Below are 104,274 nucleotides of genomic sequence, written 5' to 3' on the forward strand. Positions count from 1 at the left end.
CTTCCTTGTAAGGTGACACTTCCCTTACCTTTAGGTAAGACAGTGCTTTTCTGCTCCCCTGTTTCTCCTTTCTCACCTGCTCCCAGGATTTTCACTTACAAATGCAGAACAGTTGCAATACTCCCCGGGGCATCAGAGAGGACAGTTGGTTTGGTCCACATCTTAAGAGGAGAGTTTTCTTTGCAGCGTGAGCTGTGAATTAGACAAAGGTAAACTCCAGGTAGGGTAAAAGGCTGCGGCAGTTTACAGTCACTGTCCAAGGCATGATTTGGGGTGTGGAGGTACCCTACAGTCTTGTTTAGGCTAATGGGAAAGAAGTGAGGTCTCAGTGTAACTGCACAAAAACTGTGGGGAGTGAGAAGTGATAAAGATTTAACCTAATTTCTGGAATAAAAAACTGAGGTAGCTATGATAATCAAGATAACTAAAGGGCCAGGTGTGGGACGGGTTGAGACAAAGCATGAACCACAGAAGTTATTTAGGAAATGTTGGAGGCAAAATAGCTGGGGAAGACTCATTGTGGGGGAAGAAATTCCCTGGATAACTCAAATGATACACTACCTGACCCTTTGACAACTTCTGCTTCATACAGTCCCCAAGCATGAATAGACACTTGGGCTCCCAGGTAGATAGAGTGAAAATGCCTCTTGGAAAGTTCTCATGAGCAGCTGGATGGGATGCTGGTCAGACACTACATATAATAAAAGCAGCAGAGCTTTTGAACCTGTTACAGAAGCTGGACGTACCTCCTCTTTCTTAGTACTCTGAATTGCCTTTTGTATTTAGCTTTCCGTCTGTAAGGACTGGGGGCATCCTTCTCTCTGCATACTTATTGTAGGGTAGATTGCAGGTACACATCAGTGACCTCTGATTATCAACCCAAATTCCTGTCTACCTAGTGTCACCTGTTTGCACCCAGGGGTTTATTAACATGTTTAGATTATGTTCTAACCGCTCTGGTTATAATACTGGACATATTAATATTGAATATAATATTGTTATGATATTGTCATAATTATCTTGACTAATGTTTGAGACTTGCTACTCTAACAGAGTTTATGAAACTTAAGTTTGATCAAATAGGGAGGAAAACCATTGAAAACGGGAAGAGGGAAAAGTCTAACATAAAACCAAGAAGAAAATAATTGAAAATATGTGCACGACTGAGGTGTACAAGACAAGTACTAACAAGTGAGGGAGTTGAAGGAGAACAAGTCAAGAGGATGAGGAAAAATCACTTTGTGAATTTGATGTGAATAGGTGTTATTTTGCGGCCTTTCAGTTTGGACGGGATGCTTACAACTACAGCTTATAGCCTGCAAGTGGCTTTTATATGTTAGAAAGTTTAAAGTCAGCAAAGCAAAACAAACAAACCAACCAAACAGATGAACAACCTGAGGTTTTCAAAGAGCTTTTCCTGGAAATGCGTCTTGAGATTGAGGACTTCTGTGGGTTCTTTGATACGTAATATCAACTCAGTACTTACTGTAACTTGGGAACAGGAAGCAGAATTAAGCAAAGGAGGTTGGTTTGATTCAGTTTGCTTTTTCCCCTTGAAGCTGGCCACCTACTTTATAACAGCATTTATGGGAATTTGATATTTGTTACGCTCTTGTTCTTCTTTTGTTCTACAAGTTTCTTGGCGGTCAAAACATTATTTTGCACAAGATGGAAGTAAAAATAGAAAAAATATGATGCTGATGTAGCCATTTCTTTTTGGAGCTGGTTTCTTTCTGAAAGAAGATTAAAAACTAGAACAAATCATAGAATGTAGCTATAAAATAAAACAGAAGGTATTGTGGATTTATACTTCTGGATCTTCAAATTAAAATAAATACCGCCATTATAATTGTTTCATTTGAGCTGCTAAGTGGTGATCGAAGTCTTACTCTTTCTTTCTGTCCTCTGCCCTTGATACTCTGTACTGAAGTAGAGAAAACAGTGCTGTTGTACCTTATCCAACTTTTTATGAATGTCTGCTGTCACCATTGTATCGATGCTTAATAAATAAGAACTCATTTTCATTTTGCCAAAAGAAAACAGTTCAGCAACAACCCAACATTTATTTCGTGGCCAGCCTTCTCTGGCCTTGCCTGATCTTCTCCTCTGAGATGCTGCTATATCTTTGATAAGGTTAAACTCTTAGGTCTTGCAAGATTCTGCCTTTTGAGATCTCAAAGGCAATCATTGTAATTATATTACTGTCTGTCCAGCTTTCACTCTAGAAATAAATCACTCATGAGATGAATGCTGTTATATAAGCTCAACTTCAGAGTTAAGTTTAAGAGAATTAAGACTTCAATTTTCGTTGCATGATATCCACTTCAGCCAAAAGAATGTGCTGGAAATGGAACCATTAGCTTCCAAGTAGGAAGCTTGTATTTAAACTGTCACAAAATACAGAGCGTGAGAAAATAGACATGTAAATCTGACAGAATTAAGAAAGAAAAACCCTAGTTAGTGAACAGTTAATTAACACAATACAACCTCTTTGGTGAAATGTGGACAGATACAGCACAGGATTAATTCACGTTATACCAGGTAGGCACAGCCCATATATTCCTGTAAACCCGAAAATAACTCTACATCAGAGTGATCTTTTTTTTTCACAAAGAAATAGAAGCTCTGTGTGGGTTCTACCAGGAACTCCACTGTCAAGTGCTTTTAAATGCAGCAGACCTCTTGGTTTGCTCTTTTCTCCTTCACTGGTGTCGCTGATGTTATAAGGTGGGCCACAGACTGTGGCTCTCCTGAAAAATAAAAGTCAGATCCATTCTATACTACTGCTATAGTTAAGACCAGGATTGATTTTTTTTTTCTATCCAACTGCTTTAGTTTAGTTTAGTTTAGTCTACTAGACTAATATTGCTGCTTCTTCTTCCTCCTAATAAATAACCAGAATAAATCTATGCCAGTTATCACAGCTAATTGCATTTGCTTCTTAACTAAACAGGGTGGACTACAGCATAAGATCTAAATTATAAATGTCTATTTATTAACACCTTGCAATTTTTGCATGAAGGAACGTAGATAAATTCCAAATGCTAGGTGCAAATTCAACTTACTAAGGTATAATGGAATGTGAGAGAGAAATGCTTTTGCTTTCTTTTGCAAGCGAAGAAGTAATATATAATTGCATACCTTAGTAACAGGGTATGCTTTGACAATGAAGAGATTTTTGGCAACTGAATAAAGTGACAGTGACAAATAGACTCAACTGCTCAGGCTAAAATAAATGTCTGGACTTCCATATGTCTGCACCTCACTGCAGGATCATGTACTTGTTACCAGCCACTTTTTGTTCCCCCACTTATTTTAATCCTCTTGGTTACTGACTGTGGTACTGATTGGAGGTGTTTATAGGCTGGGATAGATATACTACACTGTTTCTAACAGATTCTTTATTCCTTGCTGAGAATGTCTGATGTGTCAGGTTTGCTAAGTATGCATAGATCACAGGTAAACTCAACGCTGAACTTGCTACCGTGTATGATCTATGTGAGTAATACCTGCCTTATCAGAAGTGTGATAGCTCATGCTATTGGATGCCTGAAAAAAAATGCAAGCACACAAAAACACGCAAGGGAAGTTATACCCCAGTGTTTTGCTTTACTTGAGCTGGAACATCGGATTTTGATGTCTTTGTAGGTCAGCTGATGGTAATGCCTATGACTGGTGGACTTTGGCAAAGAGAGGAAGGAAAGTCAAACCAAAGAGAAAGAGGCTTTTCCAAATACCTTATCACGAAAATGTGGTTTTGTTTCCTAAACTGAAAGAAGAATGGAAGGAAAGAGTGACAAATACAGCTTTCAAATTCAGGTCTTTGTAGCATACATTTCAAAACTGTAAAAGAAGATTTCACATCATTTATACAGAAAACTCCTACTTTTTGCATACAGTTAAAAAGACTCTTCATGGATATCCTGCCTTTGCAGGACAACTGTCAGAACTACGGTTTAGGTAATATTGTCTAATTTAAATGAATTTCTTAGGCTTTTTTTCATAATTGGAAATGGTCAGCATTGACATTCCAGTTGAAACAATTTTCTTTCAGAAGACATGTGGAGGTTTCTTCAGTCTTTTGGGGGAGAGGGGAGGTCTGGGGTTTCAGTTTTATTTTGGTTTTTTTTACAGTTGAACTTAATCCGCTAGAGTATTACTAATTTGCTCCCATAAAATGGTACTTTAGAAACCTTTAATGTGTTTTTTATAAGATTCAAAAAATCAGGTTATTTTCTAACAGCAACTGCAAGCTCACTTGCTTTGAAGTGTTATTAATACCTGAACTGTTTATCATTGATACAGTGATTTTTCTATGGGTCTAGTTCTGGATCATTAAAGTTGTGAAAAGCTTTGCTGGTAACTCCAGTGAGCATCAGAAAATCCATGCTACTTCATACTTACAGTATTTGTCTCATTTGTAACAAGACAGTATAGGATCAAAACATATTTGATTCGTATTCTATAAATTTTAAAGCTCTCAGCTTCTTACTGTGTTTCCACCTCCCACAGCATTTGAAGTCTTTACAGCTTGTGCTAATCTGGATTTGTAAAGTAATTATTAAAAGACTTTGATATTTATAAAAACACAAGAAAACAACCCCATCCCCAAACCCCAAAACTTACAGTTTCTGTGTTCTACATTTAGAAGTTGAAATATTCAGCAGCCTAGCATATGCGGAGAAATAAGGGATATGTATTTTTTAAATATTTATCACTCTGCAAGGAGAATATATGCCTTGGGAAAAGGGAGATTTACTTATGCTTTAAAATGTAGTTATTCCTGTCACTTTCATCCAGCAGAAGTTTATTTTCCTTCAGACAGTATTAGCATTCAAGCAGTTGCATGGTCTGTTGGATGAGGGAACTGCTGTACAAGAAAGCTAAAAAATAAAGTAGTACTTTGATTTATTTTGCCGATGTTTCAGTCTAGTTCATAAAGCACAGCAGATTTCGAGACTAACTGCAGCTTTCTTGAGTAACACAGAAAATGAAGGAATTGCTGTCTTGACTTTGAGGAGCTAAGTATGCAAGAAACTTCAGGGCTCAACTCACACCAAAATATAACTTTTTTTAATAAACAGACATTGCAGCGGGGAAATAAGTGATAAAATAACATTTGGAGTATCTCAGAATGTTAAGATGAACTGTTAACTTCCTTTGACTTTTTTTCTTTCCTCTCTATAGGCTGGTAGAAGCGGAAAGACAGTTGCAGAATTGGAAAAAACAATTGGTTTGATGAAAAAGGTTGTAGAGAGAGTCCAAAGAGAAAATGAGGATCTGAAAAAAACTCCAGCTGTGGTTTCTAATGAGAAATTACTTGGTCTTGAACAGGAAAATGAGAAGCTAAAGGTACCGATATCTTTCCAGCAACTATATTCAGATAGCCGGTTAGCGTGCAAGTTAGTAGGAAAATGAAACGGCAAGCCTGTTATTGGTATCGACTGGCAGAAAAGTGGTTTAAGAATACCAAATATGAAGGCTGTAGAATAGAAAAGCAGAACTTCATTGTACTGCATGTTTTATGTAATGGCACTCTGTGCCTTAAGGATATATTTAAATACATGATTAAATGTTATGTTCATTGTGCTAGGTAGCTGTCACTATGCCATGCTTTAAAAATGGAGATCTGATATTTTCTACTAAGCAATGCATATGTATTTTAAGAAACTGTTTGATATTTAGTCTGAAATGGAAAAGATGAAACTTCAGGTGGGGGACCAGCTGAGTATGCGTCATGACTCTAAAACCAAAGGAATGGAAAAAGTCATTACTGAAAACGAGAGGCTGCGTAAAGAACTGAAAAAGGTATGGTCATTGTAATGCATCCCTTGATTTCCATTAGTTACTGGTCGTGGTAAGTGTATTTATATATATTTTTAATGGTTGATATGGATTGGACACTTTTTCTAAGAACTGCTATTGCTATGATAGAATTTTGAATTATACGTGGAGGGGAGACATCCAGGGAGCAGCCAAAGACAGAATTTGGAAGTTATAGCAGTAGTGATCTTGTAGGTAGTTTTCCTCTAAATCAGCACTGACCCTATCCCACCCTCACTTCAGATAATCCTGAGCTTCGTTAGGTTAAGTATTCCGTAAACTTTTGTTTTTATTGAACAATAGGAAGCTGACAATGGAGAGAAGCTACGAATAGCAAAGAATAACTTGGAGGTATTAAATGAGAAGTTAACAGGGCAGCTGGAGGAAACCATTAAGAGGCTAAATCTGGCTGAGAGCCAAATTGATGGAGCTGACAGCAAAACCTGGAAGCCCATTGTAACAAGGTAGGAATTGAGAATGAAGTAAGGAAGATAATTTCTCTTTAAATATTAGCAAACAAATTAGGCTTGAATTTTCATAATTTCTTTCTTCTTTTGAAGATAGTTTAGTATCATCAGTATTTTATTTTCTGATTATATATCAATATGTAGAATCAGTATAAAGGTCCAGCAGAGATCTGGTGTCCTTAAATACTGGCCTGTCAGCTGCTTCTACAGAGTAGCCAGTGACTTATCTCCCTTCTTCAGATTAGCTGTAGGCTTGTGGATAGTTTTGGTAAAGGAAGTATTTTGTGTTCCTTGCTGGTTAAATGTATTGTATTTGTGCTTTGTGGAATGTCAGCGTTTTTGCTGAGCTTAGAAATTTTCCAGTACCTTACCGCATGGATCAGAATCTAAAACAAAAACTGTAAGTCAGGAACCTGCTTTTCCCAGCTTGGCTGGATTTGAATCTAGGTTTTAACCATGTCAATGTGCAGAGGTTGTGTTAGGAAACACACTGGATTTCTATATTCCTTGGGGCATATAGTCATAGCTGATGCTCCCTGGTGTGTGTGTTCTGAAGGCTAATTGCAGTCAGCCAGCTGGTTCTGTTATCTGTAGAAGAAGGGAGAAAAACTGACAGACTGGCACTGGATTGTCTTTTTCAATATATTATTTGAAGCGTGTAAACCACCATTTCCAGATTTTTAGATAAAACTCAGACTTTGAGATCAGAACCAAAAATCATGTTCTGTTTGGTAGTAAATGTCTGTAACTCTTTACCAGTAAGTTATCTGCACATTACCTATCAGTTGTTTTAAAGTAATGATTTTGGCAAACAGTCACCCCCAGACCATTCCTGTTAACACCCCTTTCAGTCATGAGCTGCAAAGAAAGATGCTGGTTACATGTCACGCTAGAGTGATATAAAGACTGACAGAAGATACATTCACATGAAATACACGTGTGTGGATTCATCAAAGTAGAAGAGGAATGAGAATTTTACTCCTCTTGAGGCAAGAATTTTTAACTGGATATTATCTCATTTACTGATGTAACTCAGAAAAGGACACGAAAACAAAACAATGCATGTGCCATTAAAATAAATAAATAGCCTGTGTCCTGCCTAAGGATGGAAGGGAGCAAATCCGGGGAAGAAGTACTTAGTCATGGATGATCTCAGGATGACATTAAGATGACATGTTGCAAAAAGTACTATTTAATAGTTGTAAACAGAAGTGGAAGATATCTACAAAACCAGAACCTCTGACAGCCACATTATTAGGGCAGAAAATCAGCTGGACAGGAGAAGCCTGTCTGATTTCATCCTAGGTCGCAACAGTGTTGAACAATCTTTCTGCTGATGCCCAGCCTTGTACTCCCACAAGATCCCTTTCAGATTTAGTGTGTCTCTGCCATACTGCTGAGCCATTTTACTTCACTGAGACTTCAGAAAGCTGTCCTTTTTTTTTTCTTCCTTCCTAACCTTCCCCCTAACCATGTAGTGAGGTAAAATGTCCCTACGCAAGGTCAGTGACAGCCATATTTAGCATACGGAAGGAAAGCAAAACCGGCTGCCAGCCACTGGAGGAGGAAGACAGGAACATGCAGTGAAGATGGTAGGCCCTTAGTAACTAGTGTGTCAGCTCAGTGGTTTGAACATAGTTTTTCTTCTAGCTCTCCACCTGTTCAAAAACATTTCTACTTAGTTCTGTTAAGCTGACATAGATACACAGTTGTAGACAGGTAGGTAGGTATAAAATATATGGTTATGCTTAATTGTGCTTGTCTATTTCAAGTGGTGTGAATAAACTTTTATTTGCGTTTACTTTAAGATGATTTTAAAGTAAGTGACTGAGGTTAAGACATTACTAACCTAAAGGAGCTCACCAGGTCACTTCAACATGCAGTCCACCCCACCAGCAAATCTTCCAAAGTATGGATGTCATAGTAGAAGGTGTCTGAAGGGCAGACAGGGGGATCATCCAAGTGATCCTTTGGAAGGCTCTTCAGCTGGTAGCAAGACGTAGATCACAGTGGTATCTGAAAGCCCGCTTCAGACAGGAGATTGGACCTTGTGATCTCCAGAGGTACCTTCCAGCCAACATTTCAATGATTCTACAAAAAACCTTTTTGTAGCCTTCTATGGCTCAAATCGAAACAGAATCCTCTTCCAACTACTGTTACTCCAGGGTAAACAGAAGTTCTTGCAGAATGTTTTTGTCTTTGGAAACTTCATCTTCTGTATCTATATTAGCCCTTTCTCAGTACATTAATTTATTTCAATCAATCAAAGATATGACACTGAAGTAAGACCCAACCCATGTGCATGCTGTATCAATAACAGATGTGCATGTTTTTAGCAGGAGGTAGTTTAGGGTTCACGTGTAATAGAGTAAAAAGATCTCAGTCCCCCTTTAATAAAGTACAGACACTAAGTAAGATCCACAAAGGTGTAACGCTTGCAAAAGCCTTTACTCTAAGATTAAAAATGCATTTTTCTTTCAGCTCACTTATTTTTAAGACCAATGCCCCAAACGTAGAGTGTATTTTATGGCATTTAATCTCCCACAGATATTTTAGTCTCTATTTCTACAAAAGTATTAGCTTCTGCTCTTATCTTTCTCTAAATAAAAATACTACCAGGATGCACAAAACGAAGATAAAGGAAATGGAAATGCATATTGCTAAAAAAACCCAAAGCATTACTGACCTTAAACAGCTGCTGCAGGAAGCAACAGAACGTGAACAGAATGCTGATAAAAACTTACAAGATCTAAAAGAACAAGTGAGTAAAATTTAGCCAGATGACTCTGAGAATAAATTGCTTAATATTTATTTCTTTCTAATATCTATATGGGCAGAGTTTGGTTTGTTATTTTTCTCTGATCCATGCTTTTATGGGTTTTTTCAGCCCTGGTTGCTGTACCTGTACATTTACATGTTTTAGCCATTAATGAGGTTTACTACAGATTATCAACATATACTTCTGACTTGCAGTCTTAGGGGAATTTTTTTTTTCTGTAGTATTCTTCCATGTGTTTGTTGTTGGTTTGTTTGGTTTTTTTTTTTAATGATAGCTTTCATTGATCACATGTAGGTACAGATGCTTCAAATAAAATCTTTCTAGCTTGTTCCACTGCAGGAGTGAGTTTGCTGGAGGAACTTACCTCTTCCAGGTCTTTTTTGGGGGACTGATTAACTCTGCCACCATAAAGGGCATGGATCTTCATGCCTATTACCAATATGGCCTCTGAATATGCAGTCCCTAATAAGTCATACAAACATTATTTCACACATGGAAGAGTTGATAAATTTTAAACTCCGGCACCTTTGAAAAGATGTATCAAATTTTGGCTTTTAAGTACTTTGCAGATGCAGCCCTAGGACTACCCACCTAGGTTAGCTTCCATCCCCTCATTTATTAATACGTGCAGGGTTTTGCTCCCCAGGCATCTTGTACTGGCCATTCTTGTTGTACTGAATCAAACACACAACTTCCACTATAGGAAGTCATATATTTCCTGTAGGCAACGAAAGCATTCAATAAATAGAACTTGGAATTGAGTGCTATAAAAAAAAAATTTTGTTAATTTGTGTTTGGTTTTCCTTTTCTAAAGTCAGATTATTAACAGGAAGTGTACAACAGCAGCAAAATTAACACAGAGAGAAAATTATTTCATTATGTGATGCTACTGTGGAGCAACACACTTCCCAGTTTGTTTTGTGTCTCAAATACTGATGAAGAGATGTGTCAAGGGTAGCTACATTAAAAAGAAACAAGAGATTGATGGTTGTTAAAAAAAAATAAACACAACCAAACAAATCCTTATCATTTTAGTTAATAATAGAACGAACGGCTATCACTGACCATAGCCTTAGGAGAGTTCATAAATTGTCACTTCATTCAAATATATAGTCTTGTATTTTTTGCTCGTATAGCCTCTGATTTTTTGCTCCTGCATCCTCTACTGAAAAGCACTTGAAGAGGCTACACCCCTCTGTAGGTAATTAGCTTTGTGAAAACTGTCAGTAGATGAACACTCTGATGATCTAGTACCTGGTTATGTCCTTAGTATTATTTTCATTCATTTTTCTAATTCGGTATCAAAGAGAACTCCATCTGAACTGTATTACCTCTGGATACTGTTTCAAGAGTAAAACTTTCTTAATTTTTCTTTTAAGATTGAGCTTCTCAAACAGTTTCCTGAAGGTACAAGGACAGAGCAAAGCCTTTTCAGGGAGCTTCAGCTTTTAAGGTAATGTACTCTTTAAATACCTAAATAAATAATTCAGCCAATATACATGAGAATAATCAGGAAACGGCCACCGCGATTTTTACTTATATATTTTATATTCTAAAATAGTTTAACAGTTTTTAAAAATTATTCTAAAAATGTTTTATATTCCAGATTAACTAATAACCGATTAGAGAAAGACAAAGCAGAACTAGCTCAGCAGGTGGAAGATTATAAGCACCACATGCACACATGTACAAGCGAAGTTTCTGCAGCTGGTAATCGTTTTCAATACTAAAATGATGATCCTCCTGTATTTGGGGCCTTAAGTAAAAATAGGTTAAAATGTATGTGCAAAATGGTAATAAACCTACAGAATTATGTGAATTATGTTAATTACAGAGTAGCGTAAACTGGAGCAAATTAAGGTCCTGGATTTTGGAGTTACTTTCACAAGGGGTTTATAGAGAAGTGTTAACTAATTGCGGAGATTTTTAAGATCTTACGAACAAGAGCTCGTAATATTTGTCAGATTTCCCTTTCCAAGAGGATGTATAGTTCATCGCTTTGCTTTATAAACCTCAAAAGACTTCTTGTGTCAGTCATTCACTGAAATCCTCCTGCTTATTACCCCTTCTGCCTTGGGTTGGAAGCTGCCATAGAATTCTATTCATCTCTTCCCAGATACCAGCTCTGCAAATAGTTTAAGACTCCCAAGGGAAAAGCAGAGCACTATAGAGCAGCACGTTGCCGTATGACTGGGAAAAGAAAAACTAACCCTTTCTGAAATTATGATTATAGTTAACAAGATCCTTACACTACGTTATTGCCAAATTTCCTGCATTTAACTCAGAGAAACTGAATGCAGGACTGGCAATGGGAGCACTGCATTCAGTTACAGGAGCCAGACACACCCACTTAATTTGTGTAAGAACTAAAGCCCAAGTGACTTGAATTTTTGGTGGTTGTTGATCCCCATTGGGTTTACACACTGTTACAAATTGTTCAGCTTTCAGGGGATGCAGAATTACTGTGACAAGATAACTCGTATCATTGTTTTTCATTACCTTAAATTTTGTAACAAATTACCATGACTTTTGCAGGACAGAATGAAATTTTACAGAAGGATAAAAGTGACAGGTTAATGGAAGCAGCTGACCTCCAGACACAGTTGAAAGCCTCTGAGCTGGAGAAACAGCAATTAAGGGTGAGTTGCAAAGATCATCCTGGGCAAGACAATGAGACAGTGGTTATCTAGGAGGAGTTGGTTAATATCTAAACTAATATCTAGTGTCTCTAGAGAACATGCTTATTATTATCTCATCATTTACCACTTAAGTTGTTGACATGTATTTCCCAAGTTCCGGATAAAGGTAGTGTATTCCTTCATTCTTTTTAACAGGAAGAAACAAAAGCGCTGAGAAGAGAACTAGAAAACTATGGCCCTTCCTTTTTTGAAGAAATTGAAGATCTGAAATATAACTACAGTGAAGAAGTTAAAAAAAATATTATCTTAGAAGAGAAACTAAAGCAGCTTTCTGAAGAGTTTGGCATTCAAGGGGATAGTCCAGGCAATGTTTCTGTTGATTAGGCTAGTGTTTAGTGTCCTCAGTATTAATACAGTAAATAAATTCGGGGGCAATTTCATAATATTTATTTTATCTGTTTTTTATCTCGGAATAATACAAGTCTATTGAAGTTACAATAGTTTGGCACATACCTAAGAGCACAGAATTGGATTAGTCGACAGATTATGGTCAGTATTTATATACACCAGTCAAAAATGAGTTTTACTTCTCCCAGCCCCTTTGCAATACTGTATCTTAATTTAGAACAGTAATTTGAGTTATACACAGGTGTTAAGCGAAGTTGAAACCTTGGACTTACCCTGTAAGTCAAGAAACTCTTAAAATGTACCAAGTCTGCCAAGTTCCAGACCAGTAAAAACGTGCAATTCGTTCTGCTGTCTCGCGCTATCATCCTTAACTGTGGACTCAGGGTCAGTGTGCTGACTACCTGCGCTTACATCCCTGACTGTTTTTACCTCAAATTTTAGAAAATCCAAGAACAAAGAATTGAAAATAAAGTTATAGTAGTATTTCAACCAATCTAATGGTGTTTTGGTATTTAAATAATTTTTCATTTTGTATATTTTATATAGCTGGATGTATACTTTTACAGCACAAATAAAGCCAACTCCAAACAATCGGGCGGTCTCACCTTTATTACTTATAGGTCATCTTCCTTAATATGCCCTTGATGAAGTTTCCTAATTGAGATGCAGTCTGGGTGTTATTGAGCCAAGTCATGTCTCAAATCACTGAGGACCTCTAAAATAGAAGTTTACTTTCTTTCACGCTTTTTGTCTCAAAATAGCAGACGGACTTAAGTAGCGTATAGCTTGAGTGGGCTTTTGAGTAACAGTATAATGCTGCAGTTTACCAGTTAAGTAATACCAATGAAAAGTTTTCCACCAAAAGAAACTGCTACAACTTAGAAAAAATAAAAAATGCAATTTTATGGGCCCACCTGAAATACATCCTTTACAGTATGCTTCTGACACTTAACTTATAACAGTTTCCAGAAATGGATTCAAAAGTTAAGAATTTTTCCGAACTGAAAAGAAACATGCTAAAAGCTAGATCTCTGCTCTGGATGTTGGATCTCTCGCTACATCAAATCAGTCATTTAGGAAAAACTTAACATTGCACACAGTACCTAGGCCGTTGCCCGAGATAGGAGATTATTTGTAAAGAGTTCTGTGGTAGACGCAGGAGGAATGTAGCTCATAAAACCCATATCAAGCATCAAACTTGATATCTTGGAGTCTGTCAAATCTTTGACCATTCAAGTTTGAAAAATGGTGAAACAAACTCTTTGGTTCAAAGTCACAGTCATATTTAGCTCTATTAAAAGAAATTACAACCGGCTGAGAATTGAGGTGCGTCTCTGCAAGTGGCCAGCGTAAGCCAAGATGATGGCGATGGAGCTAAAATAGAAAGAAGTAAAATCAGCTTAGAGGTTCTGGTATAGTAGCCCAACAGTTCCAACTTGCAGGGAGGTGTGGGTGTGCATGTGCTTTCATTCGAAAATCCTCTGCACTGGGGCACTTAGAATCATTAAGCAGTTATCTGAGTAACACGAGTAACAGCAAAGCACAAGACAAACCAGAACCAAGGTGTCACCCAGAGCTTCAGGAAAAAATACGAACCTGCCAGTTAATCAAAACCCACATTCTTATTAGCGATACTTGTTCTGTAAGTCAACATTACAAGAAAGGAATTTTTAAGACAAAGAAACGAAGCTTTAAAATGTTGAGTATTCCTATACTGAGAGGCAAGAAAATACTATGTTCTCAATTACCTTATTAGCATAATGTAGATAATGAAAAAGTTTAGTATGTTGTCACTGTAGTGATTCACTGTCTTGACTAATTCTACTGTCATCTCACTTGCTCGGAGAACATTACTACTAAAGAATTTGGAAAGCGAGACAAGAAGTGAATACCTCACTTGAAGTCGTATGAATTACTCTACTGCTTCCCCCATGCCCACATATATATTTACCTTGATTAAACACCCATCATTGCAGTGCCACACAATTCCTTCCACTTTACCCTCACTGCAGCCTTCAAACCAAGATAGTATGTCATTTTGTTTCAGAGGGGCGGATTCTTTATTTCAAATGCTCCATGTGGCACAAGAAGATGTACAGGCTGCTTCTTGCTTCCTAATCCTACGTTAAGAGAAAAAAAAACAAACAACTGCTGCTAGTTACGTGCGTTAAGATTTTCCTCACTTTTGTTACTATGGCTATCTAAAGCACTATTAAAGGTAGACTTTTATTAGATTCTGTAACAGTTAAGAGAACTGTTTAAGGGAACAGTTAAATACGTACTTTTAAGTACCAAATGTAGCTGTTTCTTCCTCACGTAACCTTTTATTTATATATTTTCTTATAAATATAGATTAATACTTAAGCCAGGCTGTTAACAACTGCATTGCTGCTTCGCTGACCGTTCAGTGTAAGTCTCCATTTAAGAATACAGCCATTAAACTTTTGTGTTGCATTTCCTTTACATTCTGAGAAAATGCTTAGACCAGATACTATTTTTCCTATCTGTCCTTGCAAGTTACCCTAACAGCAACGCTCAGAAATCAGTTGTGCTCATATCTATTTTTGTTGTTGTAAGGATTTTACAGAGAAGCCACAACCAAAATTTAGCTTAAATTACATTTCCCTAAAAAAGTATTCATAAGATTTTATAATTAAAAAATTACAATTTCTGACTTTACAGGAAAAAAAAAACAAGCAATCATTTTCTGCTTTAAGGGAATAAAGAACATCAAAAGAGCAAGGAAAAAAAAAAGTCAAGAAAAGACACTAACAAACAATCTTAAATATTTTAGTATTTTAATAGTAACATTTTAAACAACTAAAGAGTAATGCAAAGCATTCTTCTAGTAACTCCTGAAGAACACGCAGGTGAAAACAGGTTTACTAAACATAGTTTCGTAAAAACTCAGCTTTCTGAGGCGAGCATTTCTGGGTGGGTGTTTTTTGAGCCAGCCCTTTCTCTCCTTTCTAAAAAAGTTACACTGCTAACTTGGAACTTTTAAAAAAACTTATTAAAAAAAAAAAGCAAATAAAAAAAAAAGCATTGACTTAACTCAAAAATATCACCAAATAGGAAAGTATTTAAGAAAAGACCATAGAAACTTACCATACGGATTTGCATTAATATTAGTCCCAATAAGCTCCAGTGTTTGCTCTAAAATTTCTGATAATGGCACCGGGCTGATTTCCAGAAGCCCTGGATCAGCATGGTGTTTCAATACCAGTGCTATTTCAGCCTCATAATTTACAACGGATGAGTGCCAGCAATACTGCTTACTATTTTTCTCCACAGGCACCCAACCTAGGAGAAAACATTTCATTTTACCAAAGTAAATACCTGAAGTTATCAAACATGTAGTAGAACTGTACATGCATTAAAACCCAAAACAACAATACACACCATTAACTCCGAACAGAAAGAGTAACAAGAGAAACTCTGTTGTGTCTCAGAGAAATGTCAGAGGAATGCAAACAGGACAACTATGCCTTCAGCTGAAGCCCTGTAAGACTGTACAGCAAACTGCAATTATTTTCATTGTGTCAGAAGAACAAAGCCTTTCTAGACACTGAATGAATGACATGCAATTCTTTTCTGAACAGGTTAACTACTACTTTTTACTCTACAACTAATTCTAATTAACTTCAAAAATGGATTTCCCCCCACCCACTTTACCCATTCTGCATCTTAAGTACCTGGCATATGTCCGTTCTCATCAGGCAAGGGATTGCCATTAGAAAACTCTATGTCCTTTGCTGGAATCCAGGTATCTGGAACAGGCTTGAAATCCTCTTCAATGTTCCAAGCAAATTCTAGATGTGTAAGTACGACATTTAGTTCCTGGCAAACTCTTAGCCAATTTTACGTTTTGATCGTCTTTCAATGCAACTATTAAAATACCACTGATCTAAACTTTGTTTTACAGGCAGTAGTCCCAATTAGTACAAGCACTAAAATCTGGCACACTCAGGCAAGCTACAATTAGGATGGTGTAGTTTAAAAGTTCAAAACTAAGAAGCGGAAATAGGCATCTAAATAGCCAACATTGTATTTAAAGTGGAACAAGATAAATAAGAACAAAACAGAACGGAATTTTGGTTGGAAGGGACCCACAACAATCATCCAGTCCAACTGCATGACCAATTCAGGGCTGACCAAAACTTAAAGCACGCTGTTGTTGTTAAGGGCATCGTCAAAATGCCTTTTGAACAGTGACAGGCCTGGGACATTGACCACCTCTCTAGGAAGCCTCTTCCAGTGTCTGACCACCCTCTTAGTAAAGAAAAGCTTCCTAATGTCTAAACCCTCTCCACTTCCCCTCCTCAGGAAGCTGTAGAGAGGAAAACATATCACCACTCAGCCTCCTTTTCTGCAAACTCAACAAGCCCGAAGCACTCAGAGTACCTTCTTTCCAGCCCCATTACCACCATTGTTGCCCTCCTCTGAACGCATGCAAGGACCTTAATGTCCTTCAAGCTCTAGGGCCCAGAACTGCACACCGGATTCAGGGTGAGGCTCCACCAACACTGAATACAGCAGGATAATCACCTCTTTTGACCAGCTGGTTATGCTGGTTTGATGCACCCCAGAATGCAGTTTGCCCTCTGGGCTGCCAGGGAATGCTGCTGTCAACCAGAACTGTAGAACTGAGCCAGGAGGAACACCACTGGTGACCAGTCCCCAGCCAAATGCAGTCCCATTCACTACAACCTTGGGAGCTCTGCCCTTCAGCTACTTCTTCACCAAGCACACTGTGAACCTTCTTAGTCCCCACAGTTGGCCAACCTCTCCAGAAGGATGCTGTCAGGGACAGTATCAAAAGCCTTACTAAAGTCCAGAAAAACTACCCCCACCACCTTCCCTTCATCCAGTAGGCAGGTGACCTAATCATAGAAGGATACCAAATTAGTTAAACAGGACTTTGCCTTTGTAAATCCATGTGACTGTGCCAGACGACTATTTCTTTATTCTTTAAATGACTTTCAACAGAACCAAGCAGAATCTTCCCCATAATTTTTTCTGCAACCAACATTAGACTAACAGGTCTGTAGGTTCCCTGGTCTTCCCTCATGCCCTTTTTGAGGACTGGAGTAACACTGGCTAGATTCCAGTCAGTGCAGACTTCCCAACTCCCAAGACCTTTTTGGTAGATGATCAGGAGGGGTCCTGCCCTAACAGGACTAGCTCCCTCACCTGAGGCCCTTCGTGTCTTTTTCCTGCATGATTTTTTTTTCTGGAGAAGAGGAGGCTGCGTGGAGACCCCATAGCAACCTGCCAGTATCTGCAGGGGGCCTATAATGATGCTGGGGAGGGACTCTTCATTAGGGACTGTAGTGCCAGGACAAGGGGTAACGGGTTAAAGCTTAAACAGGGGAAGTTTAGATTGGATATGAGGAAGAAGTTCTTTACTGTAAGGGTGATAAGGCACCGGAATGTGTTGCCCAGGGAAGCTGTGAACGCTCCATCGCTGGCAGTGTTCAAGGCCTTGGGTGACACGGTTTAGTGTGAGGTGTCACTGCTCATGGCAGGGTGGTTTGAACTAGATGATCTTAAGGTCCTTTCCAACCCTAACTACCCTACAGTTCTATGATATACAAACCATGTCTCTCTAATACTCCAGCAAAGCCCGACCTTGCTTCCGGAGATCATAGGATTTCCTTTCCAAGACCTGCTCATCACAGCAGTATGATATTCCCAGCTGATGTCTGGGAAATCGCAATCTCCCACAAGGACATGGGCTACCGATCCGGAAACATCTCCTAATTGCCTATGAAATAACTTACTGCTGCTTGCATCCTGGTTGGGCTATTGGAAGTAGACACCCCTCTACAACGACTCCTTTGTTTTCCATTTCCCCTACTTCACAACTGCATCACCTACTAACCATACAGACTGTAGAGTCAAACCTTTCCCTCATGCACAGTGCAACACCTCCACCTCACCTGCCCTCTCTATCCCTCCTAAACAGCCTGTAGGCCTCCCTCCCAGCACTCCAATCGCGCCACTCATTCCGTCAAGTATCAATAATACCGATGATAGTGTAATTCTGGGAGCTAACCAATGCTTCCATTTCATGCTGTTTGCTTCTCACACTGCATGCACTGGTGGACAAGAATTTCAGACACACTCCTGAGCTCTCCATGCTCCCAGGAGACCTGTAAACGTTCCCACAGGCATTGCCACCCACTGGCCATACCATGCCAGCCCTTATCTCACCCACTGCACTGCTTTTGGTATCTCCTTCCCCAGTCGACTCTAAAGTTCTCTTCAAGAGTGACATTAAAATAATTTGAGTATGATCACTGACATTTCCTGCATTACATGAGAGCCGCTTTGCAAACTAGATTAACTTCTATCGGAAAAGAAAAAGTAAGAAATCTTCACCAACCTTTGCAATCTTCCAATGAATACAAGAATTGTTTAAACTTTTTTTCAGCTTGCTTGTTAGGTTTACAATCCAGCCTAGCCCACAGATAGGGTTGCCCTAGAGTTTCCAGAGAAAGAAAACCAGCAGTTTACCGAGGTGACCATACCCGCTGAAATCAAGTACATAAAAGACAAGGTATGAATTCTCATTTGCAACAAGAGAAATTATTTTACGGCCAAAGACACTACATAAATTCATACATTCATTAGACTACATGGACCTATGGTTACGGTAACTATTACTGCGTGGTCAAGATCTTCAATGGCAGCTGCATTCACAAAAGCTGTAATCCAGTAAACCTCACAACAAAAGCAAAAGCTACATAAAACAAGGCTTCTACTCAGCATGAGAAAACTCACAAAACCGTTGCATTACCTTTGTAGGTAGTTACGTAACAGCAGGTTCCATCCACCTTTTCAGTAGGAATTGCACTGTATATATCTGCCTCTATCGCCTTTGCAGTTATAGTTTCAGTAGCCAAAACTTTAAACGGCTGAAAAAAAGACAGGTATTTTAAACCCTCATCATGGCTAGATTACTGTCTTTTTTCTCATGTGGATTCTTGCTCCTGACAACTGGACTCTAGAAGCCAAGTCTTACTCATCCTATTCCTGATTTCTAACCCTATCAAAATACACCAGTTTCCTCAAGACATGGCAGCCTGGAAAATGCTCTAATACAGAAGACCAAAGGCAATCTCTTTGCAAACTCTCTCCCCCTTTTCCACACTTGTTTATTATTTAGAGATAATTTTGCCATTTTATGCACTTCAAGTAGTGCATATAAACTAGAAGGGCTCCAGGCTAATGCTGCAGTATTTGGATGTGCCTTCCTGTATGACAATGGCAACAGAAATTCATCCCCATGAGCTGCTCCAAGCTCTCAGTTCGGAACTGGAAGCCAACAGCACCATTTTATGCCATGAAATACAAGGGCCAGTGCAACACAAGGTAGCAAAAGCATCCTGATGTTACACACTTGGTATCAGAGCTGCCAACTAAACAGTCTTCCACTTCCAAGAGCAAAGACACAAGTGATCCAGGCATCTGAAATAAACAGCCACCCACAACTATTCCAAATTTCTAAGCGGGGTTCTGTAACAGCATCACTGTAAACATATCACCAGTCGTGTTTGGATTCAAATGTTCCTGCAAAATCATCTCCCCTTCCTCCTCTCTCCCAGGACACCTATGAGTTGTGAATCTCAAAACAGAACTCTGAATTCATAAAATGAGAACCTTCTACAGGCTTTCTTTGTATCAATGGGCTGTTTTCTATTTTAGAAAACAGATTTGCAATCATCTATGACAATTTTATGAAGATTACATGAAAATCGTTCAGGGTAAGAAGGTAAAATTCCCGTTGGTTTTCTGACCACCACCACCCTTCTTCCCCAGCAAACAGAACCCCCTCTGGAATTCTTGCCTGCAGTTTGAAAAAAGGGAAAACACAGCGTATGCCAGTTCTAGACCTAATCCCCTAATGGTTTCTTCTGCATGAATTAAGAAAATACATAGGGAGACCCTTACATGACCATTACCACGATGGTGTTGCTACTCAGAGTTGAACAACTTAGTTACTGAAGTCTTGGCAATCATTTCAGCTCTTCCGTCCAGAAGTGAAATACTAAAGGGTGAAAGTCACCCACACGGATAAAAGTTCACCATGCAGCTGACAGAAAACAGTAGGTACTGCTCCTAAAACCAGGTAAGAAAGATTGAAGGTCTATGGCTAGAGAGGCGAATCACACCCCAGTCTGTCTTGACACTGCCATTTCCATCTCAGGAAGTCGTAACGTTGACTCGGATCCACTACTTTCCCCTTATTAGATATCCCACGTTTTACAGCCTCAAAGGAATTCTTCCCGCATAACCCTGTTACTGCCCGGATCACAACAAAACAGAAGAGAAAAAAGCGCGTTTATTCCCCACAAGGCTCACAGGCGGGCATGGCGCGACAGTTTTACACAACTCCCAGTCTGTCCACGGTGGAGCAGGCTCGTTCCTTGCCGTGACCATTTCCGACTCTTGCGTGAGCACCTGGATACGCCACCGTCCATTTCGCCAGAGACCTGCAGCCAAACCTCTCACCACTCGGCTGACTCACCCCGTCGGGTGCGCTCCGGTCAGCTCGACCCGGCACCGGACTCGGCCCCGCCGCGGAGACTGGGGCCCCCACCTCCTACCGCCCTCCCAGCCCCGTGCCGCCCCGACCACCTGCCGCTCCCGCTTGGCCGACGGCTCCTCCTTCACCTCCGTCACGAACAAACACGGCACCTTCCGCTGCACCGCACCCCGACGCCTCATGATCCCGGCCCCAACCCACCGCCAGCGCCGAGCCGAGCCGAGCCGAGCCGAGCCGAACCCAGCCCACACTGCGCCTGCGCCGCGCCCGCGGGGCGCCACGGGAAGTGGAGCCCGTTACTGCCCCCCCCGCCAAGCTCTGCGGCACGGCCGTGGGCGCGGTGGGTGAGCTGGGCTGCCCGTGTCCAGCAGCCCGCAGCCTCGGGTCGGTTCCGCCGCCCCGCCCCGCCCCGCCCGGCCCGGCCGCGGGCCTGGGGCAGCTCCGCTCTCCCCAGCGGCAGTTGCCGCCGGGCCAGGGCCGGCCCGGGAGCCACAGTTGTGCTCGGAGATGGGTCCCGGCGGCCGCGAGGCCGAGGCCGGCCTGAGGCCCCAAGCTGTGGGGACCTCTCCCTCAGGACAGCCGCCTGCTGTCCTTACCCAGGCTCTGCCTCGGCGTACAACCCTTGAGTCTCTGCCGCTTGACTGTGCCTGGACGCCAGGCACTCGCTCACCAAAGCTGCTTTGCCGCTGTGCTCTTCAGCTGCACAGAGGGGAGAACATAAAACGAAAGGCTCGTCGGTCGACACAAGGACACGGACAGAGATCGCTCACTCTTTTCTCTCAGTTTATTGCCAATCGCAGCCGAGCAGGGGCATGAAAAAATAAAAGTCAAATTTCTCAACACCACCTCCTCACCAGTCCCTTCTCCCCTGTTGTCATTGGCCCTGTTGGACACATGGGAAGCTTCCAGCAGCTGCTCCCTGTAGCCCCCAGCTACCACATCTTTGCCACACAAACCCAGGGCAGAATCGGTTCTTCCTGACCAGCCCTGCTTCTGTGCCTCATGTAGGCCCAGCTGCGCAACTACAGAGCCTCTGTGGATAGCCCCTGGGCTATCCAGCCCCTGGGCTGCTTCTGCCCACTGATGGCTCCTTACTCATGGCCCTCATCTGCTTTCCTGAATTCTCCTTCCCCTGTGTGCCCCAGTCAGTCCTGCCTTGGCACACTAATGTCATACAGCACCGCTGTGCTCTGCTGACCTGTCCTGTGAGTCTAGTCACCATGCACTGCTGGGTTGGGTTCTTGTGGAGTTTGTTGGGTTTTTTTACTTTGTGATTTTCTATTTGTTTGTTTTCCCTAAATTCCCCGTTTTAATAAAAAAGTGCTCATAGGTGTTCATTTCCAAGTCACAGATGTCTCTCACTGCTGTGGATTTGACCCCACGAACTGGAGATAACAGCATGCCTTCACTGATTTCCAGGACCAAAATTTAATTTCCGCCCCCCCCCCCCCAAATATTTTGTTTGTTCAGAGGCAGCCTGGGACCTGAATGGGAACAGCAGTTTTTGTTAGGGATCCATGTGTCCGTTGCTCTTTCTGCTGTGGCAGATGTGGACATCGTAGAAACAAGAAAAAACAAGGAACGCCAGCAATGTAAGCAGTTAACACCTAGCACCCTACTACATTTTACAGTAAAGAAACACCAGAATGGGAGACTCTGAGAGACGGTCCCGTTTTCCATACTTTACTCTGAAGCAACAAGAGAAAGGAAGATGTTCAAGCTGGACAGGCCACATGGAACCATCGTGCTGATGTCACCAGCAGGAGGAGCCGTTGGCAACCGTGGAAACGGAACACTCTACACCGGACAGCAGCTGCCTCCTTCAGCTCAGGATGCCTGAAGGTACCACATCCTTCCTCGAAGCCTATTGCTTTGTGGAGTTTTGTTTCAAAAAAACCCCAGCAGAGCTAATATTCTCAAGGTCCAGATTTTGAAACAAAGCTACTGATTTTAGGATAAGATTACGGTTTGCCAGAATGTAAAAGCTTTCATGTTTTCATGTCTGTTCAGAGAGTATTGAGAGAAAAGGACAGGTAGAAGAGGTGAAGATAGCAGCAGCAGAGAATGAACTCAATTTCCATTTTCATTCCCCCTATGCACAGGTAAATACTTTAGATTTTAGAGTGGTTTGTATCCTTGATTTTCTTGATATCTCCATGTTGAAAGGGAGGACCATTATGTAAACTTTCAAGTTGCTATGGCATCTTCTCTGTGTCACAGCAGCACCTGTAAATCAAAATACATAATTTTCAGAGGTGTCGAGAAGAGCTAAAGGTAATCTAAACTATATACAATTTCAACAGCGCACAGGCAATCAAAGAACATAGAAGTTGGAAATCACACCTATAGACCACTCATCACTTTCTTACTGAGTCAACATAATACTAATTCTGAACAAATAGACCACGTTTATAATTTCTTTTTGGAGCAACTTCCTGAATTACTGTAAAATCTCTTGTTTAAAACAAAGCTCTTCAGAAAGGGATTGTCCTCAAAAAAATTACTTAAATTCCACTGAGTGAAAATCAGGGTGGCCATATGGACACTTGGTTATTGTCCACATTTCATCACTGGGGGATGATTAATTGTCACTAATGGCTGGGAAATTGGCTTTGGCTCCTGACCCCAGAGATTCTCCAGGTATAGGCCAGTTCTCCTGACTACAGTCCAGACGTGGCCTCTTTTCTTTCTAAATGTCTGGCACTGGGTGAAACCGACCTTCAAATACTCTAATATTTTAAAGCGTGTCTTTGTTGCCTTTAAAAACTCACACACAAACTCACTGAGAAACAACAGGTCACCTGGCGTGTATAGCTCTCAGCCTGGATGCGGTTTGTATCCAGGATAGAAACATGAGTTTGCATTTGTCACTGTGACACTGTTATACATGGACTACTGCATCATCTTCCCCATTTATTAAAACCAAAATCTTTTAAAAGAGCAGAGTCACCTTTATGACAGCCACGGGGGTATGGGAAACCAGTGTGAATCTCCAGAAATTTGTTTTCTTCGGGTGCAGATTCTGTCAGTGTGGAAAACCTCTTGGATGCGGTACTGTGCGCCCACTATGAAAATGGAGATAGTTGCATCTGTTCAGTGGATTTAGAGATACGGAAATGCAGGTGGAAAGGAGCAAGTCCCTTCAAAACACATGTTTAAGTCTGAAAACAAAAGTGACTTTCTGCAGCCGAGCTGATGTTTCCAATGGGAACTGGAAAAAAAAAAAAAAAGATTTTTTTCCAGATTTTTAAGTCCAAGTGTGACAGGTCTGTGCAAGGATTACAAGTTCCCAAATGTCTAGGCTTTTGTTTCTTGTCAGGAATCTTTGTGGGGTTTGTTTTTTACTTCTCATTTTCCCACAGACCCATGTACTCGTAATAGTAAGAGAGTAATTGTGTGAGATTTGCCACATGTACGGCAGATTTTATTCAAGATCTCTTTAAATGTTCTGAAATATCAGAATACACTCCCACCAAGTCTTACTTGTATGTGCACAGTAGTTACATCATGTACTGATCCATTAAGTCCATTTTTACTAGTTCATTTACAGTATCTGAAAACTGTTCCCTCCTGCAGCAGAAGTTAAAGAACATTGCCTGCTTGTGGGAAAGACAACCCTCAGGCTGTGTGAGGATCAACTGTGCCTTCCATCACAGCAAACCTCGTTATATCAATGGACTTTTTCTGCCACCTACTAACAGTGAGTAAAAATATTTTCTCAACAGATTTTTCATTAGAATTCAGAAAATATCCTTCTACTCTTGTTCTATTGTATAATAAGGGCAAGAAACGTACCATGCCAAGACAGTCAGGCATGATCTGCTATAGCGAGATACTGAAGTCATGGAATGCTTTGGCATTGGAATGCTTTGGCATTGGAATGTTGTTGCAGGAATTTTGCCTATCATGTTACAAATTGTCATAGCTACCAGTGGTATGAAAGATGAAGTCATGAACGGTAGCTTAGATTGCTGAGATCCACAGAGCAGGAATGATTTTTCCTTGGGTATTTGGTAGATTATATCTCTCTAGTACCGATCCTGCTCTTTTCTGCAGATGCGCTATTGCCACAGGCTGACCAAGAAGTGATTCTGCCTCCAGCCCAGTGTCAAGGCTCACACACACGTCCAGGGAATATTGTAATACCAATTCACTCTCCACTGATTATAAACCTCAACGATGAAGAGGATGATGAAGAAGATGATGAAGAGGACAATGAAGAGAACTGTAAGCAAGTTTTTTCTATCCTTTACAAGCAAGTAGAAGGTATTTTGTAAAACATTATAGTGTACTTCTCACTCAACTGATTCATTAGAATGAGCATTATTTGCATAAAAGAGTGGTTGACAAGTTGCTAAAAGAGTTTCCAGCAAATCTCCAAATTATCAGACCTGACAGTCACCAGCTGCGAGTGAGGCATCATTTTCTAATTCCTGTGAAATGCCCAGCTGTATGTTTCAACAGTGGTATAACTCACATTCCTCTTTCTCATTAACTAGACTTTAAAAAGTGATCCCCAATTCAGATAATTTGTGAATTCAACTTAAATAATCTCCTCAACTGATTTCCTCAACTCCATAGGCAGTCTCATTACAAAACATTATTCTGACGTCTAGCAAACACAATGCATACCAAGCTCTTTCCTAGCTTACCTGAATGTGTATGTTTATATACTTAGGTCCTTAGGTTTTAAAACTTATTAAATGCGGTTGAACCATTCAGTGAATCTCATTTAGAGATGGCAGATCCATAGGGAAGAGATGAACTGCACATTCCCGGTGAGTGAAAGGAGAGAACAACCTGCTCTAAGACACACACTGCAGAAGTTAAAGTACTAATAATTTTAAGTCAACACATGTTATCTTCTTACAAGGCTTGTAACTGCAATTCCCTTGCCCTTGGAAGTACCTAATGTGAAGGAATGATTTCCCTGTCCGGAAGCAGAGGTTGTAATTGGGATGGAAATAAAAAGGAAAACTAAAAGCCAAAAACCATAACCAAGTGAAATTCATTATGTATTTGACTGTTAAGAATTGTTGAAGGTCTTTGTCTAGCTATCCCCTGATCTTTTAAAAATATTTCCCACAGATGTTACTGACTGTGTGCCTAAGACTGCTGAGGATATCGAAGAGGAAAGAGCAATAAAGGAAATATGCTATAAATCTGGTAAGTACGAAAGGAGTTGTCACGCTTTTCTGAGCAGCCATGCTGCACACACAGTAATCTTTGGGGTATTTTTCCCTCTTGATAATGTTCAGGAGAGTTTTACGGGATTCAGCAGCCTGGCCAACGGCAGTCACCTAACCCTGTGTCACCGTCCCAGGAAACTGAGCTACGGCCCTCGGAAGCTACCCAGTGGGACTTGCAGAAAGCCAAGTACTTTTCATCGCCTCGGACAATGGGTACCACTTTTGGAATTACTCTTACAAGGAGAAACTAGGACACAGTTTGCCCCTCCTCTCCACTTTTTGAACTCAGGACAGTCCTAAGGCGTTTGCAAATATCATAAAAATACTTAGTTTTTCTTCTTATTTGTGTGTATGGGTATCACACAGGTGGTGACTACCTGCATCAATTGTCACTGGAAAAGGTGAAAATGGACTGCATATTAACCCCAGGAGTACTTTCCTCGGGTACACAACATCAGTTTTTTGTGTAATTCTTCTTCAAAATCACAATTTATGTACTCTAACCATTCTAATGTTAAGAACTGGTTTCAATTTCTCTAGCAGGCTCTCTCTTGTAAACAGGGACAAGATTCCCTATTTACACTCTGATAGGGCTATTTATTGCACCGTGAGGATGCCAAAGAACGGTAAAAAACAGCTTTCTCAGAGGCATTTTGAACTCTCTGCTGAACCTCTCTGGTGTCTAGAGGATGAGATGTAGTGGTATATTTCAAGAAAAGGACAGATATGTTTCCCCAAAGCTTTTTTTCAGCCAAGTTCTCTGAGGCTTTAGGTTCTGTGATAACAGGCACCTTGAAAATGCCATCAATTTAATGAGGCAGAATTCATACGTATCATACATGAAGAGTGAATCTAAAGGAATGATTTCCCTGTCCAGAAGCAGAGGTTGTAATTGGGAAGGAAATAAAAAGGAAAACTAAGAGCCAAAAAGCGTAACCAAGTGTAATTCATTATGTATTTGACTGTTAAGAATTGTTGAAGGTCTTTGTCTATCTATCTCCTAATCTTTTAAAACTATTTCCCACAGGTGTTTCTCACTGGGTGGATAAGACTGCTGAGGATATCAAAGAGGAAAGAGCAATAAAGGAAATATGCTATAAATCTGGTAAGTACGAAAGGAGTTCTCACGCTTTTCTGAGCAGCCATGCTGCACACACAGTAAACTTAGGGGTATTTTTCCCTCCTGATAATGTTCAGGAGAGTTTTACGGGATTCAGCAGCCTGACCAACAGCAGTCACCTAACCCTGTGTCACCGTCTCAGGAAAATGAGCTACGGCTCTTTTGATTTTTCTTCACAATCTAGATTTATGTAGTGTAGTTTGAAGCATCCTAAGATTCTTTTCACTGTATAGTATTGACTGACCAATTTTGCAGTCCTAAATTATTCCACAGAATTTGGCAGATTCTTGGTTTTCTCCTTTCTACATTTAAAATGCATCTTGTTAGAATAGTTTCGATGATTTTTTTCCGGCACATGTTTATATATGTTTAGAGTACAGATGAGAGAAACAGTAAGAAATATCTGGGTTTAAGGCACATCCTTATTTTTCATAAGATACATTCTGAGGAAAGCATAGACAGATTTACCCAAAGCATTTCTTTGAGTTCTCCGAGGCATTAAGTTCTGTGATGACAGGCAGCTTGAAAATACCATCAATTTGGTCAGGTAGGATTCATAACTACCATTCATGGGAAGTGGGAAGCTGAAGAACAAGCAGGTAACTTGGAGCTGGTTCTTTCCTTTGGAGCCAGTGCCTTCTTTACTCTGTGTACAACGGTATTTTCTTGGAGGGCATGAGTGTTATAGCTCAGGTAGTGGAGTTACTCCAGGCAGGATCCAAAGAACAGCCGAAAGAGAGAGAAGAATATAAAAAGGGAGTTGGAAGGCAACTGCACTGAACTCATGACAAGCTCCCAGAGGTGGGAGGAAGCGAATGGCAGTGCCCTTCCCAGTGCTTAAACACCAGCAGCTGAAACATTGTTTCTGATGCTTTCACAGGTGAAAGCAATACAATTCCTGCAGAATTGAGCAACACAAGTAGAGGAGGAGGAGGGAGTACGGGAAGGAGAGTACCAAAAGCGAGTATTTCCAGAACTGGTTGCAGATCCTTTGAAAATGGAGGTAAGATACTTGAGCGTGGAGTCCTTACAGCTAAACATTACCTCATGAATGACATAACTGTCTATATTTGGATTGGGCTATCCACAATGAATACTTTCTTAATCTTGTCTTCCAGCCTTCAGTCTCCTGCAGTATGTCAAATTTTCAGTAATAGCACAACAGTATGGTTTGTTTTTTCACTTTTAGAAAGCCACACTGCAGAACCTAATGCACAACCCAGTTACCAACCAAAGGGTCACTGTAAGGATGGTGAAAACGATTCTCTTCCTAATGTGAGAGAACCTGGAAGAAAGCCTCATTCCCATTCTTCAGAGCCACGAAGATCAGCGTATGTAGTCTACCGAACTGTCACAGTCACCCAAGAACCCAAGTTTAGCCGACCTAGAGGTGGGTTCCTGCTTAAATGGAAGATTCTTAAAATGCCTCTAATATACCTGCCTGTATTGTGCTGTGGTCGATTGTGTCCCTGCAGGTAGAATACGTGATTTATGCCTGAAGACAGGTAAGAGCAAATTTGATGTAGCGTAACTTTCATACCTAGATTGCAGCAGTACTCACAGACAGAAATGCAATGCTTTATAAAGCTCTGCAATTAGTCAGACAGAATATTCATCAACAGTAATTAACCACCTTCAAAGCAGGAATTCTTTTCTCTGCCCAACAGAGAGGGACGACTGCAATGATGTGCTGTCGTGGTTTAAACCCAGTCAGGTAACTTGTTCACTCACTCCCAGTGAGTGGTGCCAAGCTGACAACAATCAAGGTCCGTGTTCGTCTCCCCCCCCCTCCCTGCACCGGGCTCTCCCCTTCCCCGCTCCCGGAGGAACGGGGAGGAGGATCGAGAGAGTGCAACTCCTACGGGTTGAGACAAGAACAGTCCAGCAACAAATCACCACCGCTACTATCAGCTAAAACAATGATAAGGGAAAATAACAAGGGAAGAGAATACGATACCACCGGCCAAGAAAACGAGTTCCACCCGGAAGCTCCTGTCCTTCCGGGTAACTCCCAGTTACCCCCCACCCCGGGCATGACGTGCCGTGGTATGGAATACCTCCCCGGCTAGCCCGGGTCAGGCGCCCCGTCTCTGCTTCCTCACAGCTTCCCCTCCTCCCTGGCAGAGCATGAGCCTCACAGAGTCCTTGGTCAGGGTAAACATCACTTAGCAACAACCGAAAACATCGGCTTCACCAACGCTGTTCTCAAAACTAGAAGTCAAAACACAGCACTGCATCAGCTAACACAAAGGAAAAAACATGACTGCTACTGCTGAACCCAGGACATTATCCACCCCTTATTCCATACCATTCACGTCGTGCTCAGATCCCACATTTTCAATACACCATCGCTCTCCCACATATATACATCCATATACATACAGACCAAGAGGAAAAAAAAAATCATTTTCTTAGTGCATGGACCAATCCCTATAATGCTGCCGAGTCCATTCGGTCCATGATGTTCCAAGTTCATTCTCTGTTGGGATGATGGCTGGAGGGAAGTCAGGGCCAGTCGCTGGTGACCTGGAGACATCTAGTTGATGGGCTATAAAAGCATTACACAGCAGGCAACAGCATACAATTGAGTTCACTGGCTGTTTTCCCCTAAAATCAAATCCCCTTGAGGTATACATCGGACTTCCCCATCTTCCCGCATTACCCACCAAGTATATCCAGGTCCCTGAGCAAAAGCAATCCCACGAGTGGGTTTGCCTTTACCTGAAGCAGGAATAACCCAGACTGTCTTCCCCAGCAAATTCTTCATATGCACCACGGGAACTTTGTCCCCCTCTACAATATGTAAAAGTTCTGACTGGGCTGGGCCGGCCCTGTTGGCAGATCCTCTGGTGTTGACCAACCAGGTGGCCTTTGGTAAATGTGTATCCCAATGCTTGAAAGTTCCCCCACCCATCGCTCTCAGTGTAGTTTTTAACAGCCCATTGTACCGTTCGATTTTCCCAGAGGCTGGTGCATGGTAGGGGATGTGATATACCCACTCAATGCCATGCTCTTTGGCCCAAATATCTATAAGGTTATTCCGGAAATGAGTCCCATTGTCTGACTCAATTCTCTCTGGGGTGCCGTGTCGCCACAAAATCTGTTTCTCAAGGCCCAGGATGGTGTTCCGGGCAGTGGCATGGGGCACAGCGTATGTTTCCAGCCACCCGGTGGTTGCTTCCACCATGGTAAGCACATGGCGCTTGCCTTGGCGGGTTGGTGGCAGTGTGATATAGTCAATCTGCCAGGCCTCCCCATATTTATACTTCAACCATCGTCCTCCATACCAAAGAGGCTTTAACCGCTTGGCTTGTTTAATTGCAGCACATGTTTCACACTCATGAATAACCTGGGCAATAGTGTCCATTGTTAAGTCCACCCCTCGGTCACGGGCCCATCTATATGTTGCATCTCTGCCTTGATGGCCTGAAGTGTCATGGGCCCACCGGGCCAAAAATAATTCACCTTTATGTTGCCAATCTAAGTCCATCTGAGCCACTTCAATCTGAGCCGCTTTATCCACTTGTTGGTTGTTCTGGTGTTCCTCAGTGGCCCGACTCTTGGGTACATGGGCATCTACATGACGTACCTTCACCACCAGGTTCTGCACCCGGGCAGCAATATCTTTCCACAGTGCAGCAGCCCAGATGGGTTTACCTCTGCGTTGCCAGTTGCTCTGCTTCCATTGCTTCAACCACCCCCACAGGGCATTTGCCACCATCCATGAGTCAGTATAGAGATAAAGTACTGGCCACTTTTCTCGTTCAGCAATGTCCAGGGCCAGCTGGATGGCTTTCACCTCGGCAAATTGACTCGATTCACCCTCTCCTTCAGCAGTTTCTGCAACTTGTCGTCCAGGACTCCATACAGCTGCCTTCCATCTCCGATGCTTTCCCACAATACGGCAAGAGCCATCAGTAAACAAGGCATACTGCTTTTCACTTTCTGACAGTTTATTATATGGTGGGGCCTCTTCAGCACGCACCACCTCCTCCTCTGGTGACATTCCGAAATCTTTGCCCTCTGGCCAGTCCATGATGACTTCTAGAATGCCTGGACGACTGGGATTTCCTATTCGAGTTCGTTGTGTAATTAGTGCAGCCCATTTACTCCATGTAGCATCAGTTACATGATGTGTAGAGGAGACCCTGCCTTTGAACATCCAGCCCAGCACGGGCAGCCGGGGTGCCAGGAGGAGCTGTGCTTCAGTGCCAATCACTTCCGAAGCGGCTCGAACCCCTTCATAGGCTGCCAGTATCTCTTTCTCAGTTGGGGTATAGCTGGCCTCAGATCCTTTGTATCCCCGACTCCAAAAGCCGAGGGGTCGACCTCGAGTCTCCCCTGGAGCTTTCTGCCAGAGGCTCCAGGTAGGACCGTTCTCCCCAGCTGCAGTGTACAGCACATTTTTTACATCTGGTCCGGTTCGGACTGGTCCAAGGGCTACTGCATGAACTATCTCGCGTTTAATTTGCTCAAAGGCTTGTTGCTGCTCAGGGCCCCATTTAAAATCATTCTTCTTCCGGGTCACATGATAGAGAGGGCTTACAATCGAACTGTAATTTGGGATGTGCATTCTCCAGAACCCCACTGCACCCAAGAAAGCTTGCGTTTCTTTCTTATTAGTTGGTGGAGACATTGCTGTTATCTTGTTGATCACATCTGTGGGGATCTGTCTACGTCCATCTTGCCATTTTATTCCCAAAAATTGTATCTCCTGTGCAGGTCCCTTGACCTTACTCCGTTTTATGGCAAAACCGGCTTTCAGCAGGATTTGGATTATTTTCCTCCCTTTCTCAAAGACTTCTTCCGCTGTATCGCCCCACACAATAATGTCATCAATGTATTGCAGGTGTTCTGGAGCTTGCCCCTGTTCCAGTGCAGTCTGGATCAGTCCATGGCAAATGGTAGGGCTGTGTTTCCACCCCTGGGGCAGTCGGTTCCAAGTGAACTGGACACCCCTCCAAGTAAAAGCAAACTGTGGCCTGCACTCTGCTGCCAAAGGAATGGAGAAAAATGCATTGGCAATATCAATCGTGGCATACCACTTGGCTGCTTTTGACTCTAGCTCATACTGAAGTTCTAGCATGTCCGGTACGGCAGCACTCAATGGTGGTGTGACTTCATTCAGGCCACGATAGTCTACTGTTAGTCTCCATTCTCCATTAGACTTTCGCACTGGCCATATGGGGCTATTGAAGGGTGAGCGGGTCCTGCTGATCACCCCCTGACTCTCCAGTCTACGGATCAGCTGATGGATGGGAATCAGGGAGTCTCGGTTGGTGTGATATTGCCGCCGGTGCACTGTTGTGGTCGCAATTGGCACTTGTTGTTCTTCAACTTTCAGCAACCCCACAGCAGAGGGATCTTCTGAGAGACCAGGCAAGGTGGACAGCTGCTCAATTTCCTCAGTCTCCAAAGCAGCAATACCAAAAGCCCACCGGTACCCTTTTGGGTCTTTGAAGTACCCTCTCTTGAGGTAGTCTATGCCGAGGATGCATGGAGCCTCTGGACCAGTCACAATAGGGTGCTTTTGCCACTCCCTCCCAGTCAGGCTGATTTCAGCCTCCAGCAGAGTCAACTCTTGGGATCCTCCTGTTACTCCAGAAATATAGATGGGTTCCACCCCTTGACAGCTTGATGGCATCAGGGTACACTGTGCACCGGTATCTACTAGAGCCTTATACTTCTGTGGGACTGATGTGCCAGGCCATCTGATCCACACAGTCCAGTAAATCCGATTGTCCCCTACCTCCACCTGGCTGGAGGCAGGGCCCCTCTAATGGTCGTCACAGCATTGGACACTTAAGTCGTGTTGAAAGGGATTATTCTTCGTTATCACAGGAGCTGGAGTAAAATCAGCTCTTCCACTCCATCTGGGAAACTGCTCACCAGAAACTGAAGCCGTAGCTCTCATGGGACGATCAGTCTTGGCCCTTGCTCCCCTCTTCAGTTCACTCACCCGTTCCTCCAAAGCTGAAGTAGGTTTTCCATCCCACTTTGTCATGTCTTCTCCGTGATCCAGCAGGTAAAACCATAGGGTACCCCGTGGCGTATACCTTCTGTATCTCCTCTCTTGAACAATAGGACGTCTTTTGTTAATAGCTGAGACGCGTGTTGGTACACGTGAGGAGCTGGATAAATCAGATACATCGTCCCTCAATTTGTCGAGGTCCTGGGACAGTTTTTTCACAGCTGAGATGATGGAAGGAGTGAGATTGTCTTCGAACTCTCGGAGTTTATGAACCATTTCATCCACTGTTAGTGGTACTATGTCATTCCAGGTCACTGTTGCCAATGAATGGGCATATGATGACGGTGCATTCCGTGTAAGTTTTCGCCACATGGGTCGTGTACATTCAACTTCATCTGGATCTATAGGTGTATCCCCGTTATTCGGCTTGATGTGATAGATCATCTCTACGATGGCCGATTCCCTCAGAGACTGGATGCCTTTGTCTATAGTAGTCCACTTGGCCGAACGACTCGTAACATCGTCCTTGTACGGAAACCTTTCTTTCACAGCTGCCAAGAGCCTCCTCCAAAGGCTGAGGGACTTTTTCTCTCTTGCAATTGCTTTGTCAATTCCCCCTTCTCTAGCAAGTGATCCCAGCTGCTTGGCTTCTGTACCTTCTAGTTCGTGACCATCGGCCCCATTGTCCCAGCATCGGAGTAACCAGGTGATGATGTGCTCCCCTGGTTGACGGGTAAAATCTTTTCGCATATTCCGCAGCTCGGTTGAGGTCCGAGGTCGAGAAGTTACCTCTTCTTCTTCTTCTTCGTCATGTGAGGATGACTCCTGATCAGATTCTGGACCGGGTGGTGAATTCATTGGTTCTTCATCTCGCTTCACCCTTTTTGCCTCCTTTTTGCTTGTTCTCTTGCGTACAGGGGCAACCGATATTGGTACGAATTGGTCCTCTGGTTTGGCTGCAGTGATTATCACTGTGGTTTGAGTAGCGACTGTACTTGTTGCTGGGGGTGGTGTAGCTACCGTGCTTGGAGCTGGGGTAACCGCGCTGTCTGTTGCAGTTGAAGTTTGAGCAGCTGCTGTACTTGCCACTGGGGTAGCTGCGCAGTTCATTGCAGCCAAAGTTTGAGTAGCGACTGTCGCTTTGCCCTCAAATCCGCCGACATTCTTTTCCTTTTGAAGGTGCTGAATAGTGTTGAACAAGGCCCTGTAAGCATAGGCCAAGCCCCAGCACGTTGCCGTGATTTGTCCATCTCTGGTATGGCCAGAATGACCACACACCTCATTTAAGTGTTTTACTAATTCTTCTGGATTTTGCAGTTGTTCGGTAGTGAAATTCCAAAATACTGGGGGGGCCCACTGACCTAGATACTTGCCCATACTATCCCACACACCCTGCCACTCATGGCTGTCCAGCCTCAGGGAAAATCTCTCGGTCCTCCTACATCGTCTTTTGACCCCAGACAAGACCCAAACCTGAATCTGCTTAACTCTTGAAATCAGTAGTGGGCAAAACACACTCTGTATGCGTGTTAGCATGGTGATTCCCATCACCATCAGCAAACAAGTCTCAAGAGCATTAAAAGGCCATTTAAAAAATTCGAAACTCTCAAATGTAAATGGTCTGGGGGGACGACTAGGAGGGTAAAAGGATGTCTCCTTCACAGGTTGAGCACCTGAGAAGGAGAAAAAAGATGTGTAATTGCTAAGCACCTCCATCATATACCTCCCAAAGTATAAAGGTGGTGACCACACTGGGAACATAAGCCAGATCAGTTTCATGATCAATGATTCTATTGTATTACAAGTCATTACCATAAAGTACAATGGGATAAAAACCTTAGCCCAAGCCCCACACTTGAAAAACACTAATACAGCCAATACCGGATGGACGTAAGATATGGTATACTGAAACTGTGAGATCAAGAGGAAAAACCTTGAGAGCCAATAAATCAGCATTGTGACGAGTGACTATCAATCCAGTCAGATCTGTTCTTATCTCAACCCCTCGTGCCCCACGTTGGGCGCCAAAAAGAACTGTCGTGGTTTAAACCCAGTCAGGTAACTTGTTCACTCACTCCCAGTGAGTGGTGCCAAGCTGACAACAATCAAGGTCCGTGTTCGTCTCCCCCCCCCTCCCTGCACCGGGCTCTCCCCTTCCCCGCTCCCGGAGGAACGGGGAGGAGGATCGAGAGAGTGCAACTCCTACGGGTTGAGACAAGAACAGTCCAGCAACAAATCACCACCGCTACTATCAGCTAAAACAATGATAAGGGAAAATAACAAGGGAAGAGAATACGATACCACCGGCCAAGAAAACGAGTTCCACCCGGAAGCTCCTGTCCTTCCGGGTAACTCCCAGTTACCCCCCACCCCGGGCATGACGTGCCGTGGTATGGAATACCTCCCCGGCTAGCCCGGGTCAGGCGCCCCGTCTCTGCTTCCTCACAGCTTCCCCTCCTCCCTGGCAGAGCATGAGCCTCACAGAGTCCTTGGTCAGGGTAAACATCACTTAGCAACAACCGAAAACATCGGCTTCACCAACGCTGTTCTCAAAACTAGAAGTCAAAACACAGCACTGCATCAGCTAACACAAAGGAAAAAAAACATGACTGCTACTGCTGAACCCAGGACATGTGCTGATATGTATGAATATACCAATCCACATTCATTAATGTGTTTTTCATTCTTTTGAAATATGTATTAAAGCTTGGAATAGCACCTTTAACTTCTCAATTAAGTATGGTGGATTTACAATTATGTTATTCAGGATTTTTTTTTCATCTTGAATAAAAAAGGATTAGATCTTACTCAAACTGCTCTTCATTCAAATGCAGTGTAAATTTTTATGATTATTGTATTTTCACTTTTTTTTTCTGTTGGACAGAGCACAATTTCATTCTTCCTGCATTCATACAGGATGATATTTTCTTTTGTCTTTGTCCTCTTGATAATATGTACTATTCTCACATTTGACAGGAGCCTACAGGTGGGATACTGAGACTTCTTTTGTTCTTCTTGGATATCTGGTTTGGATGTAACCATAACTGTATGACCTTTGCTTTATTTTTAACTTGCTAATAGAACCTCAAAAATCTAATACATCATTTGGGGTTTATATGACTTTCTCCTTTTCCTGACCGTATCTGGACTTGTGAAAATCATTCAACACTGTCCCACGCGACATCCTTGTCTCTAAACTGGAGAGACATACATTTAATGGATGGACCACCCGGTGGATAAAGAATTGGCTGGATGGCTGCACACAGAGAGTTGTGGTCAAGGGCTCAACATGCAACTGGAGACCAGTAATAAGTGGTGTCCCTCAGGGGTTGGTGTTAGGACTGATCCCTGTTCAACATCTTTGTCGGCGACATGGACAGTGTCCATGTTTGCCAACGACGCTAAGTTATGTGGTTTGGTTGATAAGCTGGAGGGAAGGGGTGCCATCCAGGGGGAGTTGTGGGCCAATGCCAACCTCATGAAGTTCAACATAGCAAAGTGCAAGGTTGCTGGGTCAGGGCAATCCCAGGCACAGCTACAGGTTGGGCAGTGAAGTGATTCAGAGCAGCCCTGCGGAGAAGGACTTTGGGGTATTAGCTGAAAATGAGCCAGAAGTGTGCGCTCGCAGTCCAGAAAGCCAACTGTATCCTGGGCTGCATCAAAAGGACCGTGACCAGCAGGTCAAAGGAGGAGATCCTGCCCCTCTACTCTGCTCTTGTGAGACCCCACTCGGAGTATTGTGTGCAGTTCTGGTGTTCTCAACATAAAAAGGACATGGGATTTTTGGAACAAGTCCAGAGGAGGGCCACAGCGATGACAAGGAGCCTTGAGCCATATGAAGACAGGCTGAAAAAAAAACTGCAGCTGTTCAGCCTGGAGAAGAGTCGGCTTCATAAAGACCTCATAGCAGCCTTCCAGTATATGAAGGGGGCTGTGGTGGTTTAAGCCCAGCCAGTTCTAAGTTGCTGGCTGGGCTTAAACCACAACTGGGGCCTACAAAGATACCAGAGAGGGACTTTTCATCAGGGATGGTAGCAATAGGACAATGTTTTTAAACTTAAAATGTTAAGGTTAGATTTAAGGAACTAGTTCTTTACTATGAGGGTCATGAGGCACTGGAACAGGTTGCCTAATTAGTGGTAAATGCTCCATTCCTGGCAGAGTTCAAGGCCAGGCTGGACAGAGCCTTGGGTGACATGGTCTAGTGTGAGGAGACCCTACCTGCGGCAGAGGGGTTGGAACTAGATGACCTTTGAGGTCCTTTCTAACTCTAACCATTCTGTGATTATATGATTCTATGTTTATATGATTTTTGTTATACCAACAATTACCATTTTTGCTACTGTTTTTTGGTTTTTTTTCAGCAGTTCCCGAGCCATCTGTTCGGAAATGCTCCAAAGGAAAGAATGAGCCTGCCAAAAATAGGAAATTTTGGACACAAACGGACATCTACGGTAATACTGCAGCGTTGGGTGTAAACTGAAAATTTCAGTTTTAGTACGGAATTAATAATGTGAATTAATGCGATTAGTCTGGAACTAAGAGAAAACAAGGGTACTTACACATAACGTTGCCTTGCATCTAAGTACATTCACAAGCAGGGATAAAACAGGAGGACCGGATTATGCATTAGTTTCCTCTAAAAGCAGCTGATGCCTTCTGGAAGATTTTCAGTATAGGAACATGCACTTGGTTAAAGTCCAGAATGACCGTGGCAGAGTTGCCTCGCTTGGGAGGTCCTGTGAGCCTTATGGAAAGCCTGAAAGATTACAAAAAAAAATCTTTGAAGAGAGAACTAGAGAGAGAGAGAATCTGTACTTAATCCTAGCTTCTGTTTCAGAGGTGCTGCAGGACTCACCCGATGCACTCATGGGTACTTCAGCTAAAGTAATATTTGTAATAATGTAATATCTGATTCACCTGTCAGGCTAAGAGAGTCTTCCCAGAAAGTACATCTCAAGTGAGGAAACCATGTCTATGCTCTTCCTACAGACAAATACACTTCAGGATCCTATAATGCACCAACCTGGGGGAAAAGAAATCCACAGGCAAAAACATTCTCCAAGACTAAAACAACCATTCAGGTAACTGCTCGATAGAGATTTTGACCGCCTGGTCTCTCCCCACCTAGAAACCAAAATTCCAAAGTAACAACTTCCCCAACCAAATCCCAAAAGGTCCTACGCAATGCTGAGCAGTCTGGAAGAGCAGTTAAGAGTTGTGTTGATGTGCAGACCTGAAATTTGGCCTGTAGAACTAAGTGATTCCTAATTTTGTATAGTTTTACTGAAAGAGTGTATAATTTTACTGTATGAAATTATGCACAAAACCGTGTTCTGCGTATCTATTTTAACAACAGAGCCAAGAACACATGGAAGCGACCCAAAAAGGAAACCGATATGAAGACAGAAGGGAGATGAAACGAGTACTTGAATTCACAAGAACAGTCTAAACTGAAATAAGGGAATTCTCAACTGTAGTTCAAACGATCATAAAATTGTAAATTTCAAAAGTAAGATGTAGGGTACTCTCTGTAGTGTTTCAATACATTAGAAATTGTGGAAATTGTTTAACAATAATTTCACTATAATCCTAAATGTACGATACATTTACCTAATAAAAGTGAAGACGTATCATATTTTATTTTCATTATTTCCCTTGCTTGTATCAAGACTGTAATCACTTAATATAAATTACACAGAACTTTGACCACATTGAATTGACAAGCACAGTATTACACCTTCTTCAGCCTCATCCTTCAGCCTCAAAGCTCTTTGCAGAGAACTTGGCACCTCAAACCAACAAAACTTCTTCCTCTGTTATGCTATTAAAAGCAGGCCAGTGCAATGCGAGATGGCAAAGGCATCCTGGTGTTAAATACTTCCTATCTTAAAAACCAGGTCTGTCACCATTAATCTTAAAATGCAGCATCCATGAAGATTTCATGAAAAGGGAAATTTTCAGAGGACAGAGAAAACGGATTGATTTTCCAGAAACCTCCCTGCTTCTACCCTAGCAGTCACAGCCCTCTCTGGTATCCTTGCCTGTACTTTGTAAAGAAAACCCAGCATGTGCCAGTTTGAGATCTAATCCCCATCAGGTTCTTCTGTATAAAGAAACAACAACTGAGGAAGTACCACAGTTTAACCCCAGCCGGCAACTAAGCCCCACACAGCAGTTTGCTAACTCACTCATTCCCTCCTCCCTGGTGACTTGTAAGAAAGAAGCAGAAGGGCAACAGTGAGAAGACTCCTGTGTTCACATCAAAACAATTCAAAGGGGAATGCAAAGCTGCACACACAAGCAAAGCAAGGACATCACTCACCACTTCCCAGCAGCAGGCAGGTGTTCAGACATCTGCGGTGCTGGCTTCCCATGGGGTCACAACCTCCTTTGGGTATCCCCTGCTCCAGAGCGGGGTCCTTCATGGGCTGCAGGGGGACAGCCTGCCTCACCATGGTCTTCACCACAGTCTTCACATGGACTGCAAGGGAATCTCTGCTCCAGCAACTACTTCTTCACGGCAATTGGGGTCTGCAGATTTGCTGCACTCACAGATTCTCACCCCTCTCTTCAGGTGCATCACTGCAGGTTTTTGGTTGTTTTTTTTTCTCCTTTCTTAAACATGTTATCCCAGAGGCCCTGCCACTGTTGCTGGTATCTCCAAGTCACTGATGTCACTCACTGCTGAGGAATTGAGCCTATGTCAAATCTACAGCTTCATCTACCCCTCTAAATATTTGTTGTGGTTTAAGCCCAGCCGTAAATCAGACCATGCAGTCTCTGTCTCACTTCCCCCCTTCTCCCCTGACCCTGCTCCAGAAGGGACGGGGAGGAGAATCAAAAGAATGTAACTCCCACGGGCTGAGATAGGAGCAGTCCAGTAACTAAGGTATAACACAAACCACTACTGCTACCACCAATAATAATAATAATGACAAGGGAAATAAAGGAACAGAACACAACTGCCCACCACCCGCCGACCGATACCCAGCCCGACCCGAGCAGTGATCTAGACCTTCCGGGTAACTGCCCCCAGTTTTACAAACTGGGCATGACGTGCTGTGGTATGGAATACCTCTTTGGCTAGCTTGGGTCAGGTGTTCTGTCTCTGCTTCCTCCCAGCTTCCCTCCTCCCTGGCAGAGCATGAGACTCAGAAAGCCCTTGGTCAGACTAAACACTACTTAGCAAGAACTAAAAGCACTGGTGTTATCAGCGCTGCTCCCAGGCCGAAAGTCAAAACCACAGCACTGCACCAGCTACTAAGAAGGAGAAAAATGACTGCTACTGCTGAACACAGGACTATATATTTTGTTCAGAGGCAGCCTGGGGCCTGAATGGGATCAGAGCTGCTTGTTAGGGACATAAGCATCCACTGCTCTTTCTGCTGTAGCAGTAGACATCATGGAAGCAAGAAAAAACAATGAACCCCAGCAGTGTAAGCAGTTAACACACAGCACCTAAGAGCAGGAATCAGGTAATTTCTCAATTCACTAAAAGGAGTGAAGTAAGAAACGTGGAGCACAAGGACTTGCGTTAAAAGACGCTCAAAGAATAATGTTCATCTTTGTGCTCTCAAGACAACAGGTTCTACACAGGAAGAAGTTGGGTCTTATTTAAGCACCACAAGATGGGTTTGTTCCATTTTACATTAAAGAAACATGGGACGGGAGAATGGAAGACTCTTTGAGATCGTGTGATTTTCAATACTTTGATGAAACGAGATAAAGAAAGATGTTCAAGCTGGACAGGCCACATGGAACCATTATGATGATGTCAACAGCTAGACATTGGCAGCCATGGCAATGGAACATTCTATACTGCCTAGCAACTGGTAGAGAATGTGAACTCAAAAAGACTAAAGAAGCTACCATCTCCTTCGCACAAGTGAGAGGAGGGAAGCACAAGACGTGCAAATGGCCACAGGTGGAAATGACTGCAATATCTATATGACAATGGTTTTGAAATTAGACCAGATAGTCTCAACCTGGATTTGATTATCACAGGTCCCTCTTCACAAAATAAACCTAATGCTCTTTTCTGCAGATGTGCCATTGCCACAGGCTGACCAAGAAGTGATTCTGCCTCCAGCCCAGTGTCAAGGCTCACTCACACGTCCAGAGAATACTGTAATACCAATTCACCCTCCACTGATTATAAACCTCAACGATGAAGAGGATGATGAAGATGATGATGAAGAGGATGATGAAGAGAACTGTAAGCAAGTTTTTTCTACCCTTTACAAGCAAGTAGAATGGGGTTTGTAAAACATTACAGTGTACTTCACAGTCAACTGATTCATTAGAATAAGCACTATTTGCATAAAAGAGTGGTTGACAAGTTGCTAAAAGAGTTTCCAGCAAATCTCCAAATTATCAGACCTGACAGTCACCAGCTGCGAGTGAGGCATCATTTTCTAACTCCTGTGAAATGCCCAGCTGTATGTTTCAACAGTGGTATAACTCACATTCCTCTTTCTCATTAACTAGACTTTAAAGGGTGATCCCCAATTCAGATAATATGATCCACAATTCAGATGGCCATCGAATACTCTTCACAAGTCCTCATAATTCAGGGATGACGTTACAGGCTTAGGAGGTACTTCTTTTCCTGGAAACCAGCTTTCGAACACGGGCTGTACTCACTCATCAGTGAAGCTGATGGAAGTCACAGCTTTGTTTACAAAAGACAATTGTGTGAATTCAACTTATATAATCTGTTGTACCGATTTTCTCAACTCCGTAAGCAGTCTCATCACAGAACATTAGTCTGAAATCTAGCAGACAAAATGCATACCAAGCTCTTTCCTAGTTTACCTGAATGTGTATGTTTATATACTTAGGTCCTTAGGTTTTAAAAGTTTTTAAGTGTGGTTGAACCATTCAGTGAATTTCATTTAGAGATGGGAGATCCATAGGGAAGAGATGAACTGCACATTCCCGGTGAGTGAAAGCAGAGAACAACCTGCTCTAAGGCGCACACTGCACAAATTAAAATACTAATAATTTTAAGTCAACACATGTTATCTTCTTACAAGGCTTGTAACTGCAATTCCCTTGCCCTTGGAAGTACCTAATGTGAAGGAATGATTTCCCTGTCCGGAAGCAGAGGTTGTAATTGGGATGGAAATAAAAAGGAAAACTAAGAGCCAAAAAGCGTAACCAAGTGAAATTCATTATGTATTTGACTGTTAAGAATTGTTGAAGGTCTTTGTCTAGCTATCCCCTGATCTTTTAAAAATATTTCCCACAGATGTTACTGACTGTGTGCCTAAGACTGCTGAGGATATCGAAGAGGAAAGAGCAATAAAGGAAATATGCTATAAATCTGGTAAGTACGAAAGGAGTTGTCACGCTTTTCTGAGCAGCCATGCTGCACACACAGTAATCTTTGGGATATTTTTCCCTCTTGATAATGTTCAGGAGAGTTTTACGGGATTCAGCAGCCTGACCAACGGCAGTCACCTAACCCTGTGTCACCCTCCCAGGAAACTGTACTACGGCCCTCGGAAGCTACCCAGTGGGACTTGCAGAAAACCAAGTACTTTTCATCGCCTCGGACAATGGGTACCACTTTTGAAATTACTCTTACAAGGAGAAACTAGGACACAGTTTGCCCCTCCTCTCCACTTTTTGAACTCAGGGACAGTCCTAAGGCGTTTGCAAATATCATAAAAATACTTAAGTTTTTCTTCTTATTTGTGTGCATGGGTATCACACAGGTGGTGGCTACCTGCATCAATTGTCACTGGAAAAGATGAAAATGGGCTCAATATTAACGCCAGGAGTACTTTCCTCGGGTACAAAACATCAGTTTTAGTCTGGAACTAAGAGAAAACAAGGGTACTTAAACATAACATTGCCTTGCACCTAAGTGCGTTCACAAGCAGGGATAAAACAGGAGGACAGAATTATGGATTAGTTTCTTCTAAAAGCAGTTGATGCCTTTGGGAAAATTTTCATGACAGGAACATGCACTTAGTTAAAGTCCAGGACAACCATGGCAGAATCGCATGAGTCACCTGATGCATTTGTGGATGCTTCAGCTAACGCAGTATTTGTAATAATGTAATATCTGATTCACCTGTCAGGCTAAGAGAGTCTTCCCAGAAAGTACATCTCAAGTGAGGAAACCATGTCTATGCTCTTCCTACAGACAAATACACTTCAGGATCCTATAATGCACCAACTCCAAGGAAGAGAAATCCACAGGCACAAACATTCTCCAAGACTAAAACAACCATTCAGGTAACTGCTTGATAGAGATTTTGACCGCCTGGTCTCTCCCCACCTAGAAACCAGAATTTCATAGTAACAACTCCCCCAACCAAATCCCAAAAAGATCCTATGCAATGCTGAGCAGTCTGAAAGAACAGTTAGGAGTTGTATGGATTTGCAGACAATAATTCCTAATTTTGTACAGTGTTACTGATCTGAAGGCAAAAGTTGTACTTGCCTTTACAATGAGGAGCTACAGGACGGGGTTTGGCTTGTAGCACTAGACAAAGCTCAGCAGAGACACTGCATGAGCGTGGTCTATTTGTCTCTCTTTGTCTGCTTATGTAGCATCTCCAAAAGCCAAACACTCATCAGCCACGGTCCTAATTCATGAAAGGAATCACTCTAGTAAACATTCACAGAATGCCCTGAGGGCCTAAAATTAATAGATTTTACAGCTGAGCAGAAAGCAGAGATGACAACTTGACCTTGCCTCTTGTGTCGACGGTTTACTGCTTAAACTGCTTCTGAAAGAGCGTATAGTTTTGCCATAGGAAATTATGCACAAGGTGTTCTGTGTTTGTATTTTGACAACAGCACCAAAAAGACATGGAAGTGAACCACAAACGAGAAGGGTATGAAGACAGGAGGAAGATGAAGAAAGTACCTGAATTCACAAGAACAACCTAAATTGCAGAAAGATAGGGGAATTCTCAAGAGGAGAAACCAAACACGATAAGAATGCAAATTCCAAAAATAACACGTAGGAAGTACACTGTAACACTTCAAAAGTGATTAAATTTTAATCCTTCATCATGGCTATGCTACTGCCTTGTTCTCATGCAGATTCTTATTCCTGACAACTGGACTCTATCAGCCCAGCCCTATCCATCCTATTCCTGATTTCTAATCCTATCTACGTACTCCAGTGTTTCCCGAAGACGTGCCAGCTTGGAAATTGCTCTAAGACAAAAGAAGAAAGACAATCTCCTTGCGAACTCTTTCTGCCTTTCCCATTATTGGTTAGAGATAATTTTGCCTTTGTATGCAGTTCAAGTAGTGCATATACACTAGAAGGGTTTCCAGTCTAGCACTGCAATATTTGGAGACGTGCCTTCCTTTATGACAATGGGCAACGGAAATTCAACCCAGTGAGCTGCTCTGAGCCCTCAGTTTGGAGCTGAAAGGCAATAGCACCATTTTATTCCAAGCAATACCCAGGCCAGTCCAGTGAACTATGGCAAAAGCATCCTGCTGTTAAATACTTTCTGTTTTAGGAACTGCGTTTGTAGCCATAAGCATAAAATACAGAATCTTTGAACATGCATGGGCCAGTTTGAGATCTAATCCCGTGTCAGATTCTTCTTGATGAAGGAACACCAACTGAGGAATTGCCCCAGCAGGCAACTAAGCCCCACACAGCAGTTTGCTCGCTCGCTCGCTCACTCACTCACTCACTCACTCACTCCCCTCCCCATTGACGTGTGGGTTAAAATCAGGACAACTGAGAGAAAACTCCTCGGTTCACATGAAAACAGTTTAATAGGTAAAGTAAAAGCCACACACACAAGCAAAGCAAAGCAAAACAAGGACCTCACTCACCACTTCCCATCAGCAGGCAGGTGTTCAGACATCTCCAGAGAAAGTAGTCATCACCACGCCAAACGTTTCCCCCCCCCCTTACTTCTTGTTTTCCCAGTCTGTCCGTAGACTGCCTTTTCCAGATCGGGAAGTCAGAATACTGGTTGGGTCCCTTGAAAGTTTCCCAGTACCATTATCCTGGAGTGACCCCGTTCCTTGCCGTGACCGTTCCCGACACTTAGAAAAAGCAAACGCAACACCTGCGTGAGGACCCGGATGCGCCACCATCCCTTTCGCCAGAGACCTGCAGCCGAACTCCTCGCCACCTCCGTCTCGAACAAACACGGCACCTTCCGCTGCACCGCACCCCCACACCTCACAACCCCCGTTGCCAGCCCTGCGCCGAGCACACACTGCGACTGCGCCTGCGCCGACCACACACACACTGCGCCTGCGACTGCGCCTGCGCCGAGCACACACACACTGCGACTGCGCCTGCGGCGAGCACACACACACTGCGACTGCGCCTGCGCCTGCGCCGAGCACACACACACTGCGACTGCGCCTGCGCTGAGCACACACTGCGACTGCGCCTGCGCCGCCCCCGCGGGGCGCCGCGGGAAGTGGAGCCTCTTACTGCTTCCCCCGCCAAGCTCTGCGGCACGGCCGTGGGCGCGGTGGGTGAGCTGGGCTGCCCGTGTCCAGCAGCCCGCAGCCTCGGGTCGGTTCCGCCGCTCCGCCCGGCCCGGCTGCGGGCCTGGGGCAGCTCCGCTCTCCCCAGCGGCAGCTGCCGCCGGGCCAGGGCCGGCCCGGGAGCCACAGCTGTGCTCGGAGATGGGTCCCGGCGGCCGCGAGGCCGAGGCCGGCCTGAGGCCCCAAGCTGTGGGGACCTCTCCCTCAGGACAGCCGCCTGCTGTCCTTACCCAGGCTCTGCCTCGGCGTACAACCCTTGAGTCTCTGCCGCTTGACTGTGCCTGGACGCCAGGCACTCGCTCACCAAAGCTGCTTTGCCGCTGTGCTCTTTAGCTGCACGGAGGGGAGAACATACAACGAAAGGCTCGTCGGTCGACACAAGGACACGGACAGAGATCGCTCACCCTTTTCTCTCAGTTTATTGCCAATCGCAGCCGAGCAGGGGCATGAAATATAAAAGTCAAATTTCTCAACACCACCTCCTCACCAGTCCCTTCTCCCCTGTTGTCATTGGCCCTGTTGGACACATGGGAAGCTTCCAGCAGCTGCTCCCTGTAGCCCCCAGCTACCACATCTTTGCCACACAAACCCAGGGCAGAATCGGTTCTTCCTGACCAGCCCTGCTTCTGTGCCTCATGTAGGCCCAGCTGCGCAACTACAGAGCCTCTGTGGATAGCCCCTGGCACAGCTGACCTGGCCTTCCTAGGGCTGCTTCTGCCCACTGATGGCTCCTTACTCATGGCCCTCATCTGCTTTCCTGAATTCTCCTTCCCCTGTGTGCCCCAGTCAGTCCTGCCCTGGCACACTAATGTCGTACAGCACCGCTGTGCTCTGCTGACCTGTCCTGTGAGTCTAGTCACCATGCACTGCTGGGCTGGGTTCTTGCAGAGTTTTTCTGATTTGTTTGGTTTTGTGTTGTTTTTTTTGTGTTTTTCTGTTGCTCCTTCTCCCGTGGAACCGCTGGTCTCATGCACTTCTGATGCTGCTATGAGCCACTGATTCTCTTTCTTGCTGTTTACCTTGTATCCTCCCTCCCGTTTCTTTGGTTTCATCTCTATCCTTATGACTCTCAAAGTAATGGCATTTTTCTCCCTGGGGTCATATCTCCTTTTCTTTTCTGTGCTTCCGTTTGTGTTTTACTACCAAGTTCCCATGATTTGTTCCCACAGTGCACAGAAGCATTCATTTCCAAGTCACTGATGTCAAATATACAGGTTCTTCTTCCCCACAGATATTTTTTATTCAGAGGATGCCTAGCACCTGAATGGGATCAGAGCTGTTCTTTAGGGACACAAGTGTCCGCTGCTCTTTCTGCTGTAGCTGTGGCACTGGACATCATAGAAACAAGAAAAACCAATGAACCCCAGCAGTGTAAGCATTTAACACCTAGCACCCTAGTAGCGGGAAGCAGCAATCCACAGAAAGAGGTGCAGTAAGAAACGTGGGGCACAGGGACTTGGGTTAAAAAAACACTCAAAGAATAAAGTTCATCTTTGTCTTCTCAAAGATTTGTTTCCAAGACCACAGGTTCTACGAGAAGAAGTTGGGTATTATTTAAGCACCACAAGATGGGTTTGTTTCAGTATACGTGAAAGGAATATGGGGTGGGAGAGTAGGAGCCTCTTGGAGATGCTCTGATTTTCCATACTTTGATGAAACGAGATCAAGAAAGATGCTCAAGCTGGACAGGCCACATGCAACCATCATGCTGATGTCACCAACTGGAGGAGCCCTTGACAACCGCAAAACATTCTATGGAACCCAGACTACGGAACACTTGTTGAACATTCTCTACTGGCTAGCAGTTGCTGATGTCAGCTCAGCGAGCCTGCAGAAGGCACCATCTCCTTTGCACACTAGAGTGTGATGGAGGTGAAAATGGACACGAATGGGACAGAATGCTATTTCCAGTTTTATTCCCCCTATGCACAGGTACGTGACGAGAAGAGCTAAAGGTAATCTAAACTATATACAATTTCAACTGGGCGCAGGCAATCAGAGAACACAGAGGTTAGAAATCACACCTATAGACCACTCATCACTTTCTTACTGAGTCAACATAATACTAATTCTGAACAAACAGACCACGTTTATAATTTCTTTTTGGAGCAACTTCCTGAATTACTGTAAAATCTCTTGTTTAAAACAAAGCTCTTCAGAAAGGGATTGTCCTCAAAAAAATTACTTAAATTCCACTGAGTGAAAATCAGGGTGGCCATATGGACACTTGGTTATTGTCCACATTTCATCGCTGGGGGATGATTAATTGTCACTAATGGCTGGGAAATTGGCTTTGGCTCCAGACCCCAGAGATTCTCCAGGTATAGGCCAGTTCTCCTGACTACAGTCCAGACGTGGCCTCTTTTCTTTCTAAATGTCTGGCACTGGGTGAAACCGACCTTCAAATACTCTAATATTTTAAAGCGTGTCTTTGTTGCCTTTAAAAACTCACACACAAACTCACTGAGAAACAACAGGTCACCTGGCGTGTATAGCTCTCAGCCTGGATGTGGCTTGTATCCAGGATAGAAACATGAGTTTGCATTTGTCACTGTGACACTGTTATACATGGACTACTGCATCATCTTCCCCATTTATTAAAACCAAAATCTTTTAAAAGAGCAGAGTCACCTTTATGACAGCCACGGGGGTATGGGAAACCAGTGTGAATCTCCAGAAATTTGTTTTCTTCGGGTGCAGATTCTGTCAGTGTGGAAAACCTCTTGGATGCGGTACTGTGCGCCCACTATGAAAATGGAGATAGTTGCATCTGTTCAGTGGATTTAGAGATACGGAAATGCAGGTGGAAAGGAGCAAGTCCCTTCAAAACACATGTTTAAGTCTGAAAACAAAAGTGACTTTCTGCAGCCGAGCTGATGTTTCCAATGGGAACTGGAAAAAAAAAAAAAAAGATTTTTTTCCAGATTTTTAAGTCCAAGTGTGACAGGTCTGTGCAAGGATTACAAGTTCCCAAATGTCTAGGCTTTTGTTTCTTGTCAGGAATCTTTGTGGGGTTTGGTTTTTACTTCTCATTTTCCCACAGACCCATGTACTCGTAATAGTAAGAGAGTAATTGTGTGAGATTTGCCACATGTACGGCAGATTTTATTCAAGATCTCTTTAAATGTTCTGAAATATCAAAATACACTCCCACCAAGTCTTACTTGTATGTGCACAGTAGTTACATCATGTACTGATCCATTAAGTCCATTTTTACTAGTTCATTTACAGTATCTGAAAACTGTTCCCTCCTGCAGCAGAAGTTAAAGAACATTGCCTGCTTGTGGGAAAGACAACCCTCAGGCTGTGTGAGGATCAACTGTGCCTTCCATCACAGCAAACCTCGTTATATCAATGGACTTTTTCTGCCACCTACTAACAGTGAGTAAAAATATTTTCTCAACAGATTTTTCATTAGAATTCAGAAAATATCCTTCTACTCTTGTTCTATTGTATAATAAGGGCAAGAAACGTACCATGCCAAGACAGTCAGGCATGATCTGCTATAGCGAGATACTGAAGTCGTGGAATGCTTTGGCATTGGAATGCCAATGCTTTGGCATTGGCATAGGCTTGTTGCAGGAATTTTGCCTATCATGTTACAAATTGTCATAGCTACCAGTGGTATGAAAGATGAAGTCATGAACGGTAGCTTAGATTGCTGAGATCCACAGAGCAGGAATGATTTTTCCTTGGGTATTTGGTAGATTATATCTCTCTAGTACCGATCCTGCTCTTTTCTGCAGATGCGCTATTGCCACAGGCTGACCAAGAAGTGATTCTGCCTCCAGCCCAGTGTCAAGGCTCACACACACGTCCAGGGAATACTGTAATACCAATTCACTCTCCACTGATTATAAACCTCAACGATGAAGAGGATGATGAAGAAGATGATGAAGAGGACGATGAAGAGAACTGTAAGCAAGTTTTTTCTATCCTTTACAAGCAAGTAGAAGGTATTTTGTAAAACATTATAGTGTACTTCTCACTCAACTGATTCATTAGAATGAGCATTATTTGCATAAAAGAGTGGTTGACAAGTTGCTAAAAGAGTTTCCAGCAAATCTCCAAATTATCAGACCTGACAGTCACCAGCTGCGAGTGAGGCATCATTTTCTAATTCCTGTGAAATGCCCAGCTGTATGTTTCAACAGTGGTATAACTCACATTCCTCTTTCTCATTAACTAGACTTTAAAAAGTGATCCCCAATTCAGATAATTTGTGAATTCAACTTAAATAATCTCCTCAACTGATTTCCTCAACTCCATAGGCAGTCTCATTACAAAACATTATTCTGACGTCTAGCAGACAAAATGCATACCAAGCTCTTTCCTAGCTTACCTGAATGTGTATGTTTATATACTTAGGTCCTTAGGTTTTAAAACTTATTAAATGCGGTTGAACCATTCAGTGAATCTCATTTAGAGATGGCAGATCCATAGGGAAGAGATGAACTGCACATTCCCGGTGAGTGAAAGGAGAGAACAACCTGCTCTAAGGCGCACACTGCAGAAGTTAAAGTACTAATAATTTTAAGTCAACACATGTTATCTTCTTACAAGGCTTGTAACTGCAATTCCCTTGCCCTTGGAAGTACCTAATGTGAAGGAATGATTTCCCTGTCCGGAAGCAGAGGTTGTAATTGGGATGGAAATAAAAAGGAAAACTAAAAGCCAAAAAACGTAACCATGTGAAATTCATTATGTATTTGACTGTTAAGAATTGTTGAAGGTCTTTGTCTAGCTATCCCCTGATCTTTTAAAAATATTTCCCACAGATGTTACTGACTGTGTGCCTAAGATTGCTGAGGATATCGAAGAGGAAAGAGCAATAAAGGAAATATGCTATAAATCTGGTAAGTACGAAAGGAGTTGTCACGCTTTTCTGAGCAGCCATGCTGCACACACAGTAATCTTTGGGGTATTTTTCCCTCTTGATAATGTTCAGGAGAGTTTTACGGGATTCAGCAGCCTGGCCAACGGCAGTCACCTAACCCTGTGTCACCGTCCCAGGAAACTGAGCTACGGCCCTCGGAAGCTACCCAGTGGGACTTGCAGAAAGCCAAGTACTTTTCATCGCCTCGGACAATGGGTACCACTTTTGGAATTACTCTTACAAGGAGAAACTAGGACACAGTTTGCCCCTCCTCTCCACTTTTTGAACTCAGGACAGTCCTAAGGCGTTTGCAAATATCATAAAAATACTTAGTTTTTCTTCTTATTTGTGTGTATGGGTATCACACAGGTGGTGGCTACCTGCATCAATTGTCACTGTAAAAGGTGAAAATGGACTGCATATTAACCCCAGGAGTACTTTCCTCGGGTACACAACATCAGTTTTTTGTGTAATTCTTCTTCAAAATCACAATTTATGTACTCTAACCATTCTAATGTAAAGAACTGGTTTCAATTTCTCTAGCAGGCTCTCTCTTGTAAACAGGGACAAGAGTCCCTATTTACACTCTGATAGGGCTATTTATTGCATCGTGAGGATGCCAAAGAACGGTAAAAAACAGCTTTCTCAGAGGCATTTTGAACTCTCTGCTGAACCTCTCTGGTGTCTAGAGGATGAGATGTAGTGGTATATTTCAAGAAAAGGACAGATATGTTTCCCCAAAGCTTTTTTTCAGCCAAGTTCTCTGAGGCTTTAGGTTCTGTGATAACAGGCACCTTGAAAATGCCATCAATTTAATGAGGCAGAATTCATACGTATCATATATGAAGAGTGAATCTAAAGGAATGATTTCCCTGTCCGCAAGAAGAGGTTGTAATTGGGAAGGAAATAAAAAGGAAAACTAAGAGCCAAAAAACATAACCAAGTGTAATTCATTATGTATTTGACTGTTAAGAATTGTTGAAGGTCTTTGTCTATCTATCTCCTAATCTTTTAAAACTATTTCCCACAGGTGTTTCTCACTGGGTGGATAAGACTGCTGAGGATATCAAAGAGGAAAGAGCAATAAAGGAAATATGCTATAAATCTGGTAAGTACGAAAGGAGTTGTCACGCTTTTCTGAGCAGCCATGCTGCACACACAGTAAACTTAGGGGTATTTTTCCCTCCTGATAATGTTCAGGTGAGTTTTACGGGATTCAGCAGCCTGACCAACAGCAGTCACCTAACCCTGTGTCACGGTCTCAGGAAAATGAGCTACGGCTGTTTTGATTTTTCTTCACAATCTAGATTTATGTAGTGTAGTTTGAAGCATCCTAAGATTCTTTTCACTGTATAGTATTGACTGACCAATTTTGCAGTCCTAAATTATTCCACAGAATTTGGCAGATTCTTGGTTTTCTCCTTTCTACATTTAAAATGCATCTTGTTAGAATAGTTTCGGTGATTTTTTTCTGGCACATGTTTATATATGTTTAGAGTACAGATGAGAGAAACAGTAAGAAATATCTGGGTTTAAGGCACATCCTTATTTTTCATAAGATACATTCTGAGGAAAGCATAGACAGATTTACCCAAAGCATTTCTTTAATTGAGTTCTCCGAGGCATTAAGTTCTGTGATGACAGGCAGCTTGAAAATACCATCAATTTGGTCAGGTAGGATTCATAACTACCATTCATGGGAAGTGGGAAGCTGAAGAACAAGCAGGTCACTTGGAGCTGGTTCTTTCCTTTGGAGCCAGTGCCTTCTTTACTCTGTGTACAACGGTATTTTCTTGGAGGGCATGAGTGTTATAGCTCAGGTAGTGGAGTTACTCCAGGCAGGATCCAAAGAACAGCCGAAAGAGAGAGAAGAATATAAAAAGGGAGTTGGAAGGCAACTGCACTGAACTCATGACAAGCTCCCAGAGGTGGGAGGAAGCGAATGGCAGTGCCCTTCCCAGTGCTTAAACACCAGCAGCTGAAACATTGTTTCTGGTGCTTTCACAGGTGAAAGCAATACAATTCCTGCAGAATTGAGCAACACAAGTAGAGGAGGAGGAGGGAGTACGGGAAGGAGAGTACCAAAAGCGAGTATTTCCAGAACTGGTTGCAGATCCTTTGAAAATGGAGGTAAGATACTTGAGCGTGGAGTCCTTACGGCTAAACATTACCTCATGAATGACATAACTGTCTATATTTGGACTGGGCTATCCACAAATAAAATGTTTTTTGATTTTAGTCTTGTCTTCCGGCATGACGTCAACATTATTATTTGTTTTTTCCCTTTTAGGAAGCCACACTGCCAGTCCCAAAGTACAGCCCAGTTACCAAACAAATGGTCAAAGTAAAGATGGTGAAACTTCTTCTCTTCCACGTGACAGAGAAACCGGGAGAAAGCCTAACTTCTGTTCTTCAGAACCACGAAGATCAGCATATGTAGTCTACCGTTCTGTCACTGTCACCCAAGAACCAAAGTTCACTGGACCTAGAGGTGAGTTCCTGCTTCAAACGGAGGATTCTTAAAATGCCTCTAATACACCTGCCTGTATTGCGCTACAGTCGATTGTGTCCCTGCAGGTAGAATATGAAGATTTATGGTTAAAGATGGGAAAGAGTAAATTTGATCCAGTGTAACTTTCACAAGTAGGTTGCAGCAGTACACACACAAAGAAATGTAAAGATTTTATGATTGTTTTCATAATTTAGGCTTATGTTTCATCTTCAATAAAAATGTCCTTGGATTTTAATCAAGCTGCTTTTCTTGAATTACATGCAGTGTAAATTTCTGCAATTTATTATTGTTTCTTCACATTATTTCTGTTGGACAGAGCAGTGAGGACATTCTTCCTGCCATTCGTGCAGGATGATATTTTCCATCAACTTCTCTCCGTCTTGCAAATATGCCACTATCCTCCTGATAGAACATACTGTGTCATAAATTTGACAGGATCTGACAGGTGGGATTCCGAGCCCTGTGTCTTCCTGTTTGGATATCTAATTTGGATGTAATCATAATTGTACATCTTTTGCTTTAATTTTCTAATAGAGCTTCACATAATCAAGTACATAATTTGAAGTTTATGTGCCTTTCTCCCTGCCCTGTCCATGATAACTCTGGAAAACTGCTTGTTTCATCTGTCACTTCATAAAAATTAGTAATAAAGTATTTCAATAACCCTAAGTTAAAAAGTCATTTCCTCTAAGCAGTTTTGGTCACCTATCTTAAACCATGTTGAATCTCCATCTCGAGGTGCCTCCAGGTCTTTCCAATGAAGGGAACTTCTTTCATATGGAGAAGATCAATGAGGTTAAGGGGAATGAATTCCCATATCAGTACTCTGTCCCAGGGACTAATAGTTGTGGGGTTTTTCTTTTTGCTTTTAATGTTTGCTTTGATAAAATGTGGACAGATGGGTGCAGAAATTACAGAGAGTTCATTCTTAATGTGAAGACTACATCTTATCAAGCTTCCAGGTTAAAAAAGGATACAGTATGTCTAAAACAAGGTGATCAGCATTATTCTCATAACAACAACCGTTACCATTTTGGTTACTGGGTTGTTTTTTTTTCAGCAGTTCCCGAGCCATCTGTTCGAAAATGCTCCAAAGGAAAGAATGAACCTGGCGAGAATAGGGGATTTGTGACGCAAACAGGAAACTGTGGTAATACTGCAGTGTTGGGTGTAAACTGAATATTTCAGGTTTAGTATGGAAAAAATAATGTGAATTAATGCACTTAGTCTGGAACTAAGAGAAAACGAGGGTACTTAAACATAACATTGCCTTGCATCTAAGTGCATTCACAAGCAGGGATAAAACAGGAGGACTGATTTATGGATTAGTTTCCTCTAAAAGCAACTGATACCTTTTGGAAGATTTTGGGTACAGGAACACGCACTTAGTTAGAGTCCCTGACAACCATGGCAGAGGGTCCTGGGTTCAGCTGTAGCAGTCAGTTTTTCTTAGTATCTGGTGCAGTGCTGTGTTTTTTACTGTCAGCATGGGAACCACATTCATATCACTGATGTTTTTAGTGCTTGCTAAGTAGTGTTTGCTCTGACCAAGGACTTTCTGAGTCTCATGCTCTGCCAGGGAGGAAGGAAAGCTGGGAGGAAGCAGAGACAGGACACCTGACCCAAACTAGCCAAAGGAGTATTCAATACCACAGTACGTCGTGCCTAGTGTGTAAACTGGGGGGAGTTACCCAGAAGGCCCAGATTGTTGCTCGGGTCAGGTTGGGTATCAGTTGTCACATGGTGAGCAGTAGTAGTTTTGTGTTATACCTTAGTTACTGGACTGTTCTTACCTCAACCCATGGGAGTTCCACTTTTTCGATTCTCCTCCTCATCCCTCCGGGAGCTGGGGGAGGAGAAGTGAGCTAGCGGCTGTGTGGTTCTGAGTTACCGGCTGGACTTAAACCACGCCTCGCTTGGGAGGTCCTCAGAGCCTCATGGACAGCCTGCAAGATTACAAAAACTCGTTGAAAAGAGAACTAGAGAGAGAGAGAGTCTGTACTTAATCCTAGCTTCTATTTTAGAGGTGCTACAGGACTCACCTGATGCATTCACGGGTACTTCAGATAACATAGTATTTGTAATAATGTAGTATCTGATTCGCCTGTCAGGCTAAGAAAGTCTTCCCAGAAAGCGCATCTCATATGAGGAAACCATGTCTATGCTCTTCCTACAGACAAATACACTTCAGGATCCTATAATGCACCAACTCCGAGGAAGAGAAATCCACAGGCAAAACCAACCATTCAGGTAACTGCTTGATAGAGATTTTGACCATCTGGTCTCTCCCCACCTGGAAACCAAAATTTCACAGTAGCAAGTTCCCCAACCAAATCCCAAAAGATTCCAGGCAATGCTGAGCAGTCTGAAAGAACGGTTAAGAGTTGTATGGATTTGCAGACGTGAAATTTGGGCTGTAGAACTAACCCATGATTCCTAATTTTGTACAGTATTACTGATCTGAAGGCAAAAAGTGCCTTTAAAGTGAGGAGCTACAGGAGGGGGTGTGGCTTGTAGCACTGGACAAAGCACAGCAGAGACACTTGCATGAGTGTGGTCTATTTGTCTCTGACTGCTTGTGAAGCATCTCCAACAGCCGAACGTTGATCAGCCACGGTCCTAATTCATGAAAGGAATCGGGCTAGTAAACATCCACAGGATGCCCCGAGGGCCTAAAATTAATAGATTTTACAGCTGAGCAGAAAGCAGAGATGACAACTTGACCTTGTCTCCTGTGTTGACGGTTTACTGCTTAAACTGCTTCTGAAAGAGCATATAGTTTTGCCATAGGAAATTATGCACAAAATGTTCTGTGTTTGTCTTTTGACAACAGCACCAAGAAGACATGGAAGTGAACCGAAAAGGAAAACGATGTGAGGACAGGAGGGGGATGAATAAAGTACTTGAATTCACAAGAAAAATCTGAATTGAAATAAGGAAATTCTCAAATGGAAAAACCAAAGATGATAATATTGCAAATTCAGATAATAAGATGCAGGAAGTACATGTGATTTGTCAAAACTGTTCAGAAACTTTGAAAGTGTGCCCTGAATTGTCACGTATAAAGTTAATAAATATATTCAAGAAGTTTAATCTGTTACAAAAGTTTGTTCCGTGAATTGATTTTTGCAAAGCTTTTTAATGCATCATTAGTCTTGTGAATAAAAGCAATTAGTTTTACTTAGCAATTGCAGAGGACTTAATGTTAATCGCAACAATACTGCATTCCAGAAAGTAGCTGTTTTGGTGAGAAACCCAGATTCTTAGATGGTTTGTTTAGTGGTTTGGCTGATGTTTTGGGGCTCAGTCAGAGTTTAATCTTGAGATTTTGCCATTTTAGCAGAGCAGCAGAACTGTGGACATCATTGTAGTACATGATGCCTTGCAGCAATATTTTATATTTGTATATATAAATATATAAATATTTTATACTTACATTTTAAAATGACGAGGAATGAAATTAATTTCTCTATGATGCCTGTGCAAACTCCACTCTTCTCACTGATTTATTAGCAGCACCTTGGCAAACACAGGGCCTACAGTCAGGATTGCTGAAGTGTAGCTTAGCAGCCTTTAGCAGGTAAGCTTGTTGTCGTGGTGGCAGGTCACAGATAGTACAAAACACCTCATCATTGTACAATAAATACACAGTTCAACAATATATTAACAGTTCCTGTGAGGTGTTTACTATTCTTGGCTGGTATCAAAGGAACAGTAAGGGATCAGTGGGTTGTATGATCAAATCTTCATGTAAGATTTTCCTATAACACCTTCCAAGATCCACTAACATAATAAAAGTACATGCATGTTTTTCAGATCACAGATGAATTCGCTCTTATGCTCCTTAATCCCCTTCTGCCTGGTTGTCTCTACCATTAGGGCCTCAAGGAGGAGCCAAAGGATCTTGGGGGTATTCATCATTTCATGCAGTGAGGTCCTAAAGACTGCATTTCTGTTTTCATATACCCGCTGCATGACAAATCACCCACACTGGTTTAAACTAACAGTACTTGAAAGTAAGTTCTGAGATAATATGCCAAAGATCAGAGTCGGAGGGCTACTGCAAGAGAGTTGAATTTACCCGAGTATTCTGTATGCATGTGCATTATCTGCTTCTGAACTGAAAGAAGAGGAAAGTTATTTATTGCTTTCACCTTACACATGTTAAAGTATGCTACACTTTTTCTAGATGGTACTTCTAACAGCACATCAGACGTCTAGAATAGGGGAATCATCTTAAATAGTAAATGGATTTACAAAGGTACCACCTGTACTTTATTATAGTTTGCAAAGATTCCAGCCAGAGATCCTATGTTCCTGAATAAACATAACAGCTGAATTGAAATCACTAAGTCCCAGCATCTCAGCAGCACTGGTATTTTAAATAAGATGTTCATTAATTAAGGTAGCAAAGTCCATCTCTAGTCAACATCCAAATATGAAAAAATTTGTTGTTGTAAAATAAAATGAAACTTCCCCAGGAATTATAAAGATTGCTTAAAAACGAAGGATTTTTACAATATCCTTCTAATGAGACATTTGCTTATAAAATATTCCTTGTGTAGCAATGCTTTATGTAAATTCATACATTTATTTTTAAAAAAGGCTGTCGATTATTTAACTATCTCTGCAGTCACTAGGGGTCAGTGCAGCCACAGGAGTGGGCTAGAACAACGCCCAGGACCGAATTTTAATTAGCGTGAGCTTCATTCCAGCTCTTCAGAGCTTAAGCCTCCCTGCAGTGTTCTGTAATAGCTTTAAGTTAAGAGAAAAGGGTGGGGTAGGCTTGTTATGCTTCCTAATTCAGGGGAGCGGTACAACAACCTGTAATTAAAGTTACTAAATGGCTATTTTTAGTCTCTTAAAACACAGGCATGATGTCACCCTACTTCTCCCTCTTCCTACAGGCCTTCCAAAAGGTGTTTGTGTTACCTATTGATCTGGGCAGCCCTCACCACAGCTTCTTCTCAAGGAAATAGTCTTTCAAAATAGGTGTTCATAGACTGAGAGCCTCCTTTAACCTTTCCAGTCTGGAAACCTTTTAGATGATTGTATATATCTTTTCACGTTCTGGTTTTTGGTTTGGTTTTGGTTTTACAGGTGAAGATAATAATAGAAACATTGCTATGATATTTAGTATTTGAGACACCTGTTATGCGTCAAACACAAGGGAATTTCTCCTGCTTCTTTCCTCTTTTTGAATTACTAAGAAAAAGGTAATTAGGCATAACTAAATATTTAAATTTATGTACTGTTTGAGAAGGTGAAGTGAACAGCCAAGACTTCACTTTGTTTAAGAGCACATATACAAAATGCACTCGTTTTGGACAAAAGCAAAGCAATGTCTTTCAAGGTTGGTGTCCTTGTTGTTGCTGTTCCTACGTGATGAAGTTTTATTAATGGATTTCCACTGTAAGGATAAATATGCTGCTTACACCTTCACAACTCCTTCTGCCCCCCAGGAGAATCTGCAGATCAGATCTTGAAGATTGTTCTGCCTTACAGGAGTATGCACCAAGCACAACGTAATCTGACATGACCCATGGTAATTCTATTATTTCAACACAATTATTCCTGTTCTTAAATCCAAGTGTATTTTGAGTGATCACAGCAGAGTGACCTCCAAGGTTTTCATTGCAGCACACATTGCAGCCTGCCAAATTGGTATTGCTCTTGGAGATAAATGAAAGTATGTAATGCAGCAAGACTTTAATTTTCGAAGCAAAATTTGCAGAGTGGGCAAATATAGTAGAGGATTGCAGGAGGAGCAATAAATTATGGAAAAGTGGCAATCAGTTGCAAGTTAGATAAAACATGCTTTGAACCAGCTTTTTCAGTTGGTAGGTGCCAATCAAAACCTTTGTTCTTTTGGCATAGGGAGAACCTGATGGTGAAGAGAAGACAGAAGACATGAATAGCTTGTGCTCAAAAGTACCAGATCATTAACATTAAGAAATTAAATATTTATTTGGGGGGATTATTCAGTTTACTCCATTATGTTTACATCTGCAGGTCTTTCTCATGGGCGAAAGCAGAAGTCAGGAGGAATAGTGCCAGTACAGCTTGGACATGTGGACTGCTGAAATAGACACTAATGTCACTGCCAGCAGTCAAGAGAAGTCTTGAGGTTGTTAAAGAACTAAAACTGAATAGTTTGTGGCTGTATTTTTGTGGCCAGTTGTCGTGGTTTAAACCCAATCAGGTAACTCGTTCGCTCACTTCCCCCCCTTTCTTGCCCTCCCCCTGCTCCCAGAGGGACGGAGAGGAGAATCGAAAAGAATGTAACTCCCACGGGTTGAGATAAGAACAGTTTAGTAACTAAGGTATAACACAGATCACTACTGCTACCACCAATGATAATAATGATAAAGGAAATAACAAGGGAAGAGAATACAACACCTCAGCACCAGCTGACCGATAACTTGCCCCCCAAGCCCGACCAAGCTCCGACCGATACCTCCTCCAACCCCTGCAGACTCCCAGCCCTTCCGGGTAACTCCCAGTTACATCCTGGGCATGACGTGCTGTGGTATGGAATACCTCTTTGGTCAGTTTGGGTCAGGTGTCCTGTCTCTGCTTCCTCCCGGCTTCCCCTCCTCCCTGGCAGAGCATGAGGCTCACAAAGTCCTTGGCCAAACCAAAACATCACTATCAGCTCTGTTCCCAGGCCGAAAGTCAAAACACTGCACTGCACCAGCTACCAAGAAGGAGAAACATGACTGCTACTGCTGAACCCAGGACACCAGTATAGGGAATTATAACCAAAATATTTTTCAAATTGCTTAAATTTTAATCATTGGGAGAGGGAGTTTCCCAGTGTTTTATAAAGTGGCAATCATGTATTCCTTAGTGAAAAAGTACAAAATGGTGCTCTGAGATTCCTGGTATACTAACAGCGAAATTTCCTTCAGGTAAGGCAGCTGCAATGTTTCAAGTCTGGAAACCAGCAGATGTTTAGCATTTCTTACCTTGAGGCCAGAGATACCTATTGTTTGATTTAAGGCATTAGAAAAACAACTAGTGTAGCTTGACATGAAGTTGCTGTAGAATAAATAGCCACAAAAGTTGAACTCTCCTAGTGTAGCTTGACATGAAGTTGCTGTAGAATAAATAGCCACAAAAGTTGAACTCTCCTGATTTACAAATGTTGTATTTGTCCTAGAGTGCACTGAGCTATTTTAAAGTGACACACCTCAAGGGCTCACAGGAGACTTCCCTCCCCCTATTCCAGCATGATCAATCCAATATTTGATTTGCTGGAAAACTGTTTTAAAAGCCATTATTTGAAAATCCTTTGAATAGTATATACACTAATGTTATTTAAAAGTCAAGGAATAGTGGTGCGTAAGATCTACTCTAATACATTAGCAACCACTTTTTATTAGGGTAAATAATTGAAATAAGTTTTAATTTACCAAGTCATGTCATTCATCTCTCAAGAATTTCATACATGACTCTCATCAGAGCTGCGCTAGACAAAACCAATCTCTTAAGTCCCATGTAAGCTCCAGGCAAACAGTAGCAAAGAGCTAATGTCCTGAAAAGCAGGTTTCCTGATTTTTATATTTTTTTAAATGTACACTATTTTACTGTTGATAGAAGTAGTATTTACCACATTACATGGCTTGTTTCAGTGACCTTGTAACGTAAATTCTTAAACTGTACCTTTTTCTTCTTAGAACCTACAACTGGCAATGCTTCCAATTTGTAGTCACTGCATGTGTAGGATATTTATGCTGATTGAAACTCTACAAGCTCATAAACTATGATTTCTCCAGGTTGATTACCAATCCAGATATCCCAATAATCCGTTTCAAGCAGTGACCAAAAGAGGGTGCTTCAGGCAAACTGCAGGCATTTTCAAAGCAGGGAAATGATGAGCAGTACCTGCTTTGGAAAGTTTCTTTGTTTAGGCGTGATTTTACGGCTTGACGTGTGTGATTTTTATTTTCTTTCCAAATATATTTTCCTCCTGCCTAATATAACTGGAGTGGTGAATTGCACAGCTTTTTTTCCCCTGTTGTACTTAACATATTCTTTTTTTATAATCAGATTTCAGCTTCTTGATTTTCCTTTCCCTTAGATGATGTGTCCTTTTCCTATAAACAACTAACTACACTGAAGACAGACAATTGGTATTTTTATTCTGTTAAAAATTCTGACATTTCAAAAAGGTTGTAATTGAATGTTTCATTTTGTACAAGTTGTGTCATCATGTTCCCCCCTTCCTAATACCTCCCCAGTAACTTTTGTGAAATCAAAGCGCTTTGCTTTCTCAGTTCTTAGGAATTTTATGATGTCACTATACCTGTGTTTCCCTGCAAAGGCAATTTTCCACAGGCTGTTGTCAGAAAACTGTGAAATTGTAATTTTTTTTTTTTTGATTTAAGGATAAAGTAGGGTGTTCACCAGGTTTGGGGTGAAAGTTGTAATTGTGCATATTAGAGAGTTCTGGAGAAAAGATGCATTCCCAAGCACTCACAAAGGAAACTTTTTCCTGAAACCTTTGCCATCAGGACAATGGACCTCATGAGGATTTGCTACTGTGTCCTTTCACCTGTCCCGCATAGACGATAATTGCACATCACTGTCCCGATGACCATCACCCTCAATGAAGTGTGAATTCTGTTCCTGCTCATTCATTTCCAGCTTTCTTATAGACGACACTGAAATGCTTGCTGTCTGAAATGCTGATGACCACTGCAAAGGCCCAATGATAGATGAGGGAATGACAAGCTTACTCAAACAGCTGCAGCATACTTCTGAGTGGACATCTGTTCTCAACTTTTGCAAATCAGGAAGATGGATTAAAAAAATCCTCAGAGTCTCTGCAGTTGCTCTGCCTCTTATTGATCAGAGATTGTGTCTAGAGAATGAGGCAACATCCAGCTTGTGGGGTAACGTCCTCAGGACAGGAGATGACTAGCAATGGAAGCTGGAAGCCCTTTGCATGTGGAGGGGCAGAGTGGAGGCCTTCTGCCAAGAACAGTACCATGACTTTGTCATTGTTCAACAGCATTTCAGGAGCAACTGTTCAAGATGGTGGTTATCACCCTGGATAGCCTGACTGACCCAACCTGACCGCTCAGCAACTGGCCATTTTGAGGTAGATAAATACAAATGAAGACAAAAAAAGCTATCATCAAGGTATCTGCAGCCCTGTTCTTATGGATAGTGTTAATGGGAAACATGAATGAGATCATCAAGACAGTTTCTCACTAGGAGTGCCTGAACTGTTTGGATTCTGCAGATGTCATGCTCTTCCAGTCCAGCACCTAAGCCACAGGAGCAGACCTAAACTGTGAGACCTACCACTAAGTTGCTCTTTGGGCTTGAAGGACTATTCATGCAGGGTCACTGTTGTCTTAGAAGGCTTCTTGGGAAAGACACAGTGCTTCATCCTTTGGTGTCCCCTGGATTCTTGTCTGTAGGTACCTACTCATCTGCCTTTATGAAGAAGAGTATGCTACATGAGCCACAAAGGGTCATATGTGCTCAAGCCATGCTCATGAAATGCTGAGAGACTCCACTTGGGGGGAGCTGCCAGATCCAAGCACAGTGCTGTCAGATCCAAGCTCCTTGAGCACTGGAAATTTTGAGTTTTAAATTCTTGGCTGCCCCTAGAGTGGCTTTGCCCTGGAGTTTTGAACATAAATAGTCCCTTCTCTTTTGTCTAGGGGGCTCATGACACAGATGTGTCACAGAAAGTTGAGATCGCAGTCAGCCAGCTTGGAGAAAATGAGGCATGTTTCTAATGGGAGAAGAGTTCTTGACAGGCAGAAACCTTGACTGTGATTCCCTTGAAATAATTTTTTAAAATGATACATTCCCACAAAAACCTTTTGTTTTGACACATTCACAATTTCTACTGGAACGAAGCAGTTAGAAAATAACCAGCTCTCCCTAAGTTCCATTTAGTGAATGTTTTATTCATGGCACCCTAAATAGTACCTCTCAAAACTGAAATGTCCCAGTCATTTCATTCTCCACGTAATCAATGTTTTCCCAAGCCTCTCTTCATTTTGGTTGCCTGTCTCTAAGCTTTTTGCCACATCCTTTTTTGAAGAAGTAATCAGCACAGAACAGTGATTCAGAGGAATCTCTCTCGTTGATTTATATGATGCTGTTCACTTCCAGGATCATTTTCAACATCGCTCTGTCTGCATCCTAACATTCTGTTTGCTCTTTTGATTGATGCCATGTATTGAGCAAAGACTGTTACTGAGTTGTTCACAGAAGTATTCAAGTCCTTTTGTCCCCTCTGTGGTTGCAGGTAATTTAGAGCCCTGTAAGGTAATGTAAGGTGCATTAGTAGGTCAGATTATTCTTCCCAGTGTCTGTCACTCTCTTTTACTTCTGAGCCCTGTAAAACAGGCAGGAAGTGGTTCTGCAATCAGGCTTACCCTGAAGGATCACAGCTTGAAATTTGGCCTGGGACTCTGTGAGCACACTGCACCAGCAGCCATCTGGGAGAGGAGTGGAAGAAATGTCTTCCCCACAGAGAACTGTCCTCCTCATCACCAAGTGTGCACCCCCCTTCCTCTCACACACTCGAGTTGCAAGTTACTAGAGGAGCACATACTAAGAGGAAGGCCCCATTTCCGTAGTTTTCTCAAAGAACTGTGCTTCAGAAGCCCAGAGTTTACCGCAGACTGCATGTTGTATGAAGAAATATTTCCTACTGGGTTCAGCAGTAGCAGTCATTTTTTGTGAGGCTCATGCTCTGCCAGGGAGGAGGGGAAGCCGGGAGGAAGCAGAGACAGGACACCTGACCCAAACTGACCAAAGAGGTATTCCATACCACAGCACGTCATGCCCAGGATGTAACTGGGAGTTACCCAGAAGGGCTGGGACGGCGGGGTTGGAGGAGGTATCGGTCAGTGCTTGGTCGGGCTGGGGTGGGGGGGGCAAGTTATCAGTCGGCTGTGCTGAGGTGTTGTGTTCTCTTCCCTTGTTATTTTCTCTTATCATTGTTGTCGTTGGTGGTAGCGGTGATTTGTGTTGTGCATTAGTTACTAAACTGTTCTTATCTCAACCTGTGGGAGTTGCGTTCTTTTCGATTCTCCTCTCTGTTCCACCGGGAGCAGGGGGAGGGAAAGAAGGGGGGGAGCGAGTGAACGAGTTGCCTGACTGGGCTTAAACCACAACACTCGTATTACTTTAAAAACCATTTGATACATAACTGGTCACCGTTATGGTTTAGGATGAGAACTGGCAAGACGAGTTTAGCAGCAACTAAAACCATCGGTGTTATCAGCGCTGTTCCCAGGCTGAAAGTCAAAAACACAGCACTGCACCAGCTACTAAGAAAGAGAAAAATGACTGCTACTGCTGAGCCAAGGACACTTGTTAACGAAGCGTAAGAAGTGGCGGCATCCTGCTCAGCCTCTCTGCTGTGCTGGGAGGGAGCGCACAAGCATTGCTTATTTTGCATAGGTTCTTTTGTAGCTTAATGGAATTTAACTGCAGAAGTGTGACAGTGATTGGGTAAATGGCACCTTCCTTGTAAGGTGACACTTCCCTTACCTTTAGGTAAGACAGTGCTTTTCTGCTCCCCTGTTTCTCCTTTCTCACCTGCTCCCAGGATTTTCACTTACAAATGCAGAACAGTTGCAATACTCCCCGGGGCATCAGAGAGGACAGTTGGTTTGGTCCACATCTTAAGAGGAGAGTTTTCTTTGCAGCGTGAGCTGTGAATTAGACAAAGGTAAACTCTAGGTAGGGTAAAAGGCTGCGGCAGTTTACAGTCACTGTCCAAGGCATGATTTGGGGTGTGGAGGTACCCTACAGTCTTGTTTAGGCTAATGGGAAAGAAGTGAGGTCTCAGTGTAACTGCACAAAAACTGTGGGGAGTGAGAAGTGATAAAGATTTAACCTAATTTCTGGAATAAAAAACTGAGGTAGCTATGATAATCAAGATAACTAAAGGGCCAGGTGTGGGACGGGTTGAGACAAAGCATGAACCACAGAAGTTATTTAGGAAATGTTGGAGGCAAAATAGCTGGGGAAGACTCATTGTGGGGGAAGAAATTCCCTGGATAACTCAAATGATACACTACCTGACCCTTTGACAACTTCTGCTTCATACAGTCCCCAAGCATGAATAGACACTTGGGCTCCCAGGTAGATAGAGTGAAAATGCCTCTTGGAAAGTTCTCATGAGCAGCTGGATGGGATGCTGGTCAGACACTACATATAATAAAAGCAGCAGAGCTTTTGAACCTGTTACAGAAGCTGGACGTACCTCCTCTTTCTTAGTACTCTGAATTGCCTTTTGTATTTAGCTTTCCGTCTGTAAGGACTGGGGGCATCCTTCTCTCTGCATACTTATTGTAGGGTAGATTGCAGGTACACATCAGTGACCTCTGATTATCAACCCAAATTCCTGTCTACCTAGTGTCACCTGTTTGCACCCAGGGGTTTATTAACATGTTTAGATTATGTTCTAACCGCTCTGGTTATAATACTGGACATATTAATATTGAATATAATATTGTTATGATATTGTCATAATTATCTTGACTAATGTTTGAGACTTGCTACTCTAACAGAGTTTATGAAACTTAAGTTTGATCAAATAGGGAGGAAAACCATTGAAAACGGGAAGAGGGAAAAGTCTAACATAAAACCAAGAAGAAAATAATTGAAAATATGTGCACGACTGAGGTGTACAAGACAAGTACTAACAAGTGAGGGAGTTGAAGGAGAACAAGTCAAGAGGATGAGGAAAAATCACTTTGTGAATTTGATGTGAATAGGTGTTATTTTGCGGCCTTTCAGTTTGGACGGGATGCTTACAACTACAGCTTATAGCCTGCAAGTGGCTTTTATATGTTAGAAAGTTTAAAGTCAGCAAAGCAAAACAAACAAACCAACCAAACAGATGAACAACCTGAGGTTTTCAAAGAGCTTTTCCTGGAAATGCGTCTTGAGATTGAGGACTTCTGTGGGTTCTTTGATACGTAATATCAACTCAGTACTTACTGTAACTTGGGAACAGGAAGCAGAATTAAGCAAAGGAGGTTGGTTTGATTCAGTTTGCTTTTTCCCCTTGAAGCTGGCCACCTACTTTATAACAGCATTTATGGGAATTTGATATTTGTTACGCTCTTGTTCTTCTTTTGTTCTACAAGTTTCTTGGCGGTCAAAACATTATTTTGCACAAGATGGAAGTAAAAATAGAAAAAATATGATGCTAATGTAGCCATTTCTTTTTGGAGCTGGTTTCTTTCTGAAAGAAGATTAAAAACTAGAACAAATCATAGAATGTAGCTATAAAATAAAACAGAAGGTATTGTGGATTTATACTTCTGGATCTTCAAATTAAAATAAATACCGCCATTATAATTGTTTCATTTGAGCTGCTAAGTGGTGATCGAAGTCTTACTCTTTCTTTCTGTCCTCTGCCCTTGATACTCTGTACTGAAGTAGAGAAAACAGTGCTGTTGTACCTTATCCAACTTTTTATGAATGTCTGCTGTCAACATTGTATCGGTGCTTAATAAATAAGAACTCATTTTCATTTTGCCAAAAGAAAACAGTTCAGCAACAACCCAACATTTATTTCGTGGCCAGCCTTCTCTGGCCTTGCCTGATCTTCTCCTCTGAGATGCTGCTATATCTTTGATAAGGTTAAACTCTTAGGTCTTGCAAGATTCTGCCTTTTGAGATCTCAAAGGCAATCATTGTAATTATATTACTTTCTGTCCGGCTTTCACTCTAGAAATAAATCACTCATGAGATGAATGCTGTTATATAAGCTCAACTTCAGAGTTAAGTTTAAGAGAATTAAGACTTCAATTTTCGTTGCATGATATCCACTTCAGCCAAAAGAATGTGCTGGAAATGGAACCATTAGCTTCCAAGTAGGAAGCTTGTATTTAAACTGTCACAAAATACAGAGCGTGAGAAAATAGACATGTAAATCTGACAGAATTAAGAAAGAAAAACCCTAGTTAGTGAACAGTTAATTAACACAATACAACCTCTTTGGTGAAATGTGGACAGATACAGCACAGGATTAATTCACGTTATACCAGGTAGGCACAGCCCATATATTCCTGTAAACCCGAAAATAACTCTACATCAGAGTGATCTTTTTTTTTCACAAAGAAATAGAAGCTCTGTGTGGGTTCTACCAGGAACTCCACTGTCAAGTGCTTTTAAATGCAGCAGACCTCTTGGTTTGCTCTTTTCTCCTTCACTGGTGTCGCTGATGTTATAAGGTGGGCCACAGACTGTGGCTCTCCTGAAAAATAAAAGTCAGATCCATTCTATACTACTGCTATAGTTAAGACCAGGATTGATTTTTTTTTTCTATCCAACTGCTTTAGTTTAGTTTAGTTTAGTCTACTAGACTAATATTGCTGCTTCTTCTTCCTCCTAATAAATAACCAGAATAAATCTATGCCAGTTATCACAGCTAATTGCATTTGCTTCTTAACTAAACAGGGTGGACTACAGCATAAGATCTAAATTATAAATGTCTATTTATTAACACCTTGCAATTTTTGCATGAAGGAACGTAGATAAATTCCAAATGCTAGGTGCAAATTCAACTTACTAAGGTATAATGGAATGTGAGAGAGAAATGCTTTTGCTTTCTTTTGCAAGCGAAGAAGTAATATATAATTGCATACCTTAGTAACAGGGTATGCTTTGACAATGAAGAGATTTTTGGCAACTGAATAAAGTGACAGTGACAAATAGACTCAACTGCTCAGGCTAAAATAAATGTCTGGACTTCCATATGTCTGCACCTCACTGCAGGATCATGTACTTGTTACCAGCCACTTTTTGTTCCCCCACTTATTTTAATCCTCTTGGTTACTGACTGTGGTACTGATTGGAGGTGTTTATAGGCTGGGATAGATATACTACACTGTTTCTAACAGATTCTTTATTCCTTGCTGAGAATGTCTGATGTGTCAGGTTTGCTAAGTATGCATAGATCACAGGTAAACTCAACGCTGAACTTGCTACCGTGTATGATCTATGTGAGTAATACCTGCCTTATCAGAAGTGTGATAGCTCATGCTATTGGATGCCTGAAAAAAAATGCAAGCACACAAAAACACGCAAGGGAAGTTATACCCCAGTGTTTTGCTTTACTTGAGCTGGAACATCGGATTTTGATGTCTTTGTAGGTCAGCTGATGATAATGCCTATGACTGGTGGACTTTGGCAAAGAGAGGAAGGAAAGTCAAACCAAAGAGAAAGAGGCTTTTCCAAATACCTTATCACGAAAATGTGGTTTTGTTTCCTAAACTGAAAGAAGAATGGAAGGAAAGAGTGACAAATACAGCTTTCAAATTCAGGTCTTTGTAGCATACATTTCAAAACTGTAAAAGAAGATTTCACATCATTTATACAGAAAACTCCTACTTTTTGCATACAGTTAAAAAGACTCTTCATGGATATCCTGCCTTTGCAGGACAACTGTCAGAACTACGGTTTAGGTAATATTGTCTAATTTAAATGAATTTCTTAGGCTTTTTTTCATAATTGGAAATGGTCAGCATTGACATTCCAGTTGAAACAATTTTCTTTCAGAAGACATGTGGAGGTTTCTTCAGTCTTTTGGGGGAGAGGGGAGGTCTGGGGTTTCAGTTTTATTTTGGTTTTTTTTACAGTTGAACTTAATCCGCTAGAGTTTTACTAATTTGCTCCCATAAAATGGTACTTTAGAAACCTTTAATGTGTTTTTTATAAGAGTCAAAAAATCAGGTTATTTTCTAACAGCAACTGCAAGCTCACTTGCTTTGAAGTGTTATTAATACCTGAACTGTTTATCATTGATACAGTGACTTTTCTATGGGTCTAGTTCTGGATCATTAAAGTTGTGAAAAGCTTTGCTGGTAACTCCAGTGAGCATCAGAAAATCCATGCTACTTCATACTTACAGTATTTGTCTCATTTGTAACAAGACAGTATAGGATCAAAACATATTTGATTCGTATTCTATAAATTTTAAAGCTCTCAGCTTCTTACTGTGTTTCCACCTCCCACAGCATTTGAAGTCTTTACAGCTTGTGCTAATCTGGATTTGTAAAGTAATTATTAAAAGACTTTGATATTTATAAAAACACAAGAAAACAACCCCATCCCCAAACCCCAAAACTTACAGTTTCTGTGTTCTACATTTAGAAGTTGAAATATTCAGCAGCCTAGCATATGCGGAGAAATAAGGGATATGTATTTTTTAAATATTTATCACTCTGCAAGGAGAATATATGCCTTGGGAAAAGGGAGATTTACTTATGCTTTAAAATGTAGTTATTCCTGTCACTTTCATCCAGCAGAAGTTTATTTTCCTTCAGACAGTATTAGCATTCAAGCAGTTGCATGGTCTGTTGGATGAGGGAACTGCTGTACAAGAAAGCTAAAAAATAAAGTAGTACTTTGATTTATTTTGCCGATGTTTCAGTCTAGTTCATAAAGCACAGCAGATTTCGAGACTAACTGCAGCTTTCTTGAGTAACACAGAAAATGAAGGAATTGCTGTCTTGACTTTGAGGAGCTAAGTATGCAAGAAACTTCAGGGCTCAACTCACACCAAAATATAACTTTTTTTAATAAACAGACATTGCAGCGGGGAAATAAGTGATAAAATAACATTTGGAGTATCTCAGAATGTTAAGATGAACTGTTAACTTCCTTTGACTTTTTTTCTTTCCTCTCTATAGGCTGGTAGAAGCGGAAAGACAGTTGCAGAATTGGAAAAAACAATTGGTTTGATGAAAAAGGTTGTAGAGAGAGTCCAAAGAGAAAATGAGGATCTGAAAAAAACTCCAGCTGTGGTTTCTAATGAGAAATTACTTGGTCTTGAACAGGAAAATGAGAAGCTAAAGGTACCGATATCTTTCCAGCAACTATATTCAGATAGCCGGTTAGCGTGCAAGTTAGTAGGAAAATGAAACGGCAAGCCTGTTATTGGTATCGACTGGCAGAAAAGTGGTTTAAGAATACCAAATATGAAGGCTGTAGAATAGAAAAGCAGAACTTCATTGTACTGCATGTTTTATGTAATGGCACTCTGTGCCTTAAGGATATATTTAAATACATGATTAAATGTTATGTTCATTGTGCTAGGTAGCTGTCACTATGCCATGCTTTAAAAATGGAGATCTGATATTTTCTACTAAGCAATGCATATGTATTTTAAGAAACTGTTTGATATTTAGTCTGAAATGGAAAAGATGAAACTTCAGGTGGGGGACCAGCTGAGTATGCGTCATGACTCTAAAACCAAAGGAATGGAAAAAGTCATTACTGAAAACGAGAGGCTGCGTAAAGAACTGAAAAAGGTATGGTCATTGTAATGCATCCCTTGATTTCCATTAGTTACTGGTCGTGGTAAGTGTATTTATATATATTTTTAATGGTTGATATGGATTGGACACTTTTTCTAAGAACTGCTATTGCTATGATAGAATTTTGAATTATACGTGGAGGGGAGACATCCAGGGAGCAGCCAAAGACAGAATTTGGAAGTTATAGCAGTAGTGATCTTGTAGGTAGTTTTCCTCTAAATCAGCACTGACCCTATCCCACCCTCACTTCAGATAATCCTGAGCTTCGTTAGGTTAAGTATTCCGTAAACTTTTGTTTTTATTGAACAATAGGAAGCTGACAATGGAGAGAAGCTACGAATAGCAAAGAATAACTTGGAGGTATTAAATGAGAAGTTAACAGGGCAGCTGGAGGAAACCATTAAGAGGCTAAATCTGGCTGAGAGCCAAATTGATGGAGCTGACAGCAAAACCTGGAAGCCCATTGTAACAAGGTAGGAATTGAGAATGAAGTAAGGAAGATAATTTCTCTTTAAATATTAGCAAACAAATTAGGCTTGAATTTTCATAATTTCTTTCTTCTTTTGAAGATAGTTTAGTATCATCAGTATTTTATTTTCTGATTATATATCAATATGTAGAATCAGTATAAAGGTCCAGCAGAGATCTGGTGTCCTTAAATACTGGCCTGTCAGCTGCTTCTACAGAGTAGCCAGTGACTTATCTCCCTTCTTCAGATTAGCTGTAGGCTTGTGGATAGTTTTGGTAAAGGAAGTATTTTGTGTTCCTTGCTGGTTAAATGTATTGTATTTGTGCTTTGTGGAATGTCAGCGTTTTTGCTGAGCTTAGAAATTTTCCAGTACCTTACCGCATGGATCATAATCTAAAACAAAAACTGTAAGTCAGGAACCTGCTTTACCCAGCTTGGCTGGATTTGAATCTAGGTTTTAACCATGTCAATGTGCAGAGGCTGTGTTAGGAAACACACTGGATTTCTATATTCCTTGGGGCATATAGTCATAGCTGATGCTCCCTGGTGTGTGTGTTCTGAAGGCTAATTGCAGTCAGCCAGCTGGTTCTGTTATCTGTAGAAGAAGGGAGAAAAACTGACAGACTGGCACTGGATTGTCTTTTTCAATATATTATTTGAAGCGTGTAAACCACCATTTCCAGATTTTTAGATAAAACTCAGACTTTGAGATCAGAACCAAAAATCATGTTCTGTTTGGTAGTAAATGTCTGTAACTCTTTACCAGTAAGTTATCTGCACATTACCTATCAGTTGTTTTAAAGTAATGATTTTGGCAAACAGTCACCCCCAGACCATTCCTGTTAACACCCCTTTCAGTCATGAGCTGCAAAGAAAGATGCTAGTTACATGTCACGCTAGAGTGATATAAAGACTGACAGAAGATACATTCACATGAAATACACGTGTGTGGATTCATCAAAGTAGAAGAGGAATGAGAATTTTACTCCTCTTGAGGCAAGAATTTTTAACTGGATATTATCTCATTTACTGATGTAACTCAGAAAAGGACACGAAAACAAAACAATGCATGTGCCATTAAAATAAATAAATAGCCTGTGTCCTGCCTAAGGATGGAAGGGAGCAAATCCGGGGAAGAAGTACTTAGTCATGGATGATCTCAGGATGACATTAAGATGACATGTTGCAAAAAGTACTATTTAATAGTTGTAAACAGAAGTGGAAGATATCTACAAAACCAGAACCTCTGACAGCCACATTATTAGGGCAGAAAATCAGCTGGACAGGAGAAGCCTGTCTGATTTCATCCTAGGTCACAACAGTGTTGAACAATCTTTCTGCTGATGCCCAGCCTTGTACTCCCACAAGATCCCTTTCAGATTTAGTGTGTCTCTGCCATACTGCTGAGCCATTTTACTTCACTGAGACTTCAGAAAGCTGTCCTTTTTTTTTTCTTCCTTCCTAACCTTCCCCCTAACCATGTAGTGAGGTAAAATGTCCCTACGCAAGGTCAGTGACAGCCATATTTAGCATACGGAAGGAAAGCAAAACCGGCTGCCAGCCACTGGAGGAGGAAGACAGGAACATGCAGTGAAGATGGTAGGCCCTTAGTAACTAGTGTGTCAGCTCAGTGGTTTGAACATAGTTTTTCTTCTAGCTCTCCACCTGTTCAAAAACATTTCTACTTAGTTCTGTTAAGCTGACATAGATACACAGTTGTAGACAGGTAGGTAGGTATAAAATATATGGTTATGCTTAATTGTGCTTGTCTATTTCAAGTGGTGTGAATAAACTTTTATTTGCGTTTACTTTAAGATGATTTTAAAGTAAGTGACTGAGGTTAAGACATTACTAACCTAAAGGAGCTCACCAGGTCACTTCAACATGCAGTCCACCCCACCAGCAAATCTTCCAAAGTATGGATGTCATAGTAGAAGGTGTCTGAAGGGCAGACAGGGGGGATCATCCAAGTGATCCTTTGGAAGGCTCTTCAGCTGGTAGCAAGACGTAGATCACAGTGGTGCAGAATGTTTTTGTCTTTGGAAACTTCATCTTCTGTATCTATATTAGCCCTTTCTCAGTACATTAATTTATTTCAATCAATCAAAGATATGACACTGAAGTAAGACCCAACCCATGTGCATGCTGTATCAATAACAGATGTGCATGTTTTTAGCAGGAGGTAGTTTAGGGTTCACGTGTAATAGAGTAAAAAGATCTCAGTCCCCCTTTAATAAAGTACAGACACTAAGTAAGATCCACAAAGGTGTAACGCTTGCAAAAGCCTTTACTCTAAGATTAAAAATGCATTTTTCTTTCAGCTCACTTATTTTTAAGACCAATGCCCCAAACGTAGAGTGTATTTTATGGCATTTAATCTCCCACAGATATTTTAGTCTCTATTTCTACAAAAGTATTAGCTTCTGCTCTTATCTTTCTCTAAATAAAAATACTACCAGGATGCACAAAACGAAGATAAAGGAAATGGAAATGCATATTGCTAAAAAAACCCAAAGCATTACTGACCTTAAACGGCTGCTGCAGGAAGCAACAGAACGTGAACAGAATGCTGATAAAAACTTACAAGATCTAAAAGAACAAGTGAGTAAAATTTAGCCAGATGACTCTGAGAATAAATTGCTTAATATTTATTTCTTTCTAATATCTATATGGGCAGAGTTTGGTTTGTTATTTTTCTCTGATCCATGCTTTTATGGGTTTTTTCAGCCCTGGTTGCTGTACCTGTACATTTACATGTTTTAGCCATTAATGAGGTTTACTACAGATTATCAACATATACTTCTGACTTGCAGTCTCAGGGGAATTTTTTTTTTCTGTAGTATTCTTCCATGTGTTTGTTGTTGGTTTGTTTGGTTTTTTTTTTTAATGATAGCTTTCATTGATCACATGTAGGTACAGATGCTTCAAATAAAATCTTTCTAGCTTGTTCCACTGCAGGAGTGAGTTTGCTGGAGGAACTTACCTCTTCCAGGTCTTTTTTGGGGGACTGATTAACTCTGCCACCATAAAGGGCATGGATCTTCATGCCTATTACCAATATGGCCTCTGAATATGCAGTCCCTAATAAGTCATACAAACATTATTTCACACATGGAAGAGTTGATAAATTTTAAACTCCGGCACCTTTGAAAAGATGTATCAAATTTTGGCTTTTAAGTACTTTGCAGATGCAGCCCTAGGACTACCCACCTAGGTTAGCTTCCATCCTCTCATTTATTAATACGTGCAGGGTTTTGCTCCCCAGGCATCTTGTACTGGCCATTCTTGTTGTACTGAATCAAACACACAACTTCCACTATAGGAAGTCATATATTTCCTGTAGGCAACGAAAGCATTCAATAAATAGAACTTGGAATTGAGTGCTATAAAAAAAAAATTTTGTTAATTTGTGTTTGGTTTTCCTTTTCTAAAGTCAGATTATTAACAGGAAGTGTACAACAGCAGCAAAATTAACACAGAGAGAAAATTATTTCATTATGTGATGCTACTGTGGAGCAACACACTTCCCAGTTTGTTTTGTGTCTCAAATACTGATGAAGAGATGTGTCAAGGGTAGCTACATTAAAAAGAAACAAGAGATTGATGGTTGTTAAAAAAAAATAAACACAACCAAACAAATCCTTATCATTTTAGTTAATAATAGAACGAACGGCTATCACTGACCATAGCCTTAGGAGAGTTCATAAATTGTCACTTCATTCAAATATATAGTCTTGTATTTTTTGCTCGTATAGCCTCTGATTTTTTGCTCCTGCATCCTCTACTGAAAAGCACTTGAAGAGGCTACACCCCTCTGTAGGTAATTAGCTTTGTGAAAACTGTCAGTAGATGAACACTCTGATGATCTAGTACCTGGTTATGTCCTTAGTATTATTTTCATTCATTTTTCTAATTCGGTATCAAAGAGAACTCCATCTGAACTGTATTACCTCTGGATACTGTTTCAAGAGTAAAACTTTCTTAATTTTTCTTTTAAGATTGAGCTTCTCAAACAGTTTCCTGAAGGTACAAGGACAGAGCAAAGCCTTTTCAGGGAGCTTCAGCTTTTAAGGTAATGTACTCTTTAAATACCTAAATAAATAATTCAGCCAATATACATGAGAATAATCAGGAAACGGCCACCGCGATTTTTACTTATATATTTTATATTCTAAAATAGTTTAACAGTTTTTAAAAATTATTCTAAAAATGTTTTATATTCCAGATTAACTAATAACCGATTAGAGAAAGACAAAGCAGAACTAGCTCAGCAGGTGGAAGATTATAAGCACCACATGCACACATGTACAAGCGAAGTTTCTGCAGCTGGTAATCGTTTTCAATACTAAAATGATGATCCTCCTGTATTTGGGGCCTTAAGTAAAAATAGGTTAAAATGTATGTGCAAAATGGTAATAAACCTACAGAATTATGTGAATTATGTTAATTACAGAGTAGCGTAAACTGGAGCAAATTAAGGTCCTGGATTTTGGAGTTACTTTCACAAGGGGTTTATAGAGAAGTGTTAACTAATTGCGGAGATTTTTAAGATCTTACGAACAAGAGCTCGTAATATTTGTCAGATTTCCCTTTCCAAGAGGATGTATAGTTCATCGCTTTGCTTTATAAACCTCAAAAGACTTCTTGTGTCAGTCATTCACTGAAATCCTCCTGCTTATTACCCCTTCTGCCTTGGGTTGGAAGCTGCCATAGAATTCTATTCATCTCTTCCCAGATACCAGCTCTGCAAATAGTTTAAGACTCCCAAGGGAAAAGCAGAGCACTATAGAGCAGCACGTTGCCGTATGACTGGGAAAAGAAAAACTAACCCTTTCTGAAATTATGATTATAGTTAAGAAGATCCTTACACTACGTTATTGCCAAATTTCCTGCATTTAACTCAGAGAAACTGAATGCAGGACTGGCAATGGGAGCACTGCATTCAGTTACAGGAGCCAGACACACCCACTTAATTTGTGTAAGAACTAAAGCCCAAGTGACTTGAATTTTTGGTGGTTGTTGATCCCCATTGGGTTTACACACTGTTACAAATTGTTCAGCTTTCAGGGGATGCAGAATTACTGTGACAAGATAACTCGTATCATTGTTTTTCATTACCTTAAATTTTGTAACAAATTACCATGACTTTTGCAGGACAGAATGAAATTTTACAGAAGGATAAAAGTGACAGGTTAATGGAAGCAGCTGACCTCCAGACACAGTTGAAAGCCTCTGAGCTGGAGAAACAGCAATTAAGGGTGAGTTGCAAAGATCATCCTGGGCAAGACAATGAGACAGTGGTTATCTAGGAGGAGTTGGTTAATATCTAAACTAATATCTAGTGTCTCTAGAGAACATGCTTATTATTATCTCATCATTTACCACTTAAGTTGTTGACATGTATTTCCCAAGTTCCGGATAAAGGTAGTGTATTCCTTCATTCTTTTTAACAGGAAGAAACAAAAGCGCTGAGAAGAGAACTAGAAAACTATGGCCCTTCCTTTTTTGAAGAAATTGAAGATCTGAAATATAACTACAGTGAAGAAGTTAAAAAAAATATTATCTTAGAAGAGAAACTAAAGCAGCTTTCTGAAGAGTTTGGCATTCAAGGGGATAGTCCAGGCAATGTTTCTGTTGATTAGGCTAGTGTTTAGTGTCCTCAGTATTAATACAGTAAATAAATTCGGGGGCAATTTCATAATATTTATTTTATCTGTTTTTTATCTCGGAATAATACAAGTCTATTGAAGTTACAATAGTTTGGCACATACCTAAGAGCACAGAATTGGATTAGTCGACAGATTATGGTCAGTATTTATATACACCAGTCAAAAATGAGTTTTACTTCTCCCAGCCCCTTTGCAATACTGTATCTTAATTTAGAACAGTAATTTGAGTTATACACAGGTGTTAAGCGAAGTTGAAACCTTGGACTTACCCTGTAAGTCAAGAAACTCTTAAAATGTACCAAGTCTGCCAAGTTCCAGACCAGTAAAAACGTGCAATTCGTTCTGCTGTCTCGCGCTATCATCCTTAACTGTGGACTCAGGGTCAGTGTGCTGACTACCTGCGCTTACATCCCTGACTGTTTTTACCTCAAATTTTAGAAAATCCAAGAACAAAGAATTGAAAATAAAGTTATAGTAGTATTTCAACCAATCTAATGGTGTTTTGGTATTTAAATAATTTTTCATTTTGTATATTTTATATAGCTGGATGTATACTTTTACAGCACAAATAAAGCCAACTCCAAACAATCGGGCGGTCTCACCTTTATTATTTATAGGTCATCTTTCTTAATATGCCCTTGATGAAGTTTCCTAATTGAGATGCAGTCTGGGTGTTATTGAGCCAAGTCATGTCTCAAATCACTGAGGACCTCTAAAACAGAAGTTTACTTTCTTTCACGCTTTTTGTCTCAAAATAGCAGACGGACTTAAGTAGCGTATAGCTTGAGTGGGCTTTTGAGTAACAGTATAATGCTGCAGCTTACCAGTTAAGTAATACCAATGAAAAGTTTTCCACCAAAAGAAACTGCTACAACTTAGAAAAAATAAAAAATGCAATTTTATGGGCCCACCTGAAATACATCCTTTACAGTATGCTTCTGACACTTAACTTATAACAGTTTCCAGAAATGGATTCAAAAGTTAAGAATTTTTCCAAACTGAAAAGAAACATGCTAAAAGCTAGATCTCTGCTCTGGATGTTGGATCTCTCGCTACATCAAATCAGTCATTTAGGAAAAACTTAACATTGCACACAGTACCTAGGCCGTTGCCCGAGATAGGAGATTATTTGTAAAGAGTTCTGTGGTAGACGCAGGAGGAATGTAGCTCATAAAACCCATATCAAGCATCAAACTTGATATCTTGGAGTCTGTCAAATCTTTGACCATTCAAGTTTGAAAAATGGTGAAACAAACTCTTTGGTTCAAAGTCACAGTCATATTTAGCTCTATTAAAAGAAATTACAACCGGCTGAGAATTGAGGTGCGTCTCTGCAAGTGGCCAGCGTAAGCCAAGATGATGGCGATGGAGCTAAAATAGAAAGAAGTAAAATCAGCTTAGAGGTTCTGGTATAGTAGCCCAACAGTTCCAACTTGCAGGGAGGTGTGGGTGTGCATGTGCTTTCATTCGAAAATCCTCTGCACTGGGGCACTTAGAATCATTAAGCAGTTATCTGAGTAACACGAGTAACAGCAAAGCACAAGACAAACCAGAACCAAGGTGTCATCCAGAGCTTCAGGAAAAAATACGAACCTGCCAGTTAATCAAAACCCACATTCTTATTAGCGATACTTGTTCTGTAAGTCAACATTACAAGAAAGGAATTTTTAAGACAAAGAAACGAAGCTTTAAAATGTTGAGTATTCCTATACTGAGAGGCAAGAAAATACTATGTTCTCAATTACCTTATTAGTATAATGTAGATAATGAAAAAGTTTAATATGTTGTCACTGTAGTGATTCACTGTCTTGACTAATTCTACTGTCATCTCACTTGCTCGGAGAACGTTACTACTAAAGAATTTGGAAAGCGAGACAAGAAGTGAATACCTCACTTGAAGTCGTATGAATTACTCTACTGCTTCCCCCATGCCCACATATATATTTACCTTGATTAAACACCCATCATTGCAGTGCCACACAATTCCTTCCACTTTACCCTCACTGCAGCCTTCAAACCAAGATAGTATGTCATTTTGTTTCAGAGGGGGCGGATTCTTTATTTCAAATGCTCCATGTGGCACAAGAAGATGTACAGGCTGCTTCTTGCTTCCTAATCCTACGTTAAGAGAAAAAAAAACAAACAACTGCTGCTAGTTACGTGCGTTAAGATTTTCCTCACTTTTGTTACTATGGCTATCTAAAGCACTATTAAAGGTAGACTTTTATTAGATTCTGTAACAGTTAAGAGAACTGTTTAAGGGAACAGTTAAATACGTACTTTTAAGTACCAAATGTAGCTGTTTCTTCCTCACGTAACCTTTTATTTATATATTTTCTTATAAATATAGATTAATACTTAAGCCAGGCTGTTAACAACTGCATTGCTGCTTCGCTGACCGTTCAGTGTAAGTCTCCATTTAAGAATACAGCCATTAAACTTTTGTGTTGCATTTCCTTTACATTCTGAGAAAATGCTTAGACCAGATACTACTATTTTTCCTATCTGTCCTTGCAAGTTACCCTAACAGCAACGCTCAGAAATCAGTTGTGCTCATATCTATTTTTGTTGTTGTAAGGATTTTACAGAGAAGCCACAACCAAAATTTAGCTTAAATTACATTTCCCTAAAAAAGTATTCATAAGATTTTATAATTAAAAAATTACAATTTCTGACTTTACAGGAAAAAAAAAAACAAGCAATCATTTTCTGCTTTTTAAGGGAATAAAGAACATCAAAAGAGCAAGGAAAAAAAAAAGTCAAGAAAAGACACTAACAAACAATCTTAAATATTTTAGTATTTTAATAGTAACATTTTAAACAACTAAAGAGTAATGCAAAGCATTCTTCTAGTAACTCCTGAAGAACACGCAGGTGAAAACAGGTTTACTAAACATAGTTTCGTAAAAACTCAGCTTTCTGAGGCGAGCATTTCTGGGTGGGTGTTTTTTGAGCCAGCCCTTTCTCTCCTTTCTAAAAAAGTTACACTGCTAACTTGGAACTTTTAAAAAAACTTACTAAAAAAAAAAAGCAAATAAAAAAAAAAGCATTGACTTAACTCAAAAATATCACCAAATAGGAAAGTATTTAAGAAAAGACCATAGAAACTTACCATACGGATTTGCATTAATATTAGTCCCAATAAGCTCCAGTGTTTGCTCTAAAATTTCTGATAATGGCACCGGGCTGATTTCCAGAAGCCCTGGATCAGCATGGTGTTTCAATACCAGTGCTATTTCAGCCTCATAATTTACAACGGATGAGTGCCAGCAATACTGCTTACTATTTTTCTCCACAGGCACCCAACCTAGGAGAAAACATTTCATTTTACCAAAGTAAATACCTGAAGTTATCAAACATGTAGTAGAACTGTACATGCATTAAAACCCAAAACAACAATACACACCATTAACTCCGAACAGAAAGAGTAACAAGAGAAACTCTGTTGTGTCTCAGAGAAATGTCAGAGGAATGCAAACAGGACAACTATGCCTTCAGCTGAAGCCCTGTAAGACTGTACAGCAAACTGCAATTATTTTCATTGTGTCAGAAGAACAAAGCCTTTCTAGATACTGAATGAATGACATGCAATTCTTTTCTGAACAGGTTAACTACTACTTTTTACTCTACAACTAATTCTAATTAACTTCAAAAATGGATTTCCCCCCACCCACTTTACCCATTCTGCATCTTAAGTACCTGGCATATGTCCGTTCTCATCAGGCAAGGGATTGCCATTAGAAAACTCTATGTCCTTTGCTGGAATCCAGGTATCTGGAACAGGCTTGAAATCCTCTTCAATGTTCCAAGCAAATTCTAGATGTATAAGTACGACATTTAGTTCCTGGCAAACTCTTAGCCAATTTTACGTTTTGATCATCTTTCAATGCAACTAAAGAGTAATGCAAAGCATTCTTCTAGTAACTCCTGAAGAACACGCAGGTGAAAACAGGTTTACTAAACATAGTTTCGTAAAAACTCAGCTTTCTGAGGCGAGCATTTCTGGGTGGGTGCAACTATTAAAATACCACTGATCTAAACTTTGTTTTACAGGCAGTAGTCCCAATTAGTACAAGCACTAAAATCTGGCACACTCAGGCAAGCTACAATTAGGATGGTGTAGTTTAAAAGTTCAAAACTAAGAAGCGGAAATAGGCATCTAAATAGCCAACATTGTATTTAAAGTGGAACAAGATAAATAAGAACAAAACAGAACAGAATTTTGGTTGGAAGGGACCCACAACAATCATCCAGTCCAACTGCATGACCAATTCAGGGCTGACCAAAACTTAAAGCACGCTGTTGTTGTTAAGGGCATCGTCAAAATGCCTTTTGAACAGTGACAGGCCTGGGACATTGACCACCTCTCTAGGAAGCCTCTTCCAGTGTCTGACCACCCTCTTAGTAAAGAAAAGCTTCCTAATGTCTAAACCCTCTCCACTTCCCCTCCTCAGGAAGCTGTAGAGAGGAAAACATATCACCACTCAGCCTCCTTTTCTGCAAACTCAACAAGCCCAAAGCACTCAGAGTACCTTCTTTCCAGCCCCATTACCACCATTGTTGCCCTCCTCTGAACGCATGCAAGGACCTTAATGTCCTTCAAGCTCTAGGGCCCAGAACTGCACACCGGATTCAGGGTGAGGCTCCACCAACACTGAATACAGCAGGATAATCACCTCTTTTGACCAGCTGGTTATGCTGGTTTGATGCACCCCAGAATGCAGTTTGCCCTCTGGGCTGCCAGGGAATGCTGCTGTCAACCAGAACTGTAGAACTGAGCCAGGAGGAACACCACTGGTGACCAGTCCCCAGCCAAATGCAGTCCCATTCACTACAACCTTGGGAGCTCTGCCCTTCAGCTACTTCTTCACCAAGCACACTGTGAACCTTCTTAGTCCCCACAGTTGGCCAACCTCTCCAGAAGGATGCTGTCAGGGACAGTATCAAAAGCCTTACTAAAGTCCAGAAAAACTACCCCCACCACCTTCCCTTCATCCAGTAGGCAGGTGACCTAATCATAGAAGGATACCAAATTAGTTAAACAGGACTTTGCCTTTGTAAATCCATGTGACTGTGCCAGACGACTGCATTATTCTTTAAATGACTTTCAACAGAACCAAGCAGAATCTTCCCCATAATTTTTTCTGCAACCAACATTAGACTAACAGGTCTGTAGGTTCCCTGGTCTTCCCTCATGCCCTTTTTGAGGACTGGAGTAACACTGGCTAGATTCCAGTCAGTGCAGACTTCCCAACTCCCAAGACCTTTTTGGTAGATGATCAGGAGGGGTCCTGCCCTAACAGGACTAGCTCCCTCACCTGAGGCCCTTCGTGTCTTTTTCCTGCATGATTTTTTTTTCTGGAGAAGAGGAGGCTGCGTGGAGACCCCATAGCAACCTGCCAGTATCTGCAGGGGGCCTATAATGATGCTGGGGAGGGACTCTTCATTAGGGACTGTAGTGCCAGGACAAGGGGTAACGGGTTAAAACTTAAACAGGGGAAGTTTAGATTGGATATGAGGAAGAAGTTCTTTACTGTAAGGGTGATAAGGCACCGGAATGTGTTGCCCAGGGAAGCTGTGAATGCTCCATCGCTGGCAGTGTTCAAGGCCTTGGGTGACACGGTTTAGTGTGAGGTGTCACTGCTCATGGCAGGGTGGTTTGAACTAGATGATCTTAAGGTCCTTTCCAACCCTAACTACCCTACAGTTCTATGATATACAAACCATGTCTCTCTAATACTCCAGCAAAGCCCGACCTTGCTTCCGGAGATCATAGGATTTCCTTTCCAAGACCTGCTCATCACAGCAGTATGATATTCCCAGCTGATGTCTGGGAAATCGCAATCTCCCACAAGGACATGGGCTACCGATCCGGAAACATCTCCTAATTGCCTATGAAATAACTTACTGCTGCTTGCATCCTGGTTGGGCTATTGGAAGTAGACACCCCTCTACAACGTCTCCTTTGTTTTCCATTTCCCCTACTCCACAACTGCATCACCTACTAACCATACAGACTGTAGAGTCAAACCTTTCCCTCATGCACAGTGCAACACCTCCACCTCACCTGCCCTCTCTATCCCTCCTAAACAGCCTGTAGGCCTCCCTCCCAGCACTCCAATCGCGCCACTCATTCCGTCAAGTATCAATAATACCGATGATAGTGTAATTCTGGGAGCTAACCAATGCTTCCATTTCATGCTGTTTGCTTCTCACACTGCATGCACTGGTGGACAAGAATTTCAGACACACTCCTGAGCTCTCCATGCTCCCAGGAGACCTGTAAACGTTCCCACAGGCATTGCCACCCACTGGCCATACCATGCCAGCCCTTATCTCACCCACTGCACTGCTTTTGGTATCTCCTTCCTCAGTCGACTCTAAAGTTCTCTTCAAGAGTGACATTAAAATAATTTGAGTATGATCACTGACATTTCCTGCATTACATGAGAGCCGCTTTGCAAACTAGATTAACTTCTATCGGAAAAGAAAAAGTAAGAAATCTTCACCAACCTTTGCAATCTTCCAATGAATACAAGAATTGTTTAAACTTTTTTTCAGCTTGCTTGTTAGGTTTACAATCCAGCCTAGCCCACAGATAGGGTTGCCCTAGAGTTTCCAGAGAAAGAAAACCAGCAGTTTACTGAGGTGACCATACCCGCTGAAATCAAGTACATAAAAGACAAGGTATGAATTCTCATTTGCAACAAGAGAAATTATTTTACGGCCAAAGACACTACATAAATTCATACATTCATTAGACTACATGGACCTATGGTTACGGTAACTATTACTGCGTGGTCAAGATCTTCAATGGCAGCTGCATTCACAAAAGCTGTAATCCAGTAAACCTCACAACAAAAGCAAAAGCTACATAAAACAAGGCTTCTACTCAGCATGAGAAAACTCACAAAACCGTTGCATTACCTTTGTAGGTAGTTACGTAACAGCAGGTTCCATCCACCTTTTCAGTAGGAATTGCACTGTATATATCTGCCTCTATCGCCTTTGCAGTTATAGTTTCAGTAGCCAAAACTTTAAACGGCTGAAAAAAAGACAGGTATTTTAAACCCTCATCATGGCTAGATTACTGTCTTTTTTCTCATGTGGATTCTTGCTCCTGACAACTGGACTCTAGAAGCCAAGTCTTACTCATCCTATTCCTGATTTCTAACCCTATCAAAATACACCAGTTTCCTCAAGACATGGCAGCCTGGAAAATGCTCTAATACAGAAGACCAAAGGCAATCTCTTTGCAAACTCTCTCCCCCTTTTCCACACTTGTTTATTATTTAGAGATAATTTTGCCATTTTATGCACTTCAAGTAGTGCATATAAACTAGAAGGGCTCCAGGCTAATGCTGCAGTATTTGGATGTGCCTTCCTGTATGACAATGGCAACAGAAATTCATCCCCATGAGCTGCTCCAAGCTCTCAGTTCGGAACTGGAAGCCAACAGCACCATTTTATGCCATGAAATACAAGGGCCAGTGCAACACAAGGTAGCAAAAGCATCCTGATGTTACACACTTGGTATCAGAGCTGCCAACTAAACAGTCTTCCACTTCCAAGAGCAAAGACACAAGTGATCCAGGCATCTGAAATAAACAGCCACCCACAACTATTCCAAATTTCTAAGCGGGGTTCTGTAACAGCATCACTGTAAACATATCACCAGTCGTGTTTGGATTCAAATGTTCCTGCAAAATCATCTCCCCTTCCTCCTCTCTCCCAGGACACCTATGAGTTGTGAATCTCAAAACAGAACTCTGAATTCATAAAATGAGAACCTTCTACAGGCTTTCTTTGTATCAATGGGCTGTTTTCTATTTTAGAAAACAGATTTGCAATCATCTATGACAATTTTATGAAGATTACATGAAAATCGTTCAGGGTAAGAAGGTAAAATTCCCGTTGGTTTTCTGACCACCCCCCCCCCCCCTTCTTCCCTAGCAAACAGAACCCCCTCTGGAATTCTTGCCTGCAGTTTGAAAAAAGGGAAAACACAGCGTATGCCAGTTCTAGACCTAATCCCCTAATGGTTTCTTCTGCATGAATTAAGAAAATACATAGGGAGACCCTTACATGACCATTACCACGATGGTGTTGCTACTCAGAGTTGAACAACTTAAGTTACTGAAGTCTTGGCAATCATTTCAGCTCTTCCGTCCAGAAGTGAAATACTAAAGGGTGAAAGTCACCCACACGGATAAAAGTTCACCATGCAGCTGACAGAAAACAGGAGGTACTGCTCCTAAAACCAGGTAAGAAAGATTGAAGGTCTATGGCTAGAGAGGCGAATCACACCCCAGTCTGTCTTGACACTGCCATTTCCATCTCAGGAAGTCGTAACGTTGACTCGGATCCACTACTTTCCCCTTATTAGATATCCCACGTTTTACAGCCTCAAAGGAATTCTTCCCGCATAACCCTGTTACTGCCCGGATCACAACAAAACAGAAGAGAAAAAAGCGCGTTTATTCCCCACAAGGCTCACAGGCGGGCATGGCGCGACAGTTTTACACAACTCCCAGTCTGTCCACGGTGGAGCAGGCTCGTTCCTTGCCGTGACCATTTCCGACTCTTGCGTGAGCACCTGGATACGCCACCGTCCATTTCGCCAGAGACCTGCAGCCAAACCTCTCACCACTCGGCTGACTCACCCCGTCGGGTGCGCTCCGGTCAGCTCGACCCGGCACCGGACTCGGCCCCGCCGCGGAGACTGGGGCCCCCACCTCCTACCGCCCTCCCAGCCCCGTGCCGCCCCGACCACCTGCCGCTCCCGCTTGGCCGACGGCTCCTCCTTCACCTCCGTCACGAACAAACACGGCACCTTCCGCTGCACCGCACCCCGACGCCTCATGATCCCGGCCCCAACCCACCGCCAGCCCCGCGCCGCGCCGAGCCGAGCCGAGCCGAGCCGAGCCGAGCCGAGCCGAACCCAGCCCACACTGCGCCTGCGCCGCGCCCGCGGGGCGCCACGGGAAGTGGAGCCCGTTACTGCCCCCCCCGCCAAGCTCTGCGGCACGGCCGTGGGCGCGGTGGGTGAGCTGGGCTGCCCGTGTCCAGCAGCCCGCAGCCTCGGGTCGGTTCCGCCGCCCCGCCCCGCCCCGCCACGCCCGGCCCGGCCCGGCCGCGGGCCTGGGGCAGCTCCGCTCTCCCCAGCGGCAGTTGCCGCCGGGCCAGGGCCGGCCCGGGAGCCACAGCTGTGCTCGGAGATGGGTCCCGGCGGCCGCGAGGCCGAGGCCGGCCTGAGGCCCCAAGCTGTGGGGACCTCTCCCTCAGGACAGCCGCCTGCTGTCCTTACCCAGGCTCTGCCTCGGCGTACAACCCTTGAGTCTCTGCCGCTTGACTGTGCCTGGACGCCAGGCACTCGCTCACCAAAGCTGCTTTGCCGCTGTGCTCTTCAGCTGCACAGAGGGGAGAACATAAAACGAAAGGCTCGTCGGTCGACACAAGGACACGGACAGAGATCGCTCACTCTTTTCTCTCAGTTTATTGCCAATCGCAGCCGAGCAGGGGCATGAAAAAATAAAAGTCAAATTTCTCAACACCACCTCCTCACCAGTCCCTTCTCCCCTGTTGTCATTGGCCCTGTTGGACACATGGGAAGCTTCCAGCAGCTGCTCCCTGTAGCCCCCAGCTACCACATCTTTGCCACACAAACCCAGGGCAGAATCGGTTCTTCCTGACCAGCCCTGCTTCTGTGCCTCATGTAGGCCCAGCTGCGCAGCTACAGAGCCTCTGTGGATAGCCCCTGGGCTATCCAGCCCCTGGGCTGCTTCTGCCCACTGATGGCTCCTTACTCATGGCCCTCATCTGCTTTCCTGAATTCTCCTTCCCCTGTGTGCCCCAGTCAGTCCTGCCTTGGCACACGTACAGCACCGCTGTGCTCTGCTGACCTGTCCTGTGAGTCTAGTCACCATGCACTGCTGGGTTGGGTTCTTGTGGAGTTTGTTGGGTTTTTTTACTTTGTGATTTTCTATTTGTTTGTTTTCCCTAAATTCCCCGTTTTTATAAAAAAGTGCTCATAGGTGTTCATTTCCAAGTCACAGATGTCTCTCACTGCTGTGGATTTGACCCCACGAACTGGAGATAACAGCATGCCTTCACTGATTTCCAGGACCAAAATTTAATTTCCGCCCCCCCCCCCCAAATATTTTGTTTGTTCAGAGGCAGCCTGGGACCTGAATGGGAACAGCAGTTTTTGTTAGGGATCCATGTGTCCGTTGCTCTTTCTGCTGTGGCAGATGTGGACATCGTAGAAACAAGAAAAAACAAGGAACGCCAGCAATGTAAGCAGTTAACACCTAGCACCCTACTACATTTTACAGTAAAGAAACACCAGAATGGGAGACTCTGAGAGACGGTCCCGTTTTCCATACTTTACTCTGAAGCAACAAGAGAAAGGAAGATGTTCAAGCTGGACAGGCCACATGGAACCATCGTGCTGATGTCACCAGCAGGAGGAGCCGTTGGCAACCGTGGAAACGGAACACTCTACACCGGACAGCAGCTGCCTCCTTCAGCTCAGGATGCCTGAAGGTACCACATCCTTCCTCGAAGCCTATTGCTTTGTGGAGTTTTGTTTCAAAAAAACCCCAGCAGAGCTAATATTCTCAAGGTCCAGATTTTGAAACAAAGCTACTGATTTTAGGATAAGATTACGGTTTGCCAGAATGTAAAAGCTTTCATGTTTTCATGTCTGTTCAGAGAGTATTGAGAGAAAAGGACAGGTAGAAGAGGTGAAGATAGCAGCAGCAGAGAATGAACTCAATTTCCATTTTCATTCCCCCTATGCACAGGTAAATACTTTAGATTTTAGAGTGGTTTGTATCCTTGATTTTCTTGATATCTCCATGTTGAAAGGGAGGACCATTATGTAAACTTTCAAGTTGCTATGGCATCTTCTCTGTGTCACAGCAGCACCTGTACATCAAAATACATAATTTTCAGAGGTGTCGAGAAGAGCTAAAGGTAATCTAAACTATATACAATTTCAACAGCGCACAGGCAATCAAAGAACATAGAAGTTGGAAATCACACCTATAGACCACTCATCACTTTCTTACTGAGTCAACATAATACTAATTCTGAACAAATAGACCACGTTTATAATTTCTTTTTGGAGCAACTTCCTGAATTACTGTAAAATCTCTTGTTTAAAACAAAGCTCTTCAGAAAGGGATTGTCCTCAAAAAAATTACTTAAATTCCACTGAGTGAAAATCAGGGTGGCCATATGGACACTTGGTTATTGTCCACATTTCATCGCTGGGGGATGATTAATTGTCACTAATGGCTGGGAAATTGGCTTTGGCTCCAGACCCCAGAGATTCTCCAGGTATAGGCCAGTTCTCCTGACTACAGTCCAGACGTGGCCTCTTTTCTTTCTAAATGTCTGGCACTGGGTGAAGCCGACCTTCAAATACTCTAATATTTTAAAGCGTGTCTTTGTTGCCTTTAAAAACTCACACACAAACTCACTGAGAAACAACAGGTCACCTGGCGTGTATAGCTCTCAGCCTGGATGCGGTTTGTATCCAGGATAGAAACATGAGTTTGCATTTGTCACTGTGACACTGTTATACATGGACTACTGCATCATCTTCCCCATTTATTAAAACCAAAATCTTTTAAAAGAGCAGAGTCACCTTTATGACAGCCACGGGGGTATGGGAAACCAGTGTGAATCTCCAGAAATTTGTTTTCTTCGGGTGCAGATTCTGTCAGTGTGGAAAACCTCTTGGATGCGGTACTGTGCGCCCACTATGAAAATGGAGATAGTTGCATCTGTTCAGTGGATTTAGAGATACGGAAATGCAGGTGGAAAGGAGCAAGTCCCTTCAAAACACATGTTTAAGTCTGAAAACAAAAGTGACTTTCTGCAGCCGAGCTGATGTTTCCAATGGGAACTGGAAAAAAAAAAAGATTTTTTTTCCAGATTTTTAAGTCCAAGTGTGACAGGTCTGTGCATGGATTACAAGTTCCCAAATGTCTAGGCTTTTGTTTCTTGTCAGGAATCTTTGTGGGGTTTGTTTTTTACTTCTCATTTTCCCACAGACCCATGTACTCGTAATAGTAAGAGAGTAATTGTGTGAGATTTGCCACATGTACGGCAGATTTTATTCAAGATCTCTTTAAATGTTCTGAAATATCAGAATACACTCCCACCAAGTCTTACTTGTATGTGCACAGTAGTTACATCATGTAGTGATCCATTAAGTCCATTTTTACTAGTTCATTTACAGTATCTGAAAACTGTTCCCTCCTGCAGCAGAAGTTAAAGAACATTGCCTGCTTGTGGGAAAGACAACCCTCAGGCTGTGTGAGGATCAACTGTGCCTTCCATCACAGCAAACCTCGTTATATCAATGGACTTTTTCTGCCACCTACTAACAGTGAGTAAAAATATTTTCTCAACAGATTTTTCATTAGAATTCAGAAAATATCCTTCTACTCTTGTTCTATTGTATAATAGGGGCAAGAAACGTACCATGCCAAGACAGTCAGGCATGATCTGCTATAGCGAGATACTGAAGTCATGGAATGCTTTGGCATTGGAATGCTTTGGCATTGGAATGTTGTTGCAGGAATTTTGCCTATCATGTTACAAATTGTCATAGCTACCAGTGGTATGAAAGATGAAGTCATGAACGGTAGCTTAGATTGCTGAGATCCACAGAGCAGGAATGATTTTTCCTTGGGTATTTGGTAGATTATATCTCTCTAGTACCGATCCTGCTCTTTTCTGCAGATGCGCTATTGCCACAGGCTGACCAAGAAGTGATTCTGCCTCCAGCCCAGTGTCAAGGCTCACTCACACGTCCAGGGAATACTGTAATACCAATTCACTCTCCACTGATTATAAACCTCAACGATGAAGAGGATGATGAAGAAGATGATGAAGAGGACGATGAAGAGAACTGTAAGCAAGATTTTTCTATCCTTTACAAGCAAGTAGAAGGTATTTTGTAAAACATTATAGTGTACTTCTCACTCAACTGATTCATTAGAATAAGCACTATTTGCATAAAAGAGTGGTTGACAAGTTCCTAAAAGAGTTTCCAGCAAATCTCCAAATTATCAGACCTGACAGTCACCAGCTGCGAGTGAGGCATCATTTTCTAATTCCTGTGAAATGCCCAGCTGTATGTTTCAACAGTGGTATAACTCACATTCCTCTTTCTCATTAAGTAGACTTTAAAAAGTGATCCCCAATTCAGATAATTTGTGAATTCAACTTAAATAATCTCCTCAACTGATTTCCTCAACTCCATAGGCAGTCTCATTACAAAACATTATTCTGACGTCTAGCAAACACAATGCATACCAAGCTCTTTCCTAGCTTACCTGAATGTGTATGTTTATGTACTTAGGTCCTTATGTTTTAAAACTTATTAAATGCGGTTGAACCATTCAGTGAATCTCATTTAGAGATGGCAGATCCATAGGGAAGAGATGAACTGCACATTCCCGGTGAGTGAAAGGAGAGAACGACCTGCTCTAAGGCGCACACTGCAGAAGTTAAAGTACTAATAATTTTAAGTCAACACATGTTATCTTCTTACAAGGCTTGTAACTGCAATTCCCTTGCCCTTGGAAGTACCTAATGTGAAGGAATGATTTCCCTGTCCGGAAGCAGAGGTTGTAATTGGGATGGAAATAAAAAGGAAAACTAAACGCCAAAAACCGTAACCAAGTGAAATTCATTATGTATTTGACTGTTAAGAATTGTTGAAGGTCTTTGTCTAGCTATCCCCTGATCTTTTAAAAATATTTCCCACAGATGTTACTGACTGTGTGCCTAAGACTGCTGAGGATATCGAAGAGGAAAGAGCAATAAAGGAAATATGCTATAAATCTGGTAAGTAGGAAAGGAGTTGTCACGCTTTTTTGAGCAGCCATGCTGCACACACAGTAATCTTTGGGGTATTTTTCCCTCTTGATAATGTTCAGGAGAGTTTTACGGGATTCAGCAGCCTGGCCAACGGCAGTCACCTAACCCTGTGTCACCGTCCCAGGAAACTGAGCTACGGCCCTCGGAAGCTACCCAGTGGGACTTGCAGAAAGCCAAGTACTTTTCATCGCCTCGGACAATGGGTACCACTTTTGAAATTACTCTTACAAGGAGAAACTAGGACACAGTTTGCCCCTCCTCTCCACTTTTTGAACTCAGGACAGTCCTAAGGCGTTTGCAAATATCATAAAAATACTTAGTTTTTCTTCTTATTTGTGTGTATGGGTATCACACAGGTGGTGACTACCTGCATCAATTGTCACTGTAAAAGGTGAAAATGGGCTGCATATTAACCCCAGGAGTACTTTCCTCGGGTACACAACATCAGTTTTTTGTGTAATTGTTCTTCAAAATCACAATTTATGTACTCTAACCATTCTAATGTTAAGAACTGGTTTCAATTTCTCTAGCAGGCTCTCTCTTGTAAACAGGGACAAGAGTCCCTATTTACACTCTGATAGGGCTATTTATTGCACCGTGAGGATGCCAAAGAACGGTAAAAAACAGCTTTCTCAGAGGCATTTTGAACTCTCTGCTGAACCTCTCTGGTGTCTAGAGGATGAGACGTAGTGGTATATTTCAAGAAAAGGACAGATATGTTTCCCCAAAGCTTTTTTTCAGCCAAGTTCTCTGAGGCTTTAGGTTCTGTGATAACAGGCACCTTGAAAATGCCATCAATTTAATGAGGCAGAATTCATACGTATCATACATGAAGAGTGAATCTAAAGGAATGATTTCCCTGTCCGCAAGAAGAGGTTGTAATTGGGAAGGAAATAAAAAGGAAAACTAAGAGCCAAAAAACGTAACCAAGTGAAATTCATTATGTATTTGACTGTTAAGAATTGTTGAAGGTCTTTGTCTAGCTATCTCCTAATCTTTTAAAACTATTTCCCACAGGTGTTTCTCACTGGGTGGATAAGACTGCTGAGGATATCAAAGAGGAAAGAGCAATAAAGGAAATATGCTATAAATCTGGTAAGTACGAAAGGAGTTGTCACGCTTTTCTGAGCAGCCATGCTGCACACACAGTAAACTTAGGGGTATTTTTCCCTCTTGATAATGTTCAGGAGAGTTTTACGGGATTCAGCAGCCTGACCAACAGCAGTCACCTAACCCTGTGTCACCGTCTCAGGAAAATGAGCTACGGCTCTTTTGATTTTTCTTCACAATCTAAATTTATGTAGTGTAGTTTGAAGCATCCTAAGATTCTTTTCACTGTATAGTATTGACTGACCAATTTTGCAGTCCTAAATTATTCCACAGAATTTGGCAGATTCTTGGTTTTCTCCTTTCTACATTTAAAATGCATCTTGTTAGAATAGTTTCGGTGATTTTTTTCTGGCACATGTTTATATATGTTTAGAGTACAGATGAGAGAAACAGTAAGAAATATCTGGGTTTAAGGCACATCCTTATTTTTCATAAGATACATTCTGAGGAAAGCATAGACAGATTTACCCAAAGCATTTCTTTAATTGAGTTCTCCGAGGCATTAAGTTCTGTGATGACAGGCAGCTTGAAAATACCATCAATTTGGTCAGGTAGGATTCATAACTACCATTCATGGGAAGTGGGAAGCTGAAGAACAAGCAGGTAACTTGGAGCTGGTTCTTTCCTTTGGAGCCAGTGCCTTCTTTACTCTGTGTACAACGGTATTTTCTTGGAGGGCATGAGTGTTATAGCTCAGGTAGTGGAGTTACTCCAGGCAGGATCCAAAGAACAGCCGAAAGAGAGAGAAGAATATAAAAAGGGAGTTGGAAGGCAACTGCACTGAACTCATGACAAGCTCCCAGAGGTGGGAGGAAGCGAATGGCAGTGCCCTTCCCAGTGCTTAAACACCAGCAGCTGAAACATTGTTTCTGGTGCTTTCACAGGTGAAAGCAATACAATTCCTGCAGAATTGAGCAACACAAGCAGAGGAGGAGGAGGGAGTACGGGAAGGAGAGTACCAAAAGCGAGTATTTCCAGAACTGGTTGCAGATCCTTTGAAAATGGAGGTAAGATACTTGAGCGTGGAGTCCTTACAGCTAAACATTACCTCATGAATGACATAACTGTCTATATTTGGATTGGGCTATCCACAATGAATACTTTCTTAATCTTGTCTTCCAGCCTTCAGTCTCCTGCAGTATGTCAAATTTTCAGTAATAGCACAACAGTATGGTTTGTTTTTTCACTTTTAGAAAGCCACACTGCAGAACCTAATGCACAACCCAGTTACCAACCAAAGGGTCACTGTAAGGATGGTGAAAACGATTCTCTTCCTAATGTGAGAGAACCTGGAAGAAAGCCTCATTCCCATTCTTCAGAGCCACGAAGATCAGCGTATGTAGTCTACCGAACTGTCACAGTCACCCAAGAACCCAAGTTTAGCCGACCTAGAGGTGGGTTCCTGCTTAAATGGAAGATTCTTAAAATGCCTCTAATATACCTGCCTGTATTGTGCTGTGGTCGATTGTGTCCCTGCAGGTAGAATACGTGATTTATGCCTGAAGACAGGTAAGAGCAAATTTGATGTAGCGTAACTTTCATACCTAGATTGCAGCAGTACTCACAGACAGAAATGCAATGCTTTATAAAGCTCTGCAATTAGTCAGACAGAATATTCATCAACAGTAATTAACCACCTTCAAAGCAGGAATTCTTTTCTCTGCCCAACAGAGAGGGACGACTGCAATGATGTGCTGATATGTATGAATATACCAATCCACATTCATTAATGTGTTTTTCATTCTTTTGAAATATGTATTAAAGCTTGGAATAGTACCTTTAACTTCTCAATTAAGTATGGTGGATTTACAATTATGTTATTCAGGATTTTTTTTTCATCTTGAATAAAAAAGGATTAGATCTTACTCAAACTGCTCTTCATTCAAATGCAGTGTAAATTTTTATGATTATTGTATTTTCACTTTTTTTTTCTGTTGGACGGAGCACAATTTCATTCTTCCTGCATTCATACAGGATGATATTTTCCTTTGTCTTTGTCCTCTTGATAATATGTACTATTCTCACATTTGACAGGAGCCTACAGGTGGGATACTGAGACTTCTTTTGTTCTTCTTGGATATCTGGTTTGGATGTAACCATAACTGTATGACCTTTGCTTTATTTTTAACTTGCTAATAGAACCTCAAAAATCTAATACATCATTTGGGGTTTATATGACTTTCTCCTTTTCCTGACCGTATCTGGACTTGTGAAAATCATTCAACACTGTCCCACGCGACATCCTTGTCTCTAAACTGGAGAGACATACATTTAATGGATGGACCACCCGGTGGATAAAGAATTGGCTGGATGGCTGCACACAGAGAGTTGTGGTCAAGGGCTCAACATGCAACTGGAGACCAGTAATAAGTGGTGTCCCTCAGGGGTTGGTGTTAGGACTGATCCCTGTTCAACATCTTTGTCGGCGACATGGACAGTGTCCATGTTTGCCAACGACGCTAAGTTATGTGGTTTGGTTGATAAGCTGGAGGGAAGGGGTGCCATCCAGGGGGAGTTGTGGGCCAATGCCAACCTCATGAAGTTCAACATAGCAAAGTGCAAGGTTGCTGGGTCAGGGCAATCCCAGGCACAGCTACAGGTTGGGCAGTGAAGTGATTCAGAGCAGCCCTGCGGAGAAGGACTTTGGGGTATTAGCTGAAAATGAGCCAGAAGTGTGCGCTCGCAGTCCAGAAAGCCAACTGTATCCTGGGCTGCATCAAAAGGACCGTGACCAGCAGGTCAAAGGAGGAGATCCTGCCCCTCTACTCTGCTCTTGTGAGACCCCACTCGGAGTATTGTGTGCAGTTCTGGTGTTCTCAACATAAAAAGGACATGGGATTTTTGGAACAAGTCCAGAGGAGGGCCACAGCGATGACAAGGAGCCTTGAGCCATATGAAGACAGGCTGAAAAAAAAACTGCAGCTGTTCAGCCTGGAGAAGAGTCGGCTTCATAAAGACCTCATAGCAGCCTTCCAGTATATGAAGGGGGCTGTGGTGGTTTAAGCCCAGCCAGTTCTAAGTTGCTGGCTGGGCTTAAACCACAACTGGGGCCTACAAAGATACCAGAGAGGGACTTTTCATCAGGGATGGTAGCAATAGGACAATGTTTTTAAACTTAAAATGTTAAGGTTAGATTTAAGGAACTAGTTCTTTACTATGAGGGTCATGAGGCACTGGAACAGGTTGCCTAATTAGTGGTAAATGCTCCATTCCTGGCAGAGTTCAAGGCCAGGCTGGACAGAGCCTTGGGTGACATGGTCTAGTGTGAGGAGACCCTACCTGCGGCAGAGGGGTTGGAACTAGATGACCTTTGAGGTCCTTTCTAACTCTAACCATTCTGTGATTATATGATTCTATGTTTATATGATTTTTGTTATACCAACAATTACCATTTTTGCTACTGTTTTTTGGGTTTTTTTCAGCAGTTCCCGAGCCATCTGTTCGGAAATGCTCCAAAGGAAAGAATGAGCCTGCCAAAAATAGGAAATTTTGGACACAAACGGACATCTACGGTAATACTGCAGCGTTGGGTGTAAACTGAAAATTTCAGTTTTAGTACGGAATTAATAATGTGAATTAATGCGATTAGTCTGGAACTAAGAGAAAACAAGGGTACTTACACATAACGTTGCCTTGCATCTAAGTACATTCACAAGCAGGGATAAAACAGGAGGACCGGATTATGCATTAGTTTCCTCTAAAAGCAGCTGATGCCTTCTGGAAGATTTTCAGTATAGGAACATGCACTTGGTTAAAGTCCAGAATGACCGTGGCAGAGTTGCCTCGCTTGGGAGGTCCTGTGAGCCTTATGGAAAGCCTGAAAGATTACAAAAAAAATCTTTGAAGAGAGAACTAGAGAGAGAGAGAATCTGTACTTAATCCTAGCTTCTGTTTCAGAGGTGCTGCAGGACTCACCCGATGCACTCATGGGTACTTCAGCTAAAGTAATATTTGTAGTAATGTAATATCTGATTCACCTGTCAGGCTAAGAGAGTCTTCCCAGAAAGTACATCTCAAGTGAGGAAACCATGTCTATGCTCTTCCTACAGACAAATACACTTCAGGATCCTATAATGCACCAACCTGGGGGAAAAGAAATCCACAGGCAAAAACATTCTCCAAGACTAAAACAACCATTCAGGTAACTGCTTGATAGAGATTTTGACCGCCTGGTCTCTCCCCACCTAGAAACCAAAATTCCAAAGTAACAACTTCCCCAACCAAATCCCAAAAGGTCCTACGCAATGCTGAGCAGTCTGGAAGAGCAGTTAAGAGTTGTGTTGATGTGCAGACCTGAAATTTGGCCTGTAGAACTAAGTGATTCCTAATTTTGTATAGTTTTACTGAAAGAGTGTATAATTTTACTGTATGAAATAATGCACAAAACCGTGTTCTGCGTATCTATTTTAACAACAGAGCCAAGAACACATGGAAGCGACCCAAAAAGGAAACCGATATGAAGACAGAAGGGAGATGAAACGAGTACTTGAATTCACAAGAACAGTCTAAACTGAAATAAGGGAATTCTCAACTGTAGTTCAAACGATCATAAAATTGTAAATTTCAAAAGTAAGATGTAGGGTACTCTCTGTAGTGTTTCAATACATTAGAAATTGTGGAAATTGTTTAACAATAATTTCACTATAATCCTAAATGTACTATACATTTACCTAATAAAAGTGAAGACGTATCATATTTTATTTTCATTATTTCCCTTGCTTGTATCAAGACTGTAATCACTTAATATAAATTACACTGAACTTTGACCACATTGAATTGACAAGCACAGTATTACACCTTCTTCAGCCTCATCCTTCAGCCTCAAAGCTCTTTGCAGAGAACTTGGCACCTCAAACCAACAAAACTTCTTCCTCTGTTATGCTATTAAAAGCAGGCCAGTGCAATGCGAGATGGCAAAGGCATCCTGGTGTTAAATACTTCCTATCTTAAAAACCAGGTCTGTCACCATTAATCTTAAAATGCAGCATCCATGAAGATTTCATGAAAAGGGAAATTTTCAGAGGACAGAGAAAACGGATTGATTTTCCAGAAACCTCCCTGCTTCTACCCTAGCAGTCACAGCCCTCTCTGGTATCCTTGCCTGTACTTTGTAAAGAAAACCCAGCATGTGCCAGTTTGAGATCTAATCCCCATCAGGTTCTTCTGTATAAAGAAACAACAACTGAGGAAGTACCACAGTTTAACCCCAGCCGGCAACTAAGCCCCACACAGCAGTTTGCTAACTCACTCATTCCCTCCTCCCTGGTGACTTGTAAGAAAGAAGCAGAAGGGCAACAGTGAGAAGACTCCTGTGTTCACATCAAAACAATTCAAAGGGGAATGCAAAGCTGCACACACAAGCAAAGCAAGGACATCACTCACCACTTCCCAGCAGCAGGCAGGTGTTCAGACATCTGCGGTGCTGGCTTCCCATGGGGTCACAACCTCCTTTGGGTATCCCCTGCTCCAGAGCGGGGTCCTTCATGGGCTGCAGGGGGACAGCCTGCCTCACCATGGTCTTCACCACAGTCTTCACATGGACTGCAAGGGAATCTCTGCTCCAGCAACTACTTCTTCACGGCAATTGGGGTCTGCAGATTTGCTGCACTCACAGATTCTCACCCCTCTCTTCAGGTGCATCACTGCAGGTTTTTGGTTGTTTTTTTTTCTCCTTTCTTAAACATGTTATCCCAGAGGCCCTGCCACTGTTGCTGGTATCTCCAAGTCACTGATGTCACTCACTGCTGAGGAATTGAGCCTATGTCAAATCTACAGCTTCATCTACCCCTCTAAATATTTGCTGTGGTTTAAGCCCAGCCGTAAATCAGACCATGCAGTCTCTGTCTCACTTCCCCCCTTCTCCCCTGACCCTGCTCCAGAAGGGACGGGGAGGAGAATCAAAAGAATGTAACTCCCACGGGCTGAGATAGGAGCAGTCCAGTAACTAAGGTATAACACAAACCACTACTGCTACCACCAATAATAATAATAATGACAAGGGAAATAACAAAGGAACAGAACACAACTGCCCACCACCCACCGACCGATACCCAGCCCGACCCGAGCAGTGATCTAGCCCTTCCGGGTAACTGCCCCCAGTTTTACAAACTGGGCATGACGTGCTGTGGTATGGAATACCTCTTTGGCTAGCTTGGGTCAGGTGTTCTGTCTCTGCTTCCTCCCAGCTTCCCTCCTCCCTGGCAGAGCATGAGACTCAGAAAGCCCTTGGTCAGACTAAACACTACTTAGCAAGAACTAAAAGCACTGGTGTTATCAGCGCTGCTCCCAGGCCGAAAGTCAAAACCACAGCACTGCACCAGCTACTAAGAAGGAGAAAAATGACTGCTACTGCTGAACACAGGACTATATATTTTGTTCAGAGGCAGCCTGGGGCCTGAATGGGATCAGAGCTGCTTGTTAGGGACATAAGCATCCACTGCTCTTTCTGCTGTAGCAGTAGACATCATGGAAGCAAGAAAAAACAATGAACCCCAGCAGTGTAAGCAGTTAACACACAGCACCTAAGAGCAGGAATCAGGTAATTTCTCAATTCACTAAAAGGAGTGAAGTAAGAAACGTGGAGCACAAGGACTTGCGTTAAAAGACGCTCAAAGAATAATGTTCATCTTTGTGCTCTCAAGACAACAGGTTCTACACAGGAAGAAGTTGGGTCTTATTTAAGCACCACAAGATGGGTTTGTTCCATTTTACATTAAAGAAACATGGGACGGGAGAATGGAAGACTCTTTGAGATCGTGTGATTTTCAATACTTTGATGAAACGAGATAAAGAAAGATGTTCAAGCTGGACAGGCCACACGGAACCATTATGATGATGTCAACAGCTAGACAAGCCATTGGCAGCCATGGCAATGGAACATTCTATACTGCCTAGCAACTGGTAGAGAATGTGAACTCAAAAAGACTAAAGAAGCTACCATCTCCTTCGCACAAGTGAGAGTAGGGAAGCACAAGACGTGCAAATGGCCACAGGTGGAAATGACTGCAATATCTATATGACAATGGTTTTGAAATTAGACCAGATAGTCTCAACCTGGATTTGATTATCACAGGTCCCTCTTCACAAAATAAACCTAATGCTCTTTTCTGCAGATGCGCCATTGCCACAGGCTGACCAAGAAGTGATTCTGCCTCCAGCCCAGTGTCAAGGCTCACTCACACGTCCAGAGAATACTGTAATACCAATTCACCCTCCACTGATTATAAACCTCAACGATGAAGAGGATGATGAAGATGATGATGAAGAGGATGATGAAGAGAACTGTAAGCAAGTTTTTTCTATCCTTTACAAGCAAGTAGAAGGTATTTTGTAAAACATTATAGTGTACTTCTCACTCAACTGATTCATTAGAATAAGCACTATTTGCATAAAAGAGTGGTTGACAAGTTGCTAAAAGAGTTTCCAGCAAATCTCCAAATTATCAGACCTGACAGTCACCAGCTGCGAGTGAGGCACCATTTTCTAACTCCTGTGAAATGCCCAGCTGTATGTTTCAACAGTGGTATAACTCACATTCCTCTTTCTCATTAACTAGACTTTAAAGGGTGATCCCCAATTCAGATAATATGATCCACAATTCAGATGGCCATCGAATACTCTTCACAAGTCCTCATAATTCAGGGATGACGTTACAGGCTTAGGAGGTACTTCTTTTCCTGGAAACCAGCTTTCGAACACGGGCTGTACTCACTCATCAGTGAAGCTGATGGAAGTCACAGCTTTGTTTACAAAAGACAATTGTGTGAATTCAACTTATATAATCTGTTGTACCGATTTTCTCAACTCCGTAAGCAGTCTCATCACAGAACATTAGTCTGAAATCTAGCAGACAAAATGCATACCAAGCTCTTTCCTAGTTTACCTGAATGTGTATGTTTATATACTTAGGTCCTTAGGTTTTAAAAGTTTTTAAGTGTGGTTGAACCATTCAGTGAATTTCATTTAGAGATGGGAGATCCATAGGGAAGAGATGAACTGCACATTCCCGGTGAGTGAAAGCAGAGAACAACCTGCTCTAAGGCGCACACTGCACAAATTAAAATACTAATAATTTTAAGTCAACACATGTTATCTTCTTACAAGGCTTGTAACTGCAATTCCCTTGCCCTTGGAAGTACCTAATGTGAAGGAATGATTTCCCTGTCCGGAAGCAGAGGTTGTAATTGGGATGGAAATAAAAAGGAAAACTAAGAGCCAAAAAGCGTAACCAAGTGAAATTCATTATGTATTTGACTGTTAAGAATTGTTGAAGGTCTTTGTCTAGCTATCCCCTGATCTTTTAAAAATATTTCCCACAGATGTTACTGACTGTGTGCCTAAGACTGCTGAGGATATCGAAGAGGAAAGAGCAATAAAGGAAATATGCTATAAATCTGGTAAGTACGAAAGGAGTTGTCACGCTTTTCTGAGCAGCCATGCTGCACACACAGTAATCTTTGGGATATTTTTCCCTCTTGATAATGTTCAGGAGAGTTTTACGGGATTCAGCAGCCTGACCAACGGCAGTCACCTAACCCTGTGTCACCCTCCCAGGAAACTGTACTACGGCCCTCGGAAGCTACCCAGTGGGACTTGCAGAAAACCAAGTACTTTTCATCGCCTCGGACAATGGGTACCACTTTTGAAATTACTCTTACAAGGAGAAACTAGGACACAGTTTGCCCCTCCTCTCCACTTTTTGAACTCAGGGACAGTCCTAAGGCGTTTGCAAATATCATAAAAATACTTAAGTTTTTCTTCTTATTTGTGTGCATGGGTATCACACAGGTGGTGGCTACCTGCATCAATTGTCACTGGAAAAGATGAAAATGGGCTCAATATTAACGCCAGGAGTACTTTCCTCGGGTACAAAACATCAGTTTTAGTCTGGAACTAAGAGAAAACAAGGGTACTTAAACATAACATTGCCTTGCACCTAAGTGCGTTCACAAGCAGGGATAAAACAGGAGGACAGAATTATGGATTAGTTTCTTCTAAAAGCAGTTGATGCCTTTGGGAAAATTTTCATGACAGGAACATGCACTTAGTTAAAGTCCAGGACAACCATGGCAGAATCGCATGAGTCACCTGATGCATTTGTGGATGCTTCAGCTAACGCAGTATTTGTAATAATGTAATATCTGATTCACCTGTCAGGCTAAGAGAGTCTTCCCAGAAAGTACATCTCAAGTGAGGAAACCATGTCTATGCTCTTCCTACAGACAAATACACTTCAGGATCCTATAATGCACCAACTCCAAGGAAGAGAAATCCACAGGCACAAACATTCTCCAAGACTAAAACAACCATTCAGGTAACTGCTTGATTAGAGATTTTGACCGCCTGGTCTCTCCCCACCTAGAAACCAGAATTTCATAGTAACAACTCCCCCAACCAAATCCCAAAAAGATCCTATGCAATGCTGAGCAGTCTGAAAGAACAGTTAGGAGTTGTATGGATTTGCAGACAATAATTCCTAATTTTGTACAGTGTTACTGATCTGAAGGCAAAAGTTGTACTTGCCTTTACAATGAGGAGCTACAGGAGGGGGTTTGGCTTGTAGCACTAGACAAAGCTCAGCAGAGACACTGCATGAGCGTGGTCTATTTGTCTCTCTTTGTCTGCTTATGTAGCATCTCCAAAAGCCAAACACTCATCAGCCACGGTCCTAATTCATGAAAGGAATCACTCTAGTAAACATTCACAGAATGCCCTGAGGGCCTAAAATTAATAGATTTTACAGCTGAGCAGAAAGCAGAGATGACAACTTGACCTTGCCTCTTGTGTCGACGGTTTACTGCTTAAACTGCTTCTGAAAGAGCGTATAGTTTTGCCATAGGAAATTATGCACAAGGTGTTCTGTGTTTGTATTTTGACAACAGCACCGAAAAGACATGGAAGTGAACCACAAACGAGAAGGGTATGAAGACAGGAGGGAGATGAAGAAAGTACCTGAATTCACAAGAACAACCTAAATTGCAGAAAGATAGGGGAATTCTCAAGAGGAGAAACCAAACACGATAAGAATGCAAATTCCAAAAATAACACGTAGGAAGTACACTGTAACACTTCAAAAGTGATTAAATTTTAATCCTTCATCATGGCTATGCTACTGCCTTGTTCTCATGCAGATTCTTATTCCTGACAACTGGACTCTATCAGCCCAGCCCTATCCATCCTATTCCTGATTTCTAATCCTATCTACGTACTCCAATGTTTCCCGAAGACGTGCCAGCTTGGAAATTGCTCTAAGACAAAAGAAGAAAGACAATCTCCTTGCGAACTCTTTCTGCCTTTCCCATTATTGGTTAGAGATAATTTTGCCTTTGTATGCAGTTCAAGTAGTGTATATACACTAGAAGGGTTTCCAGTCTAGCACTGCAATATTTGGAGACGTGCCTTCCTTTATGACAATGGGCAACGGAAATTCAACCCAGTGAGCTGCTCTGAGCCCTCAGTTTGGAGCTGAAAGGCAATAGCACCATTTTATTCCAAGCAATACCCAGGCCAGTCCAGTGAACTATGGCAAAAGCATCCTGCTGTTAAATACTTTCTGTTTTAGGAACTGCGTTTGTAGCCATAAGCATAAAATACAGAAGCTTTGAACATGCATGGGCCAGTTTGAGATCTAATCCCGTGTCAGATTCTTCTTGATGAAGGAACACCAACTGAGGAATTGCCCCAGCAGGCAACTAAGCCCCACACAGCAGTTTGCTCGCTCGCTCGCTCACTCACTCACTCCCCGCCCCATTGACGTGTGGGAGAAAATCAGGACAACTGAGAGAAAACTCCTCGGTTCACATGAAAACAGTTTAATAGGTAAAGTAAAAGCCACACACACAAGCAAAGCAAAGCAAAACAAGGACCTCACTCACCACTTCCCATCAGCAGGCAGGTGTTCAGACATCTCCAGAGAAAGTAGTCATCACCACGCCAAACGTTTCCCCCCCCCCCTTACTTCTTGTTTTCCCAGTCTGTCCGTAGACTGCCTTTTCCAGATCGGGAAGTCAGAATACTGGTTGGGTCCCTTGAAAGTTTCCCAGTACCATTATCCTGGAGTGACCCCGTTCCTTGCCGTGACCGTTCCCGACACTTAGAAAAAGCAAACGCAACACCTGCGTGAGGACCCGGATGCGCCACCATCCCTTTCGCCAGAGACCTGCAGCCGAACTCCTCGCCACCTCCGTCTCGAACAAACACGGCACCTTCCGCTGCACCGCACCCCCACACCTCACAACCCCCGTTGCCAGCTCTGCGCCGAGCACACACTGCGACTGCGCCTGCGCCGAGCACACACACACACACACTGCGACTGCGCCTGCGCCGAGCACACACACACTGCGACTGCGCCTGCGCCTGCGCCTGCGCCGAGCACACACACTGCGACTGCGCCTGCGCCGAGCACACACACACTGCGACTGCGCCTGCGCTGAGCACACACTGCGACTGCGCCTGCGCCGCCCCCGCGGGGCGCCACGGGAAGTGGAGCCCGTTACTGCTTCCCCCGCCAAGCTCTGCGGCACGGGCGTGGGCGCGGTGGGTGAGCTGGGCTGCCCGTGTCCAGCAGCCCGCAGCCTCGGGTCGGTTCCGCCGCCCCGCCCGGCCCGGCTGCGGGCCTGGGGCAGCTCCGCTCTCCCCAGCGGCAGCTGCCGCCGGGCCAGGGCCGGCCCGGGAGCCACAGCTGTGCTCGGAGATGGGTCCCGGCGGCCGCGAGGCCGAGGCCGGTCTGAGGCCCCAAGCTGTGGGGACCTCTCCCTCAGGACAGCCGCCTGCTGTCCTTACCCAGGCTCTGCCTCGGCGTACAACCCTTGAGTCTCTGCCGCTTGACTGTGCCTGGACGCCAGGCACTCGCTCACCAAAGCTGCTTTGCCGCTGTGCTCTTTAGCTGCACGGAGGGGAGAACATGCAACGAAAGGCTCGTCGGTCGACACAAGGACACGGACAGAGATCGCTCACCCTTTTCTCTCAGTTTATTGCCAATCGCAGCCGAGCAGGGGCATGAAAAAATAAAAGTCAAATTTCTCAACACCACCTCCTCACCAGTCCCTTCTCCCCTGTTGTCATTGGCCCTGTTGGACACATGGGAAGCTTCCAGCAGCTGCTCCCTGTAGCCCCCAGCTACCACATCTTTGCCACACAAACCCAGGGCAGAATCGGTTCTTCCTGACCAGCCCTGCTTCTGTGCCTCATGTAGGCCCAGCTGCGCAACTACAGAGCTGTGGATAGCCCCTGGCACAGCTGACCTGGCCTTCCTAGGGCTGCTTCTGCCCACTGATGGCTCCTTACTCATGGCCCTCATCTGCTTTCCTGAATTCTCCTTCCCCTGTGTGCCCCAGTCAGTCCTGCCCTGGCACACTAATGTCGTACAGCACCGCTGTGCTCTGCTGACCTGTCCTGTGCGTCTAGTCACCATGCACTGCTGGGCTGGGTTCTTGCGGAGTTTTTCTGATTTGTTTGGTTTTGTGTTGTTTTTCTTTGTGTTTTTCTGTTGCTCCTTCTCCCGTGGAACCGCTGGTCTCATGCACTTCTGATGCTGCTATGAGCCACTGATTCTCTTTCTTGCTGTTTACCTTCTATCCTCCCTCCCGTTTCTTTGGTTTCATCTCTATCCTTATGACTCTCAAAGTAATGGCATTTTTCTCCCTGGGGTCATATCTCCTTTTCTTTTCTGTGCTTCCGTTTGTGTTTTACTACCAAGTTCCCATGATTTGTTCCCACAGTGCACAGAAGCATTCATTTCCAAGTCACTGATGTCAAATATACAGGTTCTTCTTCCCCACAGATATTTTTTATTCAGAGGATGCCTAGCACCTGAATGGGATCAGAGCTGTTCTTTAGGGACACAAGTGTCCGCTGCTCTTTCTGCTGTAGCTGTGGCACTGGACATCATAGAAACAAGAAAAACCAATGAACCCCAGCAGTGTAAGCATTTAACACCTAGCACCCTAGTAGCGGGAAGCAGCAATCCACAGAAAGAGGTGCAGTAAGA

The 104,274-nt window shown here is 42.2% G+C and overlaps 4 protein-coding genes, 4 long non-coding RNA genes and 1 pseudogene across 9 annotated transcripts; 7 read left to right on the forward strand and 2 right to left on the reverse strand.

The window, feature by feature from the left end:
- The first annotated feature begins 4,927 nt into the window (after nucleotides 1-4,927).
- On the forward strand, nucleotides 4,928-12,692 carry LOC133269927 (centrosomal protein of 290 kDa-like). Of its 2 annotated transcripts, XR_009743601.1 has the most exons (7): nucleotides 4,928-5,352; nucleotides 5,686-5,808; nucleotides 6,127-6,287; nucleotides 8,910-9,051; nucleotides 10,449-10,522; nucleotides 10,676-11,708; nucleotides 11,904-12,692. XR_009743601.1 is itself a non-coding variant. In XM_061454663.1 (6 exons), the coding sequence occupies exons 1-6, from the start codon at nucleotides 5,239-5,241 to the stop codon at nucleotides 10,797-10,799; spliced, it is 738 nt and encodes a 245-aa protein (XP_061310647.1). In that variant the 5' UTR covers nucleotides 4,928-5,238; the 3' UTR covers nucleotides 10,800-11,709. The 2 variants fall into 2 exon arrangements, 1 of the variants encoding a protein (XP_061310647.1); XM_061454663.1 differs by lacking the exon at nucleotides 11,904-12,692 and having other exon boundaries at nucleotides 10,676-11,709.
- A 378-nt stretch (nucleotides 12,693-13,070) lies between these two features.
- Nucleotides 13,071-20,877, reverse strand: LOC133269925 (RNA ligase 1-like; annotated as a pseudogene).
- Nucleotides 20,878-22,505: 1,628 nt separating this feature from the next.
- On the forward strand, nucleotides 22,506-24,385 carry LOC133269934 (uncharacterized). Its single transcript, XR_009743612.1, has 3 exons — nucleotides 22,506-22,588; nucleotides 22,678-22,769; nucleotides 24,244-24,385. It is a non-coding gene; the product is annotated as an uncharacterized LOC133269934 (long non-coding RNA).
- A 12,537-nt stretch (nucleotides 24,386-36,922) lies between these two features.
- LOC133269930 (uncharacterized) lies at nucleotides 36,923-40,672 on the forward strand. The gene is made up of 4 exons (XR_009743606.1): nucleotides 36,923-37,401; nucleotides 37,940-38,031; nucleotides 38,307-38,459; nucleotides 40,268-40,672. It is a non-coding gene; the product is annotated as an uncharacterized LOC133269930 (long non-coding RNA).
- A 2,168-nt stretch (nucleotides 40,673-42,840) lies between these two features.
- On the forward strand, nucleotides 42,841-43,983 carry LOC133269935 (uncharacterized). Its single transcript, XR_009743613.1, has 2 exons — nucleotides 42,841-43,195; nucleotides 43,763-43,983. It is a non-coding gene; the product is annotated as an uncharacterized LOC133269935 (long non-coding RNA).
- Nucleotides 43,984-49,035: 5,052 nt separating this feature from the next.
- LOC133269858 (uncharacterized protein C12orf50 homolog) lies at nucleotides 49,036-101,386 on the forward strand. The gene is made up of 9 exons (XM_061454521.1): nucleotides 49,036-49,087; nucleotides 49,186-49,356; nucleotides 50,218-50,295; nucleotides 50,388-50,531; nucleotides 51,346-51,423; nucleotides 52,606-52,806; nucleotides 94,709-94,798; nucleotides 95,336-95,427; nucleotides 101,168-101,386. Exons 1-9 carry the CDS (start codon nucleotides 49,036-49,038, stop codon nucleotides 101,258-101,260), a joined length of 999 nt encoding a protein of 332 aa, XP_061310505.1. The 3' UTR covers nucleotides 101,261-101,386.
- LOC133269919 (centrosomal protein of 290 kDa-like) lies at nucleotides 69,260-76,850 on the forward strand. Its single transcript, XM_061454655.1, has 8 exons — nucleotides 69,260-69,677; nucleotides 70,011-70,133; nucleotides 70,452-70,612; nucleotides 73,068-73,209; nucleotides 74,607-74,680; nucleotides 74,834-74,937; nucleotides 75,763-75,866; nucleotides 76,062-76,850. Exons 1-8 carry the CDS (start codon nucleotides 69,564-69,566, stop codon nucleotides 76,248-76,250), a joined length of 1,011 nt encoding a protein of 336 aa, XP_061310639.1. The 5' UTR covers nucleotides 69,260-69,563; the 3' UTR covers nucleotides 76,251-76,850.
- LOC133269924 (RNA ligase 1-like) lies at nucleotides 77,217-85,172 on the reverse strand. The gene is made up of 7 exons (XM_061454660.1): nucleotides 85,051-85,172; nucleotides 83,205-83,322; nucleotides 82,791-82,886; nucleotides 79,977-80,093; nucleotides 79,390-79,584; nucleotides 78,226-78,395; nucleotides 77,217-77,648 (listed from the first exon to the last, which is right to left on the reverse strand). The coding sequence occupies exons 1-7, from the start codon at nucleotides 85,138-85,140 to the stop codon at nucleotides 77,460-77,462; spliced, it is 975 nt and encodes a 324-aa protein (XP_061310644.1). The 5' UTR covers nucleotides 85,141-85,172; the 3' UTR covers nucleotides 77,217-77,459.
- LOC133269932 (uncharacterized) lies at nucleotides 92,203-92,697 on the forward strand. The gene is made up of 2 exons (XR_009743609.1): nucleotides 92,203-92,293; nucleotides 92,480-92,697. It is a non-coding gene; the product is annotated as an uncharacterized LOC133269932 (long non-coding RNA).
- Nucleotides 101,387-104,274: the final 2,888 nt, after the last annotated feature.

Source organism: Pezoporus flaviventris, unplaced genomic scaffold (assembly GCF_033815535.1).
Source record: "Pezoporus flaviventris isolate CSIRO_AGI_PZ_B2104156 unplaced genomic scaffold, CSIRO_AGI_Pfla_v1 ptg000016l, whole genome shotgun sequence".
Taxonomy (NCBI): domain Eukaryota; kingdom Metazoa; phylum Chordata; class Aves; order Psittaciformes; family Psittacidae; genus Pezoporus; species Pezoporus flaviventris.

Bases quoted from the DNA above. Each gene is read 5' to 3' on its own strand.
- LOC133269927 (XM_061454663.1), top strand. From the start codon at position 5,239: ATGAAAAAGGTTGTAGAGAGAGTCCAAAGAGAAAATGAGGATCTGAAA. The intron at 5,809-6,126 runs GTATGGTCATTG...ATTGAACAATAG, and splicing joins TGCGTAAAGAACTGAAAAAG to GAAGCTGACAATGGAGAGAA. The intron at 10,523-10,675 runs GTAATGTACTCT...TTTATATTCCAG, and splicing joins AGGGAGCTTCAGCTTTTAAG to ATTAACTAATAACCGATTAG.
- LOC133269858 (XM_061454521.1), top strand. From the start codon at position 49,036: ATGTTACAAATTGTCATAGCTACCAGTGGTATGAAAGATGAAGTCATG. The intron at 49,088-49,185 runs GTAGCTTAGATT...TCTTTTCTGCAG, and splicing joins GAAAGATGAAGTCATGAACG to ATGCGCTATTGCCACAGGCT. The intron at 49,357-50,217 runs GTAAGCAAGTTT...TATTTCCCACAG, and splicing joins AGAGGACGATGAAGAGAACT to ATGTTACTGACTGTGTGCCT.
- LOC133269919 (XM_061454655.1), top strand. From the start codon at position 69,564: ATGAAAAAGGTTGTAGAGAGAGTCCAAAGAGAAAATGAGGATCTGAAA. The intron at 70,613-73,067 runs GTAGGAATTGAG...AAATACTACCAG, and splicing joins TGGAAGCCCATTGTAACAAG to GATGCACAAAACGAAGATAA. The intron at 75,867-76,061 runs GTGAGTTGCAAA...TCTTTTTAACAG, and splicing joins TGGAGAAACAGCAATTAAGG to GAAGAAACAAAAGCGCTGAG.
- LOC133269924 (XM_061454660.1), bottom strand. From the start codon at position 85,140: ATGAGGCGTCGGGGTGCGGTGCAGCGGAAGGTGCCGTGTTTGTTCGTG. The intron at 80,094-82,790 runs GTTGGTGAAGAT...TTATACATCTAG, and splicing joins TTCATTGGAAGATTGCAAAG to AATTTGCTTGGAACATTGAA. The intron at 79,585-79,976 runs GTACTTAAGATG...GTTTTCTCCTAG, and splicing joins TGAGAACGGACATATGCCAG to GTTGGGTGCCTGTGGAGAAA.